We start from the raw sequence: 144,179 nt of genomic DNA on the forward strand, positions 1-144,179 counted from the left end.
TCGGGGTATATGCAGCAGTTTGGCTCGTTGCGAACTGTGTGAAAACCATTTCTTTCTAACAAAGACTGTAATTAATTTGCCAAAATTGTACAGAATTATGACATCACATTGAAGGTTGTGCAATGTAACAGCAATATTTAGACCTATGGATGCCACCCGTTCGATAAAATACAGAATGGTTCTGTATTTCACTGAAAGAATAAACGTTTTGTTTTGATAGTTTCCAGATTTGACCATATTAATGACCTACGGCTTGTATTTCTGTGTGTTTATTATAATTAAGTCTATGATTTGATAGAGCAGTCTGACTGAGCGGTGGTAGGCAGCAGCAGGCTCGTAAGCATTCATTCAAACAGCACTTTCCTGCGTTTCCCAGCATCTATTCGCAATGCTTGAAGCACAGTGCTGTTTATGACTCCAAGCCTATCAACTCCTGAGATTAGGCTGGCAATACTATAGTGCCTATAAGAGCATCCAATAGTCAAAGGTATATGAAATACAAATGGTATAGAGAGAAATAGTCCTATAATAACTACAACCTACAACTTCTTAACTGGAAATATTGAAGAGTCATGTTAAAAGGAACCACCAGCTTTCATATGTTCTGAGCAAGGAACTTAAACGTTAGCTTTTTTTACATGGCACATATTGCACTTTTACTTTCTTCCCCAACACTGTGTTTTTGCATTATTTAAACCAAATTTGAACCAGTTCCATTATTTATTTGAGACTAAATATATGCATTATATTAAGTTAAAATAAGTGTTCGTTCAGTATTGTTGTAATTGTCATTATTTATATATAAAATCGGCAGATTTTTTGGGGGTCCTCCAATAATCGGTATCGGCGTTGAAAAATCATAATCATTCGACCTCTAGCAAAGAGGCGGTTTGAAAATGTCATTGGCTTTGATACTTCAAATACTGAAGTTGTTTGTGTATCAGTGTATGTAGTGAATGACAGAGCAGCAGAAGAATATAGTGTGAGTTGTCAGGCTAAGAAATGACACCTGATAATCTGAGGTGTATTTCCAAAAGTATCCTACATTAAACTACATTGTATAATTTCTCAGTGTGATGAGATTGATGGGTTAAACCTGGTGCCAGGAGAGTTGCTTATCTTTGCATCTAGAGGATTTAGAGCCAACTGATCGAAGTTAATGTCTTGGCTAGCCAAGTTTTTTTCAACTCCAAGATGTACCTCACGTCATTGGAGTTGAGCGGACTGAACCTCAGACTACATCAAGTCACTATCAAATCAAATCCAATCAAATGTATTTATATAGCCCTTCGTACATCAGCTGATATCTCAAAGTGCTGTACAGAAACCCAGCCTAAAACCCCAAACAGCAAGCAATGCAGGTGTAGAAGCACGACTATCAGTCGGTACTTGTGCAATTTTGAATTCTTAAAGTCTTTAGGGTGTATGTAAGTTTTTCTTCTGCAGCTGCGTGCCTTTCTATGTTTGCTGAAATCCCTACTTTTTAATAAAACTAGTCAAATACAACCACCAACTGTTTCCTCGTATCGAATGACAGCGACTCGATGTAGTCGGAGCTACACTTTTCCCACAGTCGTCGCAACCCAACTCAATCCGAGGCTGGCGAGGGGAGGATGGCTCATAATAATGAATGGAATGGAGTAAATGGAATGATATCAAACACATGGAAGCCAGGTGTTTGAGACAATTCCATTTATTCTGTTCTAGCCATTACTATGAGCTCATCCTCCCCATTTTAAAGTCCCACCAGCCACCACTGCGGAGATGTACATATCGTGGAGTTGAGAAACCCAGATATCTCTTGGAATGAAGCAAAAATAATCTGTCAGTGTTAAACCATATTATTGTGCAGCATTTTTAACGGTTGTGTTGTCCCTGTGGTTATTATCACTGTAAAGTGTTGGTGTCATGAGTATTCTGAATAGTTTTTCTCTTATTGTGACATTACAACCTGTAACCATGGGGTCTGAAGATGGAAATTACCTTAAACTGAACAGTGATGTATTGCAAGCCTACAGTATCGTCATGTTACAAATGCACAGAGTGCCAAAGATGTTTTGCAGACTACAGTCTACGTGTGATCATTTTTGAATCAATAGGAGTTGGATCAAAATCCTGTAGACACTGGCCCTTGATTGCCAAGATGGGTCTCCCCTGTCTTTTGCTATTACTCCCCTGATAACATTGAGTTATTTAATTTAAAAAAATCATTGTTAACATTATTGTAGCAAGTGAAAGTAGAACTTTGTCAGAGTTGGAAGACATCCAAACGAAATGAGCAAAACAAAAAACGTGATGTGAGGGGTTTTCCAGTTAAGGCCTGTCATTACAGGCCTGCACTTGAGTAACTTCACCTGAAGAGTATAGCGGTCCTCTAACAGTGAATGGAGAGCAGTTTCGTAATCTCTAATGCCAGCCACCAAATGCAATACTCTTATATCGTTGTTTGTTCTCAATCAACCTGCTCAAAAGTTTCACAGGAATCTTTCACGCATGCACAACTATTTCTGCAATGTACTGTACACCAAAATAGGAACGTCAAAGACATTGAATAGCTATGTTTCCTCATACGTAGTTTCCTTTGGTTTTACATACCCAAGGCATGAGAGTTGCAAAGTTTCAAGGAGTTTTCCATGTCCAGTCTGTAATCCTTCCTAATAGAGGTCACATTGACAGCAGCTTTTATACAGGTTGTTATTGTTTGAGGTTGACATACCACACTGGCTCAGCATTATTATTTGAACTGCAGACTGATGTGCTATGCTGGAGAAGTTTGTAAGCAGCAGCAATTGCTCTAGGGATGTCTTTGGGTCAGCCCATTCAACAAGCCTTCAGTCATCACTCAAAATATTCTGGCCATAACTAGACTTTACTGGGGTAGATTGATATGATTTGACATGGATTTACATTTGTAAAAAAAAAAAAAAAAAAAGACCTGAAAAATAGATAAGGATGACGTTCCAACTTTTCTACACGTGGTGGCAGCATTTAGCTATGATTCACTCGCATAACCAGTGCAGTTAATAGTATCACAATAGAAAATGTGTGCCCTATTTGGATCACCAAAAACCTTTTCCATGCAACAAAATAATATTACTGTATATACAGTACCAGTCAAAAGTTTGGATTTTTAAATACTATTTTCTACATTGTACAATAATAGTTAAGACATCAAAACTAGGAAATAACACATGGAATCATTTAGTAACCAAAAAAGTGTTAAATCTAAATATTTTTGATTCTTCAAAGTAGCCACACAAGTATTCCTTAAAATAGAACCTTTATTATATAAAAATGCTTTTGATACAAAAATTGTCACAAGTGTAAATAACACAACACAGGTTTGTTTGGGGAGCATCTACATACTGGCCCAATGAAGTACAGCTGGAGTTGTCCCTGTCCAGTAAGGGCATGGCTTGAAATGGGCTGGGCAGCAGGTTGTGTTGTGGAGGTCTGAGGAACCTGTACAACCTCTCCGCTAGAAGCCATAGGTGTCCAACATACAGATGGAAGCCTGACACTTTTGATCATATGATTTAATTTCACTTGTCAGCACCATGGTTAATTGCCTATATACAAATGGCAGAGAAAAAGCTCAGAAAACAAGCACAAGGTATGAATTCAAAATACATTTCCCTCTTTATGTAATTTTACATTCACTGTTCACATTTCTTAACTGGTTGGATAGTTCATTTAAGGAAGTGCTCAGTTTGACAATGTTGCCAATCTTCAAAGTGAGACAATATAATGGAGCCATGATTTTACAGGTGCATGATATTCACCACTCTGCAATTCAATCTATAAGTTGAAAGGTATGAGGGTTTCACTACAATTGAATCATCTACAGTTTTCAAACATTGTTTACAAAAGATGGAATAGCTTTTACTAAACTAGACATTTGTCTCATTGATAAAAGCTGAAATATCAACAGTATTGTTTCAATAAATGGAAATAGTCAGTCTAGTAGGTCACATGGACATTGCATAAGAGATTCATGATAGAGTTAAGGTTGTGCAAAACCTTGTCATTTCTGGTTGATAACTGCATCAACGATGAAGCTGCTCTTATGAGTTATTCCATAAGGACTCCTTCAAAACAATTAACATGTTTACATACTGTTCTACACAAAAATAATAGCGTTACTAACTGAAACAGCTTAATGATCTATTGTCTAATTGTTTTGTTGGGTGTTCTCATAATTCAGAGTAAAGTATATATGTACAGTAGCAGCAAACACATTTTTGGTAAACTCCAAAACAAAGACATGCTCAGGATCATTTCAATTAATAAGAGCATTTCATGGCTGTTGTGAAACATTTCTTATTTACTTAATTACAAATATTTACAATTTGTTTTGTTAATGGTAATGTGGTTGGCCACATCACCAGTGTAACATTTGAATGGAGTATTTTCTCAAACCAATATTGGTGACCACCTTGTTCAAATTTCACTGTAAATTGGTACGTTTGAAGGAAGTTCTAAAGTACGTTGCTGAAAAAAACAAAGAATTATCAAAGGCCAATAGAATAGTCAAATTGAAAGTCTTCTAATTAGGAGGATACTCCATCTGAAACGAGGGTGGGAAACATGAAAAATATAGACAAGTGATACAATTCACTGTACAACAACGTCACACTTGATCTGACCCTATTCCATCCCCACCTTAACCCATGGCAATCAGTGGAAATGAATAAAATATAATTCTCATTTGTTTATATTTAAAATTATTTACAGACATGGCTATTTCCCCGGGTGTCATGAAGAGTCAGTGCATGGTGACGGGGGTGGGGGACAGAGGTGAAAGTAACTGCGCTCTGTGGATGGAGAAGGGGGGCAGCTCTCCTCTGCTGATAGGTATTGGCTCCGGGGAGTGGGGGGAGGAGGGTAAGGGTCAGAGTCTGAGTTTAGGTCCATGTAGTACTTGTTGCTCTTCCAACGACTTGTGGTGTAGTCGCTGTCACAGACGTCAGTGCTGCATGGGGTGGTGGGGGGTGCCACACCGCGCATTAGATAAGGCCTTTCAGGAGCAAGCATGGAGGAGAGAAAATACTTTTTTATTTCACAACAGCAAAGAGGTGCCAATTTGCATCAAGCTGACTGTTGCATAATACAAAGAGAGAAACTGATCAAGTGTGCCTCATCTCTTACCTGTAAGACCTGGTGGTGGAGGGACTGTTAGAGGAGTAGAAGATCTCTGCATTATACAGGGAGCGATCCGTGGCTGGAGAGGGAGGCGGGTTGAGCATCTGTAAATACAAACCCTTACCCATTCAATTACAAACTTAAGTTTTGAGATCATCTAGTAATGTTCAAACAGGAGAAAATGTACATTCCCCCCAGTTTTTAGAAATAATGTATGAGAGACACCGCGGAGAGGATGAGTGTTGGGTTCCTAAGAGAGGGCAGAGAAGTTGGGTACATACCTGTGGATAAAAGGTTCCCTTAGTGCTGGAGGAGCTGCTGGAGGAGGCCCCTGTTACATGGTTCCTGTCATAGAGTGGCGCCCCACTACAGCTGCTCCCCATCAGACTGACAGAACTCATCATAGACTTCCCACACGAGATACCTAAGAAACAACAAAACAGTGACAACAACTACCTGCTTCAGCATGTAAATACTATCCTATCACAGGATAGTACAGGCCATATCTATACACTCATCCATTTGATCTTTAGTTTTCAGTGTTGTGTAATAGCCAACCTTTACCTGTGAAGGTTCCGTGCTGTGAGCTGCTGGGTGCGATGAAGTTGAGGGGTACGTGTGAGGTGCCACTGATGTAATCGTGGGGGAAGGCTCCGTTGGGACCTTTGTAACGGCGGCACACCACCCGCTGGCACACAAAGTACATCCCTCCCATCACAAACACTGACAGGATGATGCCAATGACTGGGCCGATGGTGCTGGTGTGAGATGGTGATTGAATGTCGCTTGACGGGGGGGTGAGGAATTCTACAAGACGGGCAAAGACATTACAACAGGTTTAACGGACTGCTGCCAAGTATGAGAGGTCGGTTAAATTAATGTGATATTGTAGATGGATTGACTGGTTTCTCCTTACTGAAAAATATGACAATAGTGTAAATTTTGAACTCCCTTGATTTTCTCAAGTGACTGAGTGAAGTTAAACACACCACAGAAGAGCTCGTCAGAGTTGTCAGCACAGTCATTGTAGGAGTCACACTGCTGTTTCTTCAGGATGCACTGCTTGTTGTTGCAGCGGAACTGGTTGGGCAGGCATATGGCTGAGGGGAGGAGAGCAGAGCAAAGTCCACGTTACAAGACTTGGCATGGCTTATCATCAAATCAATACAAACAAGGTTGCTGGTGGTGGTGATAGTACAATCTCCCAGTATTAAAGGTCAACTGCCCTTTAGGCTATTTAAATTCAGAGAAGTTGATTCTATGTGGCATCTATGAAGCATAAACACATTTATTATAGTGTAAAAATTAACCACAAAGTGTAAATAGCATCATTTGTCAGTCCATCTTGTCCAAAACTGAGTTTTGTGAGTTCGTCGCGACTTACTGGAGGGTTGGGTATGATTACGATCGTGGCCACTAGCACGAGAGAAGCAGCTGTGTGCACTCCAACAATAGCAGCCAGAACTTCCAGACAGCGAGACAGACCTGCCCATTACACAGCGCCTCTGACTTGTTTACATAAGACAACACGTTGCCAATGTTATGTTGAAATAACTCTTGGCCCTAAGCCCTTTATGGAGTGGCCACATGCTGATGTGTTTGACAGTGTCAATCACTAACGCCTGCCAACTTTTGGGGCAAAATGAGAATTGAGACGATCAAAGCGCATTTGTATCCCAATATTCCAAAACCCACTGACTAGTTTTCCATGCACATTTTTTAACTTGAGAAACACTGGACCAAACACCTTAAGCTAGATGTAAAATTGCGCGACTAAGCTAAAATATCCAAATTAATTACAGATTTCTCTTAGATTAATTCAATTTATTTTGAGGAAGTGGCTGTTCCTACAGTGACTCAGGAGGGACAAACAACAGTACCTGCAAGGGTACGATATGGGAACATAACACGCCCACATCCAAGATAACAATCATTTGGCTTTAGTCATGGCCGCTAGCATTTCTTAATGAGCAATCTTCAAAACGAGGTCAAATCAGGATGTGCAGTCGCCCTTTAATCCCTATGACATTGGTGTGTGTTTTACTGAACTGGAAATGTTTTTATTTATTTTATTTAACCATTATTTAACCAGGTAGGCCAGTTGAGAACAAGTTCTCATTTACAACGGCAACCTGGCCAAGATAAAGCAAAGCAGTGCAACTAAACAACGTACAGTCAATAACAATATAAAAGTCTGTATACAGAGTGTGCAAATGAAGGAGGTAAGGCAATAAATAGGCCTGTGGCGAAGTAATTACAATTTAGCAATTAACACTGGAGTGATAGATGTGCAGATGAGGATGTGCAAGTATAAATACTGGTGTGCAAAAGAGCAGAAAAACAAATATTGGATGAGGTAGGTAGTTGGATGGGCTATTTACAGCTGCAGCGATCGGTAAACTGCTCTGACAGCTGACGCTTAAAGTTAGTGAGGGAGATATATCTCTCTATATATACAGTCGGGCAAAAAAGTATTTAGTCAGCCACCAATTGTGCCATCTCTCCCAATTAAAAAGATGAGGCCTATAATTTTCATCATAGGTACAGTTCAACTATGAAAGACAAAATGGAGAAAAAAAATCCAGAAAATCACATTGTAGGATTTTTTATGAATTTATTTGCAAATTATGGGGGAAAATAAGTATTTGGTCAATAACAAAAGTTTATCTCAATACTTTGTTGGCAATGACAGAGGTCAAACGTTTTCTGTAAGTCTTCAAGGTTTTCACACACAGTTGCTGGTATTTTGGCCCATTCCTCCATGCAGATCTCCTCTAGAGCAGTGATGTTTTGGGGCTGTTGCTGGGCAACACAGACTTTCAACTCCCTCCAAAGATTTTCTATGGGGTTGAGATCTGGAGACTGGCTTGGCCACTCCAGGACCTTGAAATGCTTCTTTAAAAAGCCACTCCTTCGTTGCCCGGGCGGTGTGTTTGGGATCATTGTCATGCTGAAAGACCCAGCCAAGTTTCATCTTCAATGCCCTTGCTGATGGAAGGAGATTTTCACTCAAAATCTCACGATACATGGCCACATTCATTCTTTCCTTTACACGGATCAGTGGTCCTGGTCCCTTTGCAGAAAAACATCCCCAAAGCATGATGTTTCCATCCCCATGCTTCACAGTAGGTAAGGTGTTCTTTGGATGCAACTCAGCATTCTTTGTCCTCCAAACACGACGAGTTGAGTTTTTACCAAAAAGTTATATTTTGGTTTCATCTGACCATATGACATTCTCCCAATCTTCTTCTGGATCATCCAAATGCTCTCTAGCAAACTTCAGACGTGCCTGGACATGTACTGGCTTAAGTAGGGGGACACGTCTGGCACTGCAGGATTTGAGTCCCTGGCAGCGTAGTGTGTTACTGATGGTAGGCTTTGTTACTTTGGTCCCAGCTCTCTGCAAGTCATTCACTAGGTCCCCCCCGTGTGGTTCTGGGATTTTTGCTCACCGTTCTTGTGATCATTTTGACCCCACGGGGTGAGATCTTGCGTGGAGCCCCAGATCGAGGGAGATTATCAGTGGTCTTGTATGTCTTCCATTTCCTAATAATTGCTCCCACAGTTGATTTCTTCAAACCAAGCTGCTTACCTATTGCAGATTCAGTCTTCCCAGCCTGGTGCAGGTCTACAATTTTGTTTCTGGTGTCCTTTGACAGCTCTTTGGTCTTGGCCATAGTGGAGTTTGGAGTGTGACTGTTTGAGTTTGTGGACAGGTGTCTTTTATACTGATAACAAGTTCAAACAGGTGCCATTAATACAGGTAATGTGTAGAGGACAGAGGAGCCTCTTAAAGAAGAAGTTACAGGTCTGTGAGAGCCAGAAATCTTGCTTGTTTGTAGGTGACCGAACACTTATTTTCCACCATAATTTGAAAATAAATTCATAAAAAATCCTACAATGTGATCTTCTGGATTTTTTTTTCTAATTTTGTCTGTCATAGTTGAAGTGTACCTATGATGAAAATTACAGGCCTCTCATCTTTAAGTGGGAGAACTTGCACAATTGCTGGCTGACTAAATACTTTTTTGCCCCACTGTATATGTATATATATATATATATATATATATATATATATATATATATATATATACACACACAGTGCCTTGCGAAAGTATTCGGCCCCCTTGAACTTTGCGACCTTTTGCCACATTTCAGGCTTCAAACAAAGATATAAAACTGTATTTTTTTGTGAAGAATCAACAACAAGTGGGACACAATCATGAAGTGGAACGACATTGATTGGCTATTTCAAACTTTTTTAACAAATCAAAAACTTAAAAATTGGGCGTGCAGCTTACTATGGTGCTATCCTCAGATTATAGCATCGTTTGCTTTCGCCGAAAAGCCTTTTTGAAATCTGACATGTTGGCTGGATTCACAACAAGTGTAGCTTTATATCTGTTCTTAGGAAAGCACTTTTAAAGAACAACAAGGCATCATCTACTGATGGGATGAGGTCAACACATCCTTCCAGGATACCCTGGCCAGGTCGATTAGAAAGACCTTCTCGCAGAAGTATTTTACAGTGATGAGGGGTCGTCGTTTGACCGCGGACCCATAACAGACGCAGGCAATGAGGCAGTGATTGCTGAGATCCTGGTTGAAAACAGCAGAGGTGTATTTGGAGGGCAAGTTGGTCAGGATGATATCTATGAGGGTGCCCATGTTTCCAGATTTGGGGCTGGACCTGGTAGGTTCCTTGATCATTTGTGTGAGATTGAGGGCATCTAGCTTAGATTGTAGGACAGCTGGGGTGTTAAGCATATCCCAATTTAGGTCACCTAGCAGTATGAACTCTGATGATAGATGGGGGGCAATCAATTCACATATGGTGTCCAAGGCACAGCTGGGAGCTGAGGGGGGGGGGGGGGGGGGGGAGTCTATAACAAGCAGCAACAGTGAGGGACTTATTTCTGGAGAGATGGATCTTTAAAAGTAGAAGCTCTAACTAAGACCTGGATAGTATGACAAAACTCTGCACTCTCTACAGTAGATTGCAATTCCGCACCCTTTAGCAGTTCTGTCTTGTTGTAATTGGGGATGGAAATTTCAGAATTTTTGCTGGCCTTCCTAATTCAGACACGGCTAGGACATCAGGGTTGGCAGTGTGCTAAAGCAGTGAATAAAGCAAACTTAGGGGGGAGGCTTCTGATTTAACATGCATGAAACCAAGGCTTTTACGGTTGCAGAAGTCAACAAATGAGAGCGCCTGGGGACACACAGGGCCTGGGTTAACCTCTACATCACCAGAGGAACAGAGGAGAATTAGGATGAGGGCACGGCTAAAGGCTATAAGAACTGGTCGTCTTGTGCTTTGGGAACAGAGAATAAAAGGAGCAGATTTCTGGGTGTAGTAGGATAGATTCAGGGCATAGTGTACAGATGGGTATGGTAGGGTGCCGAGTACAGTGGGGGTAAACCTAGGCATTGAGTGACGATGAGAGGTTTTGTCTCTGGAGGTGCCAGTTAAGCTAGGTGTGGTCTCCGCATGTGTGGGGGGTGGGACAAGGGGGCTATCTGAGGCATGTTGAGCAGGACTAGGGGCTCCATAGTAAAATAAAACGAGAGCTGCCCTAAACAGTATACAAGGCATATTGACATTCGAGAAAGGCATAAAGCAATCACAGGTGTTGATTTGGGGGAGCTAAGGCAACAACGGGTAAACAGCTAGGACGACAACAACAACGGGTAAATGGCGATGAATGGGCAGAGAGGATCAGTTAGCTACACACAGGGCCTGAGTTTGAGGCTGGGGCCGACAGATAAACAAAATGAAGTACTGTGTTAATGAACAGTCCAGCAGGCATCAGCTGTGTAGCCGAGTGATCATAGGGTCCAATGAGCAGCAATAGATGAAACAGGGAGCCGTTCAGTAGTCGATTACTATGCTAGGCGAGCGGGAGACACGGCTTTCAGGAAGCATAGCGTGCCCGGGCTAGCAGATTGATCATCACCAACATCCACGGTTGAGAGCATATCGGCTGAATTATGTCAGCAGACCAGTGGTGATGGATTGGTGGGGCTCAGTGTCGACAAAGGGTACATGCCAATTGGCAAGAGAGGTATTGTAGTCAGCCTCCAGTAATTATGCTGCAGTAGTTTGTGTCGGGGGGCTAGGGTCAGTTTGTTATATCTGGAGTACTTCTCCTGTCCTATTCGGTGTCCTGTGTGAATCTAAGTGTGCGTTCTCTAATTCTCTCCTTCTCTCTTTCTTTCTTTCTCTCTCGGAGGACCTGAGCCCTAGGACCATGCCCCAGGACTACCTGACATGATGACTCCTTGCTGTCCCCAGTCCATCTGACTGTGCTGCTGCTCCAGTTTCAACTGTTCTGCCTTATTATTATACGACCATGCTGGTCATTTATGAACATTTGAACATCTTGGCCATGTGCTGTTATAATCTCCACCCGGCACAGCCAGAAGAGGACTGGCCACCCCACATAGCCTGGTTCCTCTCTAGGTTTCTTCCTAGGTTTTGGTCTTTCTAGGGAGTTTTTCCTAGCCACCGTGCTTCTACACCTGCATTGCTTGCTGTTTGGGGTTTTAGGCTGTGTTTCTGTACAGCACTTTGAGATATAAGCTGATGTACGAAGGGCTATATAAATAAATTTGATTTTGATTTGTGTACTTCGTTTGCTAGCCGGGAGATGGGCCTAGCTCGAGGCTAACTGGTGCATGCTTCTGGACAAGGGCGTTCGCTACAATAGCCACTCAGTAGCAACTAGCTAGCTGCGATGATCCGGTGTAATGGTCCAGAGCTTGCGGCAGGAATCCAGTGATGTAGTGGGGAAAAAAGAATGCTGATATTTCGCTGTACAGACTGGCAAGTATTATCCGGGCTAAAGCGTCTGGAGTCCGAGCTAAAGGTAAAGACCGCAAGCAGTGGCTAACAATGACTAAATAGCTAGTAGCTAATTAGCTGGCTAGCTGCTGATGGAGGTTCCAGTTATAAGGTCTAAAAAATAGCACATTCGTACCACATTGGGTGAGGCGGGTTGCAGGAAGGTATATTTAATTCGAAAATGTTTAAAAAAAAGAGTGAAATGTATACAAAAACCGAAATACTATATTTACATTGGACTAAAACATCTTACATACTTCCAAGATGGCGCAGCAGTATGTGTCAATATTGTGCATAAAGTCAGTTGAGTGAACGTACTGTCACAGTCCTGTTCATCGGAGTTGTCTGCGCAGTCTGGCTCTCCGTTGCAGCGTAGCTGAGCATCCACACACTGGCCCTTGTCACACTGGAATTGGATTGCCGAGCACACGGGGCAGTTCTCCTCGTCACTGTTGTCATCACACTCAGCAACGCCGTCACAGCGCCATGCCATGGGGATGCAGTCAATGTCGCCCGTGGCACAGGTGAACTGCTCTGTGGAACAGGTGGGTGGGTCTGAAGTGGGAGGAGTTTAGATTCAGAGCCAATGCCTGGTGTAAAACTTGACTTATTGTGTATCGCACATCATTATTGAATGTGTTACAGCAGCAGCTGTACCTCCACAGATGAGCAGGTTGGGCAGCAGGACCAGGTGCATGGGACAGGAGCAGCGAGGTGTCCGGTCTCCTTTGGCAATGCAGATGTGTGAGCAGCCTCCGTTGTCATGGGAACAGGGATGAGAAGCTGTGGAGAAGAGGAAGGAGAAGACGTGGACATTGAGTTTTTGCCCCTGGAGAGTAACGGAACTCTGTTGTAGTAAAGCACTGCATCACACTGTTTTCCAAAATAATTGGTATCTGCTGAGGCAATAGGAAGTGGCTAAACACAGGCTCCTCCATGTGCCTTACCAAACTCTGTAGGGTCCATGTCTTCCACAGCGTGAATGCTGGTGAGGTAGGCAATGCGGCCCTGGATACGGGTCCTCTTCTCCCCAATCAGCTTGTCCACCCTCTCGATCATCTGCTGCTGTCTGTCGATCCAGTACAGGTGCTCCCCCAGCACTGTCAGACCCATGGGCTGCAGGATGTTAGAGTCCTGGAGGACGATCCGATTGGCTCCTGGGAGAAGGAAGAGGAATGACCTCAGAACAAGGGTAGTATACACCAAACAATAGACATCTCACATCAAAGACGGTGTATCCTCCCAAATGCATTTATTTTCAGACCCTTAGGTCTTCTTAAGTTCTAAACTTTATCATAGAAAATATAGGTATATAGGTATAAATATAGACACCATCACTAAAACCAGGTTGACTAATATTCAATAACTGTTGCCAAACATGGTCTGCCAAAATAAAGACACTCTCTTGTATAACTTTACAGTCTGATGGTACATAAATGGCCTGGAGAAATCAGTCTGGATGCTGTATTGTTCATATCCAGTCCAGACTTCAGAGGCAGGGGGATTTATTTAACACTAGAAAGGCCAAGGGGATAATTTTGACCCAATGTGTATTGAAATGGCAATTTCCCTGCCATTTTAAAGTCATGCCCCCCCTCTGTTCTGGACTTCTCCTAAAATAAGTCTATTTAACACACATACAGTGTACAAAACATTAGGAACGCCTTCCTAATATTGAGTTGCACCCCCATGCATCCCCACTGTTGTGTCAAGTTGGTTGGATGTCCTTTGGGTGGTGGACAATTCTAGATACACACAGGAAAATGTTGAGCATGAAAAACCCAGCCGCGTTGCAGTTCGACACTCAAACCGGTGCGCTTAGCACTGGTATCAAACAGAATTGTTAAAAACAGTTGTTTTGCACGAAAAAGTGACCTTTTCATATCATTGTAGTGTCACAGGAAGGCAAGACTTGATTTCTATATAGTATCAGAAAAAGCAGATTCTGATGTTAAAAATAAAAAATAAAAACTCTTAAGACTGAAGAGATGAGCCCTTTTTCAAAATATCACAATTCCATCTACTCCACAGCCTACAGTAACAAACTAATAAAAATGCTGTGGTGTTCTTCATAAACACAACCAAAGTATTATTTTCCCGATAGCATACATGAAATTGTATTCATTAGTATGTTGAGTCCAAATGACTCCTCATTGGCCTGAAGGGGGGTCCAAAGAGGCCAGGCTTTTCTAGTGTGAATATGTAGGCTTTCAAACGTATTAGGAAGATGGGCTGACTATTTTAGACCACAAACTGTGTTTGGACTCGAGGAATATTGTGCCATTTTCCATGGTACTGCTGTGTACTACTGAGAATGAAAGATGTAAATAAATGCTGTCAAAACTGATAAACCATAGCAACAACAGCTTTTCAGATGATCAGCAGTGTTTGAGTGCTGATGTTCTGGATCTAGAATGGCTGTCCACACTTCTTTAGCATTGGGACTCACCAGTGAGGTCACTGCTCTCAATGCGTTTCAAGTCAGCGTCCACCCAGAAGAGTTTCCCCAGCTTGTTGTCCAGGGCCAGGGCTACAGGCCGGATCAGACCCGTGGTGAACAAAGACTCCCGCTCTGTCCCATCCAGAGACGCTCCCTCGATCTTAGCAGAGCGATCCTGCATGGTCGTGAAATACATATACCTACAGGAGAGATGGAGGCAGTAAGAAAAAACAACGAAAAGCATACTGACAGACAATTTGAACAGTTGCTGCCCAAACCTTAAACCACCAACTGTGTACAGGATTTTAGACATTAGTCAACATTGATATATATATATATATTAATCACACTACAACATGGAAATCAGTCAGAGAGATAAATAACAGTTGAGATATGTGTTTTGATGAGTGGGCAGGGCAGCCTGTATTCTACTTTGCTGGGTGTAGATAAGAGCGCAGGGCTGTTAAGTTGGCCCCCCTCTCAGAGCCTGGAGGAGTAGAGGCTATTATCGGGCTGTGGGCCTTCCCGGTTTGTTACGTCTCACACCAGCTTCTATCAGCTCTGATAAGAACCTCCCTTAACACCTGTTTAGACAGAAGACTTGAAGGAAGAAATGCTATTGTGCAAACGCTCGTCTGTTTGTAATTTGGTTCTGCTTCTTCAAGTCAAAAGGGAACTATTTTTTTTTAAATATCAGTCTGAGTGTAATCAGTTGAAGTATTAATGTAATAACATAATGCTTTGAGTAAATGTAGAAGCCGTCACTTCAAGGGAAAGTGGGAGAAAACAAATGAACCCCACAGCTCTTCAACCTGCCTGTAACCTTTTGAGACTGTCTGTACTGAGCTCGGCCAAATATCTTCAATGTCTATTTAGTGCTTTCCATTCCCATGGAGAGACAAGCAACTGAATGCCACTTTCAAATCGGATAAAAACAACTACAAGACCATGTCAAATTATCAAAATTGTCAAGCTGATTGCCAACAATATTCAGTTTGAGATTTTTGGGATTAAACGTCTCATGTTGATTAGTTTACTCCGGGTCACTCCTATGAGAGAAGTCACCTCCGCCACATCCAAGCCAAACCACATAGGAGAGCCCCAAATAGAACGGAACATGGAGGACGGCCGCATCAACAATGAGCATCACAATTACAGTGCAGCCTGCCAGGCCCTGACCTACGGCCCTGACCATACTACTGCACCACTGGAGAGGAGAAAGTAGTGCAGGCAGAACAGTAAACACAACCATCTGCTGCACACATGACCTGACATTCTCAGCCTCGTAGTTACTTGGGGCTGTGGTTCCTTCCCTGCCCTATCGAAGGAAAATAAACACTGTTCCAGAGTCTCCTATGTCAAATTGTCAACACCACATCACTAAACACCTGATCACCCACTAATTACTCTGCTGCTTGGAGGAGTGCCACACCCAGTCCCTGATCTGCCCGCCAGCCAACTGCTATATTTACACACATACAAGTGGCATCGCTCACTTGAAAATATTTCATAAGGGGACACTGAACTATTTTGGAAGTCCTGTTTATTTTCAAAAGCTTTCAAGTGAGTGAGGTCCCTCGGTTTTTCATTCCCAAGTCCACCACAATCGGGGTAGATTTGAAAACCGAGCCTGGGAGATTTGAAATAGAAATGTTGCCATCCCTAAATCCAGTTATTGAGTCAGTCTGCCTCTATCTGCACAAAAAACAGTTGCCTTGAGCTGTAACAGTATGAACCAGGCAGCACTTTGTTTTCCAGTCTCCTCTTTGATACAACACTCCCCCTTCCCTCCTCACCCTTTTTCGGCGTTGACTACAATGGCTCTGGGTTTGTCATGTTCATCTCGCAGCACCACGCCCATGGCATCTCCGTCCAGGCGCTGGAGGTTGATGGTATTGGTGGCCTCACAAGTCCAGTAGACAGTACGGCTGTAGGTGTCCAGGCTCAGGTCGTGGGGCTGTTTGTCAGGCTGCTGCTGGTGGGTGGAAGTGGTTGACACCACCACTGACGACTGGAAGAGGATGAAGGAGATAGATATTAAATTAGAGAAATGGCCTATAATTGTGAAAGGTTTCACACTGTCGACAAAAGATATGCGAGTGTTCAAACAAATGTATTTGTGCATGATGGCTGCACTGACATCAATTAAATAAAGTTCTATAACTCCCTCAACTTTATATGCATGTAAACTAGAATATAATTGAAAAACATTAATATACACAATATACTATATGCATCTTAAGTGTGTATGTAAATATATGGTCCTCTTTATCAGCATGACTCACCTGTGTGCCATCGTCGCGGGCCCTCCTGATGTTCTGCCGCCCGTCCACCCAGTAGATCAGGTGGTCTAGGGGGTCGTAGCTGATGGCCCGGACGTTGCGGAGGACGTGGATGGGAAGGATGATGTCGGGGCTCTGCTCACCCAGAACCATGCGGCTGATTGAGGCCTTCTGGCTGAACAGGAGGAAGCTCGAGGGGGCTGGAGGGAGGGAGGGGTCAGAGGTTAACAGGCCCAATCCAAACATTTGAATCTCTCCATCTCGCTCACTCTCTCTGTCCCCTCCCTCTATATCTCTTCCTCCCTCTCTCCTACCAACCTTTCCATGACTCAGGATGTTGTAATCAGCTTAATAGAATGCAGTAATCAGTGGTCCCCAGAGGCCAGGGAAGTATGCAGCAGTAAGAAAGAAAAAGACATGTAGGAACACAGGGCCTTCATCCCATGCCAAGACCAGAGGAATGCTCAGTCTGTGATATGTGCACAGCAACCTCCTTTCTAACACTTGTCCACATCAGGCCTCAGTGAAAGTCTGAGGTCAGCTCATGGTATGATTCAGACAGACACGTGTTATGAGGTTTTGCATGGCCAAGGGCTGTAGACACACCTGGATTTGATTAAGACAATACATCCTTCTAGAGCAAAGACGTTGTAAAATACACTGACTCGCCTACTCTTAACGGAGAGATTCAATTTCCAACTTACAGTAAAATGTCCACAGGAGATTAGTGCATATGTCTCAAAACAGAATAAACTGACTGTACCAACACACTAAATACAACACTGAACCAAACTAAAAACATAAACCCAACAACCCCCTGTTAATGCCGGCCCTGGTCGTTTCTCTACTCACAGCTGCAGTTCCTGCTGTTTGAGTCCAGGATGTAGTGGGAGGCACAGCGGCACTGGGAGCCGGAGGGCGACGCCAGGCACAGGTGGGCACAGTTGCCGTTGTTCTGGGAGCAGTCATTGGCACCGTCCTGGCGAGAGGAGTGGAAGACCAGGATGTCCATGACGTACTCCAGGTGTCCCTGGACCATGGTGCGGTTCAGCCCAGAGCGCTTGTCGGCCCGCTCGATGCTGCGCAGGTTCCAGTCTGTCCAGTAGATGTAGTCCCGGTACTGGGTCAGACCGAACGGATGAGGGAGGTCGTCAGCCACTATCTCCCTCTGCAGACCTGGATGAAACATGATTATCAATATATGGATTATTGAAGATCTGAGGATATTGATATTAACCACAGCAATATGATATATTTGTACAGTAATATTGGGTGGAAAAGGAGAATGGACATGAATGATTATTGCTGTCAACCACAGCAATATTACAGAGTTTTATGCTCATCATGTATCATCAATCATAAACAACAGAGGGGTTGGAGAAGAGCTTGACTACTGTATGAGTTTACCTTGCATGTTGGTTGACTCTATCATACAGGTGTCCAGGTCGGTCCAGTAGAGTCTCTGGTCGATGTAGTCAATGGTGAGACCGTTGGCTCTGCCCACTTTGTCCACTAGGGTAATTATGTTGCTGCCGTCCATGTGGGCCCTGGCGATCCTGGGCTTGCCTCCCCACTCTGTCCAATACATGTAGCTGAGGAGACACACAGAGCTGCATTATACATAGTAGAACGAGCCCATATTAGAGGTCGACTGATTAATCGTAATGGCCGATTAATTATTGCCGATTTCAAGTATTCATAATAATCTGTAATTTTTGGACACCGATTATGGCTGATTACATTGCACCCCACAAGGAAAATGATGCGGGAGGCTGACCACCTGTTACACGAGTGCAGCAAGGAGCCAAGGTAAATTGCTAGCTAGCATTAAACTTATCTTATTAAAAATCAATCTTAACATAATCACTAGTTAACTACACATGGTTGATGATATTACTAGTTTAACTAGCTTGTCCGGTGTTGCAAATAACCAATGCGGTGCCTGTTAATTTATCATCGAATCACAGCCTACTTCGCCAAACGTGTGATGATTTAACAAGCGCATTTGCGAAAAAAAGCACTGTCATTGCACCAATGTGTACCTAACCATAAACATCAATGCAATTCTTAAAATCAATACACAAGTATATATTTTTTAAACCTGCATATTTAGTTAATATTGCCCACTAACATGAATTTCTTCTAACTAGGGAAATTGTGTCATTTCTCTTGCGTTCTGTGCAAGCAGAGTCAGGGTATATGCAGCAGCTTGGGCCGCCTGGCTCGTTGCGAACTGTGTGAAGACCATTTCTTTTTAACAAAGATGGTAATTAATTTGCCAGAATTGTACATAATTATGACATAACATTGAAGGTTGTGCAATGTAACAGCAATATTTAGACTTAGGGATGCCACCCGTTAGATAAAATAGGGAACAACCTAGAACTTGTTACCTGGGAATATTGAAGACTCATGTTAAAAGGAACCACCAGCTTTCATATGTTCTGAGCAAGGAACTTAAACATTAGCTTTTTTACATGGCAAATATTGCACTTTTACTTTCTTCTCCAACACTTTGTTTTTGCATTATTTAAACCCAATTGAACATGTTTCATTATTTTTTTGAGACTAAATTAATTTTGATGTATTATATTACGTTAAAATAAGTGTTCATTCAGAAATGCTGTAATTGTCCTATATATATATAACAATATATATATATAACTATATATATATATATATATATATATATGACCAAGAAAAGCCGATACCAATTAATCGGCCGATTTTTCTGCTATTTTTGGTCATCCAATAATCGCTATTAATCATAATCGGTCGACCTCTAGCCCATATATCCCCAAACACTTGATGCCAGCCAAGACTATGTCTGCATTCCCAAACTAATTCAATATGGACTGGTAAATGGCAACGGCCCCAGCAATGGGGACAATACCTGTAGAACTCAACCCAGTTCAGTATCTGAGAAAGGAAACCATGCTGAGGGTTAAGGCTAGGTGGTAAAAATGCATCAGAAGCCACAAGCATGACTCTTGACAGCTCCAGGACACGACTTCATCCTGCAGAGTGACATGTAAAAGCTGTGACATGTTGGCACACATGTATCGACTAACAACTCCTCACATGGAGGAGAAGTCTCTGTCTGTAAGGGTAGGGTAGGCAACATCACATTCGCCACGCTGACTCTCAACATGGGGGCTCCACAGGGGTGTGTGCTTAGTCCCCTACTGTTCACCCACGACTGCATGGTCACGCACTACTCCAACACGATCATCAAGTTAGCTGACGACACGACAGTGGTAGGCCTTTTCACCGGCGGCGATGAGACACCTACAGAAAGGAGGTTAGTGACTTGGCAATGTGGTGCCAGGACAACAACGTCAGTAGAGACCAAAGAGCTGATCGTGGACTACAGGAAACAGGGGGGGTGGAGCTGATCGAGAGCTGGTTGAGAGCTTCAAGTGTCCTTAAAATGGTCCGCACACAGTCATGAAGGCGCAACAGTACCTCATCCCTCTAAAGAGGTTGAAAAGATGTGGATTGGACCCTCAAAAAGTTCTACAACTGCACCATTGAGAGCATCTTGACTGGCTGCATCACTGCTTGGTTTGGCAACTGCACTGCCCTTGATCATATGGCGCTACAGAGGGTGGTACGGACAGCCCAGTGCGTCACTGCGGCCCAGCTCCCTGCCATCCAGGACCTCCAAATCAGGTGGTGAAAATTGCTAAAGACACCAGCCACCCAAGCCAAAGACTGTTCTCTCTGCTTACGCACGGCAAGTGGTACCAGAGCAACAAGTCTGACACCAACAGGCTCCTAAACAGCTTCTATTCCTAAGTCATAAGCCTGCTAAATAGCTAACAAAATGGCTACACAGACTATCTGCATTGACCCTTTTATTTTTGCACTGACTCTGTGACTATACACTCACACACTTAAATGTATTCACACACAACATGCACACATTCATAATGACTCTACACACACACATCACGCATACACACTGCTGCTACTACTCTGTTTATCTTCATATCCTTTATCATATCCTGATGCCTAGTCACCTTACCCCAATACATATCTACCTCTACCACACTGTATTCCTGCTCATTGTAACTATGGTATTGGCACGGACCATGAACTGACCCTGTATATAGCTTACTTGTGTTCTTCTTATTTCTCTATTTCTCGTGTGTTTTTGTTCGGCTATATTTTATAGTACTACTGATATTGATTACTGCATTGTTGGGAAAGAGCTTGCAAGAAAGACATTTCACTGTACATGTGCACGTGACTAAAACTTGAAAGCCGCAGTGCTGTGCCACTGGTGCAACCTCACTACACTACCTGCCTAAGAAAGTCAGAGGGAAAGAATCATGCGAAGGGGATTCATCCAGCCAGACAGTCATCTCTATGGGTACTGGTGAACAGATGACGTCAGCCTAGCCTGGTTTCAGATCCGTTTGTACCGCCTTGCCATTCCAACTCCTATGGACATTCTCACACGCTCAAAGCTGGCAAGACAGCTCAAACCGATCTGGGACCAGGCTCATGCCAGTCAGACAGGTCTGGGAGTTTTGTCATGCAGATGAGCTGGATCCCAGTCAATCTTACCCATTGGCAGGGTTAAGGGCCAGGGAGCGAGGGTTGTCCAGGTCCTTACACACCAGGACCTGTCGGTATTGTCCATCCAGCCGGGCCACCTCTATGCGGTTGGTCCCTGTGTCGGCCCAGTACACGTTCCTGCCCATCCAGTCTACTGCCATGCCTTCTGGGTAGTCCAGCCCAAACTCGATCACATGCTCCACAGAGCTGCCGTTCATGAAGGCCCTGCTGATGGTCTGAGGGAGGGAGGACAGTGGAGTAGAGTCAGACACTTGTACAACAGTCAGGCACTGAGCTCAATATGAACCAAAAAAGACTGGAGCTTAAATATAAATAAAACATCCCGATAGCTAAATTAACCCAGATGACAGAGAAAAGGAGTCATTCTCACCTTGGTGCTGACGTCAGTCCAGTAGATCCTGTTCTCGGAGACGTCAAAGTCGAGGGCGGAGGCCTCCATGACCCCGGTGAGGGGGATGGCAACGTCGTTAGAGTTGGTCCCGAGGGAGATGGAGCGGATGTCAGCCCGGTTGGTGAAGAGCAGGAAAGCCTCGGGCACCACGCATGTCCTCATGTCACTGAGGAGCTCCAGGCCCATGGGACAGTCACAGCGCAGGCCCTGGGGCCGGTGGAAACACAGGTGGCTGCAGCCGCCATTATCCTCCACACAGCCATTTGTGCCTTTATGAGGGAGAGAGGGACAGAGAGAGACATGGTCAGTTTAGCTCCAGCAGACCGGGAGGTCTGGTACTGTCCTCTTTAAGGACTGTTTACAGCTGTCAGTTGTGATAACACATCATACATAAGAAAACATTTACCCTAGTCGTACTCAGAATTATTGCATACTTAATACTGTAGAACTTTAAAATAAAAAATAAATATTGAACCTTTATTTTAACAAGACAAGTCAGTTAAGAATAAATTCTTATTTACAATGACTGCCTACCCCGGCCAAATCCTAACGATGCTTCGCCAATTGTGCGCCACACTATGTCACTACCTAAACTCGGCAAAAAAAGAAACGTCTTTTTTAGGACCCTGTCTTTTAAAGATAATTCGTAAATATCAAAATAACTTCTCAAATCTTAATTGTAAAGGGTTTAAACACTGTTCCATGCGTGTTCAATGAACCATAAATAATTAATGAAGATGCACCTGTGGAACGGTCGTTAAACACTAACAGCTTACAGGTGGTAGGCAATTAAGGTCAGTTATGAAAACTTAGGACACTAAAGAGGCCCTTCTACTGACTCTGAAAAACAACCAAAAGAAAGATGCCCAGGGTCCCTGCTCATCTGTGTGAATGTGCCTTAGGCATGCTGCATAGAGGCCTGAGGACTGCAGATGTGGCCAGGGACCATGTGTAACAACACCTGCACAGGATCGGTACATCCAAACATCACACCTGCGGGACAGGTACAGGATGGCAACAACAACTGCCGGAGTTACACCAGGAACGCACAATCCCTCAATCAGTGCTCAGACTGTCCGTAATAGGCTGAGAGTGGCTGGACTGAGGGCTTGTAGGCTTGTTGTAAGGCAGGTCCTCACCAGACATCACCGGCAACAACGTCGCCTATGGGCACAAACCTACTGACGTTGGACCAGACAGGACTGGCAAAAAGTGCTCTTCACTGACGAGTCGCGGTTGTCGCACCAGGGGTGATGGTCAGATTCACGTTTATAGTCGAAGGAATGAGTGTTACATCGAGGCCTGTACTCGGTGGTGGAGGGTCCGTCATGGTCTGGGGCAGTGTGTCCCAGCATCATCGGACTGAGCTTGTTGTCATTGCAGGCAATCTCAATGCTGTGCGTTACTGGGAAGACATCCTCCTCCCTCATGTGGTACCCTTCCTGCAGTCTCATCCTGACATGACCCTCCAGCATGACAATGCCACCAGCCATACTGCTCGTTCTGTGCGTGATTTCCTGCAAGACAGGAATGTCAGTGTTCTGCCATGGCCAACGAAGAGCCCAGATCTCTATCCCATTGAGCACGTCTGGGAAACTGTTGTATCGGAGGGTGAGTGCTAGGGCCATTCCCCCCAGAAATGTCTGAGAACTTGCAGGTGCCTTCGTGGAAGAGTGGGGTAACATCTCACAGCAAGAACTGGCAAATCTGGTACAGTCCATGAGGAGGAGATGCATTGCAGTACTTAATGCAGCTGGTGGCCACACAAAATACTGACTGTTACTTTTGACCCCCTCTTTGTTCAGGGACACATTTTTCCATTTCTGTTAGTCACATATCTGTGGAACTTGTTCAGTTTATGTCTCAGTTGTTGAATCTTATGTTCATAAATATTTACACGTTAAGTTTGCTGAAAATACACACAGTTGACAGTGAGAGGATGTTTCTTTTTTTGCTGAGTTTAAATTAAACACACTTCTTACACTACTACAGCTGTGTACATCCAAATAACAATAAAACCCCATAATTTCCTCTTTCTCTTACCGGAGACCTCAGTGACTCTGGTGGCTTTGAGTCCCATGAGATCAGGCAGCTGGTCAATGATGATCTCTCGGATGGCGTTGGTCTTGTGGACCCTCTCGATGCTCCTCCTCTGCCAGTCCGTCCAGTAGATGTAGTCGCCCAGCAGCGTGAAGCCAAAGATGTGGGGTAGCTTGTCCTCCAGTAGGGTCATCCTATTGGAGCCGTCCACATCAATCACCTGGGTTTACGTAGAGGAGGGGGTTTTAAAATTGATGGGCAACCCAAGCAGTATCTTTTGCCAAGTATGAGCAAAAATGTTTGTCATTTCAGCACCCGTGGAGCAGTTGGGTGCTTTGCTCAAGGGCACAGTGGTAGGAAACGGCAACTGATAGGCATTTGTCTGATTAGGCATAAGCAATTGTCCAAGCAAAAGTTTGTCCTCAGGCTCTTGTTCTGTAACACACAAGCATCTACCCACACCCATAGATCAGGATTCCCCAATTGGCGGAAAGAAACTGGTGGGGATTTTATTTGGCTGCCAAAGTTTACTGACGAAACAAATCTTTTTTTGTAAAAACAATAGCAAATCAAGTGATTTAATTTCAGAAATGTTCCACAGTATTCCCAAGCATAATATTGTATACAGAAGTTAGCAAGGTTTGAAATTATTATGTTTTAGTCAAATATATCTGTCTGGGCTTCTTGCGGTCAATTTGCAGTCTACAAATTATTTGGAATTATGTCATGTCCCCCCCCCCCCCCCCCGACTCTCCGCAAAAAAATAAATAAATAAATAAAAGTATTGCGCTTGAATCTAGTTGATGATCCCTGCCATAGATGCTGTAGGCGTCAATATGAGTTATGACATCTAATTCTTGATAACCTGAGGTAAGGTACAGTTTAAAACACACAAACAGGTCGGAGCAGGTTACTGACACTGGATAGAATGCACTGACAATGACAATAGTATTTCATAGAGTTGTTGAGAGCACTAATTTCAAGACTGTTTCAAAGCCAAATCATGGAGACATTTAAAATCAATAAAACTCAATATGTAACTAACTGCAAACTGACAAGCTATTTATATTCAAAGATCACCATTAACTGTGGAGCATGACTGTCAATATCTCTATCTGGGGAAAAACACAACTTCTGCTAAGTGGGAGACCACACAAATAATCCTTATTCACGCAGAATATATCATATTTAAATGAATAAATGTGACAGTATAGGATTCCAGTCACAAGGGTTGCATTAGAAAATGAAGTAAACGGATATAGGGAGTGGTGCCAAAGCATGCCTCTGTCTTATGAGGAGCAGAAAGAGAGAGCTGAAACTGAGTGTTCCTTACTGGGAACTTAACTGCTTATTTCTGAAAAGGCTGCAATTACACTCGACACGAATCCTAGCCGACCCGGCATTACTATTACACAAAACTGTGCCACTGAAAATAGACCTGTTTTTTATTTTAGCAAACTGGTGTAAGTTCCAGGAAATATTTCAGTCTGACTGAAAATTCTGGAGTGTGGCATCTTATTATGGCTACTCCTACGTGACATGATGAGCATATTCTACTCTAGGAGAAACTGAGCACTACACAGATCAGCACTGTGTGCTTGTCCCATTTCAGTTTACATGGAGGTATCAGTGGGTTCACGTGGGTGTTAATCACTCCATACAACCAACCAACCCTAGGTCTTTATTTTGGTGGGAGACAAGCCGAAGTGGCTCGGACACAAAAATGATAATGAAAAGTTGACCTCTCTGGATGAAAACGATGCCGTCCACAAGCACTTTACAAAACCCTATAGGAACTGAGCACAAAGGCACCAGTACACTTGCATATCCTGTTCACAGCAGGTATTTAACAATGGCAACTTGAATTTATAAGATCTGGTGGTCTTACAGATGACTTTGGATCGCTCTAAGACTTTCTGTACGGTGTGGTTCCCATCTTAAGCTCTTCCTGTGTGGCCAGGGAGCTTGGAGTGTGCAGACGGAGATGGGGCTGAGGCTGCTTCCAAGGGCTGCCTGCCCTGGAGGGGTGTCCACTTGATTAATTTCTGTAATTCAGTCCCTCGCTTCCTACAACTGATGGAGCGACTCACTGACTTCCACCCGCTCTCCCAATATGAAAATAAATAAATTATTGGCACATTGTTGGGTGAAATACTTTTTCTCTTCACAAACACTGCAGACAGCACAATATGAGGGGGACAGGTAGAATCTGACACCACAGAGAAATGGTGTCGCTTTTGAGGAGAAGGTGAGATGGAGGATAATCCAGCTCACTAAACTGCTCTAACCACATGGCTAAGAGAGAGAGACTAGAGGGGTGGACTGGGTTCACGCCGAGCATTCTTTATAGAACATTATACCTGTGTGTCTGTTAGGATAAAGACACTAGATAAAGACATTAGGAGAAAGCATATAGCACTGACTAAGAAGGCTAAGCACAACTCAGTGGAAAGTCTTAAAGGGGAACTGGTAAGATATTCAGAAAGGTTTGCAGTAACACACTGAGGGGGAGAGGGTAGGTCATAATGCTCAACAAAACAGCAGCCATAGTTTCTATAGGAGCCCCAGCTAGCAGAGATATAATACCTCAACTGGACTTCCCTGGAAGCTTCACACAACTTGTGTGGTATGCCATGAATGTTATGATTCCCTGTTTTAGGGAAATTGACCGTTTTAAACACTTTTTCCTGACTTTGGAATTCAAATATGTCATTTTGCAGTTAGGCCTAATTAGAGCGTTATCTGTGACCCAATTAAAATATGGATGACCAGTTGTGCTTTGGAAGCAGACTTTCACTTTAATATTATTATAACACAATCTTGGGAGCGTGGTTGAACATAGATCAACTCCAGCCCATCCTTTCTCGTCTCATGGTTACGTAGGAGTAAGGCATGAATTCTTTCCACTGGTGTAATTAGACCTTTTTATTTGATGGCATACCTTTCAAACATCTGTTTCCCCTTGCATTTATGCTTTCAGTTGTCTATAGGACATTGTTTGACTGCTCACCCGAGTAACCACCAAAAACCCCAGCTATTTTTACCAGCAATGGAGAAAATCTCCAACTATGGCATTCCTTCCCTCTCCATTTCTTTCGTAGTCTAATCCAGGTAAGATTACTGCTCTTTCTATGGAGTCATGTTCCTCCACATCCTGACAATTCCACATACACCGCTCGCCTTGCAGCGCAGCACATCAAAGGACTAAGTGTGCAGCTGGTTGATTTTGGGATTTTCTGGATTCCAGCCACGGTGCGGACACTCTTTCTCCAGGTTAACTCTTTCTGGGGCTAGCCTGGGAGTGGAGGATGGAGGGAAGTGGGGGAGGGGAGGCCCTAGACTGCAGGCACGGGTAAACGCATGGCTGCCAGCACACACTGGACCCTCTGTGCTGTTAAGAACACGCCAGCTGCCTAGGCTAATTAGTCCAGAACAAACCTAAGCAGGCCTCTGAGGTCATTAAAACATATAAGGGGGAAAAAAAAGAAAAAAGTGTTGACGGAATTTACCTCCCCTTCTACCAAAAAGGAAAATCTTGGAAACAAAACACAAAATGGACTCAAAATTTAGGACCAACCAGGAAAACAAAAAAACAGCACTTTGATGGCCATCCTATCAGCAGGAGTCTATCCCCCTCCCTTACAGACGTTCTATTCATTTTTTACTGAGACAATTAGACATGGCCCTCGCCACTGAAAGATGGGTGCACCATTTTTTCTCCCTGCTCTTTTTCACTGGGAGAGTTTTTTTTTTATAGTGTGAGAACCCTTTTCTTGACCGAGGAAAAGATAAACAAAACAGAAAACACAAAAGTCTCATCAGTAATTCAGAGAAAAGTCAAACCTCGGCAGGCTTCAATGCCAGCCAATTGTAAACGTCCTCTTTGCGCCTCAGTGTCATTGAGATGCCTTACAAATTCAATCTGCAGGCCGGGGCAGTGTGACGGAAGAAGGCTGCATGGCCCTCAAAGCCCAGTCTTAGTTTCTACTAGCTAGCAGCTTATAGTGGAACTGACAGTGTTTAAACTACTTTGTAAATATGAAATAAACAGACAATGATAATATCAGTCAAAAATATAAAATTGACAGTTTATGCTTCAAAACCAACTTCATAAGAGGTTTTGCAAAAGAGGTTATATTTGACAAAAAATGTCATGATGTAGAGCGGGGATAGGCAACTTTCATTGGGATGGGAGCCACACAAAAAACTGAACTCATCATGAGGGGCTGCAATGGCTCGTGGGTTTGCGTACCCACATCCATACCACTCCCCCTTTGCGAGCAAAACATTTTAAAGTTAATTTCCTGCAATTCCACACATTTTTCCATGGTGTGGAGAGAATATGTAGCTATTTGTTTGGCAAGCTAAAACCACAGAGCCTAGCTACCTGCTGGAAGGATGCCATGTCATTGGATGGACGAGTGGTTGAGTGGCAGACTTTCCCCCCCATTTCGTTTTTTGGTGGCTACAGCTAGAGATGCAGGTGTCATTTGGTAAGCTAGCAAAAAATGTGAATCACTTCCCCTAAAGTAAATTGAACTTGGCAAAGTTATATAATTTCTCCAGTCTACACAATAATAAATATAATCCTTCAAAACCCTACACCAGAGAAAATTATTTAGCCACAGAGGATCATTTAAAACCACAAGGTCATGGCATAACCAACAGTCTGGAAGCTTGCTATTTGGATTGTTTTAAAACCACAAGGTCATGGCATAACCAACAGTCTAGAAGCTTGCTATTTGGATTGTTTTAAAACCACAAGGTCATGGCATAACCAACAGTCTGGAAGCTTGCTATTTGGATTGTTTTAAAACCACAAGGTCATGGCATAACCAACAGTCTGGAAGCTTGCTATTTGGATTGTTTTAAAACCACAAGGTCATGGCATAACCAACAGTCTAGAAGCTTGCTATTTGGATTGTTTTAAAACCACAAGGTCATGGCATAACCAACAGTCTAGAAGCTTGCTATTTGGATTGTTTTAAAACCACAAGGTCATGGCATAACCAACAGTCTAGAAGCTTGCTATTTGGATTGTTTTAAAACCACAAGGTCATGGCATAACCAACAGTCTAGAAGCTTGCTATTTGGATTGTTTTAAAACCACAAGGTCATGGCATAACCAACAGTCTGGAAGCTTGCTATTTGGACAGTGCGAGCAGCATATGAAATAGCTGGTTGTAAGTGAAAAGCATCTATAATGGACCTAGGCCTACCGCAATATTTCAAAATACAAATCGCTGGAAAAACACAAGAGGATAAAGAAAAAATAACTGGTATTTTGCTACGCTATCAAAATTCTCAACTCGCAATAGTTTATTGAGTGAACAGTAGCTCATCTTATTGGCACTATAGCGAAGAGCATCGGCCATATCCCGGTGAGTGCTCATATTCACTGTCTTTATCATTGGGTGTCTCCGTGCTCCTTGACAGTTTCTTAGAACAATAATTTCCTCCTCCAAGACGAGGTCGCTTTCATTTACCTCAGTTTGTCAGTGTCAGCCGAGTAGCCTACCCTGTAATTTTTGGGGTATTAAAGATTCTACTAGTGTCTCCAGTCAAAGGTAAAGAGTCGTAGAATTGAATATAATACGTTTATAAAAAGGCAAAAATAGTTAAATACTTTTCTTGGATCTAGCTAAAAAAATGTCACTCTAGCTGGGGCAGAGCTCTGGATGTGTGCAAAGAAAGGCGAAGAAAAGCAGAAGTATTTTTTTCGAACAGTGAGTCACTTATATTGGGCTCCCGAGTGGCGCTGCGGTCTAAGGCACTGCATCTCAGTGCTAGAGGCATCACTACAGACCCGGGTTCGATTCCAGGCTGTATCACAACCGGACGTGATTGGGAGTCCCATAAGGCGGCGCACAATTTGCCCAGCGTCATCCGGATTAGGGTTTGGTCGGGTAGGCCATCATTGTAAATAAGAATTTGTTCTTAACTGACTTGCCTAGTAAAATAAAAATACATATATTATTAGCCTAATTTACGACTATCCAATCTACATCATATTAGGAATAGTTGGCTATCTGTGTTGTCTGTTCACACTGCTATGCTTTATCTTGGCCAGGTCGCAGTTGCAAATGAGAACTTGTTCTCAACTAGCCTACCTGGTTAAATAAAAGGTGAAAAAAAAAAAAAAAAAAAAAATAAGTCTGCAAAGGTGATGACAGATGCAGCAATACTTTTTAATTAAGGTGATTTTTTAAATATTTAGTTTTGCTTTCCCCAAATACAGCTATGTTGAACTTGAACGACTTATCCACAGTTACCATCTCTTAGTTGTCAATCAAATATATTTGTCATCGAACAAATGTGCAGGCAGGCAAGTTCCCATTGTTGTCAAAACGTGGGTTGGGATAGAAGCATGCGTTAGCAGGCAAGCTGCAGAAGGGTGAGCAGGCTACTATTCCCCAGCGTTTATCAGCGCAATTTTGACAACCAACCACAAGCTGACAAGGTTTGAGAGGGTTTATCTACAGTTCCCTATTTAGATTTTAGCTCAACTTGCTCTGGCTAAAATTAGTTGTTGATCTTAAGCATGAAACACAATGAGAATCTCACTACTGATTGACTGCGGATAGATACTTTTCACAGTGGGTGGCCGTTCCTTCTCTTGCTAGAACAAAATCGATTCCTGCTCCGTGCCGACAAATCTACTGATTCTACTTGTAGAATCGCAACGCTTGTAAGTGGACAACAAATTAACTTTGAGCCAATCAGAAAACATGAACCCCCAAGTGGGGGACAGACACACACAGCATTTATGACATAAAGGTGCATTTTTTCCTTACATCCACGGATGAGCCAGTCACACTTCATATGCAATGTTGGCTATGGGATGGTAGCTAGCTAAGTGCAAAGACGCAATACACACAACACTAAAAATACTTCCTCCAATCTAGCTAACCATTGTAGCTAGTATTGAATCACAATGGATCAGCTAGTTTCCATGAAAGAGCTGCCTGTGTTAGCTGCCGAGCTTGCTGGCTACCTAGCTAAACATTTGGCTATGGGCTGACACTGGCAGTATGGGATGAGTGAATTAAATTGTTACAGTTGAAGTCGGAAGTTTACATACACCTCAGCCAAATACATTTAAAAACTCAATTCCTGACATTTAGTCCTAGTAAAAATTCCCTGTCTTAGGTCAGTTAGGATCACCATTTTATTTTAAGAACGTGAAATGTCAAAATAGTTGAGAATGAATTATTTCAGCTTTTATTTCTTTCATCACATTCCCGGTGGGTCAAATACACTCAATGTGTATTTGGTAGCATTGCCTTTAAATTGTTTAACTTGGGTCAAACGTTTTGGGTAGCCTTCCACAAGCTTCCCACAATAAGTTGGGTGAATTTTGGCCCATTCCTCCAGACAGAGCACATCATTTTCCTACATCATGATGCCATCTATTTTGTCAAGTGCACCAGTCCCTCCTGCAGCAAAGAACCCCCACAACATGATGCTTCCACCCCTGTGCTTCACAGTTGGGATGGTGTTCTTCGGGCTTGCAAGCCCGTTAATGACGATGGTCATTAACAGTTCTATTTGGGTTTCATCAGACCAGAGGACATTTCTCCAAAAAGTACAATCTTTGTCCCCATGTGCAGTTGCAAGCCGTAGTCTGGCTTTTTTATGGCGGTTTTGGAGCAGTGGCTTCTTCCTTGCTGAGCAGCATTTCAGGTTATGTCGATATAGGACTTGTTTTACTGTGGATATAGATACTTTTGTACCTGTTTTCTCCAGCATCTTCACAAGGTCCTTTTCTGAGGGTTTGGGGAATTTCTTTCGATTTTCCCATGATGTCAAGGAAAAAGGCACTGAGTTTGAAGGTAGGCCTTGAAATACATCTACAGCTACACCTCCAATGGACTGAAATTATGTCAATTAGACTATCAGAAGCTTCTAAAGCCATGACATCATTTTCCAGAATTTTCCTAGCTGTTTAAAGGCACAGTCAACTTAGTGTATGTAAACTTCTGACCCACTGGAATTGTGATACAGTGAATTTACAAGTGAAATAATTGTTGGTAAATGTACTTGAGTCATGCACAAAGTAGATGTCCTAACCGACTTGCCAAAACTATAATTTGTTAACAAGAAATTTGTGGAGTGGTTGAAAAACAAGTTTTAATGACTCCAACATAAGTGTATGTAAACTTCCGACTTCAACTGTAGGTAGTTATCTAGCCGTGGCCATCTGGCTAGTATCAACAAAAGCTTTCTTCAAAATATCATTGAAACATTACATAGAAAGCTTGGAATCTAGATCATAAGCAGTATGCACGGATATGCATTGCCAAACAATGCTAGTCTGCCACCGTCTGGTTTGTATTTTAGGCGGCGAGGCTGACTACTTCCAAAGTCTTTGGTGTGTGTGTGAACACAAAAGAGTTTGTCTGCCGACATTCTGTTCAGAGGTGCCAAATACTGTCGGCAGGCAAACGTTTGACAATCCTACCAGTGTGTTGGAGCCCTTATAGCAGGTGTATCCCAACATGTCCCTTGACAGCTACACTCCTGTAGGTTTTCGCTCCCACCCCAGTTGTAACTAACCTGGTTCAGCTTATCAACTAGCTGATAATTAGAATCAGGTGTGCTAGATTCGGGTTGGAGTGAAAACCTACAGGATGGTAGCTCACCAGGAACAGGGTTGGAGAGCCTTAAATTACAATGCCAGGGCATAACCAACCGTCAGGGAGCGTGCTATTTGGGCAGCGCGAGCAGCATATGAAATAGCTGATTGTTGATTTGTGGTTGTAAGTGAAAAGCATCTATAATAGACCTAGGCCTGTTGCAATATTTCAAAATACAAATTGCTGGAAAAACAGAGGATAAAGAAGAAAAAAAAGCCTAGCAAAATTTGCTCAAATCCCAGTTGTAACTAACCTGGTTCAGCTTATCAACTAGCTAATTGTTAGAATCAGGTGTGCTAGAGTCGGGTTGGGGTGAAAACCTACAGGAAGGTAGCTCACCAGGAACAGGGTTGGAGAGCCATGCCTTATAGGCAACAGAGAGAGAGAGCCTACCTGTTCAGGGTTGTTTGATCAATAGGACTGTTAAGTTCCCAAATATAAGAGGATGTCCGTAGTATTTATTTGCATTTTAGCAGAAAACCATTCAGGGGTATTTTGTGGTTTTTGACAAACACTTTCTAATGATCTAAAGTTGAGCTAATGCTACAGTCTGTAAACACACAGTCCAGTTCAAAGTGTATGATGGCAGGCACATGTGGCAAATGGCTTAGTTACATGTATGCCTACACAAGTTCTGATTGGTTATGGCGCACCGGTCTGTGTAGTCTGGGCCTGAACAAAACTGGCACGTTTTTATTAGGTTTTATCTACTGCAGTGGCTATTAATTTATTTTTTATTTATTATATATATTTTTTTACAAATGCCTTACTCTACGCCATTCCCAAACATTCTATGAAAGTATGAAAATGACTCTGTGCTCGCTTGTCAGAAAATATAAAAAACATTTTATCAAGATTTCCGTTTTGCTAAAAAGCCGTCAGTTCCACTTTAAAGCTTCTCTGAGGAAAATGACTGAGGCCTGACCAATGCTCTACATAGACGACAGACACACACAGAATTTATGACATAAATAACATGTATTTTTTTATGACTGTCTCAAAATTACAGATCATAATTCCAAAGACCTTTTAAAATATCAAGCACTAGTTTATCCTATTTCATCTGAATTAAAAAGCATGTAGGCTATAAAGTCAATGTCCTTAAAAAGTTAGATATTTGTGGTTGTGGGATCTGGGTATTTTCCTGGGTTTGTGTTCCTACCTGCCCTTCATATCATTGGGCAGGTAGGAACACAAACCCAGCATATGGCCTGTTGGCTCAGTTTGGGGATCACCATGAAGATGCACATAACCTGGTGGACTGCATTACCTCAAGTAGTTCAGGAGAAGAGCACAAATTAAATCTCCACATGAGCATCCCCCAACCCCTTTTACCTGGCAGATTTGATCATTTACACCCCCCCTCCAAGGCCCCTTCACACCAAACAATCTTCCAATTCACAATTGGCTTTGAAATGTTATAGGGTTTGGCCAGTTCTTCCGAGGGCCCGACTCGGCAACAAATTATATTATATTTTTATCTGCCGAGAAGAGCGCTGCCTTAAGTCAAACAGTCAAACATTATCCTCCCAATCCATCTCAATGTTCCATGCACTTCCCCCCCAACCCCCTTCAGTCCCTTTTCAAGCCTCCCTCTCTCTTTTCTTTCTCTCCCTCCCTTCTGAGGGTCGACCACCTCCACAGGAAATAAGCAGGAAAGGAGAAAAACGCTATATTCTCAAATAACATTCAAACTATGTCACCCAATATAAAATGTTTCTACTGTTTGAATCCTTTAACAAAAATGTGGTTTAAAGACTAGACTATTGGCTGTATGATCAAATTCTTCTAGAATATGTTTTACTGGCTTGCTCCTACAGGTTGATGTTAGTCTTCACAGACTAATCTTTAAAAATAATTGGTGGATCTCATGAGCTCCTGTATCCTGTTTACAAAATATCAACATCCTACTGCAATACATATTTATATTATCATAATCGTAGCCCTCCTCTGGAACTCAACATGAGCCTAATATGATGCCGAACTCCCCCCTCAGAGCCTGGACAAACAGCTTTTCCTCACATAGTACAGTAACAGGATTAGCTTATTGCTAGAAAACTATATATAAAATACAATCATTTGGTTATAAAGGCATACCTTCAAATGGTAGATGATTGAGTTATTTCCTGGCTGAAGGAGACATTTTAGCCCCACAGGATCAAGTTGATATACTGGGATTTATAATGTATGGCATGAATATTTCCATACAAAATCCCACTGTACCATATGGACAAACTCCAACACGCACGCACACACCCAGACAGACACACAGAACCAGAAGCAGAGTGGGTCTAGCTTAGTATTTCCCAAACTCAAGACCCCAGGGGGTGCATGTTTTGATTTTTGCCATAGCACTACACAGCTGATTCAAATAGTCAACTAATTAAGCTTTAATGATCTAAATCAGCTGTGTAATGCTAGGGCAAAAAAACTAAATGTGCACCCCTTGGGGTTCCCGAGGACCGAGTTTGGGAAACACTGGTCTACCTGAACATAATAATTATTGATCCATGGAACTCCATCTTCTCCTGATCCAGACACCTTCCCGGGAGATATGGATATAGTGTCTGGAGAGATTCACTCACAGTCAATCTCATGCACCAGTCTATAAACAGCCATGTATTCGCCTACCAGGCCTGCCAACAGTATGTCCAGCATAGCCAAAACATTATTACACTTACATGGTGTTGCAGCTTTCACACTCAGACAATCCTGCTGATCCAGGAGGCATGAGTAAATACATAACTTGGGTAAGAAGAGCTTTGGGGCTCATTTAGGCTGTTCATTCAGAATCATTACAGCAAAGAGTACTGTCAACAGTGTGCAGAACCAGTATACAAACCATTATTTAACCTATATTTACAATGTCAGTCAATCGTTGAGCCCACCTGCACACACACATAACTTAGGCAAAAGTGATGGGGAAATCAACCCTACAAGCACCATATTCAAGGAAATTGTAGACAATGTTAATGTAGCTAGGAACTATCAGAGTTCATTCCTTTCTTCTCAACTGGGTTTTCAAAGAACGGTCTAAACAGGCTGGATGTCTCAGCAACTTCTTTAAATGCCACTCAGGCCTATTTGCCTGTAAATTCCAACACAATGTGGTATTTAGGATACATATGGGCTGCATTGTGAACAGACAAGTCGACAACTGCCGGCAACTCCTCATCACAACACTGCTATGGAACGAGGGGTAGCCACGGCACAATCATGTTAAGCCACAAACATAGCCAGAACAGGAGCAGAGGAACCCCCCACCCCCACACCTGCTGACAGATGTGGAATAATGCACATCCCTACGGAAATGAGACAGATTATTGTTCAGCACGGAGCTGGGACTGCCTTTCTGGCTGAACACTATGAGAACAGGCAGGCTCATAGCTGGAGCTAGGGAGAAGAGCCAGACAGCACTCTGTACAGGTATTAACCTTTGAAGAAGCGAATCACGTCCTCCCATATAGCAGGGCTGTAACGTCAAAAAGAAAACAGACGTTCTTGTTGATTCAAGAGCCTACTCTCCAAACCATCTTTAGTTTTAATTTGTTATTTACAAAAGGTGCACCGCTATGAGCCATCAAGACGATGATGATGAGCGTTTACCGGCGAGGTATCTTGGAAAATTGTGGCAAGACACCTGAAACAGGTAATAGCTAATAGTTCTCTTCCTGTAAAAAATGTATTGGAAAACCTCCATTCATCTAGCCTAATTATGTCAGACACATTGGAGTTTAACAGGTTTAAGCCAGCTCTTAACCATCAGTCTTGGCAGCCATCTTTAAAACACTAACTAACCTTGATGAATGCACTCAAAGAGCTGCACTTGCCACTAATGAGTCTTTCAGATACCTAGAGATGTGTTTTCTAAAACAGCCTTGTACATGATGTATGGCGAAGTGAGTGAGCAGATGGGCTGATGGGGGTGGAAAATATTACAAAAGTCAGGTGTCTTTTATTCTCCTCAAACATTGCATCCTTCCTCAGAGCTTGGCACATGAATGTTTTAAGACCTCACTGTATAAGGCAAAAAACAGCAACAATCTGTTACCAGGCAATTAACTTCTTGGCTTCTCGGACAAGGGGCTTTTTAAAGAAATCTGGGTTTTGACTGAAGTCTCCACAAAAAAAGTATAATTTATCAAGGCACTGTTAAATGGGAGCAGACCCTTTCAGGGAGAAAGGCCAGTCATTTATTTTTGTGTAATTTAAAGCAAAGGGCAACGGAAGCCAAACTATTCGGTCCAGATGCGGTGACAAGTGAGCTATAAAACGTAGCAGTGCAAACAAAACAAGCCAACAAGGCCAGCACAACAAGCTGGTACAAAGATGTCTTATTGGACACCTCTGAACATGAGATACACATGCCATCACCCCCTTCCCTCTTAATAAACATGAGGTACACATGCCATCACCCCCCTTCCCTCTTAATAAACATGAGGTACACATGCCATCACCCCCTTCCCTCTTAATAAACATGAGGTACACATGCCATCACCCCCCTTCCCTCTTAATAAACATGAGATACACATGCCATCACCCCCCTTCCCTCTTAATAAACATGAGATACACATGCCATCACCCCCCTTCCCTCTTAATAAACATGAGATACACATGCCATCACCCCCCTTCCCTCTTAATAAACATGAGATACACATGCCATCACCCCCCTTCCCTCTTAATAAACATGAGATACACATGCCATCACCCCCCTTCCCTCTTAATAAACATGAGGTACACATGCCATCACCCCCCTTCCCTCTTAATAAAAAAGCCTTTGGATAGCCTGTAGGAAGAGGGGAACATCCCAGCTGATGCTGGGCCAGACTTAATCCCTCAAAAGTCTTACTGAACGAAAACGCAGAATTGACTATGATGGGCAAAGGAATCCATAGGGGAATGGGAATTTATTAAGGAGTTTTTGAACTTTTTTTCCTAGAAGTTGGTGGTTTGAGTTTACTGACTGTGGGAGTGGTCGGACAGGCATAAGCAGAGTGAGTCTACCTGTTGATGAGCAGTTGAGACTGACCGATCAGAGGGCTATGTACGTGTTGAGTGCTCTATGGCTACTCAGCTGCTGTCCTACCCACCGTCCTGAATGTGAAGAGGCTTGGATGGGCCACTTACACTGAGACTAAAGCTGTCATTAGCATGGCCAATGTTTTAGAGAGAGGCCCCTTGTTGGAAAATCCTCCACAAATTAAGTTTCACGGCTCAAGACACAACAATGTGGCGAGGCCACCTGAGCGACGCTTCGGAGGAACTTTAAAGAAAACATTATTGATCCTTTCAGACGAGAGGGGTTTCAGCCAGCACCAGGGCCTTCAGCTGGTCAGACTCAGCTCTCAGGCCCAAATAAAGACTTCCTTTCAGAGCAAGGCTTTTCATTGTGGTGGTGAAAAAGGCCTGGATGCCACTACTTTGACTGAAGCACAGAAAACAACTCAAGTAATCAAATGCACTCAATTACTCATTGTTGTTCGTGCACGTTCTCCACTTTTTAAAAATAGAAATAGACCACTTCACATAATGATTTATTTGTCATAAAAACAGGCAACTTAGAATCTTTTTTTGTCCATTTAATCGTAGTTATTTTTGGGGGGGGACTCTAACCAGGATCTCTAGGGGCACAGCTAGCACTGCGATGCAGTGCCTTAGACCACTGTGCCACTCGGGAGGCCCTAATCTTAGTTATTTTAATGAGATTCATGGCTCAGCAGAGTGCCATAGAAGGAAAAGTGTTATTTTCACACATGGGTTCAAAGTTGCCTCTACTCTTTTCTCACCAGCACGTAGAGATGGGTATAGGCCTAGCTGTTGAGATCACAGGAGGTCTTTGAGGTTCAGACCACTTCTGAGAACTAACACCCAGTTCCTGGATATATTTTTCATTCCTCTCATATTTTACAGGAGGAAATTCCATCACCGCCCCCTGTTATTTCCCTCTAATGTACCATATGGAACCCCGCCGCACACACACGGCAATGAAGGGTGACTAAATGCTCCACCGAAGGAGAATCTGCATAATTGTACAACAAAGCAGGAGTTTCTGTATAGAGGACTAGTGCATCAGTCAAATGAGTTATCCTCAGGATCTCACCAGTGATGGGGTGAAAGAGGGGGTGTGCGGCAACATCAGAGGCTTTCACCGGGAGGTGGGGGTGGCGCGGCTGCAGAGGGAGTCAGATTCCTCAAAAAGAGGCAAAAACACAAAGAGAGACAAATAAAAGACCACAATTCCCTTACTGTTTAAGGAAAAACCTGCTAATCAGAGTGCCAATAACTTAGCCTTCTTTCAGACGTGCGAGTCCCAAGATGAAAGGGGATGTTCTTGGACCGTATTCAAAACCAGGCTTTCAGCAGCATGTTTAAAAGAAAAGGAGGCAGTGGACTCTAGGCCAATCACCATTTCAAACTCCATTGTATCTCGGGAAAAGGAATAGGCCTACTTGATAGCCCGTCAGCAAAGAAAAGTTCTGTTGACCCAAAATGTGTGGACCCAAAATTGACCCCTGCGGAACACCTTTCGTAATATCCAGGAAACCTAATTTAACACCATAAGTAGATACACATTGAGTTCTATCTGTCAAGTAATTTTTAAACCAGTTACATGCAGCCTGGTCTAAGCGAATTGAGAAAAGCCTCTGAATTAGCAGTGAGTGATCAACATTATCGGAAGCCTTTGACAGGTCAATGAAGAGGGCGGCACAATGTTGCCTTTTATCCATGCAGGTAACCACATCATTTATAACTAGGGATGCAGCAGAGAGTGCTATGACCTGGTCTAAAACCCAACTGATGTACATTTAGAATACATTTCAAAGATAAGAAAGATCTTAGCTGAGAATTAATAAAGGATTCTAATATTTTAGCTAGGCAAAAAGTTTAGAAATAGGGTGATAATTATTTAGTTCACAAGGGTCACCACTTTTTTGAAGGGGAGTACATGGGCTGCCTTCCAAACCTTGGGGATGGTACCAGATATAATCGTCAGGTTAAAAATATGGGTTAATGATTCAGCAATCAGGGGGGCAGAGAGCTGCAGCACTACTACATACACATCAACAGTGTAATATCTGGATGAAGTTTGCTAATACAAAAGGAACATACAGTAGGATTACATGGTATGCATATATTGTATGATGTTTATTGATATGCAATGTATTTGTAAAGAATATGAATTCATATTTGACCAAGTGACAACCTTATTCTAAGGGCACCGGCTCAACACAACTATGTGCAAGAAGTTGGCATACTGTGTTGGTAGTGGCCTATTTCTAATAGTATTGTTAGCGTTACACATTCTAGCTACTGTCCATTACTGATACATACAGGCAAGAGTTGCTTTCCTTAGCTCACTACAAAAAGATTTAGGGCCAACTGTTATATTGGTCATCTAATAACCAGCTAGTGGGGATACGTGTAAACATTACAGCTAGGTCATTCCAGTTGTTGTTTAGAAAGCTAACTACATTGAGTACAGTAGTTAGTAGCTACCTAACCATTACTCTTCAGATAATGAAAAACAGTAGAATGGTAGCTAGCTAGCATAGTGACAGGTATTCCTATGATTGAAACAACATTTGAAACAATTATCTACAGTTGCTAATAGTTACCGGTAGCTACCTGGCTAGCTAGCTTTACTAGTGCAGGGAATAGGTTAGCTAGCCTCTAGTAAGGCTGTAATCGTATTACCGCCACACTAGCAGTCACTAGTCATAAAGGCAGTCAAATTCCACGTCACCGTTTAGTTATGGTAATTAGGCTTCTCGAAGTTGTGATGCTGCTGATGGTTGTTAGTAGCCTACCAAACTTGCCAACTGCCTGGTACACAGCACTATATTGTCCCTCTAATCACTCTGACATCAATGTAAATGTAATAGAAAATCTAATCAAACACTTCATGAGAGCAGCAACATTTCTATAGGCTTTGCAATTGTGCGATGAAACAGAGTGATGGCCTCTATTAAAAAGAGGAGGATCCCATCAGCTTTCTATAGGCTAGGCCTACTATATTTATTTCTCAACTTTCCTAATATTAGGCATATTGCTTATCTTTACCACAGGAGTATAACCTACCTGGCTGACATGTTTCGAGACAGGTGCATGATAATGGTCCATTCTAAATCAAAACCAATTTCACACAGTATTTAGTATATGTAAAGACAAGATTAAATAAAGAATAGTCTCATGGGTGACACTATTAGCCTATCACTTTTGAATTATATACCATCACTTGTGAATGATGCCCAGCATAAGGCAAGAAACATTGCAGCCTTGTTTTTTACGACTTTTTCAAATCATAGTCTCACACCTCATGTAGCCTAGCCCTTATCTTTTGATAAGGTTTGTATCACAACTAAATAGTGGCCAAATACCATCTTACAATTAAGCATATTAATCCACTTTACAAGGGGTGTAGAGCCTAACTGGCATAAATAAGAAGCACGTGAGTTTCAAGTTTGGGGAAGAACATGTTCACCATAAAAATGCACCTTTTATAAAAGCATGCACAATCGCATTTGCGGCCACTTTTGATAAGTGATTTCCCATTAACGGAACATTCGAGCTTATAGCCTACTGCCACGCCCTGATCTGTTTCACCTGTCCTTGTGATTGTCTCCACCCCCTCCAGGTGTCACTTATTTTCCCTGGTGTATTTGTCCCTGTGTTTCCTGTCTCTCTGAGCCAGTTCATCTTGTATGTTTCCAAGTCAACCAGCAGTTTTCCCGGTCTCCTGCTTTCTGCATTCTACTTTTTCTAGTCCTCCCGGTTTTGACCCTTGCCTGTTTCTGGACTTTGTACCCACCTGCCTGACCATTCTGACAATTCGTAAACATTGTAAGACTCCAACCATCTGCCTCCTGCGTCTGCATTTGGGTCTCACCTTGTGCCTTGATAGCTTACTGCCGTGTGCGCATTGCTGCGTTTATAATATTAAGAAATAGCCTAATAGTTTATCAACATTTTAAGCTAAACGTTCTGATCTGTTGTGTCAGCCACATTGCGTAAAAAAGGTTTGTTGACGCTAGTGGTTGTATTAATTTGGGAACTACCACATCCCACAACTGTCCCAGACTTATCTTTGGAATATTTACTTCTCACACAGAATAGGTAATCTTTTCTACTATGGGGGATAGTAGATTGATATAGGCTCGTGCTTTTACTGTTTGGAGAAAGTATCCTTTCTATTTTATTCAGCTTTGTTCAATTGTATTCTTCATACTATAAAATGATGCTATGTAATTCTAAGCAATTCTTGTCTGCTAAATGAACTAGTGTAGCCCACAGCCATATGGCATAACCAGATCAGGTCCTAACACAAGGACAACTCAGAGTATGCTTTTCTGTTCTTTTGAAATATACATTTTCTTCATATCTGTCACATCTTCTCCTGCTCCTCCCCTCTGGCATACGACGTTGCCAGAATACTAATCACTGGTCCTGGGATTCCAGTGGATAGAATAAGCCGGCTCTCCTCGTCCTCGGGGTTGTCCCTCTGGTTGGCGTCGTCCTGCGGCTGGAGCGGCGCATCGGGGGTACTGTCACGTCTTCTCCTGCTCCTCCCCTCTGGCGTACGACGTTGCCAGAATACTAATCACCGGTCCTTGGATTCATCATTATATCATTATAGCCAGGAGATGCTAAATGTGTTTGAATTAACACTTCCCGCTTGACTGACAGTTATTTGCTTGACAATCACAGGCTGGCGAAATTGTGTGACAGCCACAGCCCTAGCCTCTAGTTTCGCCGGTAAAACTCCAGTACATGCTAAACTCTATTCATCCTTGATCATTCAATTACGTTGCAGAAGATGGGTCCTTTAATAGTATTGTAACTTCACTTCAGAAAATGTATTAAGATGGACAAAGAAAAACAAATTATATTTACAAAATGTACTTAATTGAAAGTGTAGGACTTACTCTAGACTATTTACTCAACAAGCAAGCAATGGAAAATGGCGACTGAAACGTGCCTCTTCCAGCATACTCTGAAAGGTTGCTACCTCTGGAGATGGAAATGGTGAATTGTAAGCCATAGTTATCTTTAAAAACTAGAGTAAAAGTGGTATTTAATACGAAACATCCCCTGAGAGACACTCTCAGCCACATCGGATGATGTAAATTGGGTCAGAGCCACACATGCCAGTGCATGAAAGCTATGCTATGTGTGAAGATGAAAAACATTTATTGAAGATCTAACCCCTCACACATGAAACATTTATAATGGAAATGTATTTGGACACAAAAGCAATTCACTTTGAAACAGAAAGGAAGAAAGAAATATATTCTCAGACAGGCTCCTTCAACAGCACAGAAAAATAGAAAAAGGGGGATGGAAAGAGAGGCTGTGAGGAGGGCTAAAAAGCCTCCAGACCTCTATTTATAACCATTCAGCCAGTGAACTGCCACATTCCAAATGCCAGAAGGCACTTTTAAAAACTTTTCATTCAATGCCTAATGTTGTTTTCATCTAAAAAGAAAAAGGTTAAAAAGAAAACAGTAACAACTAAATTAACACTTCTTTAAGGAAAAAATAGTCTTGGACAGCCATTACAAAAACACAAAGGGGAATTAAAAACAAGTGCTGCATTCTGTAAAAAAAAACTTTAATGAGAAATTGCTGATGTCTGAGCTGCACGTGGATTCCCCCCCATTAGCACTTCAAGCACTACTGTCCCTTTCAGCAGCTAAGTGGGTCTGTGGGAGAATGGCCCGGGCCTCCAGTAGGTGAAGCTGAAAAACCATTGTGAAAAGAGTAGAACAAGACACACTTGTCAGCTGCTGGGAGCCTCTGGAAGCAGGGCTGCCACCAAAGTGTGCATCTGGTTCAGGGGTGGGGGCTGCTGAGGAAGACTAAGGGCCAGCCCCGCCACCATTCTATGCTGCCATTGTCAGGTCCAGTGCAGGGGTCACGGTAGAGCACATGGACGAGGGGCTCCCCTTGTCAGTCAGCACATTGGTTAGGTGTGCTGTGTTGTGAGAGGAGAGGCAGTGCTGCCCAACCCCCTCCTCTCTGAAGCGCTCCACCACTAGTCCTGCTCGGTTTCTGTTTCTCCCCCATCTGCTCTACACAGACAGAGAGAGTCAAGCAGGGGGGCTCTGGGCTGCAGGGTCCAGACTACAGACAAAATAAACAACTCTTCACCAGACAGAAAGTTAAGGAATGTAAGACTTCTGGCAACACTAGTGTGTGATGCTTATAGAAATGTGGCACTTAAATTAAACAGGTTATTACTTCGATTTAAAGTAACTGTCCAGTGAAAATGTCACTTTTAAAAGTTTGCATTCTGTTAACTTATACCCAAATAATGTAGTGGACTCACCCTATTCTCATATTGTTAACCAAAGCATAAAGTGGGAGAAATAAAAGACCGAACTCAAACAGACAGTTTAAAAAATGTGTTTTCACATATAGTGCACTTTAAAATAACATATCTCAGTACTCTTTAAAGTGAACTCTGAGGTAAAAAAAAAAGCAAAATAACATTTAGTAAAAAAACAATACTATTAACATGTAAATATTAGAATAATAATATCAGAAGAATAACTGCAGATTAATTAATGCTGTAATTGAAAATTGTACATCCAATGTAGTCTACTGCCCCTTTAAGAGCTAGAATAGATTTTCTACCCTGTGTTGTGATCTCACCAAATACTGAATGTTTGTGTTTTCACACTATTCAAACCCCACAATCGACTAAACAGTATATGAAGCCCTCATAGCCTATAGATCACACATTGCAAACAAATAATTTGAACTAAAAAACGCCACACATACAGTTGGAGTAAGAAGTTTACATAAACTTAGGTTGGAGTCATTAAAACTTGTTTTTCAACCACTCCACAAATTTCTTGTTAACAAACTATAGTTTTGGCAAGTCAGTTACGACATCTACTTTGTGCATGACACAAGTCATTTTTCCAACAATTGTTTAATTGTCAGAAATTGTGAAAAACTGAGTTTAAATGTTTTTGGCTAAGGTGTATGTAAACTTCCGACTTCAACTGTATTTTGGAATTTCTGTGCATCCTTGACAATCGCTAATCAATAGGCCTATCCAGAAACAGCACACATTTTTCCCAATGGGAGAAGGTTTATGGCAAGGGAAACGGTGTTGCAGTAGTCTAGTGTGTGGTGCGGGAATAATGACAAGCAAACCCGGGGAGCTTTGTGTTCACATTGCCCTAAAAAAGGTGGTCTCAGTTTGGTTCGCTTTGGGGGTCTCTTTTGAATTGAGCAAAATTCAGTGAACCACCTTCACGAAAATTGTCTGGAAGGGACAAATTGTGAAAACACCCTAAAATATTTGTAAAATACCTATTTTTGAGTTTCAATTGACGACACTATAACTGACCCAGAAAAAAACTATAACTAAACAAATGGTATTTTTCATTTAGTTGACTAAAACCAGACTAAATTATCTCTGTGACTAAAATCTGACTACTAAGTGGACTGGACAATACTTTTTGGAGAGATTGAGAGCTTTTCAGCGATGACTTCAATTAATATGCGCAGCATACATTATACAAATCGCGCAGGCGACTCTTGCTTCCCCATAGCTAACCAGTCACCACCAACCAGCCTTATAGTTTTGCTACCCTTGCCTGGTTAAGAAACAAGCTGCTTTACAAAATTAAAAACAGCCCAGCTATGTTTTTCTCCCCCCTTGAGTATTGAAAAGTAGTCTGTACTTGAATTTGTACCCTCCCACTTTCCCCACTTCATTTCATAGCCAGGTTCCATAGCCACGACGCCCTCTTTTCCCCAGAAAAAAACTGCCTGATTCTAGCCAATACATTCAAAAGATGTGACCCCAATACCGGCACAACGGTTTTCTTTTTTTTCTATCGTGCATTGGTGGGATGCATTTTACCATCATAAATCAAGTCCAAGTTTATTGGTCACGTAAACAGGTTTTGTCACGTTCTGACCTTAGTTCTTTTGTTATGTCTTTGTTTTAGTATGGTCAGGGCATGAGTTGGGTGGGTTGTCTATGTTCGTTTTTCTATGATTTGCTATTTCTGTGTTTGGCCTGGTATGGTTCTCAATCAGAGGCAGCTGTCAATCGTTGTCCCTGATTGAGAACCATATTTAGGGAGCCTGTTTTCTATTGTGTTTCGTGGGTGATTGTTTTCTGTTGTGTGTCTGCACCAGCCAGTACTGTTTTCGGTCGTGTCTCTTTGGTATTTCTGTTATTTCCGTGTTCATTTGAATAAATATGGACACATACGACGCTGCACCTTGGTCCTCAACTTCTTCCACCAACAACGGCCGTTACAGATTTGCAGATGTTATCACAGGTGCAGCGAAATGCTTGTGTTTGTAGCTGCAACCGTGCAGTAATACCTGGCAATAATACTTAAAAAAAAACATACATGTAATCCAGAAATTATATTTTTTATATATGAGGAGTGCCTGGATACAGCCCTTAGCCGTGGTATATAGGCCATATACCACAAACCCCTGAGGTGCCTGATTGCTATTATAAACTGATTACCAACGTGGTATTGTTTTGCTATTGCGATGGCATCGAGTATCATTATACTAAACCTGGTACCGAAGTCAATATTCTGGTATCGTGACATGTGGACAAGTCTATGGCCTCTCAGTGAGCTCAATATCTCAGCGGGAGATCCCTAATCCCTGCTCATTCATCTCAGCCTACACGTCTGACCCCCTTAATGAAAATCAACAGCTTCAGAGCATTTTAGCTAAGTAGGTCAAAATGATGTACAGTTCAACCAAGAGTTTGAGTGAATCTGTAAATGGAATGTCTTCTCCCTAGCCACCCCTTTCCCCTGCTGCCCTTCCAACTCTGGAGCTAGGGGCAGTTCATGCTTTCAGATACTGTGAACAATGCCCCTGCAGGGTGCTAGGCGACTGAGGCGAGCTAGGAAAACTATTCCCTGGGTTAACTTCCAAAGACTGATGGGGTCAGTCAAACATACTGCTCCTAAACAAGCAGAAACTAAAGGGAGTTTAATAGCCACTGGTAAAAGCATAGTTATGATGAGGGGAATATTCAACCAACAGGAGACACACACACACACACACAAGGAAAAGGAAAACAAACTTATTTCCATCAAGTCCTGTGTTAAACCTCATCTGGGAGGAGGCTCCGGCTCTTCCTGTATTTACATATTATATGGAGCGTGTGACTGGAGAAAAATGGCCACCATGGTATTCAACACCCAGGGACCTGTGCATGCAGGTAGACGATAAATCATACAATACAGTCAGAAACCTTGAAGACACACACAGCTATTCCTCTAAAGATATGATCACCCACCGCGCTCTCACATAGGAGGGGCCTAGATCAGTTTCTATCCTCTTGAAATTATTCTGTCCTTCACATGGCTCCCCAAAAATAACAATATTGGGCAATATCAGTGTTTCAAAAAAGTTGGCTTTAAACAGAGACAGTCAGGAAAAATGTACAGTAAAAAGTCCTAGCCGTAAGAATACAAAAAACGATAAAACTGCAGTGCATGTCTGACAGGAAATCTAGTGTTGCCTCTCCCGGTATTACATAAGAGCTCTCTCTCTGACATTCCTCTGTCGCTCACATGGGATCAATGGTCAGATAAATATCAGGCCACGACTGCCTCACCTCATCTAAGAATGTGCTCCTGAAGCACTTCTCAACCTCCACAGGCAACACAAACACACCAGACAACCTCAAATGAGGAGAATGAATGAGAGAACAACAAGTCCTAGGGAGATCTAAACTCAACTGCTTCCACAATCAACAGCATCAAACCATGATGGTAATAGTATAGTTGCACCATACACAACTATTTGAGGCATAAGAAACACTTTAAAACATTTTTTTTTACTTACTTCAATTTTGTCCATCTTGGCATCACCCCAGTATAGTTTTCCTGCTTCATAGTCGATGGCTAAACCGTTGGGCCAACCCAGCGAGGTATTGAGCAGCACGAGACGTTCCATTCCATCCAGGTTAGCACGCTCTATTTTAGGCTTCTCCCCCCAGTCTGTCCAGTACATGTAACTGTGCAGAGAGTCCAGCACAGAATTAAAACCAAACAAAAATGCTTTAAGTGAGAATGGAACAAAAAAACAAAACAGGTTTGGGTTAGTACATACGGAAAATCCATTTGAATATAAATGGATCTAAAATGGATTAACTATTTTTTTCTTCTCAGCAACCTACACACAATACCCCATAATAACAAAGTGAAGACAGGTTTTTAGACATTTTTGAAAAAACAGAAATACCATATTTACATAAGTATTCAGAACCTTTGATATGAGACTCGAAATTAAGCTCAGGTGCATCCAGTTTCCATTGATCATCCTTGAGATGTTTCTAGAACTTGATTGGAGTCCACCTGTGGTAAATTCATTTGATTGGACATGATTTGGAAAGGCACACACCTGTCTATATAAGGTCCCACAGTTGACAGTGCATATCAGAGCAAAAATCAAGCCATGAGGTCGAAGGAATTGTCCGTAGAGCTCCGAGACAGGATTGTGTCGAGGCACAGATCTGGGGAAGGGTACCAAAAACATTCTGCAGCATTGAAAGTACCCAAGAACACAGTGGCCTCTATCATTCTTAAATGGAAGAAGTTTGGAACCATCAAGTCTCTTCCTAGAGCTGGCCACCCATCCAAACTGAGCAGTTTGGGGAGAAGGTCCTTGGTCAGGGAGGTGACCAAGAACCCGATGGTCACTCAAACAGAGCTCCAGAGTTCCTCTGTGGAGATGGGAGAACCTTCCAGAAGGACAACCATCTTTGCAGCACTCCACCAAATCAGGCCTTTATGGTAGAGTGGCCAGACAGAAGCCATTCCTCAGTAAAAGGCACGACACCCCCGCTTGGAGTTTGCCAAAAATAATCTTAGACCATGAGAAATTAGATTCTCTGGTCTGATCAAACCAATATTGAACTCTTTGGTCTGAATGCCAAGCGTCACGCCTGGAGGAAACCTGGCACCATCCCTATGTTGAAGCATGGTATTTGCAGCATCAAGCTGTGGGGATGTTTTTCAGCGGCAGGGAATGAGAGATTAGTCAGGATCGAGGCAAAGATGAACAGTGCTAAGTACAGAGAGATCATTGATGAAAACCTGCTCCAGAGCACTCAGGACCTCAGACTGGTTAGAAGGTTCACCTTCCATCAGGACAACAACCATAAGCACACAGCCAAGACAACACAGGAGTGGCTTTGGGACAAGACTCTGAATGTCCTTGAATGGGACGGCCAGAGCCCGGAGTTGAACCCGATCAAACATCTCTGGAGAGACTTGAAAATAGCTGTGTAGCAACACTCCCCATCCAGGATCTGCAGAGAAGAATGGGAGAAACTCCCTAAATACAGGTGTGCCAAGCTTGTAGCGTCATACCCAAGAAGACTTGAGGATGTAACCCCTGCCAAAGGTTGTTCAACAAAGTACAGAGTAAAGGGTTTGATTACTCAATTACATTTTTATTAAATAATAAATTAGTTTGACACCGTTTGTAAGCTTTTAAATGATAAACTCAACCGTTAATCTTTTCCAGTAAAGCAGACATGGTTGTCTCATGGTATGGTGGGTCAACTTTGAGCACCTTTATCTCCTGAATGTTTTGGCATTCAGGTCCAAAGTCACTTTTCTGATCACTTCTTCAATGGGCACATATGTATGGAAGGTTTTGTTGAAATCAAAATGAATGCTGTAAAAAAGTTACTGAGTTCAAAAACATTATTTCAAATGTTTTGCTGAAATTAGTTAAATTGATTACTGTGATGAAGTAAGAAAAAAGCCACAAATCTACAATGGACACACGTACCCATTGACAGGGTCCAGCACAATGGCCCTTGGTTCATCCAGGTTCTCTGAGATCAGAATGCGGCGCGAGGTTCCGTTCAGCCTTGTAACCTCAATACGGTCAGTACCCGTATCCGTCCAGTAAAGGTTCCGGGCCACCCAATCCACCGCAATGCCGTCTGGGTGGTTGATCTCCGTGGTGACCAGGTTCTGGGCATCGGTCCCGTCAATGCGGGAGCGGCGGATGGCTTTAACCTCGTCGTCTGTCCAGTACACATATCCATCCACAGGGTCATAGTCGATGGCGATGGCATGGCGGATGTCGTCCACTTGCAGAACGATGTCAGTGAAATCTGGGAGGTCCAGAGAAATCCTCCTCAGGTCAGTCCGCCTGGCCAGCAGTAGAACCTGCTCCGCACCTAGGGTAGAGAAGTGTATATAATTGGGAATGAGTGGGGAGAGAGCATAACATTCAACTAGCATGTGAAATAACAGCTTATTGGGGATTTATCTGAGGTTCTACATAGCCTTACCTGACAAGCATAAATTAATGTTTTAGTAATGAACATTTCAGGGGGCAATTTATAGTGTAACTTTAAAATCTTGATTTTATTTGTTTAGCTTATGAAAATAAAAAATGTTATCACTTTTTCATTAAAAAAAAGTGAGAAGAGGCTTTAGACAAGATTTTGAAACAAAGACAAAAGACCAGATCTAAATATCCATTTCAAATGTCTTTAAGTTTAGCCTTTATCTAAAAGTGTATAAAGATGTTTTCCTTAGGGGAATCGTAGAATGGCTGAAATAGCAGCTGCATTTGGTCACTGGGGCCACACTCTGCAGAGGCAATTAGGTCCAATTTTTCCTTGCCTAAGCTCCTGTTTTAGCCATTTACGCTCCAGTACCCTTAAAACCAGCTGCAGACTACTGACACCCAATCAGAAGGGTCATCCATCAGGGGTGACACCAATCAGTACAGTGAAAAAATAGCCCTTCGTTTTCCATCAAGAAGAGAACAACGCCACGTCTTTGATTTAAATTCGCTCCTCAGTCTGCTTCACATTTGACAAAGTGACAAGATGTCCCCTAAATCCACAACAAATGCCCTCCCTTTAGCCACCCAAGTTAAACAAATGAGGAGTGTGTATGCGTGCTTTAAAAAAAAAAGCTTTACACAGCCCCCTCACACACACTGCTTTCCTCCTAATAAGAGCGGATACAATGTGGTATTGTCTTACATTCTGTTTAGCTGTCAACACTGCTGGGGGTCTGTTTAATCCTGTAGTCACTGAATACATATATGTTCTATCAGGCTGGGATAACTAACCCTCCGCTACCCTAACACACACACACAGGCCCTCTCTATGTTTTACTTGTGCCTCTGGAATGAAGGCTAAAAGAATAAGACTCATTGTTTCCTGGCCTGGGAATACACCGCCTCAATTTGGAAGAGTTATAAATTCAAATAGAGAGGCTCCGCTGCATCCCTGGCCTGGGAGAGGAGAGTCCTTTTGGGCTAATGAATGGGCTGTCGTTAACAGGACTGGTGCACATAGACAATAGTGTTTTCTGTCCCCTGCAGAGAGGGATGGGAACCAGGACTATGACAGCCTGAACCTGGGTTTCAGAATTAGGACTACCTTGGCTTGACGTTTAACTGGTACGTCCCAACAAATAAAATGACATTGTCACATGCGCCGTAAACAACAGCTGTAGACAAACAGTGAAATGCTTACTTACGGGTCCTTAAAAAAAATGCAGAGTTAAAGATAAGCTAAAGAAACAGGGCAGTATTGTCACGACTTCGGCCGAAAGTCGATGCCTCTCCTTCTTCCGGCGGTGTTCGATGTTGCCGGCCTTCTAGCCATCCATTTTTCATATCTCGTTGTGCCATGTCCTTTTGGTTCGCCTGAATAAAAGACTCCGTGTGCTACCAAATACCTGCTCTCCTGCGCCTGACTTCCTTGCAGCCACTTACGCACACCTGACAAGTAAACACGGGTAAAACAGCCTCCAATCAGGGCTGTCACTCCATAAACAAGGGTTTACCAAGAAAACCACAACAACTCCGTTTTTTTTTCTAGCACCTTTATACACACACACGAGGAGGGTTGTGGGTGGGGCCTCTCCTTAAGGCATCTGCGTGCTTCGGTTTAGCTGGTTCGGTTCGATCCGAACTAGTGTGCTTGCATACACCCATTGCTTGAAAAACGAGAAATAAGCGGAAAAAGTAGCGTTTGTCCTTCTTCAGACGCCATAGCCAGTATACACCTTAGTCGTGCAATTTTACATCTAACTAAGATGTTTGGTACAGTATTTCTCAAGTGAAAAATGTACATTAAAACAAGTCATCTCACGACCACAGACTGAGGCTGGCACAAAGACAGCATTGAATGAGCTGTATTTCACCATAAGCAAGCAAGAAAATGCTCACCCAGAGGCGGCGATCCTAGTAGCCGTGGACATTAATGCAGGGAAACTTAAATCCGTTTTACCAAATTTCTATCAGCATGTTAAATGTGCAACCAGAGGGAAAAAAACGCCGGACCACCTTTACTCCACACAGAGATGCACACAAAGCTCTCCCTCCCATTTGGCAAATTTGACCATAATTCTATCTTCCTGATTCCTGCTGACAAGAAAAAATTTTAAGCAGGAAGCACCAGTGACTAGATCAATAAAAAGTGGTCTGATGAAGCAGATGCTACGCTACAGGACTGTTTTGCTAACACAGACTGGAATATGATCCGGGATTCCTCCAATGACATTGAGGAGTACACCACATCAGTCATTGGCTTCATCAATAAGGGCATCGATGAAGTTGTCCCCACAGTGACCGTACGTACAGTTGAAGTCGGAAGTTTACATACACTTAAGTTGGAGTCATTAAAACTCATTTTTCAACCACTCCACACATTTCTTGTTAACAAACTATAGTTTTGGCAAGTCAGTTAGGACATCAACTTTGTGCTTGACATAAGTAATTTTTCCAACAATTGTTTACAGACACATTATTTCACTTATTTACTGTATCACAATTCCAGTGGGTCAGAAGTTCACATATACTAAGTTGATTGTGCCTTTAAACAGCTAGGAAAATTCCAGAAACTGATGTCATAGCTTTAGAAGCTTCTGATAGGCTAATTGACATAATTTGAGTCAATTGGAGGTGTACCTGTGGATGTATTTCAAGGCCTACCTTCAAACACAGTCCCTCTTTGCTTGACATCATGGAAAAATCAAAAGAAATCAGCCAAGACCTCAGAGAAAAAAATTGTAGACCTCCACAAGTCTGGTTCATCCTTGGGAGCAATTTGCAAATGCCTGAAGGTACCACATTCATCTGTACATACAATAGTACGCAAGTATAAACACCATGGGACCACGCAGCTGTCATACCACTCAGGAGGAAGACGTATTCGGTCTCCTAGAGATGAATGTACATTGGTGCGAAAAGTGCAAATCAATCCCAGAACAACAGCAAAGGACCTTGTGAAGATGCTGGAGGAAACAGGTACAAAAGTATCTATATCCACAGTAAAACGAGGCCCAGATCGACATAACCTGAAAGGCCGCTCGGCAAGGAAGAAGCCACTGCTCCAAAACCGCCATAAAAAAGCCAGACTACGGTTTGCAACTGCACATGGGGACAAAGATTGTACTTTTTGGAGAAATGTCCTCTTGTCTGATGAAACAAAAAAAGAACTGTTTGGCCATAATGACCATCTTTATGTTTGGAGGGAAAAGGGGGAGGCTTGCAAGCCGAAGAACACCATCCCAAACGTGAAGCACGGGGGTGGCAGAATCATGTTGTGGGGGTGCTTTGCTGCAGGAGGGACTGTTGCACTTCACAAAATAGATGGCATCATGAAGCAGGAAATATTGAAGCAACATCTCAAGTAGAGGTCGACCAACTATGATTTTTCAACGCCAATACCGATTATTGGAGGACCAAAAAAAGCCGATACCGATTAATCGGAAGATTTTATTTATTTATTTGTAATAATGACGATTACAACAATACTGAATGAACACTTATTTTAACTTAATATAATACATCAGTAAAATCAATTTAGCCTCAAGTAAATAATGAAACATGTTCAATTTGGTTTAAATAATGCAAAAACAAAGCGTTGGAAAAGAAAGTCAAAGTGCAATATGTGCCATGTAAGAAAGCTAACGTTTAAGTTCCTTGCTCAGAACATGAGAACATATGAAAGCTGGCGGTTCCTTTTAACATGAGTCTTCAATGTTCCCAGGTAACAAGTTTTAGGTTGTAGGAATTATAGGACTATTTCTCTCTATACCAATTGTATTTCATTAACCTTTGACGATTGGATGTTCTTATAGGCAGTTTAGTATTGCTAGTGTAACAGTATAGCTTCCGTCCCTCTCCTCGCTCCTACCTGGGCTCGAACCTGGAACACAACGACAACAGCCACCCTCGAAGCAGCGTTACCCATACAGAGCAAGGGAACCAACCACTCCAAGTCTCAGAGCGAGAGACGTTTATTTTTTCAGTGAAATACGGAACCGTTACGTATTTTATATAACGGGTGGCATCCATAAGTCTAAATATTCCTATTAAATTGCACAACCTTCAATGTTATGTCATAATTACGTAAAATTCTGGCAAATTAGGCAGCCCAAACTGTTGCATATACACTGACTCTGCGTGCAATGAACGCAAGAGAAGTGACACAATTTCACCTGATTAATATTGCCTGCTAACCTAGATATATTTTAGCTAAATATGCAGGTTTAAAAATATATACTTCTGTCTATTGATTTTAAGAAAGGCATTGATGTTTATGGTTTGGTACACATTGGTATCGGTGCGATACGCACCGCATCGATTATATGCAACGCAGGACACGCTAGATAAACTAGTAATATCATCAACCATGTGTAGTTAACTAGTGGTTATGATTGATTGATTGTTTTTTATTAAAGATAAGTTTAATGCTAGCTAGCAACTTACCTTGGCTTACTGCATTCGCGTAACAGGCAGTCTCCTTGTGGAGTGCAATGTAATCAGGTGGTTAGAGCGTTGGACTAGTTAACTGTAAGGTTGCAAGATTGAATCCCCCGAGCTGACAAGGTCTGTCGTTCTGCCCCTGAACCCACCGAGGCAGTTAACCCACCGTTCCTAGGCCGTCTTTGAAAATAAGAATGTGTTATTAACTGACTTGCCTAGTTAAATAAAGATTAAATAAAGGTGTAAAAAAATAAATAATAATAATTGTCCAAATCGGTGTCCAAAAATACTGATTTCCGATTGTTATGAAATATGAAATAGGCCCCAATTAATCGGCCATTCCATCAACCTCTAATCTCAAGACATAAGTCAGGAAGTTAAAGCTTGGTCGCAAATGGGTCTTCCAAATGGACAATGACCCCAAGCATACTTCCAAAGTTCTGGGAAAATGGCTTAAGGACAACAAAGTCAAGGTATTGGAGTGGCCATCACAAAGCCATGACCTCAATGCTATAGAAAATTTGTGGGCAGAAGTGAAAAAGCATGTGCGAGCAAGGAGGCCTAAAAACCTGACTCAGTTACACCAGCTCTGTCAGGGGAATGGGCCAAAATTCACCCAACTTATTGTGGGAAGCTTGTGAAAGACTACCCGAAACGTTTGACTCAAGTTGAACAATTTAAAAAGGCAATGCTACCAAATACTAATTGAGTGTATGTAAACTTCTTACCCACTGGGAATGTGATCAAAGAAATAAAAGCTGAAATAAATCATTCTCTACTATTATTCTGACATTTCACATTCTAAAAAATAAAGTGGTGATCTTAACTGACTTAAGACTTTGCATTTTTACTAGGATTAAATGCCAGTAATTGTGAAATACTGAGTTTAAATGTATTTGGCAAAGGTGTATGTAAACTTCCGACTTCAACTGTACATATTACCTCAACTAACCGGTGCCCCCGCACATTGACTCTGTACCGGTACCCCCCTGTATATTGTCTCGCTATTGTTATTTTACTGCTGCTTACTTGTTACTTTTATTTCTTATTCTCATCCATATTTTTTAAAAACTGCATTGTTGGTTAGGGGCGCCGTAAGTAAGCATTTCACTGTAAGGTCTACCTACACCTGTTGCATTCGGGGCATGTGACTTTGTGAATTTGATTTGATCTGTCGTTGAATGACAAAAAAAACACTACTGTAAAGGGGTGTAGACTTGGGCTTGCCTCAATTTTTTTTTTGTGTCCACAAACAGCTGTGAGGCCAAAAACCTCACAAAATGGAGTCATAATAAACACTACAAGACCAAAAGTAAGCGGACACCTGCTTGTCGAACATCTCATTCTAAAATCATGGGCATTAATATGGAGTTGGTGTCCCGTTTTGCTCCACTCTTCTGGGAAGGCTTTCCACTATATGTTGGAACATTGTTGCGTGGACTTACTTTCATTGAGCCACAAAAGCATTAGTGAGGTCGGCACTGATGTTGGGCGATGAGGCCTGGTTCGTTGTCGGCGTTCCATTTCATCCTAAAGGTGTTTGATGGGGTTGAGGTCAGGGCTCTGTGCAGGCCAATCAAGTTCTTCCACACTGATCTCGACTAATAATTTCTGTATGGACCTCGCTTTGTTCACGAGGGCATTATCATGCTGAAACAGGAAAGGGCCTTCCTGTTGGAAGCACAGAATTGTCTAGAAAGTAATTGTATGCTGTTGCCTTTAAGATTTCCCTTCACTGGAACTAAGGGGTCTAGCCCGAACTATGAAAGAAACTTTACAGTTGGCACTATGCATTCGGGCAGATAGCGTTTTCCTGGCATCTGCCAAACCCAGACTTGTCCGTCAGACTGCCAGATGGGGAAGCGTGATTCATCATTCCAGAGAACGCGTTTCCACTGATCCAGAGTCCAATGGCTTTACACCACTCCAACTGACGCTTGGTATTGCACATAGTGATCCTTAGGCTTGTGTGCAGCTGCTCGGCCATGGAAACCCATTTCATGAAGCTCCCGACGAACAGTTATTGTGCTGACGTTGCTTCCAGAGGCAGTTCGTAACTTGGTAGTGAGTGTGGCAACAGAGGACAGACACTACGCGCTTCAGCACTCGGCGGTCCCATTCTGTGAGATTTTGTGGCCTACAACTTCGGGGCTGAGCCATTCCTGCTCCTAGACGTTTCCACTTCACAATAACAGCACTTACAGTTTACCGGGGCAGATCTAGCAGGGTAGAAATTTGACCAACTGACTTGTTGAAAAGCTGGCATCCTATAACGGTGCCACATTGAAAGGCACTGAGCTCTTCAGTGAGGCCATTCTACTGCCAATGTTTGTCTATGGAGATTGCATGGCTGTGCACGATTTTATACACCGTCAGCAACGGGTTGGCTGATATAGCAGAATCCACAAATTCTGAAGGGGTGTCCACATACTTTTGTATATAGTGTATGAACAAACGGTTTCAGATGGGAAACATGTGGATGCCTTAAGTCATGGGCAGGAGGGGTTAAGAGATCAGACCCTCCAGAGAGAGAGCGAGACCATAGCAGAGGGAATGTTAAATACACCCTGGGGCAAGTCAAATAAACAGGTTTCATGAGCCCGGGCCGTAACCACTACACACACAAACGGAGCAGTGACCTGATTAGGCCTGGCTACCTACGTAATGTCTCTCTGCCCAGAAGCAAGGCAATGAGATTGGAGTAGCAGAGCAAGGAGAATGACAGCAGCAGAAACATAACAATGCAAAAAAAAGAGGAGGTCCAACCTTCCTGAATCTCAGTCTCTCTCATATGTGGTCTTTGGTAAACTCTGGAAAGTAGGGAATGTGCAGAGAGGAAGGGTGGAGTGCTATGCTTCTAGCCTAAATGTAGCTGTCTGTATGTGAGAGAAATAGAAATTAAGAGCAAACGGCAGGGTAAATTGTGCATTCAGAAGCTTGCCATCTGTCAGAGATTAGGTCTCTGTCATGGCTCTCTGGTTAGGCATGCTAATGTTTTGACGAGGAACAGGATGCCAATGCACCCAAGATCTCAATTGAACGTCTGTATACATTTTTTTCCTCCACAAAATGTTATGCTTAATTACATAGTTATGAAATTAAAAGTAGAGCTTTGTCTTATTTCCTAATCTAGTTAAAGAAAATGGGACAAAATGACATCTGACACGATAACATGAAATTATTAAGAGCAGCTCTGCAGTTCAATAGGCCTAATGCAAGACAGTCCAAAACTAAAATCACCTCAGGAATGTCAATAATGTCCCATAAACCAGATGGGAATGTCTGTGAAACCACAACACATGTACAGTAGCATAAGCAAAGGGAGTGATCACTGAGGGGGCACTGTATGGACCGAGTCTCAAATGGTACCATTCCTATATAATGCACTACTTTTGACCATTCAGGGCCCATAGAACTCTGTTCGAAAGTAGTGCACTGTATAGGGAATAGGGTGCCATTTGGGACGCATAGTGCCCCCTATAAAAGACTGAGTAGCTAGTAACCCACACCAGATGATGGTCTAGATGGTCACAGACAGCTAGTCTCTTACCTGGGCGACAGGTCTTCCCATCCTCCTTGAGCTTGACTCCAGTGGGGCATGCACAGCTGTAAAAGGGCTGCATGGGCGACAGCAGGCACAGGTGGGAGCAGCCTCCATTGCTGTCGCTGCATGGGGTATGGACTGTGGGCGCAATGAGCAATGTCAGAAGAGATAACACAGATGGGGTCCTTTCAGTTTCACTGACTAAGACTGAAATCCACACTGCAAACACCCATCAGTCCCTCCAGAATTTTGTTTAGATTTTTTGTGATATTTGCGGAAAAAGTTAAGGACTTTGCTGCATCAATTTTGACATTTTCAAATTATTTTGTCCAAAGTCTCACGAAAATCCACTGACTAGGGAAAGTTGATGTGTAGCTTGACTGAAACATATGCGATTGGTTCAAATTGCAAGCCCTCTTTTTGTACTGCGGTGATGGGTCAGTTTTAGGCGATAATATTGTGATGATTTGAATGTTTTATGTGGAAACATTGCAGTGATTGGTCAAATTTGCAAGCCCACGCATAATATGCAGGAAATTGATGATTCAACAAAAACAATTCTATCACAGAATAGCATAATCCTGGAGGGTCTGATCTAGTCATATGCATTGGTGTATATTCAGAGAACCATTTTCACAACATAACAATTGATGGAGAACTTGGGAAGCCTAAAAATGAAACCAAAGAAAAACATTTTCAAACAAGACCAACATTGATATTTCCCTCCACAATAAAATCACTGCTTGGACAATAGCTGTGCCATAAAGTTTGATATCATGTGGTGAGATTTTCCTTGTCTACTCTCAGCATGGCACTACAGAGCTACAGAGCCCAGTGGCTGGCACAGCAGAGCAGCAAACACCAACCCCCTCCCCTTCACACAGCACTACAGGCTGATTACAACGGCTACATTCAAACTACTCAAACTCCTCTCACACACACAGTCTAAAAAAAGACAATACATTTTTGGATTTGATTTATGGAGGCTTGATATACAGGTAAGGTGATGATTTATTGGCCAATGTTTATACATTTTTTAACATTTTTATTTAACTAGGCAAGTCAGTTAAGAACAAATTCTTAATCACAATGACGACCTACCAGGGAATAGCAGGTTAACTGCCTTGTTCAGGGGCAGAATTACAGATTTTTACCTTGTCAGCTCCGGGATTCAATCCAGCAACCTTTTGGTTACTGGCCCAACGCTCTAACCACTAGGCTACCTCCTCAATTTCCATGTCATTTACTCAAAAAATCGAACCCTTCTTTCTCTACATCCCCTGCCCCACACTCCCCTCCCCACACTCCTGGAGAGAAACAAACCACCATAATGGTGGAGTTCTTTATCATTCATTCCCCAAACAAACACACACAATAACTGGCGCACCAATGTTTACACACTGCCAAAGTAATCAGTTTGTCACTTCCAGTCTCAACACACACCCACGCACGCATACACACATGCCACGGAGATGGGAATCATAGCGTACTGGAACATCTCTGTTTCTGCACAGCACAGACATTTATTTGTCCAGCCAGGAATGTCAGACATTTGAAAATGTTCATTTCTTGACAGATTAATTGTACACCATGACCCCATTTTACTGTGTATGGACACTAACTGTCCATCAGGTCAGTCTAAAAAATATCCTTACAAAACAAAGGCAATCTGTTATGTTGTGCATAAGAAAACTAAGAGTACTGGGGGGACATTCATGTGTACTTAACATTAACATATTGCACAGATTGAACTGAAAAGGCACTACATACTGTCTGGTTGTCTGATTGATTTTATTGTTGTGTCATGCATCTTTACAATGCCCAGCCCACATGGGCTTATTAATCATAATTTGCTTTATCCAAACAAGATGATCATACATGAACACACACATTTATGTAGGCTGTCTAATAGGACACATCATTAGTTATTGTCTGGCTGGCTGTCTATCTGGACCCAGCACTAGTTACTGTCTGGCTGGCTGTCTATCTGGACCGTGCACTAGTTACTGTCTGGCTGGCTGTCTATCTGGACCCAGCACCAGTTACTGTCTGGCTGGCTGTCTATCTGGACCCAGCACTAGTTACTGTCTGTCTGGCTGTCTATCTGGACCCAGCACTTGTTACTGTCTGTCTGGCTGTATATCTGGACCCAGCACTAGTTACTGTCTGTCTGGCTGTATATCTGGACCCAGCACTAGTTACTGTCTGGCTGTCTATCTGGACCCAGCACTAGTTACTGTCCGGCTGGCTGTCTATCTGGACCCAGCACTAGTTACTGACCGGCTGGCTGTCTATCTGGACCCAGCATTAGTTACTGTCTTGCTGGCTATCCGGACCCAAAATGAGTTACAGTCTGTATGGACCCAGCATTAGTTACTGTCTAACTGTCTGCCTGGACCCAGCATTAGTTACTGTCTGGCTGTCTGTCTGGACCCAGCATTAGTTACTGTCTTGCTGGAAATCTGTCTGGACCCAAAATGAGTTACAGTCTGTATGGACCAAGCATTAGTTACTGTGTAGCTGTCTATCTGGACCCAGCATTAGAAAGCCACACAGTAACTATCTGGACCCAGCATTAGTTACTGTCTGTCTGGACCCAGCATTAGTTACTGTCTGGCTGTCTATCTGTCTGAACCCAGCATTAGTTACTGTCTGGCTGTCTATCTGTCTGGACCCAGCACAATTTACTGTCTGGCTGTCTATCTATCTGAACCCAGCAGCAGTTACTGTCTGGAATGTCTATCTGGACCAAACATCAGTTACTGTCTGGACTGTCTATCTGGACCCAGCAGTACTTACTATCTGGCTGTCTATCTGAACCCAGCAGTAGTTACTGTCTGGACTGTCTATCTGGACCCAGCAGCAGTTACTGTCTATCTGGACCCAGCAACAGTTACTGTCTGTCTGGACCCAGCAGCAGTTACTGTCTATCTGGACCCAGCAGCAGTTACTGTCTATCTGGACCCAGCAGCAGTTACTGTCTATCTGGACCCAGCAGCAGTTACTGTCTATCTGGACCCAGCAGCAGTTACTGTCTATCTATCTGAACCCAACACTAGTTACTGTCTGGCTGTCTATCTATCTGAACCCAGCAGCAGTTACTGTCTGGAATGTCTATCTGGACCAAACATCAGTTACTGTCTGGAATGTCTATCTGGACCCAGCAACAGTTACTGTCTGGACTGTCTATCTGGACCCAGCAGCAGTTACTGTCTATCTGGACCCAGCAACAGTTACTGTCTGTCTGGACCCAGCAGCAGTTACTGTCTTGTTGTCTGTCTGGACCCAGCATTAGTTACTGTCTTGCTGGCAATCTGTCTGGACCCAAAATGAGTTACAGTCTGTATGGACCATTAGTTACTGTGTTGCTGTCTATCTGGACCCAGCATTAGAAAGCCACACAGTAACTATCTGGACCCAGCATTAGTTACTGTCTGTCTGGATCCAGCATTAGTTACTGTCTGGCTGTCTATCTGTCTGAACCCAGCATTAGTTACTGTCTGGCTGTCTGTCTGTCTGGACCCAGCACAAGATACTGTCTGGCTGTCTATCTATCTGAACCCAACACTAGTTACTGTCTGGCTGTCTATCTATCTGAACCCAACACTAGTTACTGTCTGGCTGTCTATCTATCTGGACCCAGCATTAGACACTGTCGTGTTGTTTGTCAGGACCCAGCATTAGATGCTGTTTGTCAGGACCCAGCACAAGTTACTGTCTGGCTGTCTATCTATCTGGGCCCAGCATTAGTTACTGTCTGTCTGGCTGTCTGGACCCAGCATTAGATACTGTCTGGCTGTCTGCCTGGACCCAGCCTTAGATACTGTCTTCTTGTCTGTCTGGACCCAGCATTAGATACTGTCTTGTTATCTGTCTGGATCTAGCACTAGTTACTGTCTGGACCCAGCATTAGTTACTGTCTGGACCCAGCATTAGATACTGTCTTGTTATCTGTCTGGACCTAGCACTAGTTACTGCCTGGACCCAGCATTAGATATTGTCTTGTTGTCTGTCTGGACCCAGCATTAGTTACTGTCTGGACCCAGCATTAGTTACTGTCTGGACCCAGCATTAGTTACTGTCTGGACCCAGCATTAGTTACTGTCTGGACCCAGCATTAGTTACTGTCTGGACCCAGCATTAGTTACTGTCTGGACCCAGCATTAGTTACTGTCTGGACCCAGCATTAGTTACTGTCTGGACCCAGCATTAGTTACTGTCTGGACCCAGCATTAGTTACTGTCTGAACCCAGCATTAGTTACTATCTGTCTATCTATCTGGACCCAGCATTAGTTACTGTCTGGACCCAGCACTAGTTACTGTCTGACTGTCAGACTATCTGGACCCAGCTGTAGATACTGTCTTGACTCTCTAGCTGGACCCAGCAATAGTTACTGTCTGGCTGTCATTCTATCTGGACCCAGCAGTAGATACTGTCTGACTCTCTAGCTGGACCCAGCAGCAGTTACTGTCTGGGCTGTCTGTTTGAACCCAGCAACAGTTACTGTCTGGGCTGTCTGTTTGAACCCAGCAACAGTTACTGTCTATCTGGACCCAGCAGCAGTTACTGTCTATCTGGACCCAGCAGCAGTTACTGTCTATCTGGACCCAGCAACAGTTACTGTCTATCTGGACCCAGCAACAGTTACTGTCTATCTGGACCCAGCAACAGTTACTGTCTATCTGGACCCAGCAACAGTTACTGTCTATCTGGACCCAGCAACAGTTACTGTCTATCTGGACCCAGCAACAGTTACTGTCTCGACTGTCTATCTGGACCCAGCAGTACTTACTATCTGGCTGTCTATCTGGACCCAGCAGCAGTTACTGTCTATCTGGACCCAGCAGCAGTTACTGTCTATCTGGACCCAGCAGCAGTTACTGTCTATCTGGACCCAGCAGCAGTTACTGTCTGTCTGGACCCAGCATCAGTTACTGTCTGTCTGGACCCAGCATCAGTTACTGTCTGTCTGGACCCAGCATCAGTTACTGTCTTGCTGGCAATCTGTCTGGACCCAAAATGAGTTACAGTCTGTATGGACCCAGCATTAGTTACTGTGTGGCTGTCTGTCTGGACCCAGCATTAGACACTGTCGTGTTGTTTGTCAGGACCCAGCATTAGATGCTGTTTGTCAGGACCCAGCACAAGTTACTGTCTGGCTGTCTATCTATCTATCTGGACCCAGCATTAGTTACTGTGTGGCTGTCTATCTATCTGGACCCAGCATTAGATACTGTCTGGCTGTCTGCCTGGACCCAGCCTTAGATACTGTCTTCTTGTCTGTCTGGACCCAGCATTAGATACTGTCTGGACCCAGCATTAGATACTGTCTTGTTGTCTGTCTGGACCTAGCACTAGTTACTGTCTGGACCCAGCATTAGTTACTGTCTGGACCCAGCATTAGATACTGTCTTGTTGTCTGTCTGGACCAAGCATTAGTTACTGTCTGGACCCAGCATTAGTTACTGTCTGAACCCAGCATTAGTTACTGTCTGAACCCAGCATTAGTTACTGTCTGAACCCAGCATTAGTTACTGTCTGAACCCAGCATTAGTTACTGTCTGTCTATCTATCTGGACCCAGCATTAGTTACTGTCTGGACACAGCATTAGTTACTGTCTGGACACAGCATTAGTTACTGTCTGGACACAGCATTAGTTACTGTCTGTCTGTCTATCTGGACACAGCATTAGTTACTGTCTGGACCCAGCACTAGTTACTGTCTGACTGTCAGACTATCTGGACCCAGCTGTAGATACTGTCTGACTCTCTAGCTGGACGCAGCAATAGTTACTGTCTATCTGGACCCAGCAACAGTTACTGTCTATCTGGACCCAGCAACAGTTACTGTCTATCTGGACCCAGCAACAGTTACTGTCTATCTGGACCCAGCAACAGTTACTGTCTATCTGGACCCAGCAACAGTTACTGTCTATCTGGACCCAGCAACAGTTACTGTCTATCTGGACCCAGCAACAGTTACTGTCTATCTGGACCCAGCAACAGTTACTGTCTATCTGGACCCAGCAGCAGTTACTGTCTATCTGGACCCAGCAGCAGTTACTGTCTATCTGGACCCAGCAGCAGTTACTGTCTATCTGGACCCAGCAGCAGTTACTGTCTATCTGGACCCAGCAGCAGTTACTGTCTATCTGGACCCAGCAGCAGTTACTGTCTATCTGGACCCAGCAACAGTTACTGTCTGGACTGTCTATCTGGACCCAGCAGTACTTACTATCTGGCTGTCTATCTGAACCCAGCAGTAGTTACTGTCTGGACTGTCTATCTGGAGCCAGCAGCAGTTACTGTCTATCTGGAGCCAGCAGCAGTTACTGTCTATCTGGACCCAGCAGCAGTTACTGTCTCGACTGTCTATCTGGACCCAGCAGTACCTACTATGTGTCTGTCTATCTGAACCCAGCAACAGTTACTGTCTGGACTGTCTATCTGGACCCAGCAACAGTTACTGCCTCGACTGTCTATCTGAACCCAGCAGTACTTACTATCTGACTGTCTATCTGAACCCAGCAACAGTTACTGTCTGGACTGTCTATCTGGACCCAGCAACAGTTACTGTCTATCTGGACCCAGCAACAGTTACTGTCTCGACTGTCTATCTGGACCCAACAGTACTTACTATCTGGCTGTCTATCTGGACCCAGCAACCGTTACTGTCTGGACTGTCTATCAGAACCAAGCAACAGTTACTGTCTGGACTGTCTATCTGGACCCAGCAACAGTTACTGTCTGGACTGTCTATCTGGACCCAGCAACAGTTACTGTCTATCTGGACCCAGCAACAGTTACTGTCTCGACTGTCTATCTGGACCCAACAGTACTTACTATCTGGCTGTCTATCTGGACCCAGCAACCGTTACTGTCTGGACTGTCTATCTGGACCCAGCAACCGTTACTGTCTGGACTGTCTATCTGGACCCAGCAACAGTTACTGTCTCGACTGTCTATCTGGACCCAACAGTACTTACTATCTGGCTGTCTATCTGGACCCAGCAACCGTTACTGTCTGGACTGTCTATCTGGACCCAGCAACAGTTACTGTCTCGACTGTCTATCTGGACCCAGCAGTACTTACTATCTGGCTGTCTATCTGAACCCAGCAACAGTTACTGTCTGGACTGTCTATCTGGACCCAGCAACAGTTACTGTCTAGACTGTCTATCTGGACCCAGCAACAGTTACTGTCTAGACTGTCTATCTGGACCCAGCAACAGTTACTGTCTATCTGGACCCAGCAACAGTTACTATCTATCTGGACCCAGCAACAGTTACTGTCTGGACTGTCTATCTGGACCCAGCAGCAGTTACTGTCTATCTGGACCCAGCAACAGTTACTGTCTGGACTGTCTATCTGGACCCAGCAGCAGTTACTGTCTATCTGGACCCAGCAACAGTTACTGTCTGGACTGTCTATCAGGACCCAGCAGTACTTACTATCTGGCTGTCTATCTGAACCCAGCAACAGTTACTGTCTGGACTGTCTATCTGGACCCAGCAACAGTTACTGTCTATCTGGACCCAGCAACAGTTACTGTCTGGACTGTCTATCTGGACCCAGCAGCAGTTACTGTCTATCTGGACCCAGCAACAGTTACTGTCTATCTGGACCCAGCAACAGTTACTGTCTATCTGGACCCAGCAGCAGTTACTGTCTATCTGGACCCAGCAGCAGTTACTGTCTATCTGGACCCAGCAACAGTTACTGTCTATCTGGACCCAGCAACAGTTACTGTCTATCTGGACCCAGCAACAGTTACTGTCTATCTGGACCCAGCAACAGTTACTGTATATCTGGACCCAGCAACAGTTACTGTCTATCTGGACCCAGCAACAGTTACTGTCTATCTGGACCCAGCAACAGTTACTGTCTATCTGGACCCAGCAACAGTTACTGTCTATCTGGACCCAGCAGCAGTTACTGTCTATCTGGACCCAGCAGCAGTTACTGTCTGGACTGTCTATCAGGACCCAGCAGTACTTACTATCTGGCTGTCTATCTGAACCCAGCACTTGGATGTCCATGGGGGAGTAGATTCCACTGAGTATCTCCCTCCTCTTGTCTCCAGTGTGTTTGTTGCAGGCGTGGATAGAGCGGGTCTGCCAGTCTGTCCAGTAGAGAGTCTCGTCTGACAGGGTGAGGGCAAACGGGTGGGTGAGGGTGCCCTCCACCACAGTCTCCCTGTGAATTCAACATATGTTTACAGATCAGAATACCGTTTTTATCTTTAATGCATGACAGTTCAAAACTAACCACCCAAAAACAACCGAGAGCCCCTTGGTTGGGATCTCTGTGAGACCCTAAAGCAGATCTGTTAGAACACGTAGCTTTCAGGAGCCGCTTCAAGCCTTTTCCAGGAGGAAATAAAACAAATCAGGTTGTCAGACTTTAATGGAGCATCTGGTACACTCTTTAGAAGGGGAACGGTTGCACTAATGGTACAGCTGTCCTGATTCAGAAAGGAAGTCAGTCAGAGCAGAACAGCATAGTGCAACCCCATCCACTAGTACAGCACTCTGCTCCAGCAGACAACACAGTCAGGCCGGTGGCTACATACAGTTGAAGTCGTAAGTTTAAATACACGTAGGTTGTCATTAAAACTTGTTTTTCAACCACTCCACAAATTTCTTGTTAACAAACTATAGTTTTGGCAAGTCGATTAGGACATCTACTTTGTGCATGACACAAGTAATTCTTCCAACAATTGTTTACAGACAGATTATTTCACTTATAATTCCCCGTATCACAATTCCAGTGGGTCAGAAGTTTACATACACTAAGTTGACTGTGCCTTTAAACAGCTTGGAAAATTCCAGATATTATGTCATGGCTTTAGAAGCTAGGACCTCCACAAGTCTGGTTCATCCTTGGGAGCAATTTCCAAACGCCTGAAGGTACCACGTTCATCTGTACAAACAATAGTATGAAAGTATAAACACCATGGGACCATGCGGCCGTCATACCGCTCAGGAAGGAGACGAGTTCTGTCTCCTACAGATGAATGTACTTTGGTGCGAAAAGTGCAAATAAATCCCAGAACAACAGCAAAGGACCTTGTGAAGATGCTGGAGGAAATTGGTACAAAGGTATCTATAGCCACAGTAAAATGAGTCCTATATCGACATAACCTGAAAGGCTGCTTATCAAGCCATAAAAAAAGCCATAATGACCATCATTATGTTTGGAGGAAAAAGGGGGAGGCTTGCAAATCGAAGAACACCATCCCAACCGTGAAGCACGGAGGTGGCAGCATCATGTTGTGGGGGTGCTTTGCTGCAGGAGGGACTGGTGCACTTCACAAAATAGATGGCATCATGAGGTAGGAAAATGATGTGGATATATTGAAGCAACATCTCAAGACATCAGTCAGGAAGTTAAAGCTTGGTCGCAAATGGGTCTTTCAAATGGACAATGACCCCAAACATACTTCCAAAGTTGTGGCAAAATGGCTTCAGGACAAAGTCAAGGTATTGGAGTGGCCATCACAAAGCCCTGACCTCAATCCCATAAAAGATTGGTGGGCAGAACTGAAAAAGTGTGTGCGAGCAAGGAGGCCTACAAGTTGGAGAGGCCAAAATGTTTGGAGAGGCCAAAATGTTTGACCCAAGTTAAACAATTTAAAGGCAATGCTACCAAATACTAATTGAGTGCATGTAAACGTCTTACCCACTGGGAATGTGATGAAAGAAATAAAAGCTGAAATAAATAATTCTCTCTACTATTATTCTGACATTTCACATTCTTAAAATGAAGTGGTGATTGATCCTAACTGTCCTAAAACAGGGAATTTATACTAGGATTAAATGTCAGGAATTGTGAAAAACTGAGTTTAAATGTATTTGGCTAGGGTGTATGTAAACTTCCGATTTCAACTGTTGGTTGGTAAGGGATCCATTTCCAGAGGGATAGAGGGTGACAGCATGTTCTCCCCAAAACGTTAATAGCGTTTGAAGAACTTGGTTGGGAGAGAAGAAATGTATTACATCCCGATTTCACAGCTATTTCGCATTTGACGTACTTGGAAGTTGGACATGTGTGTGTTTGAAGCCATTTAAAACATACTGCATACCGCTTTAACACAGAGAATAGGTAAATGCTAACAGAAACTACTTCTGGGATGAAGTTTACATTTCTCCGTAAAAGTGCTTATGATAATTCCGACCAACTTCAACAATGGAGTACCATTACTGGAGGTCAATTATGCAATTCAACTGTCTCTTGCCAATTGGAAAATTCTACCATGGTGCATCTTATTCGTATCCTCAATCTCAAATTGGGAAATAGTTTCCTGAGCAACTTATACACAAACTCTAAGGGCAATACAACTGCATTGGTCTTGAGAAAACAACCTCTCTCATTCTACATCCTGTTGAAAGTGGTCTATTGTCTAAACAAGAAAAGGTAAACATGCCATACCTCTTTATTAATATTGCCATTAAACCTCAATTACACAAAGGGCCCCAATCACAGCCATAATGCCAAGTCAGATAGGGTTACAACAGTATGGCGGAGATGTAATTTCCAGTTTAGAGAACCACACAGAGGGAGGGGTCACAACTGGGCCTACGTGCAGAGCCAATGTTTGGATTGGGGCCTCCAGATTCAAATGTGTTTGGATTGGAGGTTTCATCCATACCATCCTCTGAAATTAAGTTCAGCCCGGTGCCATAGTTCAGTCTGGGATCCCTGGCTGTTTTTCCACTAAAGGTGTAAAAAACAATAATGAGAAGAACAGGGAGAGAGGGAGAAAATGTGTGCTCGAGAGAGAAGACCAACTAACCGTGAGGAGCCGTCCAGGTTGGCTCTGTGTATGAAGCTCAGCTTGGCGTCTGCCCAGTACAGTTTCTGTTCGTCCAGGTCAATGGTGAGGCCATTGGGCCAATAGATGTCCACCTCCACGATGATCTTCCTGTTGCTTCCGTCCATCCCTGCCCTCTCGATGCGAGGCTCCTCTCCCCAGTCTGTCCAGTACATATAGCTGGAAAATAATTGTGTCAAAATCACAACCAATCTGATCAGGCCAAACAAACCCACCCACATAACCACATCTGATACCTATGAAAGAAAAGTCCGACAAATGGTAGGGTTTTATTTTCACCAGGCAAGTCTTGTGGTTGGAGCCAAATGCAGCTGGAAACAAACTATAGACAAAACACCCAGCAAAACACAGAGTGAGTCTTATCAGTGGTGCTCTACAAAGGGCTTGAAAGTTGAAACCTTTTTTCTACTTATCCTCATTTTAAAACCACAGATGCTCGCGAACACACGCATGCACAAACACACACAAATTCACATGTCTACAGGTCCTCTGACAAAGCCAGATATATATCTTAAAATTCGCCAGATCTCCAAGCTGTCTGCATGTTGTGCCCAGAATAGCTGCAGTCGCTTCAATATGCACTACATTGAAAGCAGGCTTAATTAGGCATGCTAAATTTCTATTCATAGACAGCTATGGAGGTGGATGGGCGGGGAAGGCCACCAGCAAATATAACAGATCTAGGTGTGGGCCCTAGGTTCGGTTAAATTGACAGAATCAAAATGGTCTAAGAACTGAAAAGCGATTCTAAAATAACCTAACCAGACACAAACATACAGAATTTGTGAACAACGTATGAACTGCCTCCTGGTTTCCCAATTGTCCTGGTCTGTGGTTCACAAAATGGCTAGAGAAGGTGTTGGTAGGACTGGGCGATATGGCCAAAATATCATCACAATATTTTTCACATTTTTGACAGTATGACATATTTGAAGGTATTTTAGTTTTTTTAATAATAAAAGTTCTAAATATGCTTTATGAGTAGTGCATGACCCTAGGGTGGCAACACATATAGTACATTCTAAGTGTTTTAATTGGGGATTTCTCCTTGTATAAAACAAACTTCAACCAAAACTTGGGATATCGTGGGCACTTTGAATTCAATGCTGTTTGACATGACAATGAATAAAAAAGCCAGGGAGGAGTTATTGTGACAGGGCTGGAACCAAAGTGTTGGTCAGTGTTTCCCAGTGGACGCTAATTAGAGGTTACATTAAATGTTATCTTGCTTTATGTAGCTTGTGTGTAGCTGTGTGTCTAAGACAAGTTTTCCCTTGGAACATTAAAGTTAATTCTATCATCTGATGCTTCTAAAATATTAATGCTTCGCATATTCTTCTGATTTAAAATATACCGTTGCATACACATGCTGATCTAGGTCTACACTGAACCAGAATCTGGTCATACAGGAGACGTTGAATATGGCGATTCTCCTTCAAGTCCAGGAAGCAGCCATTCAACTGGCCTTTCGCCAGCTTTCAAGCTTAATAATGTCAAAGTTTGATCGGTGCCTACCAAATAATGGAGTTTCGCAGAGCAACTATCGTCATTACTGCCATTACGGCCAGTAAGTACTTCCATAAAAGGTCTAAAGAAGTTACATGCAACCGAAAAAATGCCTTGTCTGGAAATAATCAAAGTATTGTTTTTGACCAAGTGCCATATCTACCTCTTCTGCACCTCCATTAAAATCAAAATGTGGATTTGTGGAAGAATGGATCATCGTTTTACACTCTTCACCCTTTTAACCTTTGTTTGGTTTTATAACCCCATGTTAATAAATTGAAAAACTCAGGTTCTTGAGGTTTGAAGTTTTTTTCCACAAAACCATACATGTTCAGAAATAGCACCAAATCCATGAAATAAAAAAGGTATTACTGCAGTACTTTCCACTGACTAGAGTGAAATTATACTGACTCAATAATGCTAACAATGGATACACATCCTTAGTCCCCAACATAGAATTAGAAACAGTGCCCTATGAGAGAAGAGCAGTCAACTCCAGAGGATCTACGCAACACAACAACAGGAAACAGACCCAGCTGAAAAGCAGGTTTTCCACCATCTCACTCAACCAACAGATGCATATATGAACCATAAATACACATGGATGGAAGGGGCTGCTGCTGTGGATACATCACCAACATCCCAGTCAGGGGAGAGAGAGAGGCCAGGCCAGAGACTCACCGGTGGGCTGGGTTCAGGGCGATGGCCCTGGGCTGGTCCAGGTCCAACCAGAATAGCACCTTGCGAGAGGTGCCATCCAGGTTGGCTAACTCAATGCGATTGGTCTCCGAGTCGGTCCAGTATAGTTTACGGCCCAGCCAATCACAAGCTAGTCCGTCAGGGGAGTCGAGACCCGACACAACAACCGTTTGCCTTGTCCCCAAGGCCTCTTTCAGAGCTGAAAACAAAAGCCCAACATTTCAGTAGGAACACTTAGGCCTAAACTTCAATATCAATATCCCTCCATTAATAGTGACATTCTACTGTTATTTTCTAGATGTATCCATAGGTGTTGGACCTTTCTTCAAGTTTTTCTGTTTTGCAGAATAAATTGTTTTTCGATTATATTTGCACCAAACTTAAAAACAACTAAATATTTAACACACTTACAAATGTAAGACAACAACATAAGAACAGTCCCTAACTTGGATGTAGCAGTGTGAAGCTTACAGTTGGTGGACTGATTGTAGTAGGTTTGCTTGATGGCCTCCTCGCTGACATCGGTCCAGAAGATGAGTCCTTCAGAGTAGAGGAAATCCACAGCAGCAGCATCCTCCAGATCACTGACCACCACTGCTGACTCTGGCCTTCCCATCTCCACATCCACCAGCCTCACATCCCGCCGGTTGGCAAACAGCAGCAAGGGGGATCCTGAGGAAAATTAGAAGAAATACATTACATTAAAGAAAAGGTATACAGCCATACACCCTATTCTCATTTAGTACAGCCACCTACCAAGGTTGAAAAGTAACTAAGCAGAGAATTCCATGACAGTTCATGTTAGTTACATTTAGAATCGAGTTAGATATTCCACAATGAGAGTGAAAGCCAATAGCCAAAGGCTGGATTGCATAATGTGCCACCCAGTAAGTAAGTGGTGCCTCAGTGACTTTTGAGTGGGATGAAGGCATTGGATGCATGCACACAGACTGATGTCATCACATGCAGACAGTGCTGACACAATGCCTGCAGAGAAAAGAGGAGAGAGGGCTGTGGGTTAGGTGTGCCACGCTGTGGTTTACCAGCATGCCAGGTAACTAAGCACCAAAACACCAGACAAGAGCCATCATTGGTTTCCACCACAGCACAGTGCCTCACTGGGACAGTTACTCCAATGCATCAGTTTAATATATGAATAAGACTGAGTGGCATAGTAATAGAAAACGTATGGTGTCAACTCTCTGCCACTTGAATAGACTTTTGTTAAAGAGTGCAGCTCATCCAGGATGGCACATCAATGCGAGCTGTGGCAAGAAGGTTTGCTGTGTCTGTCAGCGTAGTGTCCAGAGCATGGAGGCGCTACCAGGAGAGGCCAGTACATCAGGAGACGTGGAGGAGGCCGTAGGAGGGCAACAACCCAGCAGCAGGACCGCTACCTCCGCCTCTATGCAAGGAGGAGCAGGAGGAGCTCTGCCAGAGCCCTGCAAAATGACCTCCAGCAGGCCACAAATGTGCATGTGTCTGCTCAAATGGTCAGAAACAGACTCCATGAGGGTGGTATGAGGGCCCGACGTCCACAGGTGGGGGTTGTGCTTACAGCCCAACACCGTGCAGGACGTTTGGCATTTGCCAGAGAACACCAAGATTGGAAAATTCGCCACTGGAGCCCTGTGCTCTTCACAGATGAAAGCAGGTTCACACTGAGCATGTGACAGACGTGACAGAGTCTGAAGACGCCATGGAGAACGTTCTGCTGCCTGCAACATCCTCCAGCATGACCGGTTTGGCGGTGGGTCAGTCATGGTGTGGGGTGGCATTTCTTTGGGGGGCCGCACAGCCCTCCATGTGCTCGCCAGAGGTAGCCTGACTGCCATTAGGTACCGAGATGAGATCCTCAGACCCCTTGTGAGACCATATGCTGGTGCGGTTGGCCATGGGTTCCTCCTAATGCAAGACTATGCTAGACCTCATGTGGCTGGAGTGTGTCAGCAGTTCCTGCAAGAGGAAGGGGGGGGGGGGATTACAATAATAGCCAGTGTGTAGAATAATACCAAAATATGAAAAAGAAGGATATTGCACATTTCAACCTTTGTCTACCTATTCAGGATACATCACCATGAAGAGAATGATATTCATAGATTAGGCATTTATGTACAGCACAGATCAGGGACCCATGATGTAATTCCATTACTGTACTTCCGTTACTGGATGTAAATACACTTCACCTATTGTAGTTTAATAACCAAAATAGATGTTTTAAAACTCAAGGTGTCATGTCATAACTGACAGCCCATTCTTTCTGCAGACATCACTGAATCTTAATTCGGAACAGACATTTTTAAGATGTTTGGACGTGGTCACATAAAACAAAAACTGAGGGAGATTTTACCATGATTATGTTATCAAACTTTGCACCTGCACAGTTCTTCCAGTAAATGTTTTGTGAAATTGTCTTTGTAAATTGATAGCCCTTGTGCATGGAGTTGTATGGTTTGTTAAACTTTGAAATCAATGTTTTTGATTGGTATACAAAAATCTGAGTAAAAGCATAATTACGTTACAGTGGAATTGCCCATAAGCAAACAATTAGCCTAGTCAGCAATGTTTGTGTTTTACATAAAAAGGTGCCCCAAAAAAATGCTCTAACATTCTCTGGGGTATAACCACTTGCTTCAATCCCCTTAGGTCCATACCTGTGACCTTCTAATCATAGGCCATGTTGGATTTGTGACGCTGGCATGGACATCAGATTTGAACATGGTGGAGCCAGTCAGACAGTCTGCTGCTTGATGCTGATTATGAGGACTTCCTCCCCTGAACAGGGTAAAAACCCAGACTAATCACAATGTACTGCCCGTCTATCTACACATCCTCAGAACACAACTCCTCATTCTTGACTACAAAAGAGTTGGGAGGCAAATTAACAGATGAGCTACACATTTTAAACGTCAAACTTTAGTTTCTACCCTCCCCATACATAGGCTTCAATGTCCAACATAACCTTGTTTACACCATGAATTTATTGCGGCATAAAATCTGGATTCCACAAACACATACCATATGTCTTTGTAGTGTGGTGCACCTGCTAGACTTGTGAAGAACAAGGGAGAAGAAGCTTGACATGCTGACCACACCGCTCGTGTCACGTGCACAAGTGTTGCTAAATAAATGTACACATACATGTTATACAATCGCTGCAAGTCCCTCTTCTCCCGTCTCCACATTGCTTTTTAGGAGCATATACCCACATGGGTAATTGAAAGATGAACTGAGGTTCACACTCCAGTCCAGTTGGTGGTGCACCTTCAGGTTGGTTGCCAACCGCCATATAAAGCCCAAAGAACAAGAAGCCTGGAGGGGGAGAGATTACTAGAAACAAACTTTTACCCTTTTATCTGTGGATTAATTGTCGGAGTAGAGGACCATGTGCATTTCAGGTAAAATAGCAACCCAATGTTAATCTAGCTAGCTAGCTAAATTCACATGTTTAATTCTTTTCGACCTGTCCCCAAATTAATATAGTTATTTCAGAGTTTGTTTTGATATTTCAACCTGCGTGTCCTGATCGCGTCTGGTGTGGGTGGACAAAATCAACATGCGACAGGACAGCAGTGGAGAAGGTGGAAAGTTAAGTTCCTCGGCATACACATCACGGACAAACTGAAATGGTCCACCCACACAGACAATGTAGTGAAGGCACAACAGCGCCTCTTCAACCTTAGGAGGCTGAAGAAATGTGTCTTAAAAATCCTCAAACTTTTACAGATGCACAATTTAGAGCATCCTGTCGAGCTGTATCACCGCCTGGTACGGCAACTGCACCGCTCACAACCGCAAGGCGCTCCAGAGGGTGGCGCTGTCTGCACAACGCATCACCGGGGGCAAACTACCTGCCCTCCAGGTCACCTACTGCACCTGATGTCACAGGAAGGCCAAAAAGATCAAGGAAAACAACCACCCGAGCCACTGCCTGTTCACTAGAAGGCGAGGTCAGTACAGGTGCATCAAAGCTGTGACCGAGAGACTGAAAAACAGCTTCTATAACAAGGCCATCAGACTGTTAAACAGACACAGAGAGGTTGTTGCCTAAATACAGATTTGAAATCATTGGCCACTTTAACAAATGGATCAATGGTCACTTTAATAATGTTTACATATATCTTGCATTACTCATCTCATGTATATACTGTATTTTCATACCATCAATTGCATCTTGCCTATGCCGCTCTGTCATTGCTCATCCATATATTTACATGTATATACATTCTCATTCCATTCCTTTACTTAGATTTGTGTGTATTAGGTAGTTGTTGTGGAATTGTTAGATTACATGTTAGATATTGCTGCACTGTATGAACGAGAAGCACAACCATTTCGCTACACTCGCAATATCATCTGCTAACCATGTGTATGTGACCAATACAATTTTATGTTAGATGTAAAGCCACAAGTCATAGCCTAATTCTACCATAAGGCCATGTGTGCCTCTTTCCTTTCTTCCCTGAATCACAGGTTCATAGGTCAAAACTGAAAGAGGATAAGTGAGACCTACAGAGGAACATAGGAACACAAGAACACAATGAACACAGTATCAATCCCTAAAAAGGTACAGGAGAACTAGACCTATGCTCTAGAAAAGCTACAATCACAGAAACGCTGCCTCTAGAAAATAGGCATACTCAACACTTGGCATACAACAAGTAGCCTACATACTTCTTATGAGATCTCAAGGATGTAGTGTAGAAGAAGTCCTAAGTGGTTGTGTGTATTGGCGGGTTAAAAATAAATATGCAGCACTGGTAATCCAAAGGCATTCCTAACAAGACAGCAGAATGTGGAGGCCCAGGGAGAGACCAACGAAAGCCATCAGTGAGGATTCTTGACACCTCAGCCCCCAGTGCATACATAACAGCGGGGATTACAAAGATCAATCTCTCCACAACAGCTGATCTTTTTATGAGAACAGAGCAGAGGCAGCAGCCAGGCCTGTCCACTCCACATTCTGCAAAGCAGTCGCACTCGGTCTCTGCCACAACCCAAGAGGCAGGGCCAAGGAGAAGCCAGTCTCACTACAAGAAACAATGCCAGCTCTTTCCTAAACATCCATGACTGGCCTCTGGGCACGATCATTCACTCAGAAGAATGTGGTTCCTTATTTTACCATCATCATGTTCAAGTGGCTCCACCAGCAGGATTATCTGGCTAATATATACATGGAAACAAAACAGCCTATGGGCCACATTTTCATTTGGTGTTGTAGCTAATAAGGCTGTAGCTTAACTCAGCACTAACATCTAGGTCTACATACACTAGAACAGGGATCATTAAATAGATTCACCAGGGGGATTATTATTATTTTTTCAATCTTGCAACCTTACAGTTAACTTGTCCAACGATCTAACCACCTGATTACATTGCACTCCACAAGGAGCCTGCCTGTTACGCAAATGCAGTAAGCCACGGTAAGTTGCTAGCTAGCATTAAACTTATCTTATAAAAAACAATCAATCATAATCACCAGTTAACTACACATGGTTGATGATATTACTAGTTTATCTAGCGTGTCCTGCGTTGCATATAATCGATGCGGTGCATATCGTTGCTCCAATGTGTACCTAACCATAAACATCAATGCCTTTCTTAAAATCAATACACAGAAGTATATATTTTTAAACCTGCATATTTAGCTAAAATAAATCCAGGTTAGCAGGCAATATTAACCAGGTGAAATTGTGTCACTTCTCTTGCGTTCATTGCACGCAGAGTCAGTGTATATGCAACAGTTTGGGCCTCCTAATTTGCCAGAATTTTACGTAATTATGACATAACATTAAAGGTTGTGCAATGTAACATGAATATTTAGACTGATGGATGCCACCAGTTAGATAAAATACGTAACGGTTCCGTATTTCACTGAAAAAATAAACGTCTTGTTTTCGAGATGATAGTTTCCGGATTCGACCATATCATTGGCCTAAGGCTCGCATTTCTGTGTGTTATGTTATAATTAAGTCTATGATTTGATAGAGCAGTCTGACTGAGCAATGATAGGCACCAGCAGGCTCATAAGCATTCATTCAAACAGCACTTTCGTGGGTGGCTGTTGTCGTTGTGTTCCTGGTTCGAGCACAGGTAGGAGCGAGGAGAGGTAAGGAAGCTATACTGTTACACTGGCAATACTAAACTGCCTATAAGAATATCCAATAGTCAAAGGTATATGAAATACAAATGGTATAGAGAGAAATAGTCATATAATTCCTCTAATAACTACAACCTAAAACTTCTTACCTGGGAATATTGAAGACTCATGTTAAAAGGAACCACCAACTTTCATATGTTCTCATGATCTGAGCAAGGAACTTAAACGTTAGCTTTCTTACATGGCACATATTGCACTTTCTTCTCCAACACTTTGTTTTTGCATGATTTAAACCAAATTTAACATGTTTCATTATTTATTTGAGGCTAAATTGATTTTATTGATGTATTATATTGAGTTAAAATAAGTGTTCATTCAGTATTGTTGTAATTGTCATTATTACAAATAAAGAAATACAAATAAAGAAATTGTCCGATTAATTGGTATCAGCTTTTTTTGGTCCTCCAATAATCAGTATCGGCGTTGAAAAATCATAATCGGTCAACCTCTAGTCCTTATGGCCAATTAGTTCTATATTTGTTTCATCAGACCAGAGGACATTTCTCAAAAAGTACGATCTTTGTCCCCATGTGCAGTTGCAAACTGTAGTCTGGCTTTTTTATGGCGGTTTTGGAGCAGTGGCTTCTTCCTTGCTGAGCGGCCTTTCAGGTTATGTCGATATAGGACTCGTTTTACTGTGGATATAGATACTTTTGTACCCGTTTCCTCCAGCATCTTCACAGGGTCCTGAAAGGAAAGGTAGAAAGCCTCCATTGCTCTAGCACTGTGCCCAGCTTGAGAAGTGATTCCCTAACTCTTCTTTTCTTGTATTGTTTTGTTCTGGCTGGAAGGAAGACCATCTCTAAAGCCTTATCAGCGCTGTGCAGTGTCTGGGTGTGTGGAGTTGAGGACAGAGGTAGAGTAGGCCTAGGTGTTGGGGAAAGGAGTGTGGGAGAAACAGGGGAAATCAAGACAGCCTGCTACTGAGTAGACTTTCCACAAAACGTCCTCTCTAAATCCCCAGATGAAATGAAACCAATAACCTACTTGTATTTCAAAAGTTTAAAAAAAAATGGAAAAACATTTAATCCATAGCTATACATTCTTCACCCATGGAATTGAATAACATCCACACCTCAAGACAAGCTCATTTTTCCATACACTGCCATGCTTTATTTTAAAAGTAGCCAAAACTCAGATCTATTGTATAAATAGCATAGGTATGAAAGGATTGATTAATGATTACATGCAGTTGCAAGAAAGCAACACAATTACATAACACGGTCAAACTTATTTTTTAAATGTTAAACACTGAAGTGATCTAAGGGCTGAATCTTACCTGGGATGTGTAATGTGAGTGTTTAATAAAACTTTTAGAAAATCATACATTAAATATATTGGCTTATTTTTTAATAAACAGTGATTGATACAAGTCACAGGGCAATATAGGGCTTCTCTCTACACACAGCACTGCGTGTTTGGCTTGACTGGTGTTTAATGACACTTTTTTTGTGTTTTAGCCTGTGAGTGTGTATTACATCCGCTCACACCCTCCCTAAATTCTGTCAAAGTCACACACTGAGATTTTCTCTCAGGTTGATACACACTGCTTATACCGAAGCAGTGACCAATGGGTGTAACTAAATTAACTGTTCATTCATCAGAGTTGGCGAAAGAGAGTATTTCATGATAACACACTCGATATGAAAATTCACCCAAATCAAATGCCAGGAAAATGGATCAACAAATTAATTGTGGGCATGTACATGTAAGACATGTACTAATCTGCCATTTTCAACTTGAATCAAGAACGGCCATTAAACCGAAAAAGATTCTATTTCAACTTCTCCAACTTTTGGAAACTGTTGTCTACTGCACTTGATGTGCAGGCCTAATCATGCAAGTACACTGCATACAGAAAGACTTGATTGATTTATTCCTAGACATAGCCAGCCTAGGTATTTGATCAAAGATTAACTAATTGTATCCATACAGTCCATTCATCTATAGTGCAAACTCATCCATAGTCAACCTATTGGAAACAGCTGGCTAATAGTGCAAACAAATATTTGTATGGGACCTATAACAGTGTAGTAGACAAAAGATGCACCAAAATAACCAGGAACTCTATAGACCTAGTCCCACTTGTAGACTTGTATTAGATATGGAATGTAATTGGTGAAAGGTTTGTTATGCATTTTGCTAGTGGTTTACATCTTACAAAATAACTAAAATGTATATTTGTATTCAGAAATATTTGTGCACATCAAGACTAACTGTCTCACCTATCTCATTGGGACATTCTGTAGGCCTATATTTTGCTACTCCAAAACAAAGTGTGTGGAAAGAAATCAGAGAAATAACGTCGTTCCTTTCCACAAACCTTGCACACTTTCAAGCAGAAACAGTGTCCTAATGACACCCGACACCGGCGATCAATCGCAGTGCATTGAGGCCTCGGAGTATAGGCTCTAAAATGAACTTTTGCTGTACCCCGCAAGAATTAAGTAAAGTTGGGATAAATAGTCAAAATTCCTATTTTGAAAAATGGTCACTCTTCTGATCAATTGAAAACGCGAGAAAGTTTAGACTTGAGTGAACTCCTGCGATAGCCTTGCCACGGAGTGAGTATTCAACTTGTAAAGAAAAGGCTCAAACGTATATTTAAAGAAAATATACGAAAATACATGCCCATTTAACTTTAAAACACAAATGGATAACTTAATTATGGCTATTATAACTACCGACCTCTAGCGAGACACATTCACGTAACTAAAGCCACATTGCTTCCCAGTGTTTTCTAAAAAACATATTAAAACTTTGTAAACTCGGAGCAAAGTCCGAACAATAAAAGTCGCTACTTACCATTAACTACAGAGAGCAAGCTACTATAAAACAGTAATTCCACGAGAAAAACGTCCATTGCAATTGCTCGTAGCTTTAATTTCATAACTCCGACTCCATTCTTCTGGTTATTTGTGCAAAATAAAAGTTATAATCCGAGCGACTGTCTTGGTCGATACTTTTGTTGGAACGCTACTCCCGCCTGCCCTCATCGTGGAGGCACAAACGAGAATGACAGCGGAAAAAGGACGACGTCACTAGACATACGGTTATTTTATGCCCGTGGTGTTTCACTTGATAGTTTTTAAATTATAGTTGCACCTTTAAAAAAAAAAAAACATATCTAAAGTCACAAATTCATTTACAATCATTGAATTCCAAAGCATTCAATGACAAGATCATTGCTACATCTAAATATTTTCTAAGAAAAAAATAGATTAAGTTAAGGCTATAAGGGGCCCGAGTGGCGAAGCGGTCTAAGGCACTGCATTTCAGTGTTAGAAGCGTCACTACAGACCCTGGCTCGATTCCAGGCTGTATCACAACCGGCCGTGATTGGGAGTCCCATAGGGCGGCGCACAATTGGCCAGGCGTCGTCCGGGTTAGGGTTGGACCAGGGTAGGCCATTATTGTAAATAAGAATGTCCTTAACTGACTTGCCTAGTTAAATAAAAAAAATCTCACAGGTACAAAATACACACACACACACACACACATAAATATAAAGTATGTGCCACCCCTTTCAAATGAGTGGATTTGACTATTTCAGCCACACCAGTTGCTGACAGGTATATGAAACCGAGCACACAGCCATGCAATCGCCATAGACAAACATTGGCAGTAGAATGGCCTTACTGAAGAGCTCAGTAACATAGCACCTTCATAGAATGCCACCTTTAGAGCAAGTCAGTTCTTAAAATGTATGCCCTGCAATAGCTGCCCCGGCCAAGTGTAAATGCTGTTATTGTGAAGTGGAAACCTCTAGGAGCAACAACGGCTCAGCCACAAAGTGGTAGGCCACACAAACCACTGAGTGCTGAAGCGCATAGCACTTAAAAATCATCTAGTTGCAAACACTCACTTCCCGAGTTCCAAACTGCCTGTGGAAGCAACTTCAGCACAATAACTGGTCAGCACAATAACTGTTCGTCAGGAGCGTCATGAAATGGGTTTCCATGGACGGGCAGCCAAAACATGTTCTCTGAAGTGATGAATCATGCTTCACCATCTGGTAGTCCGACGGACAAATCTGGGTTTGGTGGATGCCAGGAGAACGCTACCGGCCCGAATGCAGCGTCAACTGTCAAGTTTGGTGGAGGAATAATGTTCTGGGGTTGGTCTGTTTTTCATGGTTCGGGCTAGGCCCCTTAGTTCCAGTGAAGGGAAATAAACACGACAGCATACAATGACATTCTATAGGATTCTGTGCTTCAGCATGACAATTCCCCTGTACTCAAAGTGAGGTCCATAAAGACATGGTTTGTCCGGATCAATGTGGAAGAACTTGACTACACAGAGCCCTGACCTCAACTCCAACAAACACCTTTGGGATGAATTAGAATGCCGACTGCGTGCCAGGCCTAATCGCCCAACATCAGTGCCCGACCTCACCAATGCTCGTGACTGAATGGAAGCAAGTCCCCACAGCAATGTTCCAACATCTAGTGGAAAGCCTTCCCAGAAGAGTGGAGGCTGTTAGAGCAGCAAAGGGGGGACCAACGCCATAATAATGCCCATGATTTTGGAATGAGATGTTAGATGAGCAAGTGTCCACATACATTTGGCCATGTAGTGTTCTGTCACAAACTAGATTGATATACTTTCAAATATTGATTTATATAAAGTAGTAAATATTGAAATGATTTCTTCTTAGCTTAAAAACACAAAACAACTTAAAGTGAGAATCATTTTGACTTCATAAATATATTGTGTAGGCTACAGTGGATGTGAAAACAAAGTGACAAATTGAGTCCTTTTTGGTCCAGTGTAGGATGATTGATCGGAAGACTAACATTCGCTTCTCAATAAGGGTAGGCTATAGGGGTGTACACTTCCTTTACAACAAATGGCCATGTAGGCTTTACTCCATCCTCCCAGAGGATATTTGGCATGCTTAACCCTTTATTTTTTAGCATGACCTATTCTGCACATCTATCACTCCAGTGCTTAATTGCTATATTGTAATTATTTCACCACTGTGGCCTATTTATTGCCGTACGTCCCTTATCTTACCTCTTTTGCACACACTGTATATATACTTTTTCTATTGTGTTATTGACTGTACAGTGAGGGGGGAAAGTATTTCATCCCCAACTGATTTTGAATGTTTGCCCACTGACTAAGAAATGATCCGTCTATAATTTTAATGGTAGGTTTCTTTGAACAGTGAGACAGAAAAACAACACAAAAATCCAGAAAAACGCATGTCAAAAATGTTATAAATTGATTTGCATTTTAATGAGGGAAATAAGTATTTAACCCCCTCTCAATCAGAAAGATTTCTGGCTCCCGTGTGTCTTTTATACAGGTAACGAGCTGAGATTAGGAGCACACATAAAAGGGAGTGCTCCGAATCTCAGTTTATACAGGTAACAAAAGACACCTGTCCACAGAAGCAATCAATCAGATTCCAAACTTTCCACCATGCCCAAGACCAAAGAGCTCTCCATGGATGTCAGGGACAAGATTGTAGACCTACACAAGGCTGGAATGGGCAACAAGACCATCACCAAGCAGCTTGGTGAGAAGGTGACAACAGTTGGTGCGATTATTCGCAAATGGAAGAAACACAAAAGAACTGTCAATCTCCCTCGGCCTGTGGCTCAATGCAAGATCTCACCTTGTGGAGTTGCAATGATTATGCGAAAGGTGAGGAATCAGCCCAGAAATACACAGGAGGATCTTGTCAATGATCTCAAGGCAGCTGGGACCATAGTCACCAAGAAAACAATTGGTAACACTACGCCGTGAAGGACTGAAATCCTGCAGCGCCCGCAAGGTCCCCCTGCTCAAGAAAGCACATATACATGCCCGTCTGAAGTTTGCCAATGAACATCTGAATGATTCAGAGGACAACTGGGTGAAAGTGTTGTGGTCAGATGAGACCAAAATGGAGCTCTTTGGCATCAACTCAACTCGCCGTGTTTGGAGGAGGAGGAATGCTGCCTATGACTCCAAGAACACAATCCCCACCGTCAAACATGGAGGTGGAAAAATGCTTTGGGGGTGTTTTTCTGCTAAGGAGACAGGACAACTTCATCACGTCAAAGGGACGATGAACGGGACCATGTACTGTCAAATCTTGGGTGAGAACCTCCTTCCCTCAGCCAGGGCATTGAACATCGTCGTGGATGGGTATTCCAGCATGAACAATCGGCCAAAACACACAGCCAAGGCAACAAAGGAGTGACTCAAGAAGCAGCACATTAAGGTCCTGGAGTGGCCTAGCCAGTCTCCAGACCTTAATCCCGTAGAAAATCTGTGGAGGGAGCTGAAGGTTCGAGTTGCCAAACGTCAGCCTCGAAACCTTAATGACTTGGAGAAGATCTGCAGAGGAGTGGGACAAAAATCCCTCCTGGGATGTGTGCAAACCTGGTGGCCAACTACAAGAAACGTCTGACCTCTGTGATTGCCAACAAGGGTTTTGCCACCAAGTACTAAGTCATGTCGGCCAGGTCGCAATTGTAAATGAGAACTTGTTCTCAACTTGCCTACCTGGTTAAATAAAGGTAAAATAAAATAAATAAATAAAATGTTTTGGGGGGTCAAATACTTATTTCCCTCATTAAAATGCAAATCAATTTATAACATTTTTGACATGCGTTTCTCTGAGTTTTTTTGTTTTTATTCTGTCTCACTGTTCAAATAAACCTACCATTAAAATTATAGATGGATTATTTTTGTCAGTGGGCAAATGTACAAAATCAGCAGGGGATCAAATACATTCCCCCCTCACTTTGTTTGTTTATTCCATGTGTAACTCTGTGTTGCACTGCTTTGCTTTATCTTGGCCAGGTCGCAGTTGTAAATGAGAGCTTGTTCTCAACTAGCCTACCTGGTTAAATAAAGGTGAAATAACATTTATAAATATATTACCTAACAGTATCAGTCTCCAAATTTGTGTTGCACTTTGATTTGCCTAGCTGACACTACACTTAGCCCATAATGTCTTCACTGACATTTTCAATCTCTCCCCGAGTCTATAATACCTACGTGTCAAACAGACCACCATCGTCTCTGTGCCCAAGAAATCGAAGGTAACCTGCCTAAATGATTACTGCCCCGTAGCAGTCAGTAGCCATGAGGTGCTTTGAAAGGATGGCCATGGCTCACAACACCATCATGCCGGAAACCCTAAACCCACTCCAATTCGCATACTGCCCAAACAGATCACGCATTCTCAATCGCACTCCCTTTCCCACCCTTTCCCACCTGGACTAAACACTTCCCTCTGCTACTGGATCCTGGACTTCCTGATGGGCCGCCCCCAAGTGGTAAGGGTAGGCAACAACACATCTGCCACGCTGATCTTAAACACTGGGGCCCCTCAGGGGTGCGTGTCCCCTCCTGTACCCAAGTGGTAAGGGTAGGCCAGATCACCGACAACGAGACAGACTATAGAGAGGTCAGAGACCTGGCAGGGTGGTGCCAGGACAACAACCTCTCCCTCAATGTGAGCAAGACAAAGGAGCTGATTGTGGACTATAGGAAAAGGAGGGCCGAACAGGCCCCCATTAACATCAACAGGGCTCAAGTGGAGCGGATCGAGAGTTCAATGCTTTGGTGTCCACATCACCAACAAATTATCATGGTCCAAACACACCAAGACAGTCGTGAAGAGGGCACGACCACACCTTTCCCCGCCAGGAGACTGAAAAGATTTGGCATGGGTCCTGGTAGCATCTCCGGCTGGTATGGTAACTGCTCGGCATCTGACCGTAAGGCGCTAGAGGGTCATGCAAACGGCCCAGTACATCCCTGGGGCCAAGCTTCCTGACATCCAGGACCTATATACTAGGCGGTGTCAAAAATGGTCAAAGACTCCAGTCACCCAAGTCATGCATTTCTCTCTCGGCTACTGCACAACAAGCGGTACCGGAGCACCAAGTTTAGGACCAAAAGGCTCCTTAACAGCTACTAACCCCAAGCCATAAGATTGCTGAACAATTAATAAAATGGCCATCCGGACTTTTTTTTTTTTTTTTTTACAAAATGGCACACTTGGTCTCTACCCATGTTCTCTATAATATACAATAACAGAAAAGTTAATTTTATGATGTACAATTTTCCCTTCATTCTTTCATAAGACACCAGGCATTGTAAACACTGAGGATTAAGCCATAGTCCTGGCAGAAAAAGCACTCCTCGGGTTGAATGCTAAGGTTCTCCAACTGGCATGAACTCGAAAGGGGGAAAAGTAGAAGCAGATGTCCCTCTGTGTATGAGTGAGGCAGGCAACCATTCCCAGCCATGATAAATATTCCATAATGAAACCTGTCTTTATAGTCACCTGCACCATACAGCCATCGGCATTCCCTTTGATCCACTGGGCCTTATCCACAAACATTTTTAAATCATTGGTCTTTGTTGCTTATAAATATTGTTTCTCCCAGTAATATCCACACTACAGTGTAACAAAGTCCATGTGGAACAGGCCCTCTCAAAACCAAAGGCTTATACAGGCATGTCAGTGAGCTTATCACTAACCCCCTCGCTCTCTGCTTCTCACCAGATATTCATATTGCAGATATTGAAATCGCATGTCCTGGAGGCTGTGATTTCCTGCTGTCTCTGATCTGACAGTTAGAGCTCAATAATGGGAGCAAAACACACAACCAGAGCAAATACAGAATATTGAAGTAAAAAAAATATATATATGAATATCAGGTCTTGGAAGCAATATATTGGGGAATTGCAGAGGGGTGATAAATTATCAATGACAAATACTGTAGCAATCAATTGTTAGTTAAAAAAAAAAACTAAATGCAATATTCTTTGGCAAGGGTCAAAAAGGTTATTTTATTGCTAACTATTCCAGGAAATGGGAAACTAGAGCATGTGTGGACCAGGAAGTTCCCAAGAGAACTGTGTGTGGAACAGGGATAAAGTCCAAGGTAATAGATGTCTGAACAAGGACATTTTAGAAAGCACTGGAATGAAGAGAGCTAAGCAGAAATGCAGCTGAGAAACACCATTTAAAAACTGCCTCGAGGTACCAAAAGTTGTTTTCTCCTAAATGTTACAATTGGAATCCATGTTGTTTTCCCTTTTAGTTTGTTTTCCCCCAAAAAATAAATGCATCACTGGTGAGTGCATCGTTAAGGTGTCGGACCACCTCCCTGCTCTCATTATTTTCTTCTGTCAATTAATTCCTAGTCCACACCTTCAAACCTTCTCAGACATTACATGTGCATCACATTCCCAGGAAGTAATTACTGGGCTACAGATGTGGGATATTTATGTGCACCACCTTGAGTACACCCAGACTGATTGATATGCCCTTGTAGTAAACATCAATATTTCTCCCTGCCTGGGAAACACAGCATATACTGTTCACAGGCCTGCAGAAATCTTAAGTCTAACAGTTGAAAGACTAGCAGCCTACTAATGCATATTGCTAAAGTGCTGATTTACCCCTACTGCCATTTTATCAAACTTTCTTTTGTGAAATATGAAAGGAAAATGTATTTTATTCTTACTTTTTTTCCCTTTACTGCAAATACCATAATTTAACAGTGCATTAGTAAGACTTAAAATTGGCACATAACAGGCCCATACCCATTTCCACCCTTGACAGAAGTTCCTCTGCCTTGGAAAGTCTCTTTTGGTCATCATACAAACTGTTCCTCCTCCTTCATAAATGGCTAGACAATTCCCTTGGCTTCAACGTTAATGTGCTTCAGTGATCAATTTGGCATTCAATCTTAATCCAAGGAGAGGAATGGTAAACAAAGGAAATATGCTAGTCATGAACAAAGAAAAAAAGGCATGAAAAATGACATACATACACAACGGATACAAACAAAATAATAAACACCGGACATATAAACCTTTTCACCCTCTCTCCCACAACAATCCAAATGACATTCAAAAAACGTACTTAACCATATATATGTCTCTTGTCCTATGGGTTGGGGCTGGAAGCATTTGTGTAGAAATGTAAGACATAGAAATATAGGACAGGCCCTTGGCCTGATGACCAAGAGGTGCATTTGTTGGCCCTTCGTAAGAGGTTAAGGACTGAATAAAACCACAACAGGCCTGAAGCAATTTATACATACAGTAGCTGAAGAAAGAAAATCTATGAAATTGGCATGAGTACCATTAAGACAGAAGAATTATACAATACTACAGCAAAGGCTGGTGCAAAATTGGCAATCTGTTAACTCACAAGTTATTAATCCTGTTCCAATAAAGAAATTAGAAAAATAAACACTCAACTGTCACTTTCAAACCCCTGAATCAGAATACATTCCATTGATGAGATAGTCCACCTGGGTGTAGTCTTTCGTCCTGTAGCTCTCATAGGCTTGTGTGAGGAAGAGGACAACCATAACCAGGAAGAAGACGAGGCCAAACAACAGGACAGCCAATAGGATACTTGTGTCCACCAACTGGCGTGTCAGAGGCCCCCCGGCAACAACGTCTATAATGGCTCTGTTGGTACTTCCAAGCCTTTTTGTGCTGACCTCAACAGTGAAGGTCGAAGGGACTATGGCATTTCTGGAGGTAGCTTGAGAGCTGGGGACCGCCAGAATGGTTGGTGATGGATTCCTCTCCACAACTGTAGATGAGTCTATGGTGGTAGGGGTGGTTATGTTTGGAATAGTTGTTAGTGGTATTGTTGTGGTGGTAGTTGTTGGTGGTGGTATTGCTGTTGTGGTGGTAGTTGTTGGTGGTGGTATTGCTGTTGTGGTGGTAGTTGTTGGTGGTGGTGGTTTTGTTGTTGGGTGTGTTGTGGTGGTGGTAGTTAACAGCATTGCTACTGGTACTACAGTGGTGATAGCAGTGGTATTTGTTGTTGATAATGCTGTTGTCGTCATCTGTGGATTGGCTGGTGGAGGGGTCAGGGCTGAGGGAGCCGTTGTAGTTCTGGGTTCCTGCTTTACTGAAGTGGTTGTCTCAGAGGTTTGGACTGTTGACTTATGGGGTATGTCAGGTACTGTAGTTCCTCTGGAGGCATTGCTAACAGTCTTACTTGGAATGAAGGTGTCATTCTCAGCGGCTGTCATGGGTGTTGCAGTAATGGTAGTAAATGCAGTGGAGATGGGGGCCTGCCCATTATCCTCACGAAAATGCAAGGTAGAGTCAGTCTCATTGAGGGCAGAGGTGTCTGTAATTTGATTGGCATTATTGCTGGCTGTCAATTCAGGAGCAGTGGGGTTTTGATAGATTTCTGATGAAGTTATGGAACTAGAACTTGAAGACTCAGTGGTAGGTCCAGCGTCACACTTAAGATCCCTGATGTTTTTATCTGGGGGGGAAAAAACTGATTTTAAAGTCTGACAAATGTAAATGCATAACATGATAAGCATTACAAATCACAAAATAGATTGTTAATTTACAAACCAAAAGAACGTTAGATTTATCAATTACACTGAACAAAAATAACACGCAACAATTTCTAAGATTTTACAGTGTTAGTTCATAAAAGGAAATCAGTCAATTGAAATAAATTCATATAGGCCATAATCTATGGATTTCACATAACTGGGAATAGAGATATGCATCTGTTGGTCACAGAGACCTTACATTTTTTATTTTTTAAAGTCAGCATCTGGTGTGACCATCATTTGCCTCATGGGCATAGAGATGATCAGGCTGTTGATTGTGGCCTGTGGAATGTTATCCCACTCCTCCTCAATGGCTGTGTTAAGTTGCTGGATATTGGCGTGAACTGGAACACTGTCTTACACGTCGATCTAGAACATCCCAAACATGCTCAATGGGTGACATGTCTGGTGAGTATGCAGGCCATGGAAGAACTGGGACATTTTCAGCTTCCAGGAATTGTGTACAGATCATTGCAACATGGGGCCGTGCACTATCATGCTGAAACATGAGGTTATGGCGGCGGATGAATGGCACGACAATAGGTCTCAGTAGCTCATTCACGGTATCTCTGTGCAAACAAATTGCCATCACTAAAATGCAGAAAAATAAATAAAATCAGATAAATGCTTGCCTGGTACAGTTGAAACCGGAAATCATCCGTAAAGAGCACACTTCTCCAGCATGCCAGTGGCCATCGAAGCGGAGCATTTGCCCACTGAAGTCGTTTACGATTCCGAAATGCAATCAGGTCAAGACCCTGGTGAGGACGACGAGCACGCAGATGAGCTTACCCGATACGGTTTTTGACAGTTAGTGCAGAAATTCTTTGGTTGTACAAACCCAGTTTCATCAGTTGTCTGGGTGGCTGTCTCAGACGATACCGCAGGTGAAGAATCCAGATGGAGGTCCTGGGCTGGCATGGTTACACTTGGTCTGTGGTTGTTAGGCCGGTTGGACATACTGCCAAAATCTCAAACGATTTATGGTAGAGAAATTAACATTCAGTTCTCTGGCAACAGCTCTGGTGGACATTCCTGCAGTCAGCATGCCAATTGCACACTCCCTCAAAACCTGAGACATCTGTGGCAGTGTGTTGTGTGACAAAACTGCACATTTTAGAGTGGCCTTTTATTGTCCCCAGCACAAGGTGCACCTGTGTAATGATAATGCCGTTTAATCAGCTTCTTGATATGCTATACCTGTCAGGTTGATGGATTATCTTGGTAAAGGAGAAATGCTCACTAACAGGAATGAAATGTGCATATGGAACATTTCTGGGATCTTTTATTTCAGCTCATGAATCCAGCACTTTACATGTTGCATTTATATTTTTGTTCAGTGTAATAATATTTATATTGACGGTAATAAGTTATATTGTTAGTAATGTTCAGAATGAGTACACATGTGCATGTGTTTAAATATCGCAGCATTTGTATACCTTGTATCCTTATCAGGTCATTGACGGAGATATCATTGCAGTTAGTGCCATTGGGACACTTCAAGAAAAAGCATGTGTAGTTCTCTTTCCAAAAGACAGAATGATCACAGGTCATATACAGTAAGCCTGTGGAATGAACACAACAAATTAAAAGAAACTCTTGCATGCAGCCAAAATCTTATATTAAACCATCGCCAAATAAGTAATTGCTCAAAAGAAATTGTACCCCTTTATGCTTCATTGTGAGCAAGATTCCTGGCACCATGACAATCTGTACATCTCAAATGAATTCAGTAAATTTTCCTGCCATGAATCAAATCAATTCAGACTGAACAACAGCATGAACCAAAAGCATTTGTTATGCAGGCAACATCAATGTTACCTCATCACCTTTGGGCTCCAGAGTGGCACAGCCATATCAGTGCTTGAGGTGTCACTACAGACACCCTGGCTCTTTTCCAGGCTGTATCACAACCGGCTGTGATTGGGAGTCCCAAACGGCGGCACAATTGGCCTAGCGTCGTCCGGGTTTGGCCAGTGTAGGCCGTCATTGTAAATAAGAATTTGTTCTTAACGGACTTGCCTAGTTAAATAAAAGGTTAAATTATATTTATTTACAAAAATATATCTGGTCAACAACTTATCCAAACATTTACCATCCTTATAAAAAAAAAAAGCACTATGGTTGTTTTTACTCTATTTTTTTGTGCAACTCTTATTTTATTTCATTCCTATCAGCAACCACTGTCAGGGCTTTTTCAGGAGACCTGGGATCCATTACAGAAACAGATGGGAGAAAAACAGGCCTGTTTACGCCTCCTTTGATCCCTGCCAAACTGTGTGTGTGACTGAAGAGGTAGCTCCAGAACATCTCAGGATCCAGCAGTGCCTGCCTGGTGTCTCTTCTCCCACTGCAGAGCAGACCTACTGATGAGGACAACAGGTGGGGGAAATCTTCAGACCAGAGGCAGCCTGGGCCTGGACCGAAGGAGAGGAGCTAGCCCGTTAGGGAGTCAGTGTGAGAGATAGCAGAGCTAGTTGTGAGACCTCATGTCACACTCCTCCCCGGCCTTATTTTGGAGCTGCTGCTAGGCACTGAGGCATCAAAAGTCCTTTGTGGTTAAAAACTTCAGGTGAAATGGCCTAGAGAGCCATTCCTGGTCAGTGACGGCAAACTAATTGGAAGGCCAGACACTTTGCGTTTTAAATTATTCTGCAGCTGTTCCAAATCGGACGGGGAAAGAGTGGAGGGTTGTGAGTTGGGGAAAGCAGGGTCAGCGGGTTTGAAAATCAAAGTTGCAGAGGGCCCCTCTCTCCCCTCCCTCTTATATTACTAGGGGTCACCCTATGCTAGGGGCTTGACATTTACCAAACATACAGGTCTCTAAGCTGGAATGCTGAATGATTATGTATTTATAGTGCTTTGTCATACCACACATTACATGCTTCCAGATGGTAATACCAACCTTGTTTTCATGCCCTACTACTCTCAACCCACATTGCATCGTATGCCTCTCAGAAAAGCTGTCGCTTGTTTCGAGTGAATCATGTGGTGGAACTGGAAGAGGGCTGGGCCATTTACAACTAACTCCTCCCGATAAATACTGCCTCGGGTACATGCATGTACTTGCTGCATGCATCCGACCTTTCAGGTGGTGCAGCGTGTGCGGCAAAAGTATTGTAAGATTTAATTAAAGAACATGTCATGACAAAGACTCACCAAAGCAGGGCCAGGCTCATAAACACAGCAAGGCCTAAGCATCCCTTTCATCTTAAATCTGAAACACATGGCTTCTTTGAAATTATATGTCCTTTAGCAGAGATGTGATTTGAAAAAAAAAATATATATATATGCTTTTAACAAAGACGATATTCCACAGACTATTCCCATATCAGTTGTGTTCCTACATCATCCAAGAGGTAAACTTTTAGAGGTAGAGGGAGGTACAGTTGCTGCCAAATACATTGTCACCCTGCACTTTGATTAAACAAATCCTTATTTCTTCTAGAATAAGTTTTTTTAAATGGATTTTCAAACAAATGTTATTTTAGTAACCTTAAGTTTAAATTGAGAGAATAAAGGCAAATGGCATGGACAAGATTACTGGCACAAATGTATTATAATCCCTAATAATCCTGTTTACACGGACACATTTGAAATCAGGCTACTTGACGGGACTTTTGATAAATGCAGAAAAATCGCCCATCGCAAAAAACGCTCTACCACAGTGACCATGTTATTTTTGCGAAGACTATTTGATTCTGAGATCAGACATAGAAATAGTTTTCACATTCTAACTTTGTAAGACTCACACTTTTCAGTTGTTCCTGAATTTATGCCTTGATCACACCGACAGTAATTTTGGTACATCAGAAGTACATTCATTTCCAATGGGCCGCTGCATTAGTGTTGCAGAGGCATTTGCAGTACGTTCTGTGTTGTACATAAGTCGGATTTATCGAAAGTATGCATCAAACTGTATACGCACACGGCTTGACAGAATTGGTAGTATAAGGTGAATGTTTAACTTTAGTTGTACACATATCCAAATGATGCTGGGTACCATTTTGCGCAATGACGCAGCAATTATTATTATTATTTTTACAACTGCGACCTGGCCAAGATAAAGCGACACAGAGTTACACATGGAATAAACAAACAGTCAATAACACAGTAGAAAAAGTCTATATACCGTGTGTGTAAATGAGGTAGGATAAGGGAGGTAAGGCAATAAATAGGCCACAGTGGCAAAATAATTACAATATAGCAATGAAACACTGGAGTGACAGATGTGCAGAAGATGAGTGTGCAAGTAGAGATACTGGGGTGCAAAGGAGAAAAATAAATAAATAACAGTATGGGGATGAGGTCGTTGGGCTATGTACAGGAGCAGTGATCTGTGAGCTGCTCTGACAGCTGGTGCTTAAAGCTAGTAAGAGAGATAGGACTCTCCAGCTTCAGTGATTTTTGCAGTTCGTTCCAGTCATTGGCAGCAGAGAACCTGAAGGAAAGGCGGCCAAAGTAGGAATTGGCTAGGGGGTGACCAGTAAAATATACCTGCTGGAGCGCGTGCTACGGGTGGGTGCTGCTATGGTGACCAGTGAGCTGAGATAAGGCGTGGCTTTACCTAGCAAAGACTTGTAGATGACCTGGAGTCAATGGGTTTGGCAACAAATATGAAGCGAGGGCCAGCCAGCAAGAGCATTCAGGTCGCAGTGGTGGGTAGTATGAGGCTTTGGTGACAAACCGGATGGCACTGTGATCCAATTTGCATCCAAATTGCTGAGTAGAGTGTTGGAGGCTATTTTGTAAATGACAATCGCCGAAGTCAAGGATCGGTAGGATAGTCAGTTTAACGAGGGTATGTTTGGCAGCATGAGTGAAGGTTGCTTTGTTGTGAAATAGGAAGCCAATTCTAGATTTAATTTTGGATTGGAGATGCTTAATGTGAGTCTGGAAGGAGAGTTTAGTCTAACCAGACACCTATGTATTTTCACATATTCTAAAAGCGTCCACATATTCAGAAGCGTCCAGAGTAGTGATGCTGGACGGGCGAGCAGGTGTGGGCAGCGATCGGTTGAAGAGCATGCATTTCATTTTGCTAGAATTTAAGAGCAGCTGGAGGCCCATGGAAGAAGTTGTATGGTAGTCTGGAGGTTACACAGTGTCCAAAGAAAGGCCAGAACTATACAGAATGGTGTTGCCTGCGTAGAGGTGGTTTAAAGAATCACCAGCAGCAAGAGCGACATCATTGATGTGTGCAGAGAAGAGAGTCAACCCGAGAATTGAACCCTGTGGCACCCCCATAGGCTGCCAGAGGTAGGTGAGGCAGTCATTTGAGAAACCAAGGCTGATGAGTCTGCCGATAAGAATGTGGTGATTGACAGAGTCAAAAGCCTTGGCCAGATCAATGAATACAGCTGCACAGTATTGGCTTTTATCGATGGCGGTTATGATATCGTTTAGGACCTTGAGCGTGGCTGAGGTGCACCCATGATCACTCGGAAACAAGATTGCATAGCGGAGAAGGTACGGTGGGATTCGAAATGTTCGCTGATCTGTTTGTTCACTTGGCTTTCAAATACCTTAGAAAAGGCAGGGTAGGATAGATATAGGTCTGTAGCAGTTTGGGTCTAGTGTCTCCCCCTTTGAAGAGGGGAATGACCGCCGCAGCTTTCCAATCTTTGGGAATCTCAGACGATACAAAAGAGAGGTTGATCAGGCTAGTAATTGGGGCTGCAACAATTTCGGCGAATAATTTTAGAAAGAGGGTCCAGGTTGTCTAGCCCGCTGATTTGTAGGGGTCCAGATTTTGCAGCTCTTTCAGAACATCAGCGATCTGGATTTGGGTGATGTAGAAATGGGGGAGGCTAGGGCAAGTTGCTGTGGGGGGGTGCAGGGCTGTTGACCGGGTTAGTGGTAGCCAGGTGGAAAGCATGGCCAGCCGTAGAAAAGTGCTTATTGACATTCAATTATCATGGATTTATCAGTGGTGACAGTGTTTCCTAGCCTCAGTGCAGTGGGCAGCTGGGAGGAGGTGCTGTTATTCTCCACGGACATTAGTGTTCTGGAACTTTTTGGAGTTTGTGCTACAGGAGGCAAATTTCTGCTTGAAAAAGCAAGCCTTTGCTTTCCTAACTGCCTGTCTATATTGGTTCCTAAGTTGCATATCGCGGAGGCTAACGCAGTACGCCACAGGAAGTTTTTGCACTGGTCAAGGGCAGTCAAGTCTGGGGTGAAGCAAGGGTTATATCTGTTCCTGGTTCCAAATTTTTTTAATGGGACCTGCTTATTAAAGATGGTGAGGAATGCACTTTTAAAGAATAACCAGGCATCCTTTTCTGATGGAATGAGGTCAATATCCTTCCAGGATACCCGCCAGGTCCATTGATGGCTACAAAAATAATTTGTTGGCAGTTCTTAGCCAAAGGCTATGCAACCAAGTACTAGCTCCGGGGGTGCCAATAATATTTTCCATGCCATTTGTCGTTATTTTCTAAATTACAATTGTAAACTTACGTTTACACATATAAAATTGGTTGCGCAATGCTGAAAATCCAATAACAAGGTATATTTAAAAAATGTTTTGTCTATTTTAAAATAAATGGGGAATCATTTATGAAAACTGCATGGGTGCCAATATATTTGGATGCAACTCTAGGTAGCATACAGCATAGCTTATCTTCTAAATGAGTTTAGACACCTTATGAGCAAATACCATTTACACAAGTATTACGACAACGTAACAAAAATTACCTAATTAACTTCTGTGAACAGGGTGTATGTAGGCTACATTGAACAACAAGTTATTTTATATGTTTACAGTCAAATCAATTGTTTGAGTTGTAGGTGCGTTTTCAGTGGGACAACCCACTGCAATATGGCAGTATCACCTGATTTATAGGCTGACTCAAACTTACATACTTCCAAGCATTGGGTTTGATTTGTCATTTTCAGGCTGGCTATAACACAGGACTCGCTGATAACATGGGATGACAGACAAGGCAGCAAAAAGAGCCCCAGGACCAGGAGAAGATGCAGGGTCATGGTGAAATGGTGGCACACACTGGGCAGGGAGACAGAGGTGGTGGACAGGAGTCACAATGAAGGCAGGGGACACACCACCATCACAGCTCTAACATCTACAGGACACAGGCATGGAAAACGGTCTTAAATAAGGTGTTTGCGGTTGTCATCAGCCCATACAAATTCATATAGGCCTACTTGACTTTATTTTTTTAAAACTTGCATTTCATTATATTTTTTCAATAGAGCAGCAGTTGGAATATATTATAACCATGTAAATTCCAGTTTATTCAAGACACATTTGTATAAAAATTATTTGTCAATTTTTACATCCGTAAAGCAAAATAAAACAGTCGATGTTTTGCTGTAGGCGTCTGCCCTGAGTAACGGGACCTGAGCAGTTTAGAATCAAAGTTTGACTCATGAGCACCATCTAGCAGGATTGCACGGAAACTGCAAGGTGGGACTTTCGTAATTTATTAATCTCGGGTAATGAGGAACTAAAATCTCACGCAATTGGTTTCCATAGTATGTCCAAGATATAATTGTATGGACTATTACACAAATTATACATGAGGTTACAGTTCTAAGATCTAGCTAGCCTGAAGACCAGAGAGCAAGTTAAGCTTGCAGAGAGGCACAAAAGTTGATATTGTACAGGGCAATACCAACCATTGTTAACTATTCTGGCCTTCAGGTACAGGTTTTATGTTGAGGCACTATAATTGTGATACAATAAATAATCACACGTATACAGGTCATACATTCAACAGAGTAGGCCTCAAAGCAGTTTTTGAATTCCAGAGTCCTGTTCATTCTTTCTGGACACTCACTGTTTGTAGACAATGCTCAAGTTTACAAAAGGCAAACTCAAGAACACTTTTTCAGAACTCCTGTTGGCTCTACCCTAAATATAATCAGCATTGAGCTGAGCAAATTGTCACAGTTCACTACTATACATGTATGCCAAAGTGGAGATCATGTGATGGGCTCAACAATGGATTTGCTCCACTTCACTCCACAACTGGACAACGACCAGTTTACAGAGTATGTGTATGAAAAACACCAGAGCCTTCTGGCTAGTTATTTATTACACATGTGTAACCCATTGTGCATTCATTTTGCACTAAGGTTTTAACCATATACCGTCGAGGGTAAACCTGCATGACTTTTTCTTAAACATACAAGCATCTGTCTTCAGACCTCTCCCTGAGAGTTTTATCTCTCAACGAGATAGATATCTTTATTTTTTTAACACAGGGAGCTGAACTCGAACGAACCTCTCCCTTGCCCAGTAATTTGGCTAGCCGCTAACTAATAGCCAACACTGCGTTGCAATGCAGGTTCATCACACTAACGTTAGTTTGTTAACGTTCGCTAGCTAGTTACTTTATTAGCCAATTGGACAGTTAACTAACAGTTAGTACAGGATCGTTTTTCACTTCGCTAGTTCCTACCCCATCCACCACAGCACAGGTCCAAGTAAGTTGTTAGTAGTAACAAACAGAGACTGTAGAGAAATAACCCCATATCTCTGGTAGCAAATGACACTCAACAGTCAATACCCACTTCAATATTATTTGGTAGTAGCTAGGTAGGGGAGCCAGCTAACTAGCTAGCCGCCTAGCTGGATAGCTAGCTAACGTTAGTTGAACACCAAATGAAACTCACCCAGGCAGGAGGCTAACAATACACACCTTCAGTCAACTTATGTCTCTGTTCTTGTAGCTAGAAAACACCATAGCAGTTGACAGTCTATAGACAAACCAAAGACGTGTCATCTCATGTCAACCAACATCAGCAAAACATCCCACTTTCCAACACAGGTGTAGCTAACTGAAGTAGCTAGCTGGCTAAGCAAACAACTACTTAAAGGTCGCCATCACTAGTTACCACAATCACAAAGTCAGAAGGTCCGCCTACTCGACCAATCATATGAGGGAGTGTGATGACGCGTATGCCGGTTTACGGTTCGTAGTAAACAACCAATCAGATGACGAGATATGATGACGCGTATGCCGGCCGGCTTGCAGGGACATGCGAGAGACGTATTTATTTGATCTATTGATTCGTCAATGATTTGATTATTTATTAGATAAAGAAAAACAACCATTATAAATGCAAAGTGTTTATCAGATGTCTTATTCAAACTCAGCTTGCAAGCTTATCATGATGTTGCCCTTTACTCATGGCTTATAGTTACTTGTCTTAACCCAAAATACTGAAGGTTTACTCCAATATCTACAAAGTTTTTTAAATGGCATGTGAGACAAACAAATTGACACTGCTTAAGTGTAGATTTTATTTTCAAAATCCACAGGTAAAGCGTACACAGTTTCACAGAAATTAAAATATTTGATATTAGTAGATTTTTTGGGTTGATTTAAGATGAAAACTTCAGCTTTGTGAATTTATTTGGCACCTAGGCACTTAGTATAGTCTATTTATTTATTTGCTCCCGAGTGATGCTGCGGTCTAAGGCACTGCATCTCAGTGCAAGCCGCGTCACTACAGTCCCTGGTTTGATTCCAGGCTGTATTACATCCGGCCATAATAGGGAGTCCCATAGGTCGGCACACAATTGGCCCAGCTTCGTCCGGATTTGTCCGGGGTAGACTGTCATTGCAAATAACAATTTGTTCTTAACTGACAAAAATATAGGTTAAATATATATATTTTGTACCAGTTTCCGTCTCTGTACAAAGACATGGTTTCAAGCTATAGATGATAGCAAAACATTTAATAATAATACATTGAACTTACATGGCACTTTTCTAGACACCTAAAGTTCTTTACAGTGTGAAACTCACCACCCACTTACATCCTCTTTATTTTTTATTTATCTTGTTGTCCATCCACCCCCCTCTTCGGAGGACAAAAGTAACTTTTTTGTAACATATGCATTATTCATACACTTTACATACAATGTTACTTTTACATACAGTATTACATGATAGGAATAGTTTGATGATATACACATGCAGTTGAAAACAGGACAAATATAAGAACCACCCCATGGGATCCTTTGTGTCCACAGAGTTGTGACACCCGTTTAAAGTCCCACAATCTTCCAATTTATTGAGTAACATTCCATTGTTAGTTAGTACTTCAAAATTATTCAAATTAAATTGTTGTAAGCGTGTATGGTATAAGTTACAGTGATCTGTCTTTGAACTTACTGCATTCTTGTTCATTTTAACAGCATATTTGTCTTTGGCTTTAATTTGTTTGTCTGTCTTCCCAGTGGTGGCATTCATACATATTTGAAACAGAACACCATTGAGTGGGAGACTTTTACTCTCACAGCAGAGTTTTTTTCCCCTGCCAAAGGCTGTGCATCTGTTGAAGGTCAAGAATATGCAGTGGCGACGCATCATTCAGGGAAAGTGGGGCAGAGCCCCATCTGTTTTGAGCCCCACCTGTTCAGCAAAAAAAAGTACAAAATTATAATATACAGTACCAGTCAAAAGTTTGAACACACCTACTCATTCAAGGGTTTTTCTAAATTTGTACTATTTTATACATTGTAGAATAATAGTGAAGACATCAAAACAATGAAATAACACATATGGAATCATGTAGTAACCAAAAAAGTGTTAATCAAATCTAAATAGAATTTAGATTTTAGATTCCTCTAAGTAGCCACCCTATGCCTTGATGACAGCTTTGCACACGCTTGGCTTTCTCTCAACCAACTTCACCTAGAAGGCTTTTCCAACAGTCTTGAAGGAGTTCCCACATATGCTGAGAACTTGTTAGCTGCTTTTCCTTCACTCTGTGGCCCAACTCATCCCAAACCATCTCAATTGGGTTGAGGTAGGGTGATTGTGGAGGCCAGGTCATCTACAGTGCCTTGCGAAAGTATTCGGCCCCCTTGAACTTTGCGACCTTTTGCCACATTTCAGGCTTCAAACATAAAGATATAAAACTGTATTTTTTTGTGAAGAATCAACAACAAGTGGGACACAATCATGAAGTGGAACGACATTTATTGGATATTTCAAACTTTTTTAACAAATCAAAAACTGAAAAATTGGGCGTGCAAAATTATTCAGCCCCTTTACTTTCAGTGCAGCAAACTCTCTCCAGAAGTTCAGTGAGGATCTCTGAATGATCCAATGTTGACCTAAATGACTAATGATGATAAATACAATCCACCTGTGTGTAATCAAGTCTCCGTATAAATGCACCTGCACTGTGATAGTCTCAGTGGTCCGTTAAAAGCGCAGAGAGCATCATGAAGAACAAGGAACACACCAGGCAGGTCCGATATACTGTTGTGAAGAAGTTTAAAGCCCGGATTTGGATACAAAAAGATTTCCCAAGCTTTAAACATCCCAAGGAGCACTGTGCAAGCGATAATATTGAAATGGAAGGAGTATCAGACCACTGCAAATATACCAAGACCTGGCCGTCCCTCTAAACTTTCAGCTCATACAAGGAGAAACTGATCAGAGATGCAGCCAAGAGGCCCATGATCACTCTGGATGAACTGCAGAGATCTACAGCTGAGGTGGGAGACTCTGTCCATAGGACAACAATCAGTCGTATATTGCACAAATCTGGCCTTTATGGAAGAGTGGCAAGAAGAAAGCCATTTCTTAAAGATATCCATAAAAAGTGTCGTTTAAAGTTTGCCACAAGCCACCTGGGAGACACACCAAACATGTGGAAGAAGGTGCTCTGGTCAGATGAAACCAAAATTGAACTTTTTGGCAACAATGCAAAATGTTATGTTTGGCGTAAAAGCAACACAGCTCATCACCCTGAACGCTCATCACCCTGAACACACCATCCCCACTGTCAAACATGGTGGTGGCAGCATCATGGTTTGGGCCTGCTTTTCTTCAGCAGGGACAGGGAAGATGGTTAAAATTGATGGGAAGATGGATGGAGCCAAATACAGGACCATTCTGGAAGAAAACCTGATGGAGTCTGCAAAAGACCTGAGACTGGGACGGAGATTTGTCTTCCAACAAGACAATGATCCAAAACATAAAGCAAAATCTACAATGGAATGGTTCAAAAATAAACATATCCAGGTGTTAGAATGGCCAAGTCAAAGTCCAGACCTGAATCCAATCGAGAATCTGTGGAAAGAACTGAAAACTGCTGTTCACAAATGCTCTCCATCCAACCTGGCCCTTGCTTCATACTCATCACCAAACCCACTGGCTCCATGTCATCTACAAGACCCTGCTAGGTAAAGTCCCCCCTTATCTCAGCTCGCTGGTCACCATAGCATCTCCCACCTGTAGCACACGCTCCAGCAGGTAGATCTCTCTAGTCACCCCCAAAACCAATTCTTTCTTTGGCCGACTCTCCTTCCAGTTCTCTGCTGCCAATGACTGGAACGAACTACAAAAATCTCTGAAACTGGAAACACTTATCTCCCTCATTAACTTTAAGCACCAACTGTCAGAGCAGCTCACAGATTACTGCACCTATACATAGCCCACCTATAATTTAGCCCAAACAACTACCCTCTTTCCCTACTGTATTTAATTTATTTATTTTGCTCCTTTGCACCCCATTATTTTTATTTCTACTTTGCACTTTCTTCCACTGCAAATCTACCATTCCAGTGTTTTACTTGCTATTTTGTATTTACTTTGCCACCATGGCCTTTTTTTTGCCTTTACCTCCCTTATCTCACCTCATTTGCTCACATCGTATATAGACTTGTTTATACTGTATTATTGACTGTATGTTTGTTTTACTCCATGTGTAACTCTGTGTCGTTGTATGTGTCGAACTGCTTTGCTTTATCTTGGCCAGGTCGCAATTGTAAATGAGAACTTGTTCTCAACTTGCCTACCTGGTTCAATAAAGGTTAATAAATCAAATAAAAATCTACAAGTCTCTGCTAGGTAAAGCTCCGCCTTATCTCTTCTCTGTCACATTCTGACCTTAGTTCCTTTATTATGTCTTTGTTAGTTTGGTCAGGGCGTGAGTTGGGGTGGGTAGTCTATGTAGTATTTATGTGTTTGGCCTGGTATGGTTCTCAATCAGAGGCAGGTGTCATTCGTTGTCTCTGATTGAGAATCATACTTAGGTAGCCTGTTTTCACCATTTTAGTTGTGGGTGATTGTTTTCTGTCTTTGTGTGTCTGCACCAGACAGAACTGTTTCATTTGTTCCGCTTTGTTGTTTTTTTTGTTCTAGTGTTCAGTTTCTTTATTAAATCTACCATGAACACGTAGCACGCTGCACCTTGGTCCTCTTCACCTTCTTCCACCATTGACAACAAGCTCACTGGTCACCATAGCAGCATCCACCCGTGCCACGTGCTCTAGCAGGTATATCTCACTGGTCACCCCCAAAGCCCATTCTTCCTTTGGCCGCCTCTCCTTCCAGTTCTCTGTTGCCAATGACTGGAATGAACTACAAACATCTATGAAACTGGAAACACTTATCTCCCTCACTAGCTTTAAGCACCAGCTGTCAGAGCAGCTTACAGATCACTGCAGCTGTACATAGCCCATCCAACTACCTCATCCCCAAACTGTATAAATTAATTTCTTGCTCCTTTGCACGCCAGTATCTCTACTTGCACATTCATCTTCTGCACATCTACCATTCCAGTGTTTAATTGCTATATTGTAACTACTTTGCCACCATGGCCTATTTATTGCCTTACCTCCCTTATTCTACCTCATTTGCACACACTGTATATAGACTTTTTCTACTGTATTGTTGACTGTATGTTTGTTTATTCCATGTGTAACTCTGTGTTATATGTGTCAAATTGCTTTGCTTTATCTTGGCCAGGTCACAGAACTTCTTCTCAACTAGCCTACCTGGTTAAATAAAGGTGAAAAAAAAGAAAAATGATTTTATTTGATGATGCTGCAATCTTGGCACAACTGTATTTTGGGAGTTTCTCCCATTCTTCTTTGCAGATCCTCTCAAGCTCCGTCAGGTCGGATGGGGAGCGTTGCTGCACAGCTATTTTCAGGTATCTCCAGAGATGTTTGATCGGGTTCAAGTCCGGGCTGTGGCTGCGCCACTCAAGGACATTCAGAGACTTGTCCCGAACCCACTCCTGCTTTGTCTTGGCTGTGTGCTTAGGGTCGTTGTCCTGTTGGAAAGGTGAACCTTGGCCCCAGTCTGAGGTCCGACGCACTCTGGCGCAGGTTTTCATCAAGGATCTCTCTGTACTTTGTTCTGTTCATCTTTCCCTCGATCCTGACTAGTCTCCCAGTCCCTGCCACTGAAAAATATCCCCACAGCATGATGCTGCCACCAACATGCTTCACTGTAGGGATGGTGCCAGGTTTCCTCCAGACATGACGCTTGGCATTCAGGCCAAATAGTACAATCTTGGTTTCATTAGACCAGCAACTCTTGTTTATCATTGTCTGAGAGTCTGCCTTTGGGCAAACTCCGAGCTGGCCGTCATGTGCGTTTTACTGAGGAGTGGCTTCTGTCTGTCACTCTACCACAAAGGTCTGATTGGTGGAGTGCTCGAGAGAGGTTGGTCCTCCTGGAAGGTTCTCCCAGCACCACAAAGGAATTCTGGATTTCTGTCAGTGGCCATCAGGTTCTTGGTGACCTCCCTGACCAAGGCCTTTCTCCTCCGATTGCTTTCTTTAATGGCTTGGACCCGAAGTATAGAATATATTTGAGATCATACGGTATTATTAGGTGAATACATCTGTCTGTGTCTGAGGTGCCACACCGATACGGCAACCATGCAAAACATTTATCAGAAGCAAATTCAGATTTTTTTTTGTAGTATGCCATTTATTTACCACTGACTATAAATACTACTCCATAATGAATTGATAGTGAAATACTATATTTTAAAGTTGCTACATATTAAGATACTGGATATTCTATCAATATAATTATTAATGTACTTGCTAAAAGCAAGACCACTCTAGCACTCTTACATACTATTATTGGATCTCTTCTGCTCGCACTAGAGCTTAAACACTTTGCAATATTAACAAGAAACCAACGACCTCAACTTAGATTGGTTGAGGAAATATTTTTGATAGCATTTACACCTTTTAAACTATATTTAAAACTAGAAAAGTACATTTCCTAAACATTTGTGTGCTTTCTAGCTTCTCTTAAAGTAGATTCGATTTTTCTCAAGCAACCTGAAGACGGTCAGTCTGCACATTCCAAAGTTGAGTTGGTGTTGACAGCTTAAGCAGTTTAAGTGCTAGAGTGTGTGGAAAAAGGCAAATAACAATAACTAGAAAAGTACATTTCCTAAAGAAAATGTGTGTGCTTGCTTGTCTTAAAGTATTTATGTTTGTGAAATAAGTTGTAGTGATAGATTCTGCAGAAAAATTATGGAACGTTTGACTGGTTGAGTGATGGATAGGATAGCCTGAGCATGTGTTGGTTGGTGTGTAGATGATGGTGAGGAGACAGGTTAAAGGATTTTTAAGCCTTGAGACATGGATAGTTTATGTGAGCCATTCAGAGGGTGAATGTGAAAGACAAAAGATGTACCTTTAAACAGGGTATGTTAGTAAGTGCCAGGCGCAAATGTTTGAGTGGGTCAAGAACTACAGTGCTGCTGGATTTTCACACTCAACCTTTTCCCATGTGTATCCAGAATGGTCAACCAGCCAAAGGACATTCAGCCAACTTGACAACTGTGGGAAGCATTGGAGTCATCCATGCCCTGATGAATTGAGGCTGCTCTGAGAACAAAAGGGGGTGCAACTCAATATTAGGAAGGTGTTCCTACTGTTTTGTGTACACAGTTTATATTCTGCCTCTTCTGGAGGATACAATTGGAGTTGTAACCAAATCTGTATAGCTTCATTTAAAAATAAGGATACATTAAACAGGGTTTCATTGTCAATCCACCATAAATGTATAGTTTTAACCTGAATAACAGCAAAGATCACACTTTTAAACATCGTATGTGCCTCTTTTAGTAGCCTACTGGAAGACCAGTTTGGATTTAGATAAAGTTTTGGTATAATAGAAGCTTTGAGAGGTTTAATGCCTTGATAGTTAATAGTTTTAGCCCACCAATCTCATATTCATTACATAAATGTTCCCATTTATCTGGTTTTCCATTCCAAATCAAATGAAATATTTTTTGCTCACATAAGGTAATCCTGGAGTCGGTAGAGCCATGAATAGATATGTAAATTGCAATAATCAGGGTCATTTTCCCATAGATGGACAGGTGTTTCCTTTTCCATGGTTTCAAGTGCCTATTTATTTTGGTACGTTTTTTTAATTAAAATTGATAGTTGCAAGATCATTCAACTTTTACTGGATGTGTACACCAAGCACATCATCTGCATCAGTCACCTATTTAAATCGGGAGACCACATAGCAATTAAAAATGTTGTGTCTTTGGAGACACAATTTGTAATATAGTACACTTATCATAGTTGGGTTTAAATGCTGATAAACTGGAGAAATGATTCAGGTCCTCAATAAGACCACTCAGAGTTGAAAATTGTGGACTCAAGAGAAACTTTAATCATCAGCATACATTGCTACCTTTGTTTCTAGCCCATTCATTTCTTACCCCTTAATTTTATAATTGGATCACATTTTTATAGCTAACAATTCAATGGCCATAATGACCTTGTTTTACATGTCTTGACAATTCAACATTCTCAGAGAAATAACCATTACTTAAAATGTTACATAAAGGAGTGTTATACATGACTTTAATCCATTTTATAAGAGATTCTCCAAAATTGAAATAATCCAGCCACTTATAAATAAATTCTACCCATACTTTATCGAAGCCTTTCTCAAAATCTGCTATACACTATGATTTGTTTCCCTGCATTCTCATAGTTTTCAATTATTTATAATAATTGTTTATCTCCAATGTATCTTCCTTTTAAGAATCCTGTCTGACCGTGATGAATAATATTCGATAAGATTGTTTTAATTCTGCCAATATTTTTGTATCGCAACATTGAAGGGTGAGGGGCCTTTTAGAGAGACTGGGTCTTTATACTGTCTCCCGGCTCCTGCTTCAGTAGGAGACAAATCAGCCTCTTTTTGTGTGTCAGACAGTTTACCATTTATATACAAGTTAAAACACGCTAGTAGTGGATCTTTCAATAATGCATAAAATGTTTGATATTTCTATTTGAATGCCATTAAAGACATTTATGAGCCGTAACTGTTTATCCTCAAGCAGTATATTCAAGCTAATCCATCTTCATTGAGGATCTATTTGAACTCATTGTACCTCAAGATCCAAATAGTTTTTGAGTAGGACACATTTTGAATTTTGAATTTCTTATGGCCATTGTAATTAAAAAATAATTTATCTGTCTCTTTACTGAAAACTGTTTTCCTTGCCAAAACATTTAAGACAATATCGCTAAGCCTTTGTCTGAGCAAAAATGTATCCCTTACTGTTATAGGGATCTACTGCCTTCCCTTGGCTAACCTTTGTGCACTCTAGGAGTTAAATAGTTTATTGTCTTTAACTAAATCAGTTATTATCTTGAGTGACCTAAATTATGGTTGGGAAATGCAGGCTTCAGACAATGTAACGTGTACACTGGGAGTCGGGAAGCAAGTTCTGGGAGTGTAATTAATAACTAAATGAACATAGAACAAAACAAGAACCACGAGTAGCATACAGACATGAACACTGGAACAGAAACAATAAGCCTGGGGAAAGAACCAAAGAGAGTGACAGATATAGGGAAGGTAATCAGGAAGGTGATGAAGTCCAGGTGAGTCTGATGAGGCGCTGGTACGCGTAACGATGGTGACAGGTGTGAGTGATAATGAGAAGCCTGGTGACCTAGAGCGCCGGAGAGGGAGTGTACGTGGCAGACAATCTAAAAAACATGTGTAATGATCTAAAACAGGGGTACTCAACTACTATTTGAGAAACTCCAGTGACACAAATTCCCTAGGTGGCAAAGGTCCGGATGGATATTGTCCTTTATGGGCGCTGTGGTACAGTGTAGTAACAGGCATAGTCGTCTACGACTTAGGAAACATGTTATTTAAAATGTACATTAAACACAATAAATTAGACTAAGAATTTGAATTTCAGGGTGGGGATGGAGGGGGGCAATAGAGCTTCCACATTTGATCCAGTTTTGACCTATTTTGGCCTAAGATATGTTGCAATGGCTTAGGACCACAGCCATGAGAATAGGTTACACAGAATTATAGGAATTTACATGACTTGAGAAACTGTTTCCATGATCTGAAAGCCCATACTTATTATCAGGTCAAATCCCCTTTCCAAAAGAAAATACAGTATATTAGAGAGTCACCAAGGTTCTGTTTATTTTGTAAGATCAATGTCTAATATCATGTGGCAATAATACTGTATGTGTCTTCACATCTTTCAAATCTTATATTGGTATCTACTGTATCTTTGAAGATATGGACACATCAAAAGTTGAGAGCAGGTAGATTAAATGTGCACACTAGAAAGAACTCTCATAAATCTTATCAAATCAATGTTTATTGGTCAAATACACATATTTGCAGATGGTATCGCAGGTGCAGCAAAATGATTGTGTTTCTAGCTCCAACAGTGCAGTAATACCTGGCAATACAAAACAATACACACATAATCCATAAAAGAATAAAGGAAGAAATTGAGAATATATCAGAATAAATAAATAAAAATCCATCCTTTAGAAGCATCTTCCAAAGTAACACACTTTACCTGAAAAATTGACAAAGCTTTTCATTTGCTCTCTTAGCATTTTGAAATTCCATTTATCAAATAAATGCTGAGATAAGAGTCACACCCAAGGTCAGGTGTTTTGAACTCTTAACTGTATAACCTGGCTTTATTTTATCTAACTATTGTGAGATCAGGCACCATATAGTGCATCATAAAGATGTGATTGTCACACCCTGATCTGTTTTACTTGTCTTTGTGCTTGTCTCCACCCCCCTCCAGTAGTAGCCCATCTTCCTGTTAAGGGACTTTTTTAATCAATAATGACTAATTATGTATACATTTCAATCAGGACTGACTAATCAGAACACTATTATGTTACTGTATATGCATGAATTTTCTTTTTAATCCTAGTACTGAATATAATATGTGGAAATATAATAAGGAATTAGAACAATGACTGTCTGTTCCTTGGTAGAAATGAATGAACTATATCGCCAGACTGGCTACAATGCTTATCTACACAGGCTGACCTTGGCTCTAGACGATGTGGGAAGGCTTGAGAACTATACAGCCTTTGTACCAGTGTCGAGGAGACGGAACAGTTAGAAAACGCTGACGTCATTTTCAGTTTATAGGTAATCAGTGGTAGAACGTATCATGGGCAGTACTCTCGAGAATAAACTCTGTTGGTTGATTTTAAAGACTGATCTCTGTCTTTATTTTATACAAATAAGAGTCTTACAAATTCTTATGAATTGACAAAGTGTTTAATTTTAATTGGGTATTAAAACATAGAGGAATTTAATTCCTGTAACACTTCCCCACTTATCCCCTGGGTATTTATACCTAGAATAGAATAGATTGACATGATACTGTAGATGTAATATTTGATTACACCTACATTTGACAGATTGTTTTCTAAACAATTGATAACCATTGTACTGTTTGTCTCAGAGTTGTTGCCACAACTCAAATGCAGCCCACAGAAAAGCCTTTGCGTGGTCAGACTCACCTGGACTCCATCACGTCCCTAATTACCTTTCCTATATATATTTTATATATTTTTTTTTATTTAACTAGGCAAGTCAGTTAAGAATAAATTCTTATTTACAATGATGGCCTAGGAACAGTGGGTTAACTGCCTTGTTCAGGGGCAGAACGACAGATTTTTACCTTGTCAGCTCGAGGATTCGATCTAGTAACCTTTCGGTTACTGGTCTAACGCTCTAACCCCTAGAGCGTACAGTTGAAGTTAGAGGTTTACATATACTTAGGTTGGAGTCATTAAAACTCTTTTTTTCAACCACTCCACAAATTTCTTGTTAACAAACTATAGTTTTGGCAAGTGGGTTAGGACATCTACTTTTTGCATTAGATGAGTAATTTTTCCAACAATTGTTACCAGACAGATAATTTCACTTATAATTCACTGTATCACAATTGGGTCAGAAGTTTACATACACAAAGTTGACTGTGCCTTTAAACAGCTTGGAAAATTCCAGAAAATGATGTCATGGCGTTAGAAGCTTCTGATAGGCTAATTGACATCATTTGAGTCATGTTGCTTTGCTGTAGGAGGGACTGGTGCACTTCACATAATAGATGGCGCCATGAGGTAGGAAAATGATGTGGATATATTGAAGCAACATCTCAAGAAATCAGTCATGAAGTTAAAGCTTGGTCGCAAATGAGTCTTCCAAATGGACAATGACCCCAAGCAAACCTCCAAAGTTCTGGCTAAATGGCTTAAGGACAACAAAGTCAAGGTACTGGAGTGGCAATCACAAAGCCCTGACCTCAATCCTATAGAAAATTTGTGGGCAGAACTGAAAAAGCGAGCAGGAAGGCCTACAAACCTGACTCAGTTACACTAGCTCTGTCAGGAGGAATGGGCCAAAATGTACCCAACTTATTGTGGGAAGCTTGTGGAAGGCTACCTGAAATATTTGAGCCAAGTTAAACCATTTAAAAGCAATGCTACCAAATACTAATTGAGTGTATGTAAACTTCTGACCCACCTGGGAATGTGATGAAAGAAATAAAAGCTGAAATAAAAGCTGAAATAAATAATTCTCTCTACTATTATTCTGACATTTCACATTCTTAAAATAAATTGGTGATCTTAACTGACCTAAGACAGGGAATTTTTACTAGGATTAAATGTCAGGAATTGTGAAAAACCGAGTTTAAATGTAGTTGGCTAACGTGTATGTAAACTTCCGACTTCGATTTTATAGTGTATATGGACAGCCCTTGAAATTAGTTGATTAGGCTATTTCAGCCACACCCATTGCTGATAGATGTAGAGAATCAAGCACACAGCCATACAATCACCATAGACAAACATTGCTCACCTCCATTGGACTCTGGAGCAGTGGAAATGCGTTCTCTGGAGTGATACAGTATATCAAGCTTCACCATCTGGCAGTCCGATGGACGAATCTGGGTTTGGCGGATGCCAGGAGAACGCTGCCTCAATGCATTGTGCCAACCGTAAAGTTTGGAGGAATGTGGTCTGGGGCTGTTTTTCATGGTTCGAACTAAGCCCCTTAGTTCCAGTGAAGGGAAATCGTAATGCTACAGCATACAATGACATTCCAGATGATTCTGTGCTTACAACTTTTTATGACAATGGTTTGAGGAAGGCCCTTTCCTGTTTTCGCATGACAATGCCCCTGTGCTCAAAGCAAGGACTACACAGTAATGATTTGTTGAGATCAGTGTGGGGGAACTTGACTGGCCTGCACAGAGCCCTGACCTCAACCCCATCGAACACCTTTGGGATGAATTGGAACGCCGACTGCAAGCCATGCCTAATTGCCCGACTTCACTAATGCTGTTGTAGCTGAATGGAAGCAAGTCCCCACAGCAATGTGATGTTCGACGAGCAGGTGTCCACATACTTTTGTCATGTATTATACATGTATTAGGATCACTGATGTGAAGATCTGTCAAATGTATTGTGGTATATTTAAATCAATGAACAGTTAATGAATAGAGATGAGCACAATCTAAGGATTACCATACTACCAAGATACTCTCATCAAAGAGCATTATTTGTGCATGACTGCCTGGTGGCACATGTTATATGATTCAGAAGCTGACATGTTGTGTTTGTCCCTAAATATTAAGCAAATAAGCCTGAAATGAAAATCACTGGGAAAGAATGGGTACTGGTCAACCTAAATGTCTCTGGATACTACAGGGTTAGCTATGATGAAGCCAACTGGGAAAGTCTCATCAACGTACTGAGCACCATTCCTCAGGTAAGCCATTGATGAACACACAATCTATTCCATCCCAAATTATTGTCTTGTTAGAAAAAAAAGTAATTCATGCTAATGTTAGTGGTTTTTGTCTCGTCTATTCCAGTTATCAATGGAGCTCAATTGGTGGATGATCCTTTTAACCTTGCAAGGTGAGTACATAGTTCACTGTAGTCATGATTTAAAGAGTAATACTTGACATTTTATTTATAGTAGGCCGATAAGGAGTCTCAATTAAATAAATAAAAATCTGTAAAGGGCAAAATGTATCGACCTAATAATAGTGTTGCGAACAACGAACAGAAAGGGAATATATTCCGTGGGAGTCAGCTCTCGACAACTTGGAATTTTTCTACCTCATGTTTGATAGGAGTGAAGCCTATGGGGATATGCAGGTTGGTTTATTTTCTTGAAAGGCAATAAGCAAGCAATACAAACATGTTTAAAAATAGTAGAACAAACAAAACATATTGGGACGAACACTAGTTGTGTTTTCTGTCTTTTAGGCTTACCTCAAAAACAAGTAGAACCACTTTACATACTATAAGGGTATCACTGACAACTTGAAAACAGTACCCACTGGACATATGGACCAGTGAGTTAATCAATAAAATTGAATTATAATCATTTTACCCTGCTATGGCCACCTTTTGCACAGCACTCTGGCTTTTTTAACTGCTTGAAAACCAAAACAATCCCCTTACTTAGTTGTACTGGATCTTCCTACCCTCAGGTACAACCAAGTGAATGCCATTGGGATGGCCTGTAGCACTGGACTGACGGAGTGTCAGAATCTGACTAATGGCTGACCCTGTCAACAATCCGTGAGTTCAGCAGGATTTAAACACAATTCAGATAAATTTCTTGATACCATTAACCGTGAATATCAAAATGTTTTTGCACCACTAGTTTAAGATTAAAAGGTGTGATGATAGATAGGATATTCCATGCTTAAATGTTGAAATATTTGATTTCCTATTAGAATACACCCCAACTTGAGGATGACAGTGTACTGCATTGTTAACAGTGCGGGGTGGGGGGGCTGCAGAGTGGGAATTTGGTTGGGAGCAGTTTGAGGCTGCCAGCATCGCTAATCAGGCAGACAAACTTTGATCTGCCCTGGCCTGTACAAAGCAGCCCCGCTACTCAACAAATGAGTTAAGAGTGCAAATCCATGGCAAATTGGTAAAATGTGATCTGTGATTATCCCTCCCCTAGGCATCAGAGTATTCAATAAACAGCAAAGCATTGATTCTCTGCCTGGCATAAAAAGGAGACATTTTCAAGGAGTGCTTTAAAGAGACTTGTGTGTCTGACATGAATATGAAGTGCTTCAATGCCTCATACTGTCTTTGTACCTCCTTTCACCATTGAGGTACCTGGACTACACCCTGGATGCAACCAACATCTGCATCTGTTGTTGGCCAGTCTCTGGCCTGTGACTTTATGAGAGACAGTGACAGTTACTCAGTGAGTTTGAGCTTTTAACACATATTGTATCGATTGTTTAATTTCGAAGTGATTATTTGTCACATTTGGTACACTGATATTTGATCTAACTCTACATTAGATGTTGTTTTCTTACTTGACCTCGTCTGTCATAGGTACGGTGGTGGTTCTTTCTCCTTCTCCAATCTCATCGATGGTGTGACCAAGAGGTTTTCAACTGAATTTGAGTTCTAACAGATGGTATTACAGATTAGGGGATTTGTCAGCACATATTGCTCAACATGTTTGTATTGGGGTACGATGTGGACCCTAAATATAGAGTTTTCTATATTGTACAATATAAGTTAATGTTTACCTTTGCTGTCACAGCTCATGCAGCTACAGGCAGACAACTGAGGTTGGCTTCGACTCGGGTATCTTTGCAATTTCACAGGCCATTGAGTGGACAACAGCTAACATCAAATGGGTGGCAGAGAACAAGAACTGTGCAGGCATGGTTTAAAGCAGAGACTGATGCACCATGATGGTCACATGGAGACACAAACACCTGTCCATTTATTTATTATCTAAGACCAATCCTAAAGCCATGTTTCCTGTTGTTTTTTTGTCTCTCTAACAGTCAATGACACTTTGTATTCTAACGTTATCCTGCCCCTTAATCAGAAATACTATGTCGGCCTATACTTCTATTTTTTGGGGAAATAACTTTGTGTGAATTAAAACATTTTTCTATCAAAGACTAACTTTCTAAAATGCTGCATTGCTATTAAACACTGGTTTATGACTGTGGATTGTGGAAATAATGTGGAATAATGTGGAAATAATAAATACAACTGTTTTACAATGCATTTTCTAATGGTGTAATTTTGCTTCTTATGGACGTTTACATGGCTGGAAATAATTATATAATAATCGGTGGACTAGCACTCTGAAATAGTCACTGGACAAACGTATTTGATTAAATATGTTGTCAACTAGACTTTTTACGGTAACAGTTACACAGTAATAAGGGCACTGTAATGTAACAAGTATCATAATTACTCCTTATAACGCAGTACTTACAGCAGTAACATCTACCTATGACCTAACCCAAGTACAGTGTAAAAATTACATTAGATATTACAATTCTTGTTACACTGTAATTACACTCCACTGTAATTAATGGGACTTGCAACGCAAACATCCAATTCAAAATCTTCGACATTCTTCTTCTAATTATTTTGGGACTTGCCCAGCAAAAGCCCCAGCTTCAATCTTCGACCTTCTTCTTTAGCACGCTACTCCTCCTACACCGCTTAAGCTAAACGCTGTTCAAACTTTTAAATGTGCAGAATAGTCTTACTCTATTTGAGTTTATACAACCTTTTGATATATTTTATACTTTAAGTTATAAATTGTCAAAAATGAGGACAACAACAATCTTCATTCACTTTCATGGCATTTTCCTCAACATTCTAAAGCTCCCCATTGAGATGTCATCACTTCCGACTGCAATTCACTGTTAATGTGTCAAGGATTTCCTCCTCTTCTTCCGAAGAGGAGAGACGAAAAGGATCAGAGGACCAATATGCGGCGTGGTAAGTGTCCATGGTTCTTTTAATACGTAAACATGAACAATTGATTACAAAAAACAAGAAACGTGTGAAACCCTAAACAGCCCTACCTGGTGCAAAACACAAAGACAGGAACAATCACCCACAAACAAACAGTGAAACCCAGGCTACCTAAGTATGATTCTCAATCAGAGACAACTAATGACACCTGCCTCTGATTGAGAACCATACTAGGCCGAACATAGAAATACCCAAATTATAGAAAAACAAACATAGACTGCCCACCCAACTCACGCCCTGACCATACTAAATAAATACAAAACAAAGGAAATAAAGGTCAGAACGTGACATAATGCAAAATAACTTTTGACATAGATCTACTTTGACCTCTTTTCTAACAACTTAGACAAAGTTAGAGGGTATGACATTGGTCTACCTTTCGCTATTCATATCTGAAATAATAACAAATATTCGGTACGGGTGTAATAATAGTTAGCTACCACATCGACAACATTTTCTGTAACCTTTTTGCAAAAAATGACCTATTTGATCACTACCCCTCAGGTTAGACAAACATTTAACAAATTACTCTTCCTCTGATATTTACTACAGATTGTCACGCCTTGGTCTTAGTATTTTGTGTTTTCTTTAATTATTTGTTCAGGCCAGGGTGTGACATGGGTTATTGTGTTGTCGTATTGGTTTTTTTTGTAGGCATTGGGATTGTGGTTGATTAGGGGTGTGTTGAGTGTAGGCTTGGCTGCCTGAGGCGGTTCTCGATCAGGGTCAGGTGCTTCTCGTTGCCTCTGATTGGGAACCGTATTTAGGTAGCCTAAGTTTCGCTTTGTATTTCGTGGGTGATTGTTCCTGTCTCTGTGTAGTGTTCACCAGATAGGCTGTAATAAGTTTCATGTTCCGTTTGTTGTTTTCGTATTTTGTATAGTTTTCATGTATCGTCACTTTTCCATTAAAGATCATGATTAACCACCACGCTGCATTTCGGTCCGACTCTCTTTCGACAAACGAAGAACGCAGTTACACAGATTTTACGGTACAGCTGTTTTACTACCTGCATTACCATATTTTCCCAAAACTTTTTGGGGGAACTGCCATTTTGTCCACTAATACTTGTAATTACTAATACTTAGCAGCTTCGTCCTCCTTTTCCAGGACCATGCTCTGTACTCTAATAACTCAACTGGCTAGTTTGCCTGTCTCTAAATAGAAGGGTGGGCTGTACCCCTCTGATTGGAAAGAGCGGACTAGGAATACCTTCAACCAACAAAAAGTTACAGCTCTGTCTGAGTTTAGAGTGACAAAAAGTGTCTAGCTGACGTCTACTAACAGCTCTCTGTGTCATCATTGAGCTGCCCAAACGGAGCCGTTGACGTTGCTATACTCAGACACAGAGGGTAAAAATTCTAAGGGTGAAGAGTGACCACAGCTACTAACTACAACCATAGAACTACTTTCCACACAACTGACCACACCACAACTACTGACCGCAAGCACACAACTAGACCATAACCATAACGATTGACCACAACTGCTGACCACAACCACACAACTACTGACCACAACTACTGACCACAACCATACAACTACTGACCACAACAACTAACCACAACTAAACAACTACGGACCACACAACTACTGACCAAAACTACTTAAAATCATAACTTCTGACCACAACCATAGAATTACTGACCACACAACTGACTACAACACATAATGACCGCAACCACACTTCTGACCATAACTACACAACTTCTGACCACAACCACACAACTTCTGACCAAACTTCTGACCACTCAGCTACTGACTACATCCCCAACTTCCGACCACAATCACAACGCTGGCCACATCTAGTGACCACAACCACACAACTACTGACATCAACCGTACAACTTCTGACCACAACCAAACAACTACTGACCACGACCCCACAACCTCTGACCACACAACTACTAACCACTCAGCTGCTGAGCAGAACTACTGACCACAACCACACAACTTCTAACCACAACCACACAACTACTGACCACACAACAACTGACCATGACACAACTACTGACCGGCAACAACACAACTAAACCATAACCACACAACTACTGACCACAACTATTTATCACAACATCTGACCACAAGCACACAACTGCTGACCACATCCAGTGACCACAACCACACAACTACTGACCACAACCATACAACTACTGACCACAACAACTGACCACAACCACACAACTTCTGACTACAACCACACAACCTCTGACAACAACCACCAAACTTCTGACCACATCTAGTGACCACAACTACTGTCATCAACCACACAACTTCTGACCACAACCACACAACTGCTTACCACATCTAGTGACCACAACCACACAACTTCTGACAACAACCACACAACTGCTTACCACATCTAGTGACCAGAACCGCACGACGTCTGACCACACCCACACAACTACTGACCACAACCACACAATGTCCGACCACAAACACACAACTGACCTCACCACTACTGACCACTCAACTACAGACCACATCTAGTGACCACAACCACACAACTACTGACAACAACTACACAACTTCTGACCACAACCACACAACTGCTTATCACATCTAGGGACCACACTCATACATATACTAAACAACAACCACACAACATCTGACCACAACCACACAACTACAACTACGGACCACAACTTCTGACCACAACCACACAACTGCTCACCACATCTATTGACCACACCACACAACTACTGACCACAACCACACAATATTATCAACAACCACAAAACTACTGACCACACAACTACTGACCACAAAACTACTGACCACACAACTACTGACCACAACTACTGAACCACAACTACTAAGAACAAAACTACTGATCACAACTACTAACCGAAAGTACTGAACTACCCACCTACTTACCAAAACAAATGACCACAACCACACAACTTCTGACCACAACCACACAACTACTGACCACAACTTCTGACCACAACAACTGACCAAAACCACACATCTGACTACAACCACACTTCTGACCACATCTAGTGACCACAACCACTGACAACAACCACACAACTTCTGACCACAACTGCTTACCACACAAAACCAACATTCATATGTAAAGGCTATCCTAACTTCAAAATATTTAAAACTTTTACGAACTAATAACTATATAATTCTGCATAGGTTTGCACAATATAACCCAACAACAGTAATTATTGAACCGTTCAAGCTAGACACCAAACCAATTTTCACATGTTCAGCCTATCCTAACTTCAAATAATTTAAAATGTGTATCAACTATAACTATATACAGTGCATTTGGAAAGTATTCAGACCCCTTGACTTTTTCCACTTTAAGTGCAACAAACATATTTTTCTCGAGAGCTACCTCAATCACTTTGCCTACGATAACACGGTGGAGACAACCCTTTGGTATCATCTACAATGACTAAGTTCCTTAGAAACAATCAATAGTGTGCATTGTCTATTCCTATTTTCAGCTAGTTGATTTGTACTGTTGAAATGAATGATTTTGGTAGTATTATAGCAGGACTACAGATTCCATCAGATTTTATGTTTGTCTTCACAGCAGCAAATGATACTGACCGAGCCCACATTAATATCTTCCATTTATAGTCATATCAATGAGAATGTGGAGACCAGTATTATAATGACAATTCTTCTCTCCAATGGTTTAGGGAACATACAAAAGCTCTCTAGTAGTTCCCCTATGTGTCTGGTCTCCCTCTCTAGGCAGTAGATGCCGGTGGCATGTAGCTTCCTGGTACAGTGCATGTCACATGCACCGAATAAAACAGGTTTACTTTAGTTTACTTTTACCCCAAAGAACATTGATGCCATGAGCAGTGAAATGCTTATTTACAAACCCTTAACCAACAAAATAACAATAGTGAGGCTATATACAGGGGTTACCGATACAGAGTCAATATGCAGGGTCACCGGTTAGTCAAGGTAATTGAGGTAATATGTACATGTAGATAGTTATTAAAGTGATTGCAAAGATAATAAACAGAGTAGCAGCAGCATAAAAGTAGGGGGGCAATGCAAATAGTCTGGGTAGCCATTTGATTAGATGTTCAGGAGTGTTATGGCTTGGGGGTAGAAGCTGTTTAGAAGCCTCTTGGACCTAGACTTGGTGCTCCGGTACCGCTTGCCTTGTGGTAGCAGAGAGAACAGTCTATGACTAGGGTGGCTGACGTCTTTGACATTTTTAGGGCCTTCCTCTGACACCGCCTAGTATAGAGGTCCTGGATGGTAGGAAGATTGGCACCAGTGATATACTGGGCCGTACGCACTACCCTCTGACGTGCCTTGCAGTCAGAGGCCAAGCAATTGCCATGCCAGGCAGTGATGCAACCAGCGCTCGATGGTGCAGCTGTAGAACCTTTTGAGGATCTGAGGACCCATGCCAAATCTTTTCAGTCTCCCGAGGGGAAATAGGTTGTCATGCCCTTTTCACGACTGTCTTGGTGTGTTTGGACCATGTTTTTGTTGGTGATGTGGACATCAAGAAACTTGAAAAACTCTCAACCTGCTCCACTGCAGCCCCGTCAATGAGAATGGGGCGTGCTCGGTTCTCTTTTTCCTGTAGTCCACCATCATCTCCTTTGTCTTGATCACATTGAGGGAGAGGTTGTTGTCCTGGCACCACACGGCCAGGTCTCTGACCTCCTCCCCATAGGCTGTCTCATCGTTGTCGGTGATCAGACCTACCACTGTTGTGTCATTGGCAAACTTAATGATGGTGTTGGAGTCGTGCCTGGCCATGCAGTCATGAGTGAACAGGGAGTACAGGAGGTATCTGAGCACACACCCCTGAGGGGCCTCGTGTTGAGGATCAACGTGGCGGATGTGTTGTTACCTACCCTTACCACCTGAGGGTGGCCTGTCAGGAAGTCCAGGATCCAGTTATAGAGGGAGGCTTATCAGATGGGCTTCCCAGTGGTCACCATAAATACAGCCACTGGACAGATCTCCCAGCAACAATTCAATTCATTCAATTGGACCCTGATTCTGTGTAGACTGTACCACCATCCGAACATAGTCTGGACATACTTTTAGATTTAATCTTAAGTCAGCTAAATTTGGGTATGTAGACTTTCATGAGGCTCTGTATATGTCATGAATGTTACATACATATGAATAATATAATAATTCATTTTGGTGACTAGGTACGAGTGGATGGAGGCAGGAGTGGTTCAGAAAGAAATATGGTTGCTTGAGAAAAAAGGTACAGATACAGGAAACCTGTTTACCAGTGTCCTCTGTAGAAAACTGTGGACGAATATTAAAACATAAAATTATCTGATGAAATAACAAGCAGATTTGATCTACTATCGGTATCTTCATTGTCATGCATTATATAATTTTCCTCAGCTATAAGCAATAACTTGACAAGTGATCAGTGGGTACTAGCCAACCTCAATGTGACTGGATACTACAGGGTTAAGTATCACCTTAGCAAGTGGGAACATCTTCTCTTCCAATTGAGGGCTATTCATCAAGTAAAAAGAAAAACGTAATCATCAGATTACGTAGGAAGGGTATTACTGCCCATGTTATTCTGTGTCACACCCTGACCATAGTTTGCTTTGTATGTTTCTATGTTTTGTTTGGTCAGGGTGTGATCTGAGTGGGCATTCTATGTTGTGTGTCTAGTTTGTCTGTTTCTGTGTTTGGCCTGATATGGTTCTCAATCAGAGGCAGGTGTTAGTCATTGTCTCTGATTGGGAACCATATTTAGGTAGCCTGTTTGGTGTTGGGGTTTGTGGGTGATTGTTCCTGTCTTTGTGTTTGTTACACCAGATAGGGCTGTTTTCGGTTTTTCACGGTTTCTTGTTTTTTTTTGTATATTGTTCTATTTTCATCTTTATTAAAGATGTATCACAATAACCACGCTGCGTTTTGGGCCACCTCTCCTTCAACAGAAGAATCCCGTTACATTCTGCTTGAGTACAACACTGATCGAGTTTTTTATTGCAGGTCATACCATACCATTTTATTTAATATTGCAGGTCATACCAGTTATAAACAGGTCACATTTTGTGGATAATGTTTTTAATCTGGCATGGCTATGTACAGGTGCAGTGATCTGTGAGCTGCTTTGACAGCTGGTGCTTAAAGCTAGTGAGGGAGATATGAGCCTCCAGCTTCAGTGATTTTTGTAGTTTGGCAGCAGAGAACTGGAAGGAAAGGTGACCGAAGGAGGAATTGGCTTTCGGGATGACCAGTGAAATATACCTGCTGGAGCGCGTGCTACGGGTGGGTGCTGCTATGGTGACCAGTGAGCTGAGATAAGGCGGGGCTTTACCTAGCAAAGACTTATTGATGACCTGGAGCTAGTGGGTTTCGCGACGAATATGAGGTGAGCGCCAGCCAACGAGAGCACACAGGTCACAGTGGTGGGTAGTATATGGGGCTTTGGTGACAAAACAGATGGCACTGTGATAGACTGTAGCAGTTTGGGTCTAGTGTGTCTCCCCCTTTGAAGAGGGGGATGACCGTGGCAGCTTTCCAATCTTTGGGGATCTCAGACGATACGAAAGAGGTTGAAGAGGCTAGTAATAGGGGTTGCAACAATTTTGGCTGATAATTTTAGAAAGAGAGGGTCCAGATTGTCTAGCCCTTTTAAAAGCTCTTTTAAAGAATAACCAGGCATCCTCTACTGACGGAATGACCCATTACGGACACAGGCAATGAAGCAGTGATCACTGAGATCCTGGTTGATAATTTTGTGAGATTGAGGGCACCAAGTTTAGATTGTAGGACGGCCGGGGTGTTAACTTCTTGCGTCGAGCCATCCCGGATCCGGGATCGTGAATACAGCCTCAAGCTCATTACCATAACGCAACGTTAACTATTCATGAAAATCGCAAATGAAATGAAATTAATATGCTAGCTCTCAAGCTTAGCCTTTTGTTAACAACACTGTCATCTCAGATTTTCAAAATATGCTTCTCAACCATTGCAAAATAAGCATTTGTGTAACAGCTAGCGCGGCTAGCGTAGCATTTAGAGTTAGCATCAGCAGACAACATTTTCACAAAAACCAGAAAATCATTCAAATAAAATCATTACCTTTGAAGAACTTCAGATGTTTTCAATGAGGAGACTCTCAGTTAGATAGCAAATGCTCAGTTTTTCCTGAAAGATGATTTGTTTAGGAGAAATTGCTCCGTTTGGTGCGTCATGTTTGGCTACCAAAAAAAAACGAAAATTCAGTCTTCAAAACACCGAAGTTTTTTTCCAAATTAACTCCATAATATCGACTGAAACATGGTAAACGTTGTTTAGAATCAATCCTCAAGGTGTTTTTCACATATCTCTTCATGATATATCGTTCGTTGAAAGCCTCCTCTCTCCTCTCAATCACTGGATGACTGCGTGCAGCTTGTAGATTACGCACCAATTTAGACAAAGGACACCGGGCGGACCCCTGGTAAATGTAGTCTCTTATGGCCAATCTTCCAATGATATGCCTACAAATACGTCACAATGCTGCAGACACCTTGTAGAAACGATGAAAGGGCAGGCTCATTCCCGGTGCATTCACAGCCATATAAGGAGACAATGGAAAACAGAGCTTCAAAAATTCTGCCCATTTCCTGGGTGAAGTTTCATCTTGGTTTCGCCTGTAGCATGAGTTCTGTGGCACTCACAGATAATATCTTTGCAGTTTTGGAAACCTTAGAGTGTTTTCTTTCCAAAGCTGCCAATTATATGCATAGTCGAGCATCTTTTCGTGACAAAATATTGCGCTTAAAACGGGCATGTTTTTTTATCCATAAATTAAAAGAGCGCCCCCTATATCCAAGAAGTTAAGCATGTCCCAGTTTAGGTCACCTAATAGCACGAGCCCTGAAGATAGATGGGAGGCAATCAATTCACATATGGTGTCCAGGGAACAGCTGGGGGCAGAGGGTGATCTATAGCAATCTGCAACAATGAGAGACTTGTTTCTGGAAATGTGGATTTTTAAAAGTAGAAGCTCAAATTGTTTGGGCACAGACCTGGATAGTAAGACAGAATTCTGCAGGCTGTCTCTGCAGTAGATTGCAACTCCACCCCCTTTGGCAGTTCTATCCTGTTGGAAAATGTTATAGTTATGGATGGAAATTTTTTGGTGGTCTTCCTAAGCCAGTATTCAGACAAGGCTAGGACATCCGGGTTGGCAGAGTGTGCTAAAGCAGTGAATAAAATAACTTAGGGAGGAGGCTTCTGATGTTAACATGCATGAAACCAAGGCTTTTACGGTTACAGAAGTAAACAAATGAGAGCGCCTGGGGAATGGGAGTGGAGCTAGGCACTGCAGGGCCTGGATTAACCTCTACATCACCAGAGGATTAGAGGAGGAGTAGGATAAGGGTACCGCGAAAGGCTTTAAGAACTGGTCGTCTTGTACTTTCGGAATAGAGAGTAAAAGGAGCAGGTTTCTGGGCACGGTAGAATAGATTCAAGGCATAATGTATAGACAAAGGTATGGTAGGATGTGAATACAGTGGAGGTAAATCTATGCATTGAGTGACGATGAGAGAGATATGGTCTCTAGAAACATTTACCCAGGTGAGGTCACTGCATGTTTGGGAGGTGGAACTAAATGGTGACCTAAGGCATATTGAGCAGGGCTAGAGGCTCGACAGTGAAATAAGGCAATAATTAGTATCCAAAACAGCAATGGACATATTGACATTCGGGCGAGGCATGCGTAGCCGTGTGATCAAAGGGGTCCAGTGAGTAACTCGGCGGGCCCGAGACACAGCGATTCAGACAGCTAGCGGGCCGGGGCTAGCAATCTAGCAGAAGGGCCTTAGAGGGACGTTGTGATGTAAGAAGTCTGTTGTAGCCCCCTCATGCTGTTACGTCGGCAGACCAGTCGTCATGGATCAGCAGGGCTCCGTGTTGTAAAAGGGTCCAGGCCAATTGGCAAAATATGTATAGTAGCCAAAGAATTTGTCCGATGGGCCTCTTCAGCTAACAGTCCGACATGCTCTATACAGCTAGCGGGCCGTGTCTAGCAGGCTAGCAGATGGTCATTCAGGGGACGTCGCGACGGAGGAGCCAGTTGAAAAACCCCCTTGTGCGAATTACGTCGGTAGTCCAGTCGTGATGGGTCGGCGGGGCTCCGTGACGGCAGAAAAAGGGGTCCAGGCCAAATGGGTATTGTAGCCCAAGGAGTGTCTGATGGGCCTCTTCGGCTAGCTGGGAGATGGGCCTAGAAAAGTCTTGCTACAGGCTAATTGGTGCTTGCTTCAGGACAGAGACGTTAGCCAGGAGTGGTCACTTGGATAGCGGCTAGCTAGCTGTGATGATCCAGGTGAAAAGGTTCAGAGCTTGCGGTAGGAATCCTGAGATATGGAGAAAAATAAGTCCGATTTGCTCTGGTTTGAGTCGCGCTGTGCTGACTGGCGAGAGTTGTTTGGGCCAAAGGTAGCTGATGACCGCTAGTAGCTAGTTAGCTGGTTATCCTCTGTTCAGGTTCCGGTTCAAAAGTTTAAAAAATAGCAGATCCATACCACATTGGGTGATGCGGATTGCAGCAGAGTATGTTGAAGTTCAGGTTAAGAAAAAGAAAATATATATATATGCGAAGAAAAAATATATAAAAATATATATAACACGGGACACGTCAAGACTTCTGACTGCTACGCCATCTTGGATTATCTGACTAAAAGCTGGTACAGTCAGTGGATGGCTGACCCTGACATCAACCTGTTGGTATATATAGATCATTTATTAATTTATAAACTTTAAGGAGTACCTGGTATACATAATTTAGCCTATACTATATAAGGATTTTTTTGCTCTATTTTCAACAACAAATAATTCTACCCTTTAATAACAACTTAAAACATTTGTCAGGATCAGGATACATATCAGGATACATCCTAATTGGAGGATGACAGAGTACTGCAGTGACCTGGCAGCAGGTGGGAATGCAGAGTGGGATTTCGGTTGGAACGTGTTCAAGAATGCTACTACCGCTAGTGAATCATACAAACCGATGCCATCTCTGGTATGTACTAAGGACTATGAACTTCAAAATAGGTAGGTTCCATCTGATTATTTTGTTAGGGTACTATTAGAAAGATCATGTTGAACTACTGTTTTGATTTCCCATTGTCTTCATATTGACAAATACAGTCAATCAAAACAATCTGTCTATTTATATCAATACTCTATGGACTCAATACAGGTACCTGGTATAGACTTTAGATTATGACAAAATTTGCATGCATTGTCTGTCATCATTTACATCTCCAGTAATGTTGAAAGTCAATCATTGGCTTGGGACTTTGTGACAGAGAGTGGGGAGTACATGTTCACACAGTGAATTGGACACCAAAAAGGGACTTATCAGTAAACCAAATATACAGTACAGGTTTGTGTGTATTGGCATAAGTAACGTGTAATTTCCCCACCTCTGGTTTACTGACCCCTGCCTGCCTTGACCTGCCTATTGCATGCCCCTGTTGGATTATAAAACCATTGTTAATTCAACGTTTTCTGCATCTGGGTTTTACCTTCATACCAGATATTTATGTTAAATCAGAGATGTTGGCTACTTCCTGGTGATCACATTTAGTCAATATATCATACTTTTCTCTGTGGACCATATTGCAATTTCCAATAGCACAATTATCTTATGACTATCTATTTTAATTATTTTTTTATTTAACCTTTAGTTCTGAGTATCTATGACTGTATTATTTTTAGAGCTTTCAAGAGATACTTTCTATTATATGCTATTTTGTTGAAAAACATTAAACTTTTCCATTAACCTGTCCATTTGTTGTTGGTGAGAGGAAGTGGATGGGACATGGACAGATGAAGAGTGTGACATTCCCCCACTGACTGTCTGGGAATCAGGATACACGGACAGCAGGGGACTAGCTGTCACCTTGACTCACCCACAGCACATGCAGGGAGATTAATAGAAGCTCAACCCCTACCTAAACTGACCATAAACTACCCATCCACCCCCTCTCAGGTTCGCCCTACAGTCAATTTATATAAGGGCTGTGCACAGATATACATACCTCATGACTCTGCCATCTTGATCTTGGACTCATGTAGATCAATCTTGTGAAATCTGGAAAAAATTATGTTTCACATAGAGAAAAGCTGTTGATTTTGAGTGAATTTGGTGCTGTCTGGACTGAATGAGTAACAGAGGAGGCCTCTTGCTGGGCTAATAGGTTTCATTTGTTTGCTTAGGCCATTAAGAAAGGAAGCTTTAGTGTCATTTAGCTCCATGTCTTGCCCCTGAGTGTTAAATACCACCAAGATAATCCTCTGAAACCCTTACAAGCCCAATGATGGTTCAATTAACACTCCTATGTAATGATGATGGGATATGTGTGTGATCTTTCACAGAGTAGACAAAGTTACACTTCAGCTACACTACACATGTCGCCATCAATGTGAATCTCTACCTGCTACACAGAAACCAACCAAAATCACGCAAAATGAATCATTATTTCCATTCACAAGATAGAATGACTGCACGGGTCAGCCATCAAGAATTGAACCTCAGCGATTCTTGAGCTTGGACGCTGTCATCTGGTGTGACGCAACGCGAGCAGTATAGCAGTTTTCATTGATTTCAAAGGCAGCATTCACTAAATGGCTGATTTCAATGCCGCACACCAGATGGCTGTAGTTTAGCAGGGGCGTTTTTAGGCTCATTATTTGACCTACCATGTTGTATACAAGCACACTAAAACGTTTTGAGGGGAGTGATAAAATAAGACATCAATTTGAACTGTTTTATATATTTAGATTACAGTTGTTGATGGCATGTGAGACACTCTGCAACTCCACTTGCCGATTAAACTCAAATCAACAATTTACGATGGAGTTGAGCGGCAACTAGTGTGGACGGACTGGAGCTCTGAAGTCTTTATTTTTTTAACTACTGATTTCAACACTACAAAAATTGACCGCAATTACACACCACATTGTTAATTTTATGTGATGTCGGAGCTCCAGTCCTCCCACATTAGTCACCGCTCATCTCCATCGTAAATTGTGGAGTTGAGTTTAGTAGGCTACACCTCCACTTGTATTTCTAGTGGCACATCTGCTTCCGACCCTCAACGCTGCCTGAGGAATAGCCTACCTGTTCAGTCGAAACACACTATAGTATTATTATTACAGTGGCCTGCATACAGCAACCTGCTGTAATAATAATATGCTGATCTGCTCCAGTATACATTTTTGTAAATGTCTTTGTCAATAGTTCACTGAAGTTTATCTGCATCATACTGGTGGTATTTTTGTGGAACCATAGGCTAGGCCTATGCTACTATATAAAATGTCTACTCACAGTCAGTAGGCCTCAGCGTAGTTGGTGGTCATCTCTTCTCTGTTCTGCAGTGAAAATAATTGTATGCGGTCTAAATAAATAATAAATAATAACACATTTTGACGTTAGGTCACAAGTTTTGACGTTAGGCCTACTGCATGGCTACAGTAATAATTTGTCAAATCTGAAACAACTCTTAAGAATGTTTTTGTTTTTTGTGATTAGGCGGGCGCGCGGTGAACACGGGCACTAATCTTTATCCCGGCGATGGAGGATATCAACACTGACAGCAGTCAATGACAGCATGAGAATGGTAAAGACAGTTACAATAGAGCTCGCCCGTTTATAGTCCTTAAAAACGGAACTGCGTTACCTCTGGTTCGTTCAGCCATTCCTATGGAGAAAATGAATGGGGAAAGAATAGGGTTTGGTGATAAACTTTAAAAATAAGGCCTGAGGTTAACACAGGTTTAAGAGATCTTATATGTGTTGTTCTATGAGATAATATCAGTCAGTTAACATGACCTTTATGAATTATGAAGCCTTTGTTTGCTTTGTTTTTTCTTATTACATACTTTTTGTGAATTGTGAAGAATTTAATGTTAACTGATTAATATTATCTCATAGAACAAAACATATAAGATCTAAGCCTGTCTTTACCCCAGACCGTATTTTTGGCGTTTATCCAAAAACCCAATTTATTTTCCCATAGGCTTTGTTCAATGAACCATGACGGAGTTCAGTGACTATAAAAATACACATTACAGAATGTCACCTTTTATTTGAGGGCATTTTCATATCTGTTTAACGTTTAGAAATATAAAGCACTTTATGTATCTAGTCCCCCCATTTGAAGGTGTCATAAACATTTGGACAACTTTCCTTATAGTCTATTACATTTAGTCAAAAGTTTAGTATTTGGTCCCGTGTTCCTAGCATGCATTTACAGTTTGTTTTGGTTGTATTTTGGGGTTTTCTTTTGCCCAATAGAAATGAATGGTAGATTGTCACTTTTATTGTAAATTAAACACTTCTACATTAATCGGATAATCATGAATGAACTGTGAATAATTAGAAAGTTAGAGGCATAAATATCATACTCCACAAAAAATGCTACCTCCCCTGTTATTGGTAATGGTGAGAGGTTAGCGTGTTTTGGAGGCATGATCTTTGGCAATCTGTAACTTTCTCACTCATCATTATTTACCATTCATTCATGATTCTTAGTTATCATGGTAGCATCCACATTGATATAGAAGTGTTCAGAAAGATATTCTATTCTTATTTACAATAAAAGTGACTCCAAAATGACACAATACATTATTTACCATTCATTTATTTAGTGCGCTACATTATCCAAAAAGAGTTACAGGCTTGATGTAGTCATTGGGTGCTAAGTATATGGGACCAACTACTAAACTTTTGACTAAATGTTGTACACTATAAGTTAATTTTTCCAAATACTTATGACACCTTAACATTTTGGGACTAGATACTGTACATAAAGTACATTCATTTCTAATCTGTAAAACAGATATGTATGAAAGTACCCTCAAATAAAATGTGACATTCTGTACTGTCGCCTCATATTTAACATTTGATCTCAAGTACAAAATGCTGGAGTATAGAGTCAAATAAATACATAGGCAAGTGTATATTATCCTACTGTGTAATGTGTGTGCAATTAATGTAGGATTATGTGAGATTGGTGGTCTAATGTGTGACATAGTTACAACATTGTCAAATGTTTATCCTCATAGGTTTCATAAAGGTTCAGTAGTTTACAAGTGGTAAAAAAAGAATGCTTTCTGGGTTGTGAATATATCCTTAGCTAGTCTGGCTAACACCTAGATTGAAGTCCTCCTGTTACAGCTCTCCCTGCAATATGAGTCATGTCAGCCAGGCTAATCCTTAGTTATGATAAATGTAAAACAGTCAGTTGTAGGCTACTAATCTCATTAAGGTAGCCTATTGTAAGTCATAGTCTACAAAATCAAAGGATATATTTCACAAATTGCCAAAAACATGATCGGTAATTGATTAATTAAAGAAATAAAATACACAAAGCAATATTACTCTCAACATTAGTTTTATTAAAAACCTAATCCAAGAAATAAATACAATTTAGGAAAAATATAATCTGATAAATAGCTACATACATATCATCTCTCTTCGAAACAATGAGAATTGTGTCACAGTTTAGATATTTAGGGGATCTTTTGTCCAATGCCTCTGATTTGATCTTCTTCTGGTGCATTCACCCAACAACCACTTAAATCAGCATTGAAAATAGGCTAAATGAACTAGCTTGTCACTGGAAAAGGTTGTGATATAAGGACATGTCCTGATAGGAAACATCTGGCATTAGGTAGTCTGTTTCCATGTGTGGCTCTGTGTTGTTGGTATATGATGTGGCCAGTGGCAGACAGTATTGATTATTGCTCTGGATGTTGCCCTGCAGTATCTCTTGACACCACTGTCCAGACATGGACCTGCCCTGGGGGCATTGTGGCATATCTTGTGAATACTGGCATGGTGTGAAATCCATTTTTCTTTTCAGACATGGGGTATCCTCGCTGAGTCCCAGCTGGGCAGACAGGTGGGAGATGTAGCTGATGGTGAGGCGCAGGGTCTCGATCTTGGTCAGAGTCTGTTCAGGCGGAGCCACAGAGGTGGGCAGATAGGTCCTGAGACGGTGAAGTGCTTTGGTCAGGTCTCTCATCCTCAGCTTCTCCCTCTCGCTGGCGCTCTCCCGCTTCTTCCCAGGGAACTTTGACCTAGACCGTCTCTTCTCCTGAGCTGGGAGTTCTTCTTTCCCCTGTCTTTTGGCAGCTTGGCTGATGCAGCTTGAAGGGTTTGCAGCCTCCTTCTCCTGAACAGCTCCCCACTGGAAACAAGGGGGAGAGAAGCAGCAGGAGTCAATGGAGGAGGCAGGCGATAGGCTACTACAGGCACTGTAGTAACCAGGGTCTAAGGTGGGACAACCAGGCTCCAGCAAGGCATCACTGTCCAGCAGATGATCTCCAGCCTGAAGAAGCAAGAGTTTGGAGAAGGCAGCGGTGTCCATGACTGCAGTGTTTCTGAGCAGCAGGGATCTTCAGTTCAGTCAGTCCTTGAAGAAGTTGTGAGGAGTACTGGGGCACCTCAGAGCTGCTCCCCAATTTATCCTGCAGACAGAGGTGTGATGTGTCACCTTCAATGGTCCATTCAGGATGCCTGGACTTCAAAGTGCCCGAGGAGAGATCACACTAGAGGCAGGGGGACCCTGGGAAACACATCTTCCTAGAACCAGGTGTGAGGTAGCCGGCAGATTAGAATTAAGTCTGCATCAAGTTCAATCATTCATAGTGGGAGCGATTGTTGTATTGCACAATTCACTAAGTTTGGCAGTAATGGATAGGATTGTATTGATTTATTTTTTAATATGGGTAATATTTTGCAAATAAAATATTCATATTTGTTTTTTGGAATGCAGATTATGCAAATAATTATAAACACCCAAAGTCTATTCAATTCTATTTCTACATAACTCAATACAATGCCTGCCTTTAGCAGAATCTCATCATTCTCCATGACCAATAGTCCTAGGGTTCTCAGCAGCCCTCAGTAGTAAAAGAAGTGTGCCAGCTGTAATGTGTGAAGAGCTCACACCTCGCCTCTGTTTAGACAAGCTCCTACACTGCCTTGAGAAATAGAGGTAGAGCTGTTTTGTCTATTATTTACTATTAATATTGAGAGAAAGAAATCTCCCTTCATGCATACTAGGCCTACATTTAATGTCATATCACAAATTATGGTGAGATGTTGTTATTCTGACAAGATCAAGGCGATGCCCTTCTATGCGAGTGAATTAGTCAACGGATGCAAAAAGAGGCCCAATTGTCTGGGATACATCAATGTGATATCACACGTGGATGAAAACTACTCTGTAGTAATTGTTTCGTATACAAAACTGAAACTAGGCTCTAATAATAACTTTAGATTTGGAAAGAGTAATTCTATTGTAAACCATCTCTAACACCTTTTCATTATTAATAAACCCTGTGAATGTTGTGTTTTTGTGGATTTAGCTGTTCTTCGGGCCCTGAGGTGTTATGTGACACCTCAACCTTTCTCAGCCCTGGCCATGTGGATTGCAGTGGTTGTGGAACTGGTCATAAGAGAATGTTCCCACAGAAGAGAGTGTCACATTTAACCCCTTCCCTCATAGGTGTAGAGCTGTGATGATGAGACTCAGAACATGGCCAGAACACACACACACACTTTTAAAAAGTGTGTCACAACAACACAACCAATGGTTCTAATTCATTTCTACAGTGACTAAAAATACACTGAGTATATCAAACATTAGGAACACCTTCCTCATATTGAGTTGCACCAAGTAGCGGTGTGTGGGTAAAATCACTGGTGAAAGCAAGACAGGAAAAAAAATGTGCGTTGTTTGCTCTATAACCTGTTACTTCATACTGTATACCTTGCCACTGTGATAGGGCTAAGGCCAAGACAATAAGAAGACACAGTGGCAGAATAAACTCAACCACACGTTTGTTTCATCACAAAACCGTAGAGCAACATCTGTCCGGTGAAGTCCACAAATCCTGTTGCATGTGTCAAACAGTTACATGACCTACAGCATGGTCAAGAAAGTTCATGTTTCCAACATTTTCGGACAACAACTACTGATTTAGAGTTACTGCAAGTCGCAAAGGAAACAGGCGCTGCATCCACTATTCCATCAATGTTTCAACTTCAACATTTCAACATGATCTAATCACCTATGCTTTGTCTAATACAGTGACAACTAAAAGATTCCAAAAACGATTTAGTCCAATCAGTAAGCTAAATATGATGTGTCTGTCCATGGTACTGATTTCTCTGTGTGTGTGTGTGTGTGCATGCATGCAAATAGAAAAAACATGTTGACTCACACTACTTGTTGAGAAATTAGTAGTGTGAGTCTTTCATGTTGCTAAACGGTCTATGACTCTGTAATACAGTTAGTGGCGTTTGTAGCATGTAAATCTTGGTGGGGAAAAAAAAAGATGTGGGATGCATGCCAGCAAAGACACTACACAACACAACACAACACTACACAATACATTAATTGCACTATAACAGCGACAAACGGTGCCCACAAACAGCCTAAATAAAGTTGTCCCCACAGCAGTCCCAATATCTTACCACTGCTACAACTGGCTATCAGCGGAGCCTTGTCTGGCAGTGAAACAGTTCATTTAGCCTAATTTACTGCCTTTTTAAAAAACATAGCTGATACGGCTGACTTGTTTAAGCAAATGTGGTTTCTAATGACACTTGAGATAGTATACAAACTATGGCATAAGGGGACGACAAGCGGATAAGAGGCAATCCGTAATTTCAATTAAGACATTAATGAGCGAGCTTGGACGGACGTAGTCAATATAACTATTTGTTTAGCACTTTTGAAATATACAGTTAAAGAATTCAGAACATGGGCCATTCTTACAGTGTTCTCCCTGTACACCAAGTCAGAACCGTATGAAAAATAAAGGGGGCAAAAAAGCAGACAATGAAAGCTCTTACAATATTACATTTCTCTAAAACAGGTTATAAGCTACATGTGCACCACCAAGTCAGAACAGTAGGCAAAATTAAGAGGGGTAAATAGACCAAATTATTAGGGTGAGGCACATGGGCTACTAACATCTTACTACACAACATACACATAGTATTACTTTCTTAGCCACAGTATACATATCTCCCTGGCATACTACATAATTTATGCAGCAGCATACAATATCATTTTGGACTCACCTTGTTGTGTTGTACTCACTTGAACAGGAAGGTGGCGCGGTGGTCATTCATGGGAAAATGTTGTCTTCAAAGTCTGGCATTCTCTGGATTTATGGTGCTTTCAAAACAACTGGGAACTTGAAAAAAACAAGATTGAATCATTATGAAGTCATTGATCTTCAGGTTGTAGCTCGAGAAAGAAGCTGGATTTACATATCCGAGTTGGATGACAGTTCAAAATGTATTTTCCCAGTCGGAGCTCATTTATTCCCGACGTCCTAGTTGTCTTGAACCTAAATGCAGTCAAGTTTTTGCAGTTCCGAGTTAACAGTTGCATGTGAGCGCGGCACAAATCATACTTCATTGACAGCATGCCCAATGTTGAATGTTTATCATTTTGAACTTGGAAAATAGACCCTTAATACTAGATTTGGGACCACACAGCCACTAAACTGAATAGCAGGCTAGTGATTGCTTATGAAGTTAGTCATTGTCCCTGATTCCTTCCAAACCACTCATTGTTGAATTTGATGTGTTTATTCTAAAATGTATCTTCATCATTTCTCTTCATATTACAAGGATTAAAAAGGATTTGCCAGTAGATTGTCAACGTGATTCATGATGATGTTGAACTTCCATCCTCTCAGTCCAGGGGCATAATATATGAAGTTATGATTGGATCAGAATCGCCATTATAATCATTGGCCAGTACGGAGAATTAAGTAAAACCACAAGTCCAAATCCCTATCTCCATCCAAGGCTAATTTAGGAAAGGGATGAATTTTTGCTAGCTAGCCACCAGAGGACAACAACACAATGAGATTAAACTATTCTAGATTTGATCTGTCAATGACATTTGCCTTCTGATGTAATTTGTTTGGTGTGAAGCCAAATTCAAACTGGCTTCCCTTGACACTTTTTTTTGTTGATGCGCCAGGACCATTCACAGCTGAGCTCACTCGGTTCAGGTCAACGCTGATTTGCTCTTATTATTATTATTATTAAATTCTTATTCATAGCTGATAGATAGTTGATACATAGTTGATACATAGTTAGTTGATAGATAGTTGATACATAGCTGATACATAGCTGATACATAGTTGATAGATAGTTGATACATAGTTGATACATAGTTGATACATAGTAGATACATAGTTGATAGATAGTTGATACATAGTTGATAGATAGTTGATATATAGTTGATACATAGCTGATAGATGTTTGATACATAGTAGATACATAGCTGATACATAGTTGATAGATAGTAGATACATAGTTGATAGATAGTAGATACATAGTTGATAGATAGTTGATACATAGCTGATAGATAGTTGATACATAGTTGATACATAGCTGATATATAGTTGATACACAGTTGATGCACAGTTGATAGATAGCTGATAGATAGTTGATAGATAGTTGATACATAGTTGGTACATAGCTGATACATAGTTGATACATAGTTGATACATAGCTGATACATAGTTGATACATAGTAGATACATAGTTGATACATAGCTGATACATAGCTGATACATAGTAGATACATAGTAGATACATAGTTGATACATAGTTGATAGATAGTTGATCTATAGTTGATCTATAGTTGATACATAGTAGATACATAGCTGATACATAGTTGATACATAGTAGATGCATAGCTGATAGATAGTTGATACATAGTAGATACATAGTTGATACATAGCTGATAGATATTTGATCTATAGTTGATACATAGTTGATACATAGTTGATAGATAGTTGATCTATAGTTGATACATAGTAGATACATAGCTGATAGATATTTGATAGATAGTGTATATATAGCTGATAGATAGTGTATACATAGCTGATAGATAGTGTATACATAGCTGATAGATAGTTGATACATAGCTGATAGATAGTGTATACATAGCTGATAGATAGTTGATACATAGCTGATAGATAGTTGATACATAGCTGATAGATAGTTGATACATAGCTGATAGATAGTTGATACATAGCTGATAGATAGTGTATACATAGCTGATAGATAGTGTATACATAGCTGATAGATAGTTGATACATAGCTGATAGATAGTGTATACATAGCTGATAGATAGTTGATACATAGCTGATAGATAGTTGATACATAGCTGATAGATAGTTGATACATAGCTGATAGATAGTTGATACATAGGCTGATAGATAGTTGATACATAGCTGATAGATAGTTGATACATAGCTGATAGATAGTTGATACATAGCTGATAGATAGTTGATACATAGCTGATAGATAGTTGATACATAGCTGATAGATAGTTGATACATAGCTGATAGATAGTTGATACATAGGCTGATAGATAGTTGATACATAGGCTGATAGATAGTTGATACATAGCTGATAGATAGTTGATACATAGCTGATAGATAGTTGATACATAGCTGATAGATAGTTGATACATAGGCTGATACTGCAGTGTGTGTGTTTAGTTTAGTGCATTAAGATCCCCGTTTCCTACTAATCTTCCTGGGATCCACATAACAAATCCAAATACATAATAAAGTACAGAACAGACAAGAACAACATAATATATTACATTCTGTGGATATTTCATTCTGTCAGTATGAACAGACAACAGACATACTGATCACGATAGAGGACTATATCTAACTTTCTCTTTAGTTCTCCAATATTACAATCAGTTATTTTAACAGGTTTCTGGCAGCTATGGTTTCAGTCAAAGTTAAGGTTTCACCTTGACCTCATTACTCTCCATGAGTGTGATTTATGTTCCATGTGAAATAAAAGCTTGTTTTTTCTGTCCCTCACCAGGGCTCTCATCAGGGTTGTCTCATTCTCATGTTAGCATGGAGGTGCTAAACTCTTTATCAGGACTAGGATAAGAGGGGTCATTAGAATGTTAATGTCAGAGAGGAGTGTGGAGTCTGGTGTATAGCTTCTCTGTGAAAACGTAACTGTGCTGTAAAGTTAAGAAGATTTTGTGGTTGTGTACAACAGACATGTTTGTGCTCTGGTTCATGCCCTGTGTTTCATAGTCATGCTAAGTTGTGTGTGAATCTTTTCTCTATGTGTTTACTGATACGTCTGACTGTAGACTTCCTGTATTTCATATAATACTCGTTTTAATATTGACCAACAGAGGTTTCTCTTTTATTGAATTGATCTTGCTGTGTAAATGTTGTCTGGAAGCCTGACTGTGTTTGCATTTATTCTTAGAATGGACTTATAATACTGCCATGCTCAAGAATGACTGTGTTTCATAATCATAAAAAGCATATGGGTGGTGTGAACTGACTTACATGATTGACGTAAAATTGTCTATACAGAATAGTACAGTGTACATCATTAATATTTCAATACTATTACTTGGTACTTTACTTGCAAACAATACTACTTTACTTTAAATACAGGTCAGGAACGACCAAAGACACAGTTAAGTAGTTAGTTAATATTTTATTATAAATATTAGAATACATTTTGTATTTACAATGATCGTTGTATGAAATATAGAATTTGAAAGTAAAATAAACTAGTTATATTAACATATAATGACTCTGTAAATCGAAGTAAAAGTTAATTGACTGGACAGTAGATTCTCTTGATGAGGACATCTGTTACATCCAGAAGTCTTGAGCAAAGTTTTGATAATGGTCATCTTTGCTGAATACCTAAAGAAAGAAATGTGTAATTAGTTGACTGGTTCAAATAGGATGTCTAATTCCATTGAATATGGGACTTCATCGAACTGGAACACTGCAGTGAATAATCACTGGTAGTACAGAGACACAATCCATTGTATCACTCACCATATAAATTGACAATTATTTAAACACCTAGTTGTAACTTACAAGTACATTGAATCTGTGCTTTATTGAAATGTGTAGTGGATGGATAATCAGTGTACATACCTGATTTGACTGTGCAGTCTCTGCATACACCGGCGACTCCAACAGAGAATCCATACTTGAGTTTATAACGTCGTCGTAAGCACACATCTCACTGCTGATCGGGTGTCTCTCCATCCCAGTCGTATTGTGGAGTGGGTACGTGGACGTGGCTGTGTGGTGGAGGGTCTGGTGCTGCCCTGCACATCTCCCTATCTCTGCCTCCTCTCCCCAACAGTTCCCCGATGAGGAGGGGTTGAACTGGCACACCTCTTGTTGAGGTGATATGTGGTGTCCTGATGTGTTGAGGTTCAGCTCCTTCCTCTGGCACAGAGCCTCCTCGCTGAGTCCCAGCTGGGCAGACAGGTGGGAGATGTAGCTGATGGTGAGGCGCAGCGTCTCGATCTTGGTCAGAGTCTGTTCAGGAGGAGCCACAGAGGGGGGCAGGTAGGTCCTGAGGTGGTGGAGGGCTTTGGTCAGGTCTCTCATCCTCAGCTTCTCTTTCTCGCTGGCACTCTGTCTCTGCTTGCTGGGGTTCTTGGAGCAGTTCTTTCTAATCCTCCCTCCAGAGAGTCTTCCTTCATCGCTGGAGGACGGGGATGCCTTGGCTCCCTCAGAGTATGTTGGCCTGTGAGGTCCTGTGGCGGTCCCCCGAGGTAGCCAGGAGAGGGAGAAGTCCATGCAGGAGGTCGGTGAGATGATACAGGTCTCTGGAGAAGAGCGGTTATAGAACTCAGAGTCCGAACTGGGATAACTCCAGTGGTACTGCACACCAACACCATAGTTGCTGAGTAGAGGAGCAGAGATATCCATGCTGTGTCCTGTATGTTGAACAGTAGGACTGAACTGAAGAGCTTGGCCTGTGGGCTGGTCATTCGGAGAGCCTTGGTTTTATGCAGGAGTCTGAGGTGTGAAGTGACACCTCCACAGACCCTCTCAGACCATCAGCATGGCCTCCCAGAGCTCCTGGACAGAGAGAGTAGCCACCAGCAGTCCTCTGCTGGGAAAAGATACAACTACTGCTGCTCAGAGAGTGACGTGTCAAATTTGACCCCTCACCAAAACAATAAACAATTTCTCTCTTATAATGTTTTTACCATTGTGGCCTCCATAGTCATTTGTCCCTCATGAGTTACATCAGCTAATGATTTGAATAAGGCCACTGTTAATATTCTTTCATTCAGACCGTAGTGGTTCAGAGACTGAATATTCTGATTGACTGCTTTCATTTTTCATGACGTGGGAAATATTTGCTTCAAACACATTTTATACCTCCAAACACATTTTAAAAACTTTATCCATTTGTGTGCGTGAATTCAAATTATTAAATAGACTACAATTAAATAAAATATAAAATAATATTTCAAATTTGCATTAATTGTTTAATATAGGTACAGAATTTAAAATGAATTAAATCATTATTTATTTTGTCGCTGGCCTACACCCAACACTATGATTTCAAAGTGTAATTATGTTTTTCGAAAACATTGACTAATTAAGTACAAATTTAAAGCTGAAATGTCTTGAGTCAATAAGTATTCAACCCCTTTGTTATGGCAAGCCTAAATAAGTTCAGGAGTAAACATGTGCTTAACAACTCACATAATAACTTGAATGGACTCACTCTATGGGCAATAATAGTGATTAACATTATTTTGTAATGACTACTACTCTGTACCCCACACATACATTTACAGTATATGCATGGTTCCTCAGTCGAGCAATGAATTTAAAACACAGATTAAACTACAAAGACCAGGGAGGTTTTCCAATGCCTCAAAAAGAAGGGAAGCTATTGGTAGATGGGTAAAAAAAAACTGACATTAAATATCTCTTTGAGCATGGTGAAGTTATTAATTACACTTTAGATGGTGTATCAATACACCCAGTCACTACAAAGACACAGGTGTCCTTCCTAACTCAGTTGCCGGAGAGGAAGGAAACCACTCAGGGATTTCACCATGAGGCCAATAGTGACTTTAAAACTGTTACAGAGTTTAATGGCTGTGATAGGACAAAAATGAGGATGGATCAACATACACCACAAAACTAACTTAATTGATAGAGAGAAAAGAAGGAAGCCTGTACAGAATTTAAATACAAAGTGTTATGTTTGGGCCAAATCCAATAGAACACATTACTGAGTACCACTCTCCATATTTTCAAGCATAGTAATGGCTGCATCATGTTATGGATTGGCTTGTAATCATTAAGGACTGGGGAGTTTTTCAGGAGAATTTTTTTTATGGAATGGAGCTAAACACAGGAAAAATCCCACGCAGCCGTCATAATGCTCAGGAAGGAGAAGCATTCTGTCTCCTAGGGATGAATGTACTTTGGTGCGAAAAGTGCAAATCATTCCCAGAACAACAGCAAAGGACCTTGTGAAGATGCTGGAGGAAACAGGTACAAAGGTATCTATATTCACAGTAAAACGAGTCCTATATCAACATAACCTGTCACTCAGCAAGGAAGAAGCCACTGCTCCAAAACCGCCATAAAAAAACAGACTACGGTTTGTAACTGGACATGGGGACAGAGATCGTACTTTTTGGAGAAATGTCCTCTGGTCTGATGAAACAAAAATGGAACTGTTTGGCCATAATGACCATCATTACGTTTGGAGGAAAAAGGGGGAGGCTTGCAAGCCAAACAACACCATCCCATCAGTGAAGCAAAGGGGTGGCAGTATCATTTTGTGGGGGTGGTTTGCTGCAAGAGGGACTGGTGCACTTCACAAAATAGATGGCGTCACGAGGTAGGAAAATAATGTGGATATATTGAAGCAACATCTCAAGACATCAGTCAAGAAGTTAAAGCTTGGTCGCAAATGGGTCTTCCAAATGGACAATGACCCCAAGCATACTTCCAAATTTGTGGCAAAATGGCTTAAGGACAACAAAGTAAATGTATTGGAGTGGCCATCACAAAGCCCTGACCTCAGTCCTATAGAAAATGTGTGGGCAGAACTGAAAAAGCGTGTGTGAGCAAGGAGACTTACAAACCTGACTCAGTTACACCAGCTCTGTCAGGTTAAGGTAAACATTTTAAAGGCAATGCTACCAAATACTAATTGAGTGTATGTAAACTTCTGACCCACTGGGAATGTGATGAAAGAAATAAAAGCTGAAATAAATCATTCCCTCTACTATTATTCTGACATTTCACATTCTTAAAATAAAGTGGTTATCCTTACTGACCTAAGACAGGGAATTTTTACTCGGATTAAATGTCAGGAATTGTGAAAAAGTGAGTTTAAATGTATTTGGCTAAAGTGTATGTAAACTTCTGACTTCAGCTGTATATATAGTTTTTTAAGGTTTGGAGAGCCTTTACCCACGAAATAATGTCTATTGATGAATAACAAAATACAGTGGTTTTATTAATCCTGAAAGCTGTCATATTCAGTTCCATGAAATATTGAAAGGTGGGGAAAAAGTGTACAATAGGGGTTAAACAATAATCCTATAACTCCACCCTAATTCTCACTAATCATGGAACTGTATGACAACAACCCAGTCCTCGTGAACTGTGCGCCAGGCTCCAGGTTTAACCTGCTACGTGTGTTCTGAGTTCCATAATGATTCAAATAGGCTACATGTCCCAAAGTATAGCTCAACGTTGACTAATATGATCCACTAATGCTAACGACCCTCGGGAACAATTTACAAGGACGTGACAGAGGAAAGTAAATTAAACGGAATAGAATCATTCAAAAATACATGAATGAGGCTATTACTCACGGTGGCTCCCGATAGTGGCTAATATTTAACATATTTAATGATACAAAACATATTTAATGATACAAATCGTAAAATAAACTGGAGAAAAGCCCAGGTATATCATCAAAACGTTCTTAAGCGCATACATCAACTCGACAGGTTCAGTCTTACAGAAGCCTATAGCTTGGTCTCCAAATTTCATCCACACAAATTACGAGGGCACACAATTAGAAATCTAAATGACATAACACGTATATTTATAGACTATTTCACTGTGGAAAAGGGACCGCAGTACATGTCATGTTGATATGATTTTCAGTTTGCTTCCATATGGCTGGTTTCACATTCATCTCCAGAGATCATAAGGAAAATGTGTATTGTGCCTATTTGTGTAAGGTGTGTATAAAATGTGTATTTACAATCCCCTTCTCCAAATGGATTACTCATTCTCTATAGATCTTATGAAGTTCTAAATTACAGTTCCATGTACGCGCGCTTGACTCTGGTCAGAATCTGGGCCTTTGTCATTATAGGGTTCTGTATGTAGATGGGTGAAAAAAATCTATATTTAATCCATTTTGAATTCAAGCGGTATGAATAATTTCTGAAGGCACTACACATATCGCCTACAGCATGGCAGTTTAAGACCACAATATGAAGAGCCACCAGATCGTAGTGTGTACACTGGTGGTCAGTTTAGAGCAGGGGTAACTCTCTCACAGCCAAGGTGTCACTTGGCACCTGTAATAAGCTCAGCTAAAGACACAGCCACTGTTCTCTGGACTGTGTGAACCAGTAATGGAAAGTCACACCCCACGTGTAACTGGGACTAAAGAGATGGTCAAACACAATGAAGTCCTTTCATAGTTTGCTGTGATTGAGAAACATGCGACAGTATGCTGACACTATGAGATAGTATAACAGACTTATTGAATAGTATGCAACAGTTGTTATATTTTATTAATGTTATCTTTATTTAATATGTGGATATTTTCACTTTGAAGGACCAGTCTTGAATCCCCTACTAACCCATATATAAAAAAAATGAACAATCATGTTTATACTGAAGTCTGGTCGTGTTAACTCATACACAACCCATCTTGACCCTTGGTGAACATGTCAATATCACTCAATTCCCTCTCTTATATCAAGTACATGTAAAGGTTCAGTGTGTGGATGGAATATCTAGATAAATAATGTCTAATGCACACTGTAAGCAACCATTTTCAGTTATATGTGACCATATATCTCAATATAACTAACTACAATTTATGATGCACTTTTGAGAGATGAGATACCAAAGACTTGAAAATGCTTGTCACATTTCAAGTATCACAGTTTTACACAATTACTAAGTGGCCCAAGTAGTGTCTCTCTATAACAGTATGTCATTATTGTGTACATTGTATAATGAATCCCCTGTGTGGTGTCTCTCCCCAGCTGCCCTAGCCCTGTGTGACCCTAGACTCTGGTGGGGGTTAGAGGGCCCTTTGGGGGAGAACATTGCCGTGGGAAGTAGGGGTGCATAGGGTGCTGCAGCACACCCCAAAACCTTCAGCCAGCTTGACATGGCCTGAGCCTTCCCAGGGGTGCACAATCAGCACTCACTAGTTCTCCAGAGCTGTCCAGAGTTGTCTAAAGCCGTGAGTCTAGTTTTCGCCATTAAAGCCCTGTTTGGGGTTTGTAGAGAAGAGCTGTGATGGATGTTCTCTAGATTCATATTTGTAGCAGTTGACCTCTATTATGTCAGTCAATCAAATGTACTTTATGAAGCCATTTTTACATCAGCAGGAGTCACAAAGTGCAATACAGATACCCAGCCTAAAACCCCAAAGAGCAAGCAATGCAAATATAGAAGCAAGTGGCTGGTAAAAACTCCCTAGAAAGGCAGGAACCTAGGAATAAACCTAGAGAGGAACCAAGATAGCACGTCCAGTGCAGCAGATTCCATAGCCACAGGCAGAACAGGATCACAAGATAAAATAAAATAAATCTTAACCTTTATTTAACTAGGCAAGTCAGTTAAGAACAATTTCTTATTTACAATGACAGCCTAGGAACATTGGGTAAACTGCCTTGTTCAGGGGTAGAACTACAGATTTTTACCTTGTCAGCTCGGGTACTCGATCCACCAACCTTTCGATTACTGGCCCAACGCTCTAACCACTAGGTTACCTGCCACTATATAGATGTCCGATATAATTGTTAACAATTCTTCATACAATATGCAAACGAAGAAATACGATTTATTCATTGTTAGCATTCTGTCCCACTTTACCTATAAATATCCACAGCTCCCATTTTTACTCTGCTTTTGGACCTGGTGTCCATGAGGAACTGCCTGGTGAAGTAAGTTGTTTCACACCTCTGGTAGAGTAAACAGCCCCCCCCCCCCCTCCAATGCTCTGTGTTGAGAAGTACCACCCCCCCACTCAAAATAGGTAAAATGATGGGACCCCTGAATGGGTTCTATGTCTGACTCAAAACATCTCAACCAAGCGTAAGAGAGCATGTTTCTAATTCAGAATGAATGACTGGTGTGCAGTTCCTCATGTTCCTATTTTACAACTTTCATATCACTGTAGAAACCTGAATCAACCAGGTCTGTCTACCACTCTGTGGCCTATTACAGACTTAATGCCAAGAAGAACAAACCAACCATCGCTCACAGTACACTGATAGATTTATTTGATTTGTTTCATCTTTTCACAGTCACAAAACCCCAAAACAAAAAATGTATGCAAAATATTTTTTTCCACGACAGACAATATTTTGAGATAAAAATATAAAAACAAAGAACAAAGAATGGCTTTCTGTTTTACAAAGATGCAGACACAAACATGAATGCACCCAAGAAGTGTATCCATAAGCCAATCCCTTTATAACAGTGATGCTGCTGCTCAAAAAGATGCTTGAGAAAGAAACAAGGTTTTATTGAAAACACAACTTACGGCTCGACAGAATCCTTTCATTCAGTTAAGGCTGATTTCTTCCTGCAGCTCAATTGATAACAGGTATTACACAATGTATAGGAAATAATTGTGTATACCTCCATATAATGGTACAGATGTTCTATAGACTCAAGGAAACCAAACCTACACTTTGAAAAAGGATAATGCAACATCACCTTTTATTCTTGTTTTGTAGCTTTCTCTATTTTGAAATATGTTATTGTGTGAATATAGTGTAGATACAATAAGGATAGTCAAATGCAAAATAGTGTTTCAACAGCAAAGCCTCAGTTTGTGCAACTGTTCGATTGTTAGTATGACAGAAAGAATTGGCAAAAGTCTTGTTTTGTATTGGAAAGAAATGCAATTGGCTCCACAATACTTGACAAGAAACAACTAACTAAAGTGATTGTTAATTCAAGCCAGTACAGGCTACAATCCAGTCAGCTATTTACAGTGACACACACAGACAGCAATCATCATTCAGACGACTTACTTTTTGAACAACACATGAAAGACACAGAAACATTACTAACACACACATGCAACTCAGTCAACAGTTAGCAGTAACAGCACTGTGTGCTTCAGTGAATCTCCTATCACCAATAAGAGCATTTCCCCCACATATTTTAAAACTAATTTTTTCCCCCGTATTCCTATGTGGTACCACTTCCACAGAAAAACTAAAGATGTCGTTGCATAGACAACACAAATAAACCACAGCCCAAGTGAGAAACGGAGAACATTTACATCAAGCACACAAACACACTGTAGGACCAAACAGTTTGCTGAATGAAGTTGCAAGTTAGATTCAATTGGAAAATTGGAATGCAATTTTTTTGGTTTGATTGCAGGTGCATATTCAGCAGGATTACATTTTCAGAGCATTTCTGGAAATAAGATTAGAATGGAACGGCCAAATACGTTATCTCCTCAATTTGATGGAGAATACTGCAGTAAATAGCAGAGAATACTGCAGTAAATAGCAGATGTCTGCTGTTCCCTAAATGGCGACCTACTGAATATACCCCTTGTTAATGGACTATAACCTCAAACACTCAACTAAAGGTAATGATTCAAAAATACAGTATAGATGTGGTGAAGGATATTTGCTGTCCTCCCACTACATACTGTGGGTTGATTGAAACACAAGACGAGAATACATGGAGGGAATGCTACACTACAGTCAATATAGTTTACATTTTGGAGAGAAGGTAGAGTGTTTGAGTTGATAAGTATTCATTAAGGCAGGGCCAAGATTAAAACAACATAATTTTAGCAAAACAAAACAGTACCTGAATTCAAAATGGCATTGGAGAAAGATTCCCTTGACCAGAAATCTGTTTCTGGTTACCAGTCTCCATCAAGAGGTTTACATATTTTCCCATTCTTATCTTCTGTCGACAATATCGTACATTAATGGGGCAAACTGTGGTTTTTAGACCAATAGATAAGGAATTAGAGAAAAATTCCCATTTAATCCCAATAATAATTTAGATTTTTGGAGTTGATTTTAAAGCATTTCACTCCAAACACATCATAACTAGTGAGACAGAACAGACAATGAAGAACACTGTTAGTTAGCATGTAATTAAAGGATCTCTATGTTGGTGGAACAAACTCTTGTCAGCTCCAGGTGGTTACAACCAATCTGGCATAATGCCTGTGTGTCTTCCAGAGGAACTCCGCCTGTAAAGGTGGCTCCTTGCTCCTGTGACCTTTAGACAGTATGACCTCCTCACTGGAGGATCTTCTCCCGGGTCTCAGGTAGCTTGAGGGCCACCAGACCTCCACACACCAGAGCAGTACAGGAGAGGAGGATGGGGACAACTTTGGTGACCCCCACAAAGGAGGCAAAAATGGAGGTGCCCAGGATGGCCGCCAGCTTACAGAGAGCATTCAACACCCCAAACGCTGTGGCTCTGTGGGAGGAGGTTAGGGACATCGGTTAAATACACCACAGGGGACACAGTGGTGCAGCTGTCTAAGGCACTGCATCTCAGTGCAAGAGGCGTCACTACAGTCCCTGGTCCGAATCCAGGCTGTATCACATCTGGCTGTGATTGGGAGTCCCATAGGGCGGCGCACAATTGGCGCAGCCGGGGTAGGCCATCATTGTAAATAAGAATTTGTTCTTAACTGACTTGCCTAGTTAAATAAAGATTGAATTTAAATGTACCATTTTACATCCATTTTATTCAGTAACTGATGATAATGGGTTGACATACTTTTAACAGTATGAAGCAAATCATACAATATCATATCAACAATCTATTTCCAATAGGCACAATATAATAAATTAGATGGGCCTAGCTAATACATTCATGTCTGATTTCCAGATTGCTGTACTGTACCTTTTGGAGGCTGGGTAAAGTTCCACTGTGATGACCTCAATGCCGTTCCACGCTGCCACGCTGACCCCACAGAACAGACACTGCCAGGCTATGATGGCCGCCTGACTGAAGC

General features: G+C 41.8%; 5 protein-coding genes and 1 long non-coding RNA gene across 17 annotated transcripts in view; 1 reads left to right on the plus strand and 5 right to left on the minus strand.

Moving 5' to 3' along the window:
* Positions 1–3,263: 3,263 nt before the first annotated feature.
* On the minus strand, positions 3,264–79,894 carry LOC109889239 (low-density lipoprotein receptor-related protein 5). 4 transcript variants are annotated; one of them, XM_020480521.2, is made up of 24 exons: positions 79,667–79,894; positions 71,173–71,373; positions 70,684–70,900; positions 68,458–68,655; positions 65,662–65,858; positions 57,666–57,797; positions 49,160–49,556; positions 47,204–47,375; positions 23,727–23,943; positions 21,663–21,952; positions 21,281–21,507; positions 18,116–18,300; positions 17,561–17,884; positions 16,712–16,908; positions 16,223–16,437; positions 14,436–14,626; positions 12,934–13,143; positions 12,644–12,769; positions 12,305–12,541; positions 6,132–6,242; positions 5,707–5,949; positions 5,424–5,566; positions 5,149–5,246; positions 3,264–5,017 (listed from the first exon to the last, which is right to left on the minus strand). In XM_020480521.2, exons 1-24 carry the CDS (start codon positions 79,749–79,751, stop codon positions 4,756–4,758), a joined length of 4,875 nt encoding a protein of 1,624 aa, XP_020336110.1. In that variant the 5' UTR covers positions 79,752–79,894; the 3' UTR covers positions 3,264–4,755. The 4 variants fall into 4 exon arrangements, with proteins under 4 accessions (XP_020336110.1, XP_020336111.1, XP_031678502.1 ...); XM_020480522.2 differs by lacking the exons at positions 65,662–65,858; positions 68,458–68,655; positions 70,684–70,900; positions 71,173–71,373; positions 79,667–79,894 and adding an exon at positions 60,459–60,479 and having other exon boundaries at positions 3,273–5,017; XM_031822642.1 differs by lacking the exons at positions 47,204–47,375; positions 49,160–49,556; positions 57,666–57,797; ... (3 more) ...; positions 71,173–71,373; positions 79,667–79,894 and adding an exon at positions 34,457–34,659 and having other exon boundaries at positions 3,273–5,017.
* Positions 79,895–85,635: 5,741 nt separating this feature from the next.
* LOC109889240 (uncharacterized protein C11orf24) lies at positions 85,636–97,052 on the minus strand. Of its 7 annotated transcripts, XR_004209673.1 has the most exons (5): positions 96,861–97,052; positions 95,058–95,279; positions 91,357–91,414; positions 89,637–89,762; positions 85,636–88,118 (listed from the first exon to the last, which is right to left on the minus strand). XR_004209673.1 is itself a non-coding variant. In XM_020480527.2 (4 exons), exons 2-4 carry the CDS (start codon positions 95,182–95,184, stop codon positions 87,094–87,096), a joined length of 1,278 nt encoding a protein of 425 aa, XP_020336116.1. In that variant the 5' UTR covers positions 95,185–95,203; positions 96,861–97,043; the 3' UTR covers positions 85,636–87,093. The 7 variants fall into 7 exon arrangements, 6 of the variants coding, with proteins under 6 accessions (XP_020336116.1, XP_020336113.1, XP_020336115.1 ...); XM_020480527.2 differs by lacking the exon at positions 91,357–91,414 and having other exon boundaries at positions 95,058–95,203; positions 96,861–97,043; XM_020480524.2 differs by lacking the exon at positions 91,357–91,414 and having other exon boundaries at positions 96,861–97,043.
* Positions 97,053–109,575: 12,523 nt separating this feature from the next.
* LOC116373425 (uncharacterized) lies at positions 109,576–112,320 on the plus strand. Of its 2 annotated transcripts, none has more exons than XR_004209569.1 (5): positions 109,576–110,033; positions 110,140–110,628; positions 110,767–110,857; positions 111,409–111,503; positions 111,638–112,320. It is a non-coding gene; the product is annotated as an uncharacterized LOC116373425 (long non-coding RNA). The 2 variants fall into 2 exon arrangements; XR_004209570.1 differs by having other exon boundaries at positions 110,140–110,185.
* Positions 112,321–127,579: 15,259 nt separating this feature from the next.
* Positions 127,580–129,104, minus strand: LOC116373429 (mesoderm posterior protein 2-like). Its single transcript, XM_031822026.1, has one exon. It carries the CDS (start codon positions 128,446–128,448, stop codon positions 127,693–127,695), a length of 756 nt encoding a protein of 251 aa, XP_031677886.1. The 5' UTR covers positions 128,449–129,104; the 3' UTR covers positions 127,580–127,692.
* A 5,666-nt stretch (positions 129,105–134,770) lies between these two features.
* Positions 134,771–135,853, minus strand: LOC109888557 (mesoderm posterior protein 2-like). Its single transcript, XM_031821393.1, has 2 exons — positions 135,065–135,853; positions 134,771–134,824 (listed from the first exon to the last, which is right to left on the minus strand). Exons 1-2 carry the CDS (start codon positions 135,851–135,853, stop codon positions 134,771–134,773), a joined length of 843 nt encoding a protein of 280 aa, XP_031677253.1.
* Positions 135,854–141,427: 5,574 nt separating this feature from the next.
* LOC109889242 (synaptic vesicle glycoprotein 2B) overlaps positions 141,428–144,179 on the minus strand; it is a 44,852-nt gene continuing 42,100 nt past the window's right edge. For both annotated transcript variants that reach the window (XM_031822658.1, XM_020480533.2), the window contains exons 12-13: positions 144,068–144,179; positions 141,428–143,635 (exon numbers count right to left, since the gene is read on the minus strand). The exon at positions 144,068–144,179 is cut by the window's right edge and continues 48 nt beyond it. In XM_031822658.1, the coding sequence (XP_031678518.1) occupies positions 143,452–143,635; positions 144,068–144,179 (296 nt within the window). In that variant the 3' untranslated portion in view covers positions 141,428–143,451. The remainder of the gene's footprint in view (positions 143,636–144,067) is intronic.

Source organism: Oncorhynchus kisutch, linkage group LG4 (assembly GCF_002021735.2).
Source record: "Oncorhynchus kisutch isolate 150728-3 linkage group LG4, Okis_V2, whole genome shotgun sequence".
Classification (NCBI taxonomy): domain Eukaryota; kingdom Metazoa; phylum Chordata; class Actinopteri; order Salmoniformes; family Salmonidae; genus Oncorhynchus; species Oncorhynchus kisutch.

Coding starts and splice junctions, on each gene's coding strand:
- LOC109889239 (XM_020480521.2), bottom strand. CDS start 79,751: ATGAAATTAAAGCTACGAGCAATTGCAATGGACGTTTTTCTCGTGGAA. Junction 18,301..21,280: donor GCCCTTAACCCTGCCAATGG/GTAAGATTGACT, acceptor GTGTCTCCTCAG/CTACATGTATTGGACAGAGT. Junction 5,950..6,131: donor CTCTGACGAGCTCTTCTGTG/GTGTGTTTAACT, acceptor CCCGTCTTGTAG/AATTCCTCACCCCCCCGTCA.
- LOC109889240 (XM_020480527.2), bottom strand. CDS start 95,184: ATGACCCTGCATCTTCTCCTGGTCCTGGGGCTCTTTTTGCTGCCTTGT. Junction 89,763..95,057: donor AACCCAATGCTTGGAAGTAT/GTAAGTTTGAGT, acceptor TTCATTCCACAG/GCTTACTGTATATGACCTGT. Junction 88,119..89,636: donor TGACCTGATAAGGATACAAG/GTATACAAATGC, acceptor TTTCCCCCCCAG/ATAAAAACATCAGGGATCTT.
- LOC116373429 (XM_031822026.1), bottom strand. CDS start 128,448: ATGGACACCGCTGCCTTCTCCAAACTCTTGCTTCTTCAGGCTGGAGAT.
- LOC109888557 (XM_031821393.1), bottom strand. CDS start 135,853: ATGGATATCTCTGCTCCTCTACTCAGCAACTATGGTGTTGGTGTGCAG. Junction 134,825..135,064: donor AGACTGCACAGTCAAATCAG/GTATGTACACTG, acceptor TTCTTTCTTTAG/GTATTCAGCAAAGATGACCA.